This window comes from Mytilus trossulus, chromosome 13 (genome assembly GCF_036588685.1).
Source record: "Mytilus trossulus isolate FHL-02 chromosome 13, PNRI_Mtr1.1.1.hap1, whole genome shotgun sequence".
NCBI lineage: Eukaryota > Metazoa > Mollusca > Bivalvia > Mytilida > Mytilidae > Mytilus > Mytilus trossulus.
Window position 1 is genome coordinate 54,078,992 of NC_086385.1, and position 105,999 is coordinate 54,184,990.

Sequence of the window (105,999 nt, forward strand, 5' to 3'; positions counted from 1 at the left end):
GACAAGGCATTTTTTGGCATTAAAACTCATCTGCCATTTGTTTTCCCAGTTTTCCAATGCTGTTAAGTCCTTTTGTAGAAGTTCACTGTCAGCTTGGTTGGTGATGGTACGAAAGAGAAGGCTGTCATCCGCGAACAATTTGGTCTCTGATGTAGATGCTGTTTCTGGCATGTCATTAATGTAGGCCAGGAACAGTAATGGACCAAGGACTGTGCCTTGGGGTACACCAGAGAGTACTGGTACTTGTGAAGAGACGGCACCCTCTAATATCACGCTCTGCTTTCTGTTATGTAGGAAGGAGCGAATCCATTTATTGGTTTTGGGGTTGACGCCGTAGTATTCCAACTTGTGTAGGAGGCGGTGATGTGGTACCTTGTCAAATGCTTTTGCAAAGTCAAGCAGGATGATGTCTACTTGGCCGCTACTTTTTAATTTCGATGCAATGTCGTTGATGGTTACGATTAGTTGGGATTCGCATGATCGTCTTTTGCGGAATCCGTGTTGTGCATCAGTTAGTATTTTATTTTTGTCAAAGTGGTCCATGATGTTGCTATGTACAATATGTTCTAAGACCTTACATGTGATGGAAGTTAGAGATACTGGTCTGTAGTTAGATGCTAGGTGCCTTTCGTCTTTTTTAAAAAGTGGAACTACATTGGCATCTCTCCAATCTTGCGGGACTTCACCAGTGTTCAATGATGTTTGATATAGGTCTGTGAGTATAGGAGCAAGTTGTTCTGCTGCTGCTTTCAGTATAAAGGCTGGTATTGAATCGGGACCAGTAGCTTTATGCGGTTTCAGGTTTTTTAATAATTTGTGGACTCCGTTGGTACTAATTTTTATGTCCTTCATGGTGGAGTATGGACTTTTACCTTTATCTGGAAAGTTATTTAGGTTTTCTTTGGTAAATACTGACTGGAATTGGTCGTTTAAAATGTCAGCTTTACTCTTGTTATCACTTTGCAGAAATCCCATTTTTTTTTAGCGGTGCCACTCCTGTCCATTCCTGACCTTTGCTCTTGATGTAAGACCAGAATTTCTTTGCATTATCTCTATAGTCTGAACTGACCTCTTCCATATACTTCTTGTTGGCTTGACGGACCTCCCACTGCACTTCTTGTTGTAGTCTTTTATACCTATCCTTGTCTCTTTTCTTTTTAGTTTTTCTCGCCTTCTTGTGTGCTTTCTGCTTTTGGTTTATTTTGCGTCTAATGGTTGTATTGATCCATGGATGAGTGTTTCTTCCAAGGGTCATTTTCGTTGGTACTCTTTTCTCTATGGTGGTTTGTACAGCTGTTTTAAATGCCTGCCATAAAGACTCAACGCTTCTATCTTTGATGTTTTTGAAGGTAGTTATAAAGTTTTGTAGATCTTCCTTTATATTATGTATTTCCACTTTTTTCCATAGAAATATTTTTCTTCTGACTGGTTTAGGTTTAAGTGGTTTACAAGCCATATCTAGGAGGACGATGTCATGGTCGCTGTTTCCTATTGATGGTAATGGTTTGCATCTTAATTTAAATGAAGGATGAGATGTAAGCAATAAATCTAGGGTATTCTCTTTTCGTGTTGGAAAGTCCACAATTTGTTCTAGCCCGTTGTCAGCTACAAGTTCCAAGAATGCCTGGTTGGTTCTGGTAGGATACTGTCTATGGTCTATAGTTTGTTCTGCCCAGTTGATATCGGGTAAGTTGAAATCGCCACCAATAAGGAATATGTCTTTTTGATGTTTTGATCTGATGTTATTTATTTCGTCTTTCATTTTATTCAGGTAGGTGTCATCTGTTTTATCAGGTGGTCGATAAAAAGCGCCTATGAGCATTTTCTTTTTTCCTTCTAAGTTAATAGTGCCAGTCAGTAGTTCTATTTCAGTGCTTTTTATGATGTTACCCAGCTGTAATGTTTGTTTAGCTGCTACCAATACCCCTCCATGGGGGTCCTTTGGGCGATCTCGGCGTTCCGTGTCATAATGGAAGTAGTCTGGTATAATCTCGCTTGATTTGATGTTTGGATCAAGCCAGGTTTCCGTGCCTATTATTACATCTGGCTCAGTTGACTCAATGATTGCTTCGAGTAGTTTTCTTTTTTTTTTCTGAGACTTTGAAAATTGATGTTTAATATTTTTAACTGTTTTTTAGTGGCTGGTTTGGTTTTAGTTGGTTTTGGTGATGATGTCATGATCGGTATATCAGTGCTGAAAGATGTTGTGTTGAATAATGGTGAATTAATGCTGGAACCTGATGTTGATGGTATTGATGCTTCTGATATACTGTCCATCATTAATGGATTGGTCGATATATTTTGTGTTGAGTGCTTGCTGTCATCTCCATTTGGTATAAAATATATTTTGGTTGAAGAATTGTTTGGTTTGCAGCAAGATGGGCAAGTCCATGTGTCTTCGCTTTTGCCTAGGTTGCTGTATTCTGATGTTGACATACCAATGCAGTTTCTATGTGTCCACTTATCGCAGTCGTCACAAGCTATGGATTCTATTTTACATGCTTATTGGCATATCGTGCAGTGGCGATTTTTATTTTATTTAATTGACAAATAGAACATAGATATATAGAACAGCTAAAAAGATATTTTCAGTCCAATGGCAAACATTTATTTCATCATAATGACTAGTTTAATAAAATCACTAGACTCATCATGTAGTGACGGTTTATTCAACAATCGTCTGGTGATTTTGAACTAATTGCGTTATAAGCCTCTGCTTTTACTTTCAGGAATTAACATTGATGTTTTTCAATGCCAATATCGAGCTAGCCAATTTCAACTTCCTCTGACAAAAAGAGACAACTTTATCATTCTCATATTTCTAATCGATGTGGGTTCAGTGATTTAGTAAAGAATCGGCACGTTTTTTTGTTAATTCAGATATCATATTTAAGAAAACTTTTGTAAGATGACTGTCTTCGTTCGTCTTTATCCATACGCATGTATCCTCTAAAGAAAAGCATGACAAAATGTTTATATATTTATATTTCAGTCATCATTGATGAATGATTTTCTGACAATCTAAGCAGCAACCACTTGATTATAGGGGGGGGGGAGGGGGGCAATGAGTTTGTTTTCAGGACAAACTTTTCTTTTCGCCTTTGGCGAAAAACAATCTATTTTTTTGGCGACGAGTCGAAAACATTTTTTTTCTTTCAATTTCAGCATTTCATATAGTGAGGGGGGTATGACCCTTATCGGGACTCCGGGATTTCGGGATTGACCCTTTCGAGATCCGGGAATTCTTTTTTCGAATTTCGTGTTTTTTAAGCCCGGGATTTCGGGATTTAGTGTTTTTAAGCTCGGGATTTCGGGACCCGGACCCCTCCTATCCTCCCTCTATAGTGGCAGTTGAGGGTGAATTTTTTTTTTTTCTCAGGGTCTAAAACAAATTTTTTTTTTTTCTCTCCCAAAAAACCGAAACAAACTTTTTTTCCAACAAAATCCATAGCCCCGCCCCCTCCCCCCGAAAATCTAATGGTTGCTGCCTAAGTACAATATAGATCTATGATTGCATATATATACGCAAGTTAAGATAAATCTGAATAAGATTAATTTTATCTTAGATCGGCTTTTCAACAGTAATGGTATATTTACTGTTCTTGGGATGAAATGAAAGTTGATATATGTTGAGTTCTACTATAGTGGTATGGCAATAATTTCAAACTGTGGCTATTTCTAAATCTTATTACAGTATCTAGTAGACTACTACTACGTTTTTTCTTTTTACTTTTCATTAAACTATATAAAATGTAAATAACAAATAAATTATCTGTAGTACTGTATCCATTGCTAAACCCTGACTGATTTTCACAAATAATCTGATAATCATCAGAAAATTTGTTTAATCTTTTGTTCAAAACAGAGGTAGATAATTTGCCAAAGCAGCTAATAATAGCGATAGGCCGAAAGTTTTGGGGATCATCCAATTTGTCACCCTTGTTTTTATATACTGGTATAATATTTCCCAATAACCAAATCTCGGGAATAATGCCACTGTCAAATATAATATTAAACAGCTTTACTAATATACTAAATAAAATATGAAATGAATGCTTTAAATAAAGTCATTTATAATAATATCGTCACCAGAGGCTTTATTATTTTTCAGATTTTTAACTGCTTTTTCAATTTCATCTACACTTATGGGTACATTTAATGACATGTTTAATCTATCTATATCGTTTTGGTTGTTTACATTTTCACCATCTTAATTTGCGCTACCAGCATTTACCGTTTTAAAATAATCTAACAATATGTTCATAGGTATATTAGGACTTTTCTGTTTTTTTTTCCACTATTCAAAATTTTCCAATATTTTTTTGGGTTAGTGGATTTCAAATTATTTATTTTATTTCTATTTTTTTCCCTATGTTTTCTCATTTTTTTATCCATAGTCCTCTTATATTTTTCTCTAACGATTTAGTTTCGGCCCTCTGAAGTTGAGATCGATTTCTTCTTTCTTTTTGATGATTTATATTTTTTCCTGGCTTCTTTACAATAATCATCAAACCCCGGTTTGGATGCCTTCTTATATTTTTGTAAATTTGGATTAAGTTTTTGCTGGTTATATGTGCCAAAAATACTTTTAGCTGCATCGGTTAGTAAATTACTTATACTCTCAACTGCGGTATTTATGGTTGTTTCATTTACAAGTTGTTGCATTGTCAACCATATATATATATATATTTACTAGTCGAGTCAGTATTTCGTTTACTTTTTCTCCGTCTATATTATCAATAAAGTCTGCAGTTTTGGTAATTTCCCAGTCTTTAATCTTTTCATGCGATGGTTCATATAGGCCTGATATATTATACGTTTGTGTTATACAATCCTATGTTTTAATCATTTAAAAAAAATATCGGTACAGGTTCAAAAGTTCATAAAAAAAAACCCGATGATTTCATCATCGCTGTGACAATGGGTAACGTTGTAAATTCCGTTTGACATTTATGTAAGTTTTGGATCTATTCATGTTCTTGTGTAGAAATGTGTTTTGCTTAATGCAGTTTTCAGATAATCTCAAAATTTCCCAATTGCCCCGCTTTAGGATAAATTAAAATTCAGAATATTTGAGTAAAAATTTGTCACCTCAAAAATTAAAAAAACTCAGTAGTTTATACAAAATTTTTCTAAAACTTTTAACCATTGAATAATTTGTTTTTTGAAAATATATGTTATACGAACATTATGACATATTGTTGTCAGAAATGTATTGGAGGTTTTCGGGGGAACCTTAATTTGAAGCGTGTATTTGACATTGATCAGTTTGTTTACAGTTTCCATGGCGGAATCGTCCGTTTTTATATAATTTTACAAATTCTTGCTTACATAATTTGGAATTTTAACAACTGTCTGTATGATGGTTAACATACAAATAAAGTTTATTCATATGCCTTTTATCAGTAAAATTATATCATTTTATCATGTCAAAACTTTTAATAAAAATTTATTATTTTGGGGATTAGGCTCGACCTAAATATCGAACTCTCTAGTGGTGAAGGGAAAAAAGACCCTGGTAGTAACTGAGGTCACAAGGTCAAATTTAGCGTGCTAGGCAACGGATTCACACTGTGCAATCGATCGATTTACTTTCTTTCACCGACCCACCTGTCACTCGGCCAAATATTCTTCAATCCATTTGTGAATCGGTGGTAAAGAAGAAACCTTTTCTTGGTAAAAATAATTTGAATAGACAAATTTTGGCAGATAAACATTGGAATTTAATTTCCCGCCATATATTTATTTTACTACAAGTTTAAAAATGGCAGCATCAGGAATAGCCGAACATAACGAAGCAAGAAGACGACAACAGAGGGCAGATAGAATGGCATATATACAGACAGATTATATAAAGGTCAGTAAACAGAAAAGATGTAGGGAGAATTTACATGACCCCTAGTCTAATCAAAACTTCAATGTAGTTTACACTACATTTAAATCTCCAACTCTGAGAGATCGACAATAATATCTTCATCTGATAGAGAGATTTTAAATGAGTATTTGGGGTAGGTGCTATGGAATTATAGTTAACCCGTACCATTGTAAACTCGTACTCGTACTTTTTTTTTGTCTATAAAATCCAGTATAAAATTCAAGTAATTCAACATTAGTTTTATCAAGTTTACAAAAAAATACCATAAAATATTCGTTAATTTTTATATATTTTTGATGGTACGAGTTTGCAATGGTACAACTTCCCAGTGGTACAAGTAAACTTTTTTGGTACGAGTTAACATGGTACGAGTTTTCGTTGGTACGAGTTAACTTGCTTCCGGTGCTATGCACTGAGATGTCTGCCATAACAGGCAGTACTACATTACAAAAGTTCCAATAATATAAAAATTGAAAATATCTGACATGTCTGATGCCACAATGGCATGAATGGAAAATGATTGTTGTATGATGACAAAAATTCAAGTGAACAGATTCTACAGTCAAACAGGACAGATCTCCAAATATGATAAGGTGTATTAAATTGGGGTTAGTAAAAAACGCAATAAACAAGATTGAAGGAACAAAATGGACCACTGCAGGTAACATCCCCAATATTGTAGTGCTGATGTATAGTCATTTGCTACCAAATGAGACATATTAGAAGTTACTATACATGTCCTAGTTGAAGGAGTATTTTTGTAAGGTTTTTACTATTTTATAAGTATAGGAAAAATGGGATTTTTATTGACTTCATTGATATCATTGACAGTTTAAGTGAAAATTTATCTAACATGTCTAAAGAATTTTTTTGAATAGAAAAACTAATTTTGTTAAATGTATAAATTAATGTATCATGTAGGTAAAATTTCTGTTATATTGTTATGATCGATTTGTCTAACATTTTAATAATTCCTATAAATATTTATTGATGTTCAAACACTCCTCAGCCATGTCAGCCAAAGAAATGTAAATATTATATTAGGTTTATAACCTGAATAGAGAAGATTAGACTTAAATAATTTATTAGCATAATGATAAAATCCATAATTTGACACAAGTAGGTTATTTTCTTTCTTTATTATCTTTTATGAGTCATTTTTAAGTAAGATCAAGTTTTTAAAGGAAAGTTTTATTTTACTTTATTTTTTTTTTTAATTTCTCTCGTTATTTTTATTGAAAAAAAAAATTTGAGCTTAATCTTTGAAATCAAGATGGCTTAAAATATTATTTTAAAAAAAATGTTTGTGCTCCTAAACACTAATATCTGACACTATCTAAATTATACTGTCCTTTTCATGTGGCAGTCCAATTTTTTCTACTTTTTTAATATGCTTTCATCCTGTCCAAGGATGACTGCTATTAAAGGACCTATTTATTGGATGTATTGTTTATTTGTTCTCGTCCTTTACATACATGAAATATTTGTCACTGGACATTAAGCAACAAAAAAAATCAATCAATTTTGAATTTATACAACAATGTCGGGTGAGTGAGGGTCAATAAATTGATACTTCAATCAATTATACATGAATAAACATGTTGTTTTAATTAAATCAACAGATAGACACATATATGTGTTTTACATGTTTTATTTAATGTTTTTCACTAGTAACATGAATATTCATGTCTTTTTATTGGATAACATGAATATTCATGTCTATATAAACATTCTTTCTTTATCATACTCACAGCAGATACACTAAAAAAGCCACAGTTTTTTTTCTTTGAAATTAAAAATCTGACAGGTGTATGTTATATTAATTACTTTCAATTGTTCCAAATTCAATAAAATGACAGTGACAAAATCTTTTATGAACAGATGAATATTTCCTGATTGACTTAAATAAATTATGATGTCAGAGTGACTGTTGATGTTATTTATGTTTCTAAGGCTTAAATTTATCATGTTTATATAAAGTTTCTTTCTTGAGACATTTTAATAAATATCCATGTAATTTTGATGCTACTAGTAAAATTCTAGATTTTTACATGTGAATACTTGTACCAATTTAATTTTGAAGCAATTTAGAATTAATTGGCCCTGCAATAATTCCAGCGACATATATATATAAATAGTATAAATGTGTCTGATCATTTTTGTCGAAAAAGCGAGACATAGCGATCCTACATTCTGTCGGCGTCGGCGTCGTCGGCGGCGTCAACAAATATTCACTCTGTGGTTAAAGTTTTTAAAATTTTAATAACTTTCTTAAACTGTACTGGATTTCTACCAAACTTGGACAGAAGCTTGTTTATGATCATAAGATAGTATCCAGAAGTAAATTTTGTAAAAATTAAATTTCATTTTTTCAGTATTTTACTTATAAATGGACTTAGTTTTTCTGCTGGGAAACATTACATTCACTCTGTGGTTAAAGTTTTTAAAATTTGAATAACTTTCTTAAACTATCCTGACTTTGTACCAAATTTGGACAGAAGCTTGTTTATGATCATAAGATAGTATCAAGAAGTACATTTTGTAAAAATAAAATTCCATTTTTTCCGTATTTTACTATAAATGTACTTAGTTTTTTTCTGCGGGGAAACAAAACATTCACTCTGTGGTTAAAGTTTTTAGAATTTTAATAACTTTCTCAAACTATCCTGGGTTTGTACCAAACTTGTACAGACGCTTGTTTATGATCATAAGATAATATCCAGAAGTAAACTTTGTAAAAAAAAATTCCACTTTTTCCGTATTTTACTTATAAATTGACTTAGTTTTTTCTGCGTGGAAACATTACATTCACTCTGTGGTTAAAGTTTTTAGAATTTTAATAACTATCCTGGGTTTGTACCAAACTTGAACAGAAGCTTATTTATGATCATAAGATTGTATCCAGAAGTAAAGTTTGTAAAAAGATTACTCCTTTTTTCTGTAATTTACTTTTAAATGGACTTAGATTTTCTTACAATCATAAAATAGTAACAAGAGGAATATTTTTATTGATTTTTTCCTCATTGTTGTTGAGTCGCAATTTACAGCAAAAATAGGCGAGACACTGGGTTCCCAGGAACCCTTACAAATTTTTTTTAAATTTTTTTTTGTTTTCTTTTGTAGCAATATTTAGAAATATAATTAAAACATATATATATACTAAGGAGGTTAAATATTGTAGCCATATGTCGCTCCTATTGGATTGTTTTCTTTTAGTTATTATTAAGTTTGTGTTTATAATGATATAATTAAAGAGAAACTAAATTACTAATGGTACTATATACATTGTACATGTACCAATATGAATTTCAATTGAGTCTTCAATATCAATAATAGTCAATATGAAAGCATTAACCTGCTTTTTATAGCAGTAAAATATTTCAAAGGCATGAAAAGACTTACACAGAACACATTAAAAGCTTAACAAACAATGCCTTTTTCAAACATTAAATTTTTAATTTGACACTTCTTTTTCCATTTAATTTTGTTGAATAGAACTTTTATGTCTTTATCAAGTTAATGGAACATTAAATTTGGATCTTCAATTTGAAATCGAAATTTAACTTTCTTTTATTGTCTTGTATTGAATAACGCTTGAAGTGATACAATGTAGATCATTTATGTTAACTGTGAAAACTTTTAATAATATATTATTTCCATATGTGTAATTCAAATCTGTTACATATTTTGTATTGAAAAAATGCAAATTTAAATTTGTACACTTACAAATTTATGTATCTTTAACGAGATATTTTTGTCAAATACCTTTGTTAGTCTTATATGTTTAAAAAATATTTTAGTTCATATATGTTTTGGAGTTAATGACATCCATTTTCACTGCACTAGTACATATTTTGGTTTAGGGGCCAGCTGAAGCATGCCTCTTTGTGCATGATTTTTTCCCCTGTGTTAAGGATCCCGACCCATTGGTGGGCTCTGGTTGTTGGTTTTTTTGTGCTTTTTCATTGCCCAGGGTTGTTTTTCTAGGCACATTCCTAAATAGTAATCCATTCTCAATTTTATCCTGTTATTTGTACTTTTCCGATATAAATTAACCGTATGCAAATATCAATACATCTGTTAACTTATTTTGGGTGTAAACCATCTCTATGCAAAGTGTGAAACTGTTTGAAAAATTAGTTCATAAGGGAAACCATCAAAACAGTAAAAAAAATAATCTTCAAACAAAGTTTTATTTAGTATTTGTAACAGTATGTTCCAATGTTGTAACCTATTGACACTATTAAAATAGTCACATATATATTCAAAAATTCTGAATTACATATTTGTTGTAATTTTATTTTTAAGGAAACCCTTGCCAATAATGAGAATAGATATAACACACGGGATAACGGCTATGATCTACAAGTAGAACATTACAGAAAGTGTGGTAGTCCACCTGATGAACCAGCAGGTCATGACCCACAATCTATAGACAAGTAAGTACAGTTACTATCCTTAGTTTCTCATCATTCACAAATAGACAAGTAAGTAGAGTAACTAGAGTTACTTACCTTGGTTTCTCATCATTCACAAATAGACAAGTAAGTAGAGTTACTTACCTTGGTTTCTCATCATTCACAAATAGACAAGTAAGTAGAGTTACTTACCTTGGTTTCTCATCATTCACAAATAGACAAGTAAGCTAGTAGAGTTACTTACCTTGGTTTCTCATCATTCACAAATAGACAAGTAAGTAGAGTTACTTACCTTCGTTTCTCATCATTCACAAATAGACAAGTAAGTAGAGTTACTTACCTTGAATTATTATAAATAACAGATTTTGCATTTTAGCCTGTAATCGAGATTCACATTTACTTTATAGTTACAAATGTGCATTCAGTTTTTTTGGAAGAATACTGAACACAATGCAAGTCGCAATACACAATTTAAACAATGAAGTCTTGTTTATCTCTCATTTGCTACCATTCACCAGATGATTTTGAAGCCATATTAACCAATCTGAATAACAATCTTGAAAAGATTTAGAGTTGATATTAATTTATGTATACACTTGTTAGACATTTGAAGACTATAACTTGTAAGTTGCTCTTGAAGATGAATATTTAGTTATTTTTGGTTGCTTTATCAATATGAGTAAGTTCTTAATATACTCAATTTTAAATCATATTAGCAACCATTCCTCCATTTAATGTCTGTATAAATTGATATACTATTTATTTTTCAAGGAAAAGAAGAGAAGAAGCACGTAGACAACAATTATATGAATATTCTGCCAAACTGAATAACAGATATAGTGTAAGTATACAGGGAACTAGTCTACATCAAAATCTACAGATGTATTTTGGTTTATCATATTTATATTATGTTAATTAAGTAGTCCATCCATATTTATAATTAACCTGTCAACATAGATATTGTGAGTCCTTACTCTGTCAAGGTCACTCACTCAGTCACCAGGTTTGACTTCTTCTTATTTACAAAGATTGGCAGTTTTACTGCTGAATATAAAAATGAAGATGCAATATGATTACAAATGAGACAACTCTCCACCAGAGATCAAATGACAGAAATTAACAACTATAGGTCATGGTGCAATCTTCAACAATGAAGGTTGGTTGCATGTATTGTTGGTACATCTGTTTCCACAACCAAAACTTGATAAGAAATGTCTATGAATACTGAATGTGGTATTAAACACAAACATGAATCAATAATTTTATGGAAAGAAATAAATCTCTGTTGGAAATATAAATATAGAAATTAGTCAAACATTTGTCTCAGTTTAACAAGTTAACCGGCGTTTTGCATTTGCGCCGATTTTTTCTTTCATTTGCGCCAATCATTTTTTTCATTTGCGCCGATTTTTTCACAGGTAAATTACAGGTGAATAGATATAAGAAGATTTGGTATGAGTGCCAATGAGACAACTCTTACTTTTGTTATCATTCAAGACCTTTTTTAGTTAGCCAGTTGTACAAATGTTATGAATTATCAACCATAACATGGATATAACTGTTTTGAACTCTGAAAAGTATCGAAAAAAGTTTAATTCCATGTGATGAATGATGATTTTTTATAATGATAGAGCATTGATCTGAGTTATTCTCTGTTGATGTTATTTAATTATCACACAAATCTCTAGAAATTGTTTCAACCGCATTTAAGAAATTACTGTCGTTTGAAGTGTATACGTAGAACCCACTAGTTTTCTGCAGTCGACAATTAATTGCTTTAATATTTCCCTAGTTTAAAATTAGTTTTCCGCTGATTTAATTGGTCATAGAAATGGACATTTAGTGAGAAAATGTTGAAGGTTTTCTTCCTCAAGTTTGCATAGCGGGCAAATTGGGTCTGTACCTCCTATATTAAATATAGCTTTAAAAAGTAGGTTCACGTAAGTATTCTATCTTTTGTTGTGGCTTTCTTTGTATTCCCTGGAATTTACATTTAAAAGTATAACCTGTTACTTACCTGTAAATCCAATTAGGAGAAAATATAAATCGGCGCAAATGAAAAAATGAAATCGGCGCAAATGAAAGAATGAAAATTTTCAAAATCGACGCAAATGTCATACGCCCAAGTTAACATTTAAGGAAGGAAATTTTTATAAGACAATATAACTTATTTATAGAACGTACCCAAAAAAACTTTTGGAGTTTAAGAAATCTCTTGGAATTTTTAACATAAACCCTCTATCATTCTATTCATATATATTTATTTATAGTTGAAAAAAGCATTACTTATGCAATTGTTGAACCCTGATAATGATTTAGAAGTATTTTGTATTGAATTAAACAACATTGTCTAATTATAATGTGTTTTTTATTTTCAGTCTAAGGACTATATAAGCCAGTGGTGAAGATAGCTATAGAATGTGGAGTCAGCTCTTATGTTAGTCTGACAAGATAAAAATCAAAACCAAAATATGCAAGATTTCTTACGACAGCTTCAAAATTTTTAATGTACTTTATCATATAACTGTTAAGAAAATATGTATTATCTCAAATTATCATTATTCATAGCTTAATGACAGACTTAAACAGATTTTCTTCCTTTTGAATAACTAAAATGCTTTTTAAAAAGGAACATTGGTCTATAGTTAAAGTTTTATATACAGAAACAATGTGTTTCATCCAGTTTAAAGTTATGTGATTGCATTGCACTAGTATACACATTTTCATTTCTTATTTATATTCAGATTTCTATTTATACACTCTGATTGTTATTAACTTGTATTTTTTACATTCAGTATTAAATTTGCACTAGTATTACAGTTAATTTTAAGTACAGTACATGCTAAAAAATCAACAAAAAAATCACCATAACATTTAAAAAGGTGATCAAATAGTTGACAACTCCAACAATTTTCGAAAATGATAAAACATGGAAAGAAATCGAGAATTCATGGAATCATTTTAAAGGGAGATAAATCATGTATTGTACTTTAAAATTATCATTATATTGTGTCTATAAATGTGATTGTGTTTTTAATTGTGAATATTTATATTGTTTTTGTTAATGTATATGCACATAATTTTTTTAACTTTGGAATGAATTTTGATGGCTTTTAATCAGTTTGCTTAAGAATTCTCAAGATGCATTTTCTTTTCTTCCATAAAAAATGTAAAATGTGAAGAAAACATTTTATAAAAAATAATATTTCTGCTTTCTTAAGATATGAATAGCCTTACAAAAAAATAGTCAAATGTATTGCTTTGTGTGATGAAAGAGAGGTTGCAAGTAAATTAATTTATTAAAGTTTGAGAGTATTATAATATTGTTCTGCGTCATTCCAAATAAATATTCCATCTGAATCAAACCTATTTCAGATTTAATTGTTTGTTTTAGCCATATTAGCACTATCATGGGATTTTTTGGCTTCAAATATTGGTAAAAATTGGTAACGAGAAAAAATAATTTTAGACTCATTAATGTTTTTCAAAATCTGTGTGTCCATAAAGAAAGATAATGTTATGATTTATTACGATGTATTTGACATTTATATAGTGTGATGTTGTGATTAAGGTACTCTATGCAATACATTTTGCTTGTTTTGTTTGCTCAAGTTTTGCTTGAATAAAAACTTTTTACAATCTACAGTAATTATTCTGTTTATTACTCTTTGATTTTAACAGAGGCCTCATGATCTAAGAAGTTGATCTACAGTCCTAACTTGCCTGTTAACTCTTAGGTTGCTAGATTAATTTAAAGCCCATGCAATTTTTGTTCAAGATATATCAAGAATAACTGGTTTCTCTACTAAAGGTATTTTCCCCTCTGGTACTCTGGCTGAAGTGGCTTCAACTATCCATGAAAACTCTACTCCAGGATGTACAAAATGTTGCTGAAAGTATCACAGATAATGCCCCTGCTTATAATGCTGTAAATGGACATAACTCAAGAACTGTAAATGTGATGCTACCCAATTTTGTATTTGATCAGATTTTCAAGATAATTAGCAGAGTGTATATGTTCATTACGTTCAGTTGGGGCAAACTTACATTAGAGAACAATCGTAACAAGAGTGACATGTTGAAATGTCCCACCTTCTTTACTAATCATTTATATTATGTTGATAGTCCTAAATATAAAGCTTTTCTACAAATATCACATAAACTTAACATGATCCAAGAATATGAGGCCAAGGCCATATAAACCATACAAGAAATGCATGTATACATAACAATCATTCAATACACTAAATATAGTTGACCTATTGCTTATAGGTTATAAGAAAACTTAACATTGACCAGTGAACCATTAAAATGAGGTCAAGGTCAGATGAACCATGCAGACAGATGTGTACAGCTTACAACTCTTACAAACAACTAATATAGTTGACCTATTTCTTATAGTTTAAGAAAAACAGACCAAAACACAATAACTTAACACTGATCAATGAACTGAACATGAGGTCAAGGTCAAATAAAACCTGCAAAACTGACATGTACATCATAACATATTTCCATACACCAAATATAGATGACCTATTGCATATAGAATAAGAAAAAAAGACCAAAAACTTTGACCAAACCATGAAAATGAGGTCAAGGTCAGATGACACCTGCCAGTTGGACATGTACACCTTAAGTCCTTCCATACACCGAATATACTAGACCTATTGCATATAGTATCTGAGATATGGAGTTGCCCAACCACCAGAACTTAACCTTGGTCACTGATCCATGAAATGAGGTCGAGGTCAAATAAAAATTGTCTTACCTTACAAGGTATACAAATTCCAAATATAGTTATCCTATTACTGGTACACATAATAAGGGAGAAATTAACATTACAAAAAATCTGAACTTTTTTTTCAAGTAGTGCCTGAACCATGAAAATGAGGTGAAGGACAATGGACATATGACAAAGGGAAACTTTGTAACATGAAGCATCTATATATAAAGTATGAAGCATCCACCGCCATAGCCGCGCTTTGATCACAATCCCTATGTATAGCTTTCTGTGACAAAAGTCGCACGCTCAACAAAAATCAAGCATCTTTCCATTTGTAAAGGGGCATAAATCTAGAATGGTAAAAGTGACGCCACCAAATTCTATGTTTTTTGGTAATTAGCATTGCATGTGCAGAAGTTTCATAGCTTTAAGTTGAGGCAAACTAAAGTGTTAGAATGGAAACAAAGAACTTAGCAATATTTCTATTTGTAGATGGGGCATAACTCTAGAACAGAAAAAAATAAAGTCACAAAAATTCAAACTTTAATTTCTTCAAACATTTCTTTGTTTCTATCGACTGATTTTATATTTTGACTGAAGCTGGATAACTTGCAGCAGTTAGTAAATTGTACATCTATTGTGGAGCCTATTTCTGTTAGCTTATAGACGATCAGGCCCGTAGCCAGGAATTTCCAAAGGGGGGTTCGTTGGACTCACAAACTCGACTTTAACAGTCACAATTCGAACAGAACATTGACTTTAACAGTGCTTATTTGTTTTCAAGGGGGGTTCGTACGAAACCCCCCTGGCTACGGGTATGACAATACTTATTGTATAAGGGGAATTGTCTTGGCTTAAATGACCAGGAATAATCAGAACATGTTATTTCAATCAATAGCACGCAATGATGCAGGTCTACATCATGTATTAGTCTTGTTTTTTATGTAAATTTAAATTCAACAAGAATTTGTCCCCTGTACACAGATGCCCCACTCACACATTATTTTCTATGTTCAGTGGACCGTGAAATTGGGGTAAAAACTCTAATTTGACATTAAAATTAGAAAGATCATATCATAAGGAACATATAAACTAAGTTTCAGGTTGATTAGACTTCAGCTTCATCAAAAATTACCTCGACCAAAAACTTTAACTTGAAACTGGACAGACAAATGAACAAACGGACGAACAGACGCACAGACCAAAAAACATAATGCCCCTCTACTATCGTCGATGGGACATAAAAACATGATGTTAATGATTTGGTATATAACTGTAAAGTACATATTAACATAATTACCACTTTGCGAGTATGGTCTTGAGGAAACAATGATAATCCGTCGGAATGGCTGACCCGTGTTAAGAGAGACCCATATTCCTTGCACGTTAAAGACACCCTGTAGATTTCGAAAAATAGCAGGCTAATGCTGCTACAAGGCAGGACTCGCACACACAAAGGGGATCAATATAAGTTGAAAAACTTGTTTCTTAATCCACTATAAATAAATGTGTTTAAACTAAACTAATCATCAAATTGTAGATTTTTATTGATTTTTGTCTGTCTTCTGTAACCAATACAATTGAATGTTGATTCAGTTTAGTATTAAAGTCATGGTGTCTATCAAATTCTCTAGTTTCAGCAACCAACTCCAATGAGATTTGAAATAACTTATTCTCCCTTATAAACCATCCATCTGTCAAGATTTCTCTACAGTGGCATCTTTTGCTTTTGCTGATCGTGCAAATTGCTGGATTATTGTTAAGGAAAAAAGTGATTAAAAACTTGAGTAATAATATTTTGCTTAATATACAAATTAACCAGATGCTCCGCAGGGCGTAGCTTTATACGACCGCAGAGGTTGAACCCTGAACGGTTGGGGCAAGTATGAACACAACATTCAAGCTGGATTCCTCTCTAAATTTGGATTGTGATTAAATAGTTGACACAGCATAGGTTTCTGACACAGAATGAATGTATTCAAATGAACTTAAAATTTTTGTTTTCTCTTAGAGCAATTCACTATGCTGTTGAATATTAATCCTCTCAAAAAAATGTTTGAAGAAATTTTCTTTTTATTTATGAAATTTCAAATGAGAAAAATTGAACCCAATTTTTTAATCACATCCCCCTTTCCCTTATTCCAAAACTAATTTCAATTAAAATATTCTAATGGAGTTTGCAACAATTACTACTCATTTAAATACATCACAAAATATTAAGATGTGAAAAAACTGCTTGTTATCACTGAATGGTAAAGATTATTTAAATTTATCAGTTGGTAGTAAAAAGTTAATATACATTGTATATTGTATATAACAAAGATTTAAGTTGATTCTGGACAAAGAAAGATAACTCCAATTAAAACAAATTCTTGCAGATATTTCTTGCTTACTATACCGGACAAAGAAAGATAACTCTTAATTAATTTTTTTTTAGCTATTTCACAATATTGTGAAATTAGATATTTCTTGCCATTGCACAATACTGCGCAATTGAAAAGACTTGCTATTGCACAATACTTAATATAATAATTTTAGATCCTGATTTGGACCAACTTGAAAACTGGGCCCATAATCAAAAATCTAAGTACATGTTTAGATTCAGCATATTAAAGAGGCCCAAGAATTTAATTTTTGTTAAAATCAAACTTAGTTTAATTTTGGACCCTTTGCACTTTAATTTAGACCAATTTTAAAACTGGACCAAAAATTAAGAATCTACATACACAGTTAGATTTGGCATATCAAAGAACCCCAATTATTCAATTTTTGATGAAATCAAACAATGTTTAATTTTGGACCTCGATTTGGGCCAACTTGAAAACTGGGCCAATAATCAAAAATCTAAGTACATTTTTAGATTCAGCATATCAAAGAACCCCAAGGTTTCAATTTTTGTTAAAATCAAACTAAGTTTAATTTTGGACCCTTTGGACCTTAATGTAGACCAATTTGAAAACGGGACCAAAAATTAAGAATCTACATACACAGTTAGATTTGGCATATTAAAGAACCCCAATTATTCAATTTTGATGAAATCAAACAAAGTTTAATTTTGTACCCTTTGGGCCCCTTTTTCCTTAACTGTTGGGACCAAAACTCCCAAAATCAATACCAACCTTCCTTTTATAGTCATAAACCTTGTGTTTAAATTTCATAGATTTCTATTTACTTATACTAACGCTATGGTGCGAAAACCAAGAAAAATGCTTATTTGGGTCCCTTTTTGGCCCCTAATTCCTAAACTGTTGGGACCGAAACTCCCAAAATCAATAACAACCTTCCTTTTGTGGTCATAAACATTGTGTTTAAATTTCATTGATTTCTATTTACTTTAACTAAAGTTATTGTGCAAAAACCAAGAATAATGCTTATTTGGGCCCTTTTTTGGCCCCTAATTCCTAAACTGTTGAAACCAAAACTCCCAAAATCAATCCCAACCTTTCTTTTGTGGTCATAAACCTTGTGTCAAAATTTCATAGATTTCTATTAACTTAAACTAAAGTTATAGTGCGAAAACCAAGAAAATGTTTATTTGGGCCCTTTTTGGCCCCTAATTCCTAAAATGTTGGGACCAAAACTCCCAAAATCAATACCAGCCTTCCTTTTATGGTCATACACCTTGTGTTAAAATTTCATAGATTTCTATTCACCTTTACTAAAGTTAGAGTGCGAAAACTAAAAGTATTCGGACGACGACGACGACGACGACAACGACGACGCCAACGTGATAGCAATATACGACGAAAATTTTTTCAAAATTTGCGGTCGTATAAAAACATATAGAAAAAAAAATGCTTTGTTCAATTAAGTTTGATGTAATAGTTGACTTAATATTGATGCTTTGAAATTGAAGATTTGATTATTCAGTGGTCATATAAAAAATAAGATGTGGTATGATTGCCAATGAGACAACTTGCTCTCATGTTTGTAAGTTGTTGAAACCAAACTCTGTGTTTTTTTAATGCCTCACTTTGAGATTTGTTCCTTTTCTTTTTGTGTGTTTTATTTTTGCTGTGCATGAACTTATTTTGTGACATGAATGGATAGCCAATATCCTTTGTTTTTTCTATTCTGAAAGTGATTTTACATTAATTTTTACTTTTGTTTAGTTTATACTCCATTAAAAAAAGACTATATAAGATGTTAAGTCTGGTATTTAACAATAACAATAAAATTTCCGCCTTGTGGGTATCAATTTTCATGGATATTTGATTTTGTGGTTTGGATAAAGTTTGCATACAAGCTTCTAGAAAACTTGTATTTTGCTGAACATTAAAATTCTTGGTTCACTTGTATCTACCAATTCCACGAAAAATTGCTGTCTAACAAATAATTATGAATCCCCAGTTTTTGAAATTTTAAATATATTTTTTTTCTTTCAGGATCATATTGTAAACATGTACTTTCATAACACATTTTATTGGAGTAAACTTGAGCTCCAAATATAAAGTACTTATTTTAAAACCATCAACTAATCATTGACAAACATAAGACATTCATCAGTAGATTATGAAAACCACCCTGATTTAACCCTGTCATAACACCATGTGTTTAATTTGATAAAAACATTGGTTGTTTTTCCTTTGTCTACAGATTTTTGTTTGTTTGTTGTTGAATGAAGAATTTGTTGGAAACTTTTTTCGTTTTTAAACTAAAGGTCAATGTGGAGCTGATAACTATTATAAACAAGGATGTTGTTTGCTCTATGGTCGGGTTGTTGTCACTTTGACACATTCCCCATTTCCTTTCTCAATTTTATGTTGACATTTTTTCAATATCTGTGTCAAAGGGGTGTGTGACTATTCAGCCTACTAGCACTGAGACCAGGGTTTCCCCTGGGTTAATTATTTTTTTCGCCACCTCTTTCGCCAAAACAATATATTTTTCGCCACTTTATTATTTTTTCGCCAAATAACATAACTATATTTTTCGTTTAAAATTTACATTTTTTTCTACCCCCCTCCCCCTTTCCCTTAAATAAGATGATTTTGCCCATTGTGTCTATGATTATGCTCTCAAACTTATTTTAGAGTTTACATGTTAATGAATAAACACTAAAAATTTACTTTAAAACAACAGATTATTTTAATTTAAAAGGGAAAACTATTCATTGTATTCTAAACAACTTTTACTATACTTTTAATAATAAAGAAAGATATACGTCCTGGAATATAACAAAATTAATGGACATGTTTTGATTATATAATACCAGTATAGTTCGTAGGGAAAGTTTCTTTAAAAGAAAAATACTAATGTTCCCTTTTGTACTAAGAATTTTTTTTTACAACAAAACAAAAGCTTTTATCACATGAAATTGATCCCTCGTTTTATGTGTAGTCATTACATTGAAGGGCTACTCTCATTCGAGCCAACCTTTTGGATAGATTTCTTCATAACAACAGTTTTCTTTACTTGACCATCGTAAATAAAAAAGTTGAGACGTAAAACTAGGCTTGAAACACATGTGTCACTCAAACGACTTTAAAAACGTCTTCCTTATCAGTTACCGATATTAATGTCAAAGGATAATTAAAGTTTTAAATCCGAGATTTTCCTTGCTTTTGGACATTTTTCGTCACAACAACAGCTTTCTTTTCTAAACTATCGTTAAAAGTGGAGGAGACGTCAAAAGTTTGCTTCAAACACGTGCGTCGAAAAGTGGTAAATAAGTTCTTTATGTGACATTTAGCAGAAGCCATTTAACCATATCATTTTGTCAAACAATTCAATCAACACCTTTATTAATATAGTCCTTTGTTGTCGATAGCTATAAAATGCAATCAGCTGATTATTGATTTTCTGTCCAAACCTTAATGAGGTCAAGGTGAATTCCGAGTATTGTCTGATCGGGTAAAGTCCGAGAAACTCGAAACTAGAGGCTCTAAAGAGCCTGTGTCGCTCACCTTGGTATATGTGAATTAAACAAAGGAAGCAGACAGTTCATGACAAAATTGTGTTTAGGTGATTTTGATGTGTTTGTACATCTTACTTTACTAAACATTCTTGCTGCTTACAATCATCTCTATCTATAATGAACTTGTCCGTGTAGTTTCAGTGGAAAATGTTAGTAAAAATTCACAAATTTTATGAAAATTGTTAAAAATTGATTATAAAAACGATAACTTCATAGGGGGTCAAATGACCATTTTGGTCATTTTGACCTATTTTTTAGTCTTAAATTGCTGTATATTATTGCTGTTTACAGTTTATCTCTATCTATAATAATATTCAAGATAATAACCCAAAACAGCAAAATTTCCTTAAAATTACCAATTTAGAGGCAGCAACCTTACAACCAGTTGACCCATTCATCTTAAAATTTCAGGGCAGATAGATTTTGACCAGATAAACAATTTTGCCCCTTGTCAGATTTGCTCTAAATGCTTTGGTTTTTGAGATATAAGCCAAAAACTGCATTTTACCCCTATATTCTATTTTTAGCCATGGCAGCCATCTTGGTTGGTTGGCCGGGTAAAAAAACACAAATTTTAAACTAGATACATCAATGTTGATTGTTGCTAATTTTGGTTTAATTTGGCCCAGTAGTTTCAGAGGAGAAGATTTTTGTAAAAGATATGGAAATTTACGAAAAAAGGTTAAAAATTGACTATAAAGGGCAATAACTCCTAAAGGGGTCAACTGACCAATTTGGTCATGTTGACATATTTGTAAATCTTACTTTGCTGAACATTATTGCTGTTTACAGTTTATCTCCATCTATAATAGTATTCAAGATAATGACCAAAAACAGTAAAATTTCCTTAAAATTACCAATTCAGGGGCAGCAACCCAACAACGGGTTGTCTGATTCATCTGAAAATTTCATGGCAGATAGATCTTCACCTGATAAACAATTTTACCCCATGTCAGATTTGCTCTAAATGCTTTGGTTTTTGAGTTATAAGCCAAAAACTGCATTTTACCCCTATGTTCTATTTATAGCCATGGCGGCCATCTTGGTTGGTTGGCCGGGTAAAAAAACACAAATTTTAAACTAGATACATTAATGATGATTGTGGCCAAGTTTGGTTTAATTTGGCCCAGTAGTTTCAGAGGAGAAGATTTTTGTAAAAGTTAACGCAGGACGACGACGACGGACGACGGACGACGGACGCAAAGTGATGAGAAAAGCTCACTTGGCCCTTTGGGCCAGGTGAGCTAAAAAGTAAATAAACAAGATGGAGGAAAATAAATCGTTTTATATATTTCTTTCGCCAAATTCTTTCGCAAATGACGAATTTTTATCGCCACAATTATTATTTTTTCGCAAATTAAAATGGCAACCGCCAGCGGAAACCCTGACTGAGACCCAAATATGTAATAAAGGATACAACTGCCATGGGTTTATTGTTAAGGGTAAATCCATTGGTATCATGCATAGCTCTCTCTGCTGATTCTTCTGATGGAAAAGTGATAAATCCTTGTCCTTTCATTCTTCCCTCCTTCATAACTCGTATATCAAACCTAAAAATACAAATAATAGATAAATCCTTGTCCCTTCATTCTTCCTTCCTTCATAACTCTAATATCAAACCTATAATAAAATAACAAGTAACAGATAAATCCTTGTCCTTTCATTCTTCCTTCCTTCATAACTCGTATATCAAACCTAAAAATACAAACAATAGATAAATCCTTGTCCCTTCATTCTTCCCTCCTTCATAACTCGTATATCAAACCTAAAAATACAAATAATAGATAAATCCTTGTCCCTTTATTCTTCCTTCCTTCATAACTCTAATATCAAACCTAACTAGAGGCTCTAAAGAGCCTGTGTTGCTCACCTTGGTATATGTGAATTAAACAAAGGAAGCAGACAGTTCATGACAACATTGTGTTTAGGTGATTGTGATGTGTTTGTACATCTTACTTTACTAAACATTCTTGCTGCTTACAAGTATCTCTATCTATAATGAACTTGTCCGTGTAGTTTCAATGTAAATGTTAGTAAAAATTCACAAATTTTATGAAAATTGTTAAAAATTGATTATAAAGGACAATAACTTCTTAGGGGGTCAATTGACCATTTTGGTCATTTGACTTATTTTTTAGTCTTAAATTGCTGTATATTATTGCTGTTTACAGTTTATCTCTATCTATAATAATATTCAAGATAATAACCCAAAACAGCAAAATTTCCTTAAAATTACCAATTTAGGGGCAGCAACCTTACAACCAGTTGACCTATTCATCTTAAAATTTAAGGGCAGATAGATTTTGACCAGATAAACAATTTTCCCCCATGTCAGATTTGCTCTAAATGCTTTGGTTTTTGAGTTATAAGCCAAAAACTGCATTTTACCCTTATGTTCTATTTTTAGCCATGGCGGCCATCTTGGTTGGTTGGCCGGGTAAAGAAACACAAATTTTAAACTAGATACATCAATGTTGATTGAGGCTAATTTTGGTTTAATTTGGCCCAGTAGATTCAGAGGAGAAGATTTTTGTAAAAGATCATGGAAATTTACGAAAAAAGGTTTAAAATTGACTATAAAGGGCAATAACTCCTTAAGGGGTCAACTGACCAATTTGGTCATGTTGACTTATTTGTAAATCTTACTTTGCTGAACATTATTGCTGTTTACAGTTTATCTCCATCTATAATAATATTCAAGATAATGTCAGACCAAAAACAGTAAAATTTCCTTATAATTACCAATTCAGGGGCAGCAACCCAACAACGGGTTGTCTGATTCATCTGAAAATTTCATGGCAGATAGATCTTGACCTGTTAAACAATTTTACCCCATGTCAGATTTGCTCTAAATGCTTTGGTTTTTGAGTTATAAGCCAAAAACTGCATTTTACCCCTATGTTCTATTTATAGCCATGGCGGCCATCTTGGTTGGTTGGCCGGGTAAAAAAACACAAATTTAAACTAGATACATCAATGATGATTGTGGCCAAGTTTGGTTTAATTTGGCCCAGTAGTGTTAGAGGAGAAGATTTTTGTAAAAGTTAACACCGGACGCAGACACCGCCGGACGCCGGACGCAAAGTGATGAGAAAAGCTCACTTGGCCCTTTGGGCCAGGTGAGCTAAAAATACAAACAATAGATAAATCCTTGTCCCTTCATTCTTCCTTCCTTCATAACTCGTATATCAAACCTAAAAATACAAAAAATAGATAAATCCTTGTCCCTTCATTCTTCTTTCCTTCATAACTCTAATATCAAACCTATAATAAAATTACAAGTAACAGATAAATCCTTGTCCCTTCATTCTTCCCTCCTTCATAACTCTAATATCAAACCTAAAAATACAAACAATAGATACATCCTTGTCCCTTCATTCTTCCTTCCTTCATAACTCTAATATCAAACCTAAAAATACAAATAATAGATAAATCCTTGTCCCTTCATTCTTCCTTCCTTCATAACTCTAATTTCAAACCTATAATAAAATTACAAGTAACAGATAAATCCTTGTCCTTTCATTCTTCCTTCCTTCATAACTCGTATATCAAACCTATAATAAAATTACAAGTAACAGATAAATCCTTGTCCCTTCATTCTTCCCTCCTTCATAACTCTAATATCAAACCTATAATAAAATTACAAGTAACAGATAAATCCTTGTCCCTTCATTCTTCCCTCCTTCATTACTCGTATATCAAACCTAAAAAAAATACAACGGATAAATCCTTGTCCCTTCATTCTTCCCTCCTCCATAACTCTGATATCAAACCTAAAAAATAATATGATATAAATAAATTGTTGTCTCATCCTTCCTTCTAACTCTTATATCAAACTAGAGGCTCTAAAGAGCCTGTGTCGGTCATCTTGGTATATGTGAATATTAAACAAGAGAAGCAGATAGATTCATGACAAAATTGTGTTTTGGTGATGGTGATGTGTTTGCACATCTTAATTTACTGAACATTCTTGCTGCTTACAATTATCTCTATCTATAATGAACTTGGCCCAGTAGTTTCAGTGGATAATGTTAGTAAAAATTTACAAATTTTATGAAAATTGTTAAAAATTGACTATAAAGGGCAATAACTCCTAAAGGGGTCAACTGACCATTTCGATCATGTTGACTTATTTGTAAATCTTACTTTGCTGAACATTATTGCAAGGCTTCCAAAACGGTCATATATTCCGGTCATTTGTATAATGTCCGGTAAAAGACCGGCTGGGCAAAGCATGAAACGGTCATATACTTTTTTTAGTTTCAAAGGCTTTTTCGGTCATTTTAACATATAAATTCACGATCTTTTTGACCCAACATTTTGCCTTTAACAGCCATACATTTCCAGTCATAAAAGTGACATGATGATTAAGTACTATCAAAACAACCCCTACTTTAGTACTTTCTAATTTTAATCATGGCTAATTAGTTGTTGGACAGCTGAAAACTACCTGTTCAGGTGACAGGTAAACTATTTTCAGTACCGGACATTGTATAAATTAATCGGTCCATTTCCAATTATTTTCGTACATTTCAGCAGCTTGTATCTAATTGATTTAAAATATATAATAAATACATTTATAAACATGATTTGATAAATCATTTAAAAAGGTTTTAAATGAAAAATCGTCAGAACTACGTTGTATGAACAAGAACACGTGTGCGCATGTGCACAGGTGGGAAATTCAATTATGCATCCTACATTTCTTCAAAAATGCTAAAACTATCATTAATGCCTGTATCTAATGATCATTTCAAGTGTTTTGTTGAAGAAATAACATGGAAAGAGCTTCTTCGCTCAGTAGTTCTATGATAACGTACACAGATTTTACGTATCCGTTTATGGTCCATATTTTACCATTGTCAAGTCAACATCCGGTTTTGAAAAATTTGACTTTAAAAACAAAAAAAAGTTCTGGACAACTTCATTTTGCACAAATAAAGAGTCTAATGCAGATATGAGCACGTTGATGTGCACACTTTGAATGATGCAATGTCAATTTTAACATTTTATGTCAGAACATCAAATTCATATCAAAGTAAAGTTTAATATCGGTTTTAATTTAATGTCAATGGGATGGCCATCTGATAACCATAATTGCCTTTTGTGATTTTGTCTTAGGGATTAAAATTCGGATCAGATATGAAATGTCCGGCTGGCTCAGAAAAATTTTGGAAGCCCTGCATTATTGCTGTTTACAGTTTAAATCGATCTATAATAATATTCAAGATAATAACCTAAAACAGTAAAATTTCCATAAAATTACCAATTCAGGGGCAGCAACCCAACAACGGGTTGTCCGATATATCTGAAAATTTCAGGGCAGATATATCTTGACCTGATGAACAATTTAACCCCAGTTAGATTTTGGTAGTTTCGGGGAAGAAGATTTTTGTAAAAGTTAACGACGACGGACGCCAAGTGATGGGAAAGGAGTAATAAGCCTTGGAAGATTTAGATATCAAGTCAGTTACAAAGAGTGTTGATTGCATTTATCCAATCTTTATCCAAAAATCTTATTTGTGGTGTTTCATTATACATTGTTACACATTTTGTACCTAAATTAATGTAAACTTGAGCAGGTTTTTTGATTGTCATGTTTTCACCACTGCTTGGTTCCTCGACAGACTTGCACGCTTAATTTTAAACCTCCTTTCATGGGAGGCTGTAGTGAAATTATAGTACCTATGAGGTCATCCTGTAAGTAAGAATTTTATGAAGAAAAAATTTAATTTAAGTTTTCTTTTATTGATGCATCTTTGTCATAAAGCTCCAAAAATTATAAAGTACTTAAACATTCTTGGCTTTCAAATTCATTGGGTTTGAAAAGCATTTCATGTTAAAAATGGAATTCTAACTAGAAACATACTTACATGGATTTCTCCGTCTCTGAATTCCAGTCTATATAATTTCCAAATATATCAACCAAATCCTGAAAAATATAGATATTTTACCACATTTTAAATGTTTCACAGATAAACATGTTTCTGTGATGCTTAGCCCATTCATAACTTGTATAAAAAAATTAGTCTGGACACAAAATTATATTAAAACATGATTTTTTTTTCATACAATGTACATAGTATTGGTGAAATATGAATATAAGTGTTTGCATAAAAATGTGGTATGTGTGGTTGTTTCATGTTTTAATAGCTTCACAAAAGTAACAAAAACCTTATTCATGTAAGTATTTTATAGTTGTTCACATGGTTGTTATTTTGTCTGACACTAGCAAATCATCTCTGTGTACAACTATTATTTTTAATTCTACAAATGAGCTGCTTTTAATTAACTGGTAGTGTTTTTACTCAGATTCTTTACAATTTCATAAGTGCATTTTCTTAGAGAATTTGATATACAGCCCTCACACTGTCGGTTTAAAAACTTTTATTACATTGGTTGCAATAAATTACATTGATTTCCCAGTTGAATAAAAACCGATAATTTCACATGTTAAATAAACGTGGTTATTTCACTCTCTGACGTCATACAACAATAGGCGTTGTCAAGACGTCGATAACGTCGGATCAAAACAAATTGTGAATGCGTAGGAATATAATATAGTTCCTTACATTTTCTGCATTAATTTCATAAAAAAAAGCCATAAATAGCCAATGTAATAAAAAGTATAACTAATCATCGTATTTGAATATCAAAAATAAGACAACTTTTGACCGAACGCCGCTATGGATTAAACTCGTGCGCATAATCCATGCGTCGTTCGGTCATGCGTTGTCTTATTTTTTATATTCAAATACGCCGATTAGTTATACTATAATTATTGTACTTAGACCAAGAATTCAACCTATCTAAATGCTAAATTAGTGTTTCCAGCATAAGTTTTTACTCCTTGTGTTTTGTTTCATGTTTTACCTGTTCACTGGTGTGTTTATTTAGATTTTTCAGATATAATCTTTTCGTTCTGTCACCTGCTTCATATTTCCTGAACACAGAATAATTCTTCCATTCTGGAATATAAAATTGTATCAAAATATAAGCTATTTAATAACCATGAACTGTAATCTGGAATATATTTGAAAATTCAACATCAAAATGAACTTTGCATTATTTAATGTTAATGAGATAACAACTGCATGCATATGGTTATATACAACTTTAATATGATGCATAACTTATGACTTTTATGATAAACATTTGTACTAAGTTTAAAATCAATGAAAAGACTAATTCATGGTATCTTAGTCAAAATTTAATCTGATACAGGATGAATCGACTAACACATATATATTTTTTTGGTTGTTGTTGGGATACTGTCTCCTGGACAACTCCCGTATTCATGCAGGAATAATCTTGGACTTTCATGATAAACATTGGTACTAAGTTTCAAGTCAATCTGATCACAAATTCATGGAGCATGTATACTTCCTTAGTCAAAAAATATAATCTGACAAAGAATGAATGGAAAAAGGGAAAAGGTTTGGTACCATTAAAACGTTTAATCCCGCTGCAAATGTTGCACCTGTCTTAAGTCAGGAATCTGCTGTACAGTAGTTGTTGTTTGTTTATGTAATTTATACGTGTTTCTCATTTCTTGTTTTTTTTTATATATAGATTAGACCGTTGGTATTCCCGTTTGAATGGTTTTGCACTAGTAATTTTGGGGCCCTTTATAGCTTGTTGTTCAGTGTGAGCCAAGGCTCCGTGTTGAAGGCCGTACATTGACCTATAATGTGTTTTTTTAAAAATTGTTATTTGGATGAAGAGTTGTCTCATTGGCATCCACACCACATCTTCCTGTATCTTTAAACAGATATTTTTTGGTTATTTTTGTTGTTTGGTATCTGTCTCCTTGGTGTATATTCATGCAAGTAACTTATTCACCATATAAATGTACAAACCACTTTGTGATATTCTTCCTTTCTTTATTTCTTCTATTGATAAGAACTTGCTTGAGTCTACTGTGTACGGTAAATTAGTGTCCTTTATTTCAATATTCTCTGATGCCTGAAATATGGTATTGACAAACAAAATTTATTGAATATTTTTTTTATTGTCTGTTGAAATTCAATATTTTAGATTTGAGATCTTGTTCAGCATTCAACTATAAACAAAATGGGAACAATGTACAGTCACCGACAATGTCTTCATCAATTGGTAAAATCCATACCCATATAATTGGCAAAAAAAAGTTCCAAGATAACAAAAGTTAAACAATTCAAAATAGTATGAAACCAAAGGCCTGATTTTTGTAAAAACAGTAAAAACTAAAGTTCAATATTTGACACATTACTTTTCTTTCTATACTTCACTTCCTTATAGTCACAATTATAAAATACATGCAGTCTTGGTAGATAGGTTTTAAAGTGATGTAATCTAAGTTATGAGTTATTTCCCTTGAATACCATTTTGGATGGGTAAATGGTTGGTTTTCTTATTTGTATAATAAAGTTGATACACACAAGTCTAATAAGAGATCCTAACTAAGTTGTAGAAATGAATTTAACAACTAAAGTTCAGAAAAGTACTTTGTATAAAGTTTAGTCATCAGTTTTACAAGTTGAATTTGGTGATTTATGAAGGACTTCGTGCACATTGATCTTGAATATGGTGACAAAAATTCTTACTTAAAAAGCATCCATTAAAATATCTATTTTTTAATATATAAGTGTGAATATTTTATCCCATTGTCAAATATTAAACCTATGATTACCTTTTTAACCGGTTCTATTTTGCCAAATCCCCCCTCAGCATGGATTTCTTCTGCTCTGTTTAATGATGATAGTACATCTGATAGAAAACCAGGTTCTGTATAAAAAGATAACAACTTGAAAATCACTTTCATTTAAATTAATTGGAAGATTGGTATGTGGATGTACAAATGAGAAACATAATCAAGTTTAAAGAACATGAAGTAAAAACATAGTGTTTACAAAAATGCTTTACACACTATTTCCCTCAAACACCTATAAATTCATTATCACTGTACTAGTATATCTATTTTTTAAGGGGCCAGCTGAATGACACCTACGGATATGGGTGTTTTTCGCTACATTGATGACCCATTGGTGGCATTTGGCTGTTGTCTGCTCTACGGTCGGGTTGTTGTCGCTTTGACACATTCCCCATTTTCTTTCTCAATTTTATTATGAGAAAAAAATTATATGTCTCTTCTGTACAAGAAACCTAATCTTTATTTTCATTGTAAATATTAGTTTTTTTGGTAAATTAAAGTGTTGTTTATTGATTGTTGGTGTTTATCACTAATTTCAACACAAATGGCTATACCATGATGGCTATACCATGATGACTATACCATGATGGCTAGCCTTCATTGAAAGAGGCAGACAAAAAAGTTTCTGGTTATTCTAACATGTTTAACATTCAAAGATATAGACAGAGTTAATGTATTTTCTAGTCAGTTTAAGGTTGTTGCTCTATGTGAAAAGTTGGTTGCATGTTTGCAATATATAAATATTGTATAAGGACTCGATGTTGTCTTATTAATTCATATTGAGATGTAACATAGACCTGCTTTTGAAAGATAAGTTTGATGCCAATATTTTTTGTTTTTTCTTGAAGTTTTTTTTGACCTATTGAACCCTCTAGTTTAGTATTCAATATTTGATAGTTTCTGGTAAGTTATTTTGATCTGTTGAACCCTCTATATTTGATAGTTTCTGGTACTTTTCTTACCTGGATTTGTTGTTTCTTGTGGTGGTTGCTCATGAACAATGGCTTCTGGTATTTTCATTTGTATTTTCTTGGCTTGAAGTTGTTCTTGTACATTTTCAAAGACTTTACTTGGCATCATGACAGGAACATTTGATTGAACAGGTATCTCTAAATTTTCTAGAAATCTTGGACGCTTGCTAGATAGTTTTGGCTTTTTTCTTATCTGTCTTTTTAATGAGGGCTGATCTGTGCTTTTTCTAAAACAAAATTAATCAATTATTTTGCAAAATACTAAAGTTTGCAAGAAATACTTTTAGTGAATTTGAAGATCATGGTTACAGTTTTGTGTATTTTGTAAACAATTTAAACTATTTTCATGACTACATTACTGAAAATTACCGTACAACGCTTTCCAGGAAAGCTTATTTAAAATCTCTCTTACATTTTGCAAACTTAACTTTCGAATTCCTCCTAACACTATCCAGACCATACTTTTAGTGAATTTGAAGATAATGGTTACAGTTTTGTGTATTTTGTAAACAATTTAAACTATTTTCATGACTACATTACTGAAAATAACCGTACATCACTTTCCAGAGCTTATTTAAAATCTCTCTTACATTTTGCAAACTTAACTTTTGAATTCCCCCTAACACTATCCAGACCATACTTTTAGTGAATTCGAAGATCATGGTTACAGTTTTGTGTATTTTGTAAACAATTTAAACTATTTTCATGACTACATTACTGAAAATTATCGTACATCACTTTCCAGGAGAGCTTATTTAAAATCTCTCTTACATTTTGCAAACTTAACTTATGAGATTCTCCCTCACATTGTGTAAAATTTACTTTTGAGATACTGATTCTCCCTCATACTTGTAAAAGTTACAATTGAAGAAATTCTCCTAAACTTTTCACTACACTATCTTTTGTCAATCTTCACTTTGTAAAACTTACTACTGCGATTCTCCCTCACATTAGTATAACTTACTTTAGAGATTCTCCCTCACTTTCTATTTCTGATTCCTCTGTACTAGAGACATCCATTGCCTCTGTCTTTGTATTGTCAGGTTCACGTATCACAGCTGATTCTTTTAATGGCTGTAAAATAAAATACAATGTGTGCAAACATTTTAGATTTTCACCAACATAATTTATGAATTACCGGTAAATCAGGGATTTTGTTACCACAAATAACTTAAAACTTTCAATTCTTCAAAATATATGGTTTTGAAGAACAGTTGTACCTAAAACTTATTTCAAACAGGATAGCACATCCACATTTTTACAGAGATGTTGTTTACCGTACCATAGAAATTTAGGAATGATTCTGGTAAACTTATTGATCCTTTAAAAAAACTTACTCTTACTTTTTTACCTAGGAATTTGATATCAACAATACTATTCTACAAAAGCAATATTTTGTAATTATCATAGACCATTTTAAGGGTGCCACACAGATAATTTATACTTACGATAGGAGGGGTAGGAGTCCATTTTAAGGGTGCCACACAGATAATTTATACTTACGATAGGAGGGGTAGGAGTAACTGCACCAAATGGAGCTGGTAAATTCATCTTATTCATTAAATGCAATACCTGAAATCAAAATAGTAACTTTATTTTGTCTCAATATATATAGAACTATCACTTGGGTGATACTGTATAACAGGTTATTTTTGCATGTGTAAACTTTAGCTTATTTACGCTGATAAAACAAAACCTCCAAAATAAATTCTGCCAATTTAAAAGTGTACATGCAATGGTAGTGATAAAAGTTTTCAATCCACCAAAATATTTTGTATACCTTATGAAATGAAAATCGCGAAATTTTACACCGTCAAAAATAACCCGCTATAAGGTATACAGCACATTTACTGTATAAACTAAGACATTTTCTCTTATTTTGTGAACTTTTAAATTTGAAAAAAAAAACATCCTAAAGTGATGTGAAGGGTTAACTCATCTTTAATGTACAAATTTTACACCTACACAAAGTTAAATGCATTTAAATTATCAAATGGCTAAATTATTCACCTAACATTACATTTCATATTTTTAAATTCCAAAAATATTTAATGTTATGACAGGAGGCTTATTAAGTTTTTTGATTATGAACAATACAACTTATCGTCCATGCACCCAGTAACTGTTGGATGTCCTCCCAGGACAAAAATCAAGGCAAGTTTCGATAATCTAAGTTCAATGTCAACGTACCTGCACATAGAACCTCGGACATGAGGCTAGAGCATTGGCTATATTTGTTATGATACTGACTGTAGGTGGTGGATACAAGTAACACAGTTTGGGGTTCTTTGGATAATTTACCCTGCAAAAAAATCTGAATTCTTATATCTAGTTGAACATAAAACAAGAGGCTCTCAAGAGCCTGAATCGCTCACCTTAATTTTTTGGTTAAATCTCTCATCAATGATTATTTTGGCTTATCAATTTATTTAAATATTCTTTGAATGGTCCTTTTTTCTTCAAAAGCAAAAAAAAATCATTTTCTCCTATGTTCTATTTTAGCCACAGGAGCTATGTTTCTTGACATGCAAGGAAATAAAATATAAAATTTATACTTGATACTCTAAAACTCATTTAGCGTAAGTTTGGCTGAAATTGATACAGCAGTTTCAAAGGAGAAGATTTTTTAAAGTAAGTCAACATGATGAACAAATTGTGAAAAAAGTCTTTAAAGGGCAATAACTCCTTAAGGGGTCAATTGACAATTTTGTAGATCTTACTTTGCTTAACATTTTTGCTATTAACAGTTTTTCTGTATCTATAATAATATTCAAGGTAATAACCAAAAACTGCAAAATTTCTTTGAAATCATACCTGAATCAAAGTGATGGATATCACTCATGGAAAGATTAGAACAGAAGTTTGAATTATTTCATATTAAGGTACGGTGGGGGAAAATGAACAATTATAAAGAAAGCACTATTGCTGAAAATTGTATTTACAGCAGGCCTTTAGAAGGAAACTAGCTTTTCCAGTATGAGGATAAATGAGCTCAAATCAAATAATATGGGTCTCTTAATATGCACAATTTTATTTAAACAGCAGTTTATAATCTAATCGAAATTATGTTGCCGGTTCTAAACATGCTTCAAAAAAACAAAAAAATTGCAAAAATTCTTCTAGTAAATGTTACCAAATATCCTTGTAAGACTAAAATTTAGACCATCAGCTAAAAGCTTTAACGTGCCAATAAAAATAGTCTAAAAATGTTGTTTTGGGGCATTTTGTAAGTTGAAACAGAGGTTATATGGCATTGAAAATTAAAGTTTTAGAGTGCTTTTTGATCAAATTTTGATGTATTTTTCAACCAATTTTATTTTTCAACGTAAACTAATTAAAAAACTAATTTTATTGAAATGTGGATTCTTTCTTGATTGCAAAAATATATATTTACTTCAAATGAAAATTCAAATGACTAAAATAGACAAAATGATTGACATGATTGAGGGAAATAAACTAATAAACAATGGTTTGTTATAATTAAAAATTTATAAATTTTAACTGTTTCAAGCCAATTCCTGATAAAAAAGTGAACTAATCTAAATTGTTAATTAATCACAGATGATTATTGGAAATTTATCAAGTAAATTATAGGCCATACTTAAATACCTTTTATATATTCATATTTATATTCATATTTCATTTTTTTTTTAGATCATGTTAATCCATTAATCATTTATCTTTCAGATATTTACAGAATTACTTTATGTAATGTAGATCAAAAGTAATTGGCAATAAATAAATCTATCATCCTTATAAATATCAAACAAACAATACACACATTTGTGTAATCAATTATGAGGTCAAATACTTGTGTATTAAGAATTAGATGCATATTGTAGTGGTCTGTAATTATGTAACACTGAGGTTGATAGGTAATGTGGTCAATTTGATTGGCAGTTTAGGAGGTGGGGCATTGTAATTAAAGGTCCACCTTGTCTCTGATTGTTTAGTGATAATGACAGGTGTCAATCATACTAGTTGAATCAATACCACTTACCTAACCAAATGTTTTTAAAAAAGCCTGCACATCAATACACCTTAATGACATACATTCTTGAATGAACTGCTCCAATAATATACCCAGTTTTTTCAGTTTATTTGTGTATTATGTGCACATACATGAGAACTATAGGGAACTATATTTTAGTGTGAATACATTAAGTAACAGCAGCTAACCTGTCCTGTTGTTAGGGAGGGTGGTGCCTAAGTAAAGATTTAGAACAAGTTCTAATCTTTCCAAAAACCAGTTACCCAATTCGGCTGAAAATTTCAGGACAGGTAGACCTTGACCTAATAAATACTTTAACTTCTTGTCTTTTTTGCTCTAAATGCTGGAGTTTTTGAGATATAAGCCAAAAACTGCATTTTACCCTGTGTTCTATTTTTAGCCATGACGGCCATGTTTTTTGACGAAATAGAAAATAAAACACAAGCTTTATTTTATACACCCTACTGATCATTCAGTTGAAGTTTAGTTGAATTTGGTTGAGTAGTTTTAGAGGAGAAGATTTTTTAAAGTTAGCAAATATGATGAACAAATTGTGAAAAATTGTCATTAAATGACAATAACCCCTTAAGGGGTCAATTGGCAATTTTGGTCATAGTTACTTATTTGTAGATCTTACTTTGCTGATCATTTTTGCTGTTTACAGTATATCTTTATCTATAATAATATTCAAGATAATGACCCAAAACTGCAAAATTTCCTTAAAATTACCAATTAAGTGGCAGCAACCCAACAATGGGTTGTTTGATTCAAGGGTCCGGAAACGGTCATATTTGCCAGTCATGTCCTAAACTGAAACTATAATGTCCTAAACTTTTAATTGGGATTTAGGTCAAATTTTATTTTTCAACCGTAATAATTTCGGTCATTTCGTTGAGATCGACTTTCAAAATCGCTATTTTGAACATATTTTTGTTTTGTTATCGACTTCCTGTAATTAAACTGCCACTTCATTAAAGTGTTATAATCCTGAGGGCCCTCCTAATAACTATATTAATGCCCTGGGGAGCTATTGGCTAATGATTGCTAATCTCTTTACCTGTGTTTTTAATTCACACCTGGCAATTAATCACAAGCTCCAAACTATTATTATAAAGAAATAAAAATTCCATACCAACTGGCTTCATTTTTTAATTACTCAACAGGTCAGACAATTGTCAATTATGATTTAAAATTAAATTAAAACTTGAAATTTTTTTTTTTTTTTACTTCGAACACACATGCTTTGTTTATTATGTAACACGCATGTTTGAAATTCTCTTCCACAGATTTAGACAATTAATTGTAAATATAAAATAATTTCATCCTAAATAAAGCTAGTGCAACTATTTTAATTAATATCACTATTAAAGGTAAAATATTAAAAAGCCGATGATTTCCTGTGATTTGGATAAACAAAACTAATCCCGGAAATGAGTCGGGAATTGTTCGTTTTAGTATTGACGCAGTACATCCGGTTTGAATTTTGACCTCAGAATCAAAGGAAACGTAAGTAAAAACTGAGAATATTATCATTTTGAGTCATTAAAATCATTTTATTTATAAACTGTTGCCTTCCCTTAATTGCTCTTAAACGATTTTTGGAAAAAGGTAGGACAAATCATGAAGTAAATGCGATGCAACAGTGAAACAAGTTTGTTGATGCTACAAACATGACGATCGAGTATGAGCATACTCATAATGAGTCTCATGCAGTAATGTGATTTTGACAATCATTTTTTGAAAAGGGGCACCAACTTTTAAGTTGTATGAAAATGACCGAAATTAGGTGAAAAAGTTTCCGGATCCTTGGTTTGATACATCTGAAAATTCCAGGGCTGATAGATCTAGACCTAATGAACATTTCCCCCCCCCCCTCCCCCCCCCCCCTCCCCGACAGACGCCAAGTGATGAGAATAGCTCACATTTCTTTTTAGGAAAGGTGAGCTAATGATATCTTCCTTCTCCAATATTACAATTATCAAATCACCTAATGAATAACCAAGTTTATTTTCCTTTCAAATGTACATTGCCACACAGGAGTGCGATTATACAAAACTACAAGTAAGAAATGAAAAAAAATGTTAATTCCATAATGTTGTTCACCTTTACAAATTGAAAGTTGTGATTATTTATAAATGCGCATTATACATGAACTTTTACGGTACTTGAAAAGATATCTTGGTTAATTTGTTATGAACTTACCCCCATTTTTTATACACTGTATCAGATGATGGCAGATTCTGTGTTTTATCTTCTGTTCTCTTGTCCTGTTTCTCTTCTGTGACCTTTCTTCCCCTAATAAAGCAATAAAATTATTACAGGGCACCTGTTTCAAATTCAAGGACCTACATTGTACATGTACCATGACTGACCAAAAATTTGCACTAGTTGACCAAAAAACATTTTACACCCATGTCACATTTCCTGTCAAAAATGACAAACAGTATTGTATACAGTCTTAATTCCGATTTCATAATACATTTTAAACAGATAATATCAGTTTTTCATCAATTTATGTGTTTTAATATTGCTTTGTTACAATCAGCCTCTATTCCCCTGTTGGTGAACTTCTGCTGTTGTTTTTTCTATGGTCAGGTTGTTGTCTCTTTGACACATTCCCCATTTTCAGTCTCAATTTTATTTATTCCACAATTTTAAATGTAGGTAAAAACTTAAATCAAATAGTTTCAGGGTGGAGGGTTAACATTGCTGCAAGTTGTGTTAATTTAAAATCGATTTTACAAATTAATTTTTCCCAAGTTAAGTTAAGAGGGGGGGGGGGGGGGGTCTGTGAAAAAACTATGTGAATTTATTTTTTAATCCTACATTGACCTTTTGATGTCGTCCCTTAGATAAAGGAAAACAATTTTAGAATATTTAGAGGTACGGGCAAATGCAAAACTTAATACCTCTCTGCTACACTAATTTCATGAAGTATATGTGCACTTAAGGTTGTACCTAACACTGCAGGGAGCTAACTCTGTAAAATCAGCTTAACATTTTAATTACGTTGTGTTGTAATAGGAATATTATGCTTCTCAATGATCAAAATTGGTGTTTGTCAAACTGCTATATAATGCCTAAAATAAAATATTGTTTGTTTCCCCAATCCCGACCGACCCTGCAAAAATGCTCCGACTCATAAAATTTTAATGTCAAAACTAAGATAAATATTATTTTATTCATTTCCATTTGGCAGGCTTGCCAGATCGACGGACCTACTTTCAGCTTTTGGAAAAAATAAAATTATTTCCCTACCTACCTACCTATCCACACCTGGTTTGGCAGGGTCGGAATTGGGGAAACAAACAATATAATAATTTAGGCCTAACCAGTGTAATTTTTCTGATGAAACTGTTGGCTCAATTTTTTATTTTTTTTAATTTTTGTTAAGGGGTCAAAGTAAATACTTTGACAAAACTTTATGAAAATTAAACGAGCCTAATTAATTTTAGTGAAAGTGTTGGGTACCTCCTTAATAATCTATCAAAACACATCCATATATATCTTTCTCCATACCTTTGATTGTCTGATATGGATGGGAAATGTTTCTGGTGAGATTTCTTAGCAAACTCTGCCACAAGTTTACATCCTAATACCTCAAGTTGATGTAACCTGTTTAATGCCTGCAAAAAACACATGATTGAATTATTTTTACAAATACTAGCATGTTTAACCCCGCCATATTATTTATGTATGTGCCTGTATCAAGTCAGGTCAGTCACCGTCAGTGGTTGTCATTTGTTTATATGTTACATATTTGTTTTTTGTTCATTTTTTGTACATCAATAAGGCTATTAGTTTTCCCATTTGAATTGTTTTACCTCATCATTTCGGGGCCTTTTTTAGCTGACTATGCAGTATGGGTTTTGCTCATTGTTCAAGTTGTTAATTTTTGTGTCATTTTGGTCTTTTGTGGAGAGTTGTCTCCTTAGCAATTATGCCACACCTTCTTTTTTTATATTTATGGAAATGATGGATTTTTGACAAACAACAGTTACTATCTTATTAAGGTGTAATACCACCAAATCATGGTACGTCACATCCGGTTGCATATGAAAGTAGGTCTTAAAAAATATTCCCTTGAATTTGACCGTTGTAGGTAATTAATCCTACATTTTATTGCAGTAAAACTATTTCTGTGTCATAAACATATGTCTTGGGTATTTCAAAACACCATTATTTTTTATTTGTGATTTCTATAGAAAATTGTGTAATCTTGAGGTTACATGGTGACTAAACCTTGTACACAGATAGAATAAGGAGAGAAATTTGATTGGTTAACTTCCAATGATGGTTATTTTCTTATATGCAATGAAATGTGATGTGAAACTTTTTCTATAGAACTGGACAGGATAAAACTTTACTCATGCCAAGTATTTATTTATTTGAAACAAAGATAAATTCTGCACAATTTTTTGAAAAGTGCAAATTTAACAAAGACTAATAGGGGAATATCAATGGTGGTATTACACCTTAAAGTTCTTTAAGACTCAAGATTATGTTTTAATTAATTTGAAACAACACATATGCACCATATACAATCATTGACAATTGTACATATTGTTTCATATGTTATATTTTATCAAGTAACAAGAATGTGTCCACACTACACGGATGCCCCACTCGCACTATCATTTTCTATGTTTACTGGACCGTGAAATTGGAATATATTCTCTAATTTGGCATAAAAATTAGAATGATCTTATCAAAGGGAACATGTGTACTAAGTTTCAAGTTGATTGGATTTCAACTTCATCAAAAAATACCTTGACCAAAAACTTTAACCTGAAGTGTACAGACGAATGAATAGACGGACAGACCAACGGCCGGACTGACGAACGTACGGACAAACGAACGGAAGCTCTCGTAGGTGGGGCATAAAAACAAACAAACCTTAGCGGCATGCATACTGTCTGAGAATGTAACAAATGCTGTATGTTTCTGTAAAAAAGAAAAAAACGTAATTATTAGATAAATCCATATATTCTAAAAAAAAATCCATATATTTGTCTTGTACATTTATATCATTAACAAAATATGTTAATGAAGCGATTCTTTATGTTTTCCACCATTTGTGTAGCATAAACAACTGTTTGAATGTAGGTATTACATGTACATGTATTAGTTGATGGTTTTTTATTGAGTTAAGCCTGCCAATTGATATTTTATAGTGTGTTTTTCTATGTTGTAATGTTATGCTATTGTTTCAAAAAAAGGGAGAAGGTTTGGTACCATTAAAACGTTGAATCCTGCTGCAAATGTTTGCACCTGTCCTAAGTCAGGAATCTGAAGTACAGTAGTTGTTGTTTGTTTATGTAACTTATATGTGTTTCTCGTTTTTTTTTTATATAGATTAGACCGTTGGTTTTCCCATTTGAATGGTTCTACACTAGTTATTTTGGGGCCCTTTATAGCTTGTTGTTCGATGTGAGCCAAGGCTCCGTGTTGAAGGTTGTACATTGACCTATACTGGTTTACTTTTTTTAAAATTATTATTTGGATGGAGAGTTGTCTCATTGGCACATACACCACATCTTCCGATATCTATATATGTTTATATTATATTATTGTTACATTTTGAGTTATTCAGATGACACCAGGGGAGATGAGTATTGCATGTATTGTACTAACCGATTTTACCCTTTTTGAATAAAGTAATTATTTTATTTACTAGAGTGTGAAATCATAGGTCCAAAGTCTTAATGAAACTTTCAAATCATTATAGTGTTTCATTTTTATTAGAGTTTATTAGAATAAAAAAAATACATAGGAAAATATTTTAACTAATAAATATTATTAATAGGATATAAGCTCCATACATATATCCTATTATACCTTTTTATACCATTATGATTTAATCGATCATACAAGTATTAATTAACTTTTTATACTTTGTGTCGAATACTGTATTATGTATTTTCACATGTTTCATCTTAAAAAATAAAATAATTACAAAGAAACAATGTTACATGTGTATTCTGTATTAGAATGTGTGTTCTCAGGTTGTCGTATTATTCACATTAATAAAAACCTTGCAGTAATTTTAGAATTTACAGTAAACATATTTGTATATATAAAGTAGTCACCATTGCACCTCTAGCGCCCATCACTTTGACCCTAACTGCCCCAAAATGTCTTAGGAGTTCTTCTTTGTCTCCATTGAAGAGCTGTGACGGGAGATGTCTCACCAGGAGGGTATCATCAACACTGCCCATTATCTGTTAACAAACAAACATAAAATTACATTGGTGTGGACACACATATACGTCTAACTCACCTTTCAAATGCATTGATTGTAAAAAAAATTGTAAGGGTTCCGCGGAACCCAGTGTCTCGCCTACTTTTGCTGTAACTCTCAGGCTCAACAAAAATGAGGAAAACAATCAATAAAAATATTCCTCTTGATACTTTCTTTTGTTTGTAAGAAGCTACTGTCCAAGTTTGGTAAAAATTTCTGGATAGTTTATGAATCAAATAATTTTTTAAAGACTTTAACTGTAGACTGTATGAGTTAACTGTTAACTGGAAGAAAAACTAAGTCCATTTATAAGTAAAATACAGATACACAGGTACAAAATATTAACAAAATTTCCTTTCTAGATACTAGCTTTTGATCTTAAACAAGCTTCTGTCCAAGTTTGGTACAAATTTAAAATAGTATAAGAAAGTTAAATTTAACCAGAGAGTAAATGTGTTGTTTCCTGGCAGAAAACCTAAGTCCTTTTAAAAGTATAATACGGAAATAATGGATTTTTTTTTTTACAAAATTTACTTCTGGATACTATCTTATAATCATAAATAAGCTTCTGTCCAAGTTTGGTACAAACCCATGATAGTTTAAGAAAGTAATTAAAATTTTAAAAACTTTAACCACAGAGTGAATGTAATGTTTCCCCACAGAAAAACTAAGTCCATTTATAAGTAAAAAACAGAAAAATGGAATTCTATTTTTGCAAACTTTACTTCTGGATACTATCTTATGATCATAAACAAGCTTCTGTCCTAGTTTGGTACAAACCCAGAATAGTTAAAGAAAGTTATTAAATTTTTAAAAACTTTAACCACAGAGTGAATGTAATGTTTCCCCACAGAAAAACTAAGTCCATTTATAAGTAAAAAACAGAAAAATGGAATTTTATTTTTGCAAACTTTACTTCTGGATACTATCTTATGATCATAAACAAGCTTCTGTTCAAGTTTGGTAGAAATCCAGTATAGTTTAAGAAAGTTATTGAATTTTCAAAAACTTTAACCACAGAGTGAATATTTGTGGACACCGCCGTCGCCGACGACGACGGAATGTAGGATCGCTTAGTCTCGCTTTTTCGACTAAAGTCGAAGGCTCGACAAAAACAATGGAGTTCAAATCACCAGAACCAACCCACCCCTGAGGTGTACTTTTATATGTTAGTTTGTATTTCTCTTTTTTTAAGCCTTAAGATGCTCCCAAAAAATAAGGCTATACATTGAAATTCTATATTGAAACCAATGTGCTAAATGGCTATCTTGCAAACAAATCTTGAAGCCATTTGTCATTGTTTTTAAGGAGTGGAAATTTGAGAATGAAAGTCTGGTCGGGTACTCGTCAAATCTGCTACTGTAACGGACTAATTTACTTCTTCTTCTTCTCTTCTTCTTTATATTCAGACAAACATCAACTGGTTGATGATTACTTTCCGTTTAGCATTATTTTTTTTTTCATTTAGCACATAATCATTGATGTAGGGGTGCCTATAAAGTGCGAAACGAAATGGAAACGAAAAGAAACAAAACGAAACGAAACGAAAAGAAACAAAACGAAATCAACTTAAAACGGAACGAAAAGAAATAGGAACCTGTGAACAAAAAGAAAAAAACGAAACGAAAAGGACTAAAATTTAAATTAAATTGAATATTAATTGTAATTAAGCCGATTATATATATATAAATATTATTTATTGTCTAGTTTGATACAATTTTTTTTAAAATTGAGAAAAAAAACCTGTGAAACTCAGTGTAATCTATACCAGCTGTGGTTTAGAAACACCTTAAACACAATATATAATATTTGATTATGAACTCTATAAATTATACTAGACAGACACGGTTAGGCACGGACCATTTGACTTTATCAAAAAAAATATTTCCCAAATAAATTTTCTACCTGGAACAATGAAAACAATCAGTAGCATAATTGTCCAGCGTAGCGTTCGAAAAAAAAAATCCCGGTCCACTTGAAAAGACCCCCCCCCCCCCCAAATAAAAAGTAAGTCAAATAGTCTGTGTCTTAGTCGGTTTTAAACTTGTATGCTCCAGTGTACCATGAAACAGCCAGGATGAAAACTGTAAGAACGTTAATTCTGATAGGCCAGTCAGTGTGCCCCACCCTCACGAAAAACAACATTATAAAAGAACGTTGGAACTTATAAATCACGAAAGAAACTTATCGCCATGGAAATGCAAAACTTTAGACTGAAGACAACAGACACAGGGATAATATATACGATACTCCAAAGAGTAGTAGACCTTGCTTCAAAAGCTACATTTATACATCCTTTGTTTTGCTCATGCAACTACACAATATTGTCAATAGATGCTAAGCCTCATTCAGTACATCGACGTTACATTAAATTAAGAACAATTGGAAGATATCCTTCATCATCTGTATAACAGGCATTGTAAAACATTCAAACTTAAATGAACTTCCTTTTTGTTATCTTATCAAGATATAGAAGAATGCAGTGTAATAAAAGTCCCAGTGATATTGTTGGTTTTTTTCAAAACTACCTCTACCCTTTTTTATTGGGAAAATATGTGTCATTTTTATCAAATTGGGAAATTTAAAATAATCCATGAATTGACAAGAACTTCAATTTGCAGACCCCCTTTTCAAGAGGCAAACCCTCATTTGAAATAAGACCCCTTATTTTCAGTGATGAAACAATAGACCCTCAAATTAGCACATGTAGTCGTTTTAGGCCTGAAAAATGTTTAAGAGAGTGTTTTTCAGTTTAAATTCATGCACAATTACTACTGTGACTGCACTGTTTGGGAAAAGGTTAACTGTCTTTTTGGGAATAATTTTAAGCCATTTTTTTTTCAAATTGGGATTCTTCTTCAGGGGAAAAAGCCTTAATTTTCCAGTAATTTAAGGCAAACAGTATCACTGAGTCCTCACGATAAATTTGGAATTCAATGACATCATAATCTTAAGAACTAATAATAAATAATAATGCTAATCAGAAACCTCTAAATTTTGTCGATACTAATACTTTTTTTTGCATTAAAATCATGTTTTCTCTGTTTGTCTGACTGTAGAATAATCTGTTGGACGTGTATAAATCTGAAAACTGTATTTTGTAGTTGTTATTCTCTTTGAACTAGCTTTAGGTAATTTACATAAGTTTTGATCGATACCTTATGAAATTTATTTGTTGGTTGTTTTGTTTTATCGTGTCGAACTGAACTGATTTTTACATTTTTACATTGTTTTATATGTGTCTTCTAAATGTATATACTACTAATAGCTACACATAGTGCACATTTTTCTCATTGTTGAAGACAGTATGGTGACATGGCTGATCACATCCATGTCCTTTTGGTCCGTGTTAGATATAGCTGTCTCATTCGTAATCATACTAACTACTGTTATATTAATATTTAGCAGTTGAGGTATATTATTCAGTTAGGAACATTTAATTTTAATATTGGTAAAAATGAGGATAATCTATTTTGAACATAAACAAGCTTCGTGCAGCTTTTTCATTGTTTTTGCAAGTAAGAAAATTTGATAAATTTTTTGAAGCAATGGGAATGACGGCGGAATTCAACATGTTCAAGGCAAGTTTACTTTTGTCTCGCATATTACTGCTCTCTTTAACATTAAAAATGTGTCTGGAGTTCTGAATATATATATGTATATTATCATATATCAAGAAACTGCCACGCGATCAACACCCTTCTGTGGGAATATGGAAATTCAATGTGATTTGAAAAGCAAGGTCGTAAATCAAACTGGCATCGATCAGTTTTATTTTATTGATTTATGTTTGAAGCAAAGAGGTTGGGTCTGAATAAGTACATTAGGTTTTGAAGTGCCGGTATTAATCAAAGTAAATAAGTATAATTTCAATCAACGAAGTATTTTTAAAATCAAAAGCACATAATTTCAAAATATATATATTTATAAAGACAATAAGACACATACACTAGTAAAACAATATTGTATATGTCTAAAAGAGGGACGAAAGATACCAAAGGGACAGTCTAAGTATTTTATGATCTTTTTTAAGTTTTGTTATTAGATAGATAAAAAAAAAAAGATTTGATTTCGTTTCGTTTCTTTCCTTTTCGTTGCAAATTGGTTCCTATTTCGTTTTGTTTCGTTTGATGTTGATTTCATTTCTTTTCATTTCTTTTCGTTTCTTTTGGTTTCTTTTCGTTTCGTTTCTTTTCTCTTTTGTTTCATTTCTTTTCATTTCTATTTCATTTCGCACTTTATAGGAACCTTTGATGTAGCCTGTACATGCTGTAGGAAAAGTCTAATCGGCACTTTGTCAAATTGGCATCTAGTTAAATTGTCATTAAAAGTAATTTCTGCATGTGATCATCTTACTGGAAAGTAGACTTTTTCAGATATTGTCTCGTATACAAATTAATTTTGAGGACTGTTACGACCCATTAGGTAATATGATTACCTACAACCACTAATTATGACACCTGTTGTGACTGTTGATTAGCTTAGGGTCATTAACTTGTCATAATATTTCCCCAGGTAAAATTATAGATTTTATAAAATTGATCAGAAAAACTTCAAAATCGGTAAACAATATTTTTTTCGGGTATATTTGTTGTAAATCGGGATTTTGACTTATTTTACGACCCCAATATCTGAATTCGGGTTGAGGGATAAAAATCGGGATGATTCCGCGAAAATCGGGATAGTTGGCAGGTCTGCTTAATCATCATGATCATGTTTTGGATAGTGTATTTTTAATTTTTTTTATTAATAATCCTTTCTAAATAATGTGGGATTCTGTCAACGTTTTATTTTGTGCCGAATAACTCTTCATCATGTTTTGGTTAGTGTATAATATTGCTATAGCTTTGTTTCATTGACTTGTTTAAAAATAAAGTGAGATTCTGACTACTTTTTTGTGTGTTGAATAAATTTTATCATGTTTTGGTTATAATAGTGTATTGCTATATTTTATTGTTTGATATCAAAGGGACCAAGCTGTTAAGAAAAAATATCTTTTGTGTTTTTCATTTAAAATCTTGAATGTTTTACTTACACCAAAGCAATTCAACAATCATGATTTTCCAATACACCTTATCGCTATTCAGTCCATAGACCACTTTCGAGTTCATCCGTCACCGGCAAAAACTCGTCAATTATACACGCCTTTATGACGTCATTTACCAGATAGAGGGGCTCGCCTGTATCCCTGCACTATTTACGTTCATCAAGCGTCTTAATGATCGTCTTTGTGCAGGATAAACTAGAAATAATGGTTGCTCTGTAGGTACTTACTGACATTTCCCTAATGACAGCAGTGTTGATTGTCAATTTTGAGAATTCAATTTGCCGAATAATTCGTACAATATAGAATTATAGTTTTCCAACCACTCCCTCAACATTGGAAGGAAGTGACGACGCCCCTACACGCACAAATGACGATGATAAAGGCGCGTATAATTGACGAGTTTTTTCCGGTGACGGATGAACTCGAAAGTGGTCTATTCCTGGAAAAACAGTCATTTATACAACTTCCTGTTTAGGTCATGTGGGCCGAAAATGGAGGTCATCAGCAGTGAGCTGAGGGAGGAAAAACTTTAGAAAGTGATCATCAAGAAACTTTGATATACAATGTAGTATGATCCACTTTTTTCGAAATTAAAATAAAAAAATATTCTGTTTGAAGTATTTACGGTAGTTTAAACAGGTCTCATTAAAAAGTATCATGCATGGTGAATTGTTTAAACAGGGTCCCAGTTAGCTTCAACTGGATGAAAAAGTTGTGTAATTTTAGAACTTATCCGGAATGGAATAAATAGCGATAAGGTGTATTATTCAACTGGAATTTGAATTAAAATTGGACACAAACGTATAGAGTGCAAATGGACCTTGGGTGCGAACATGCTAACGTGTAGTGTGCGAAAGTGTATTGGGCACGAATGAACCCGAACCTCAACTGGCATCTTTCATTTTTTTTTTACATTTTTCTTTCTTTTGCAATGTATCTGTATCTGAATTTACTAAAAAACACCACCTTTAGTACCTTTTCGAAAAAATATCAACAAGCACAATTTCTTCTTTCACTTTGACCGGAAGTTGTTTTCTCAAGCGCTAAATTGATTCTGATCTTCATTTATAATTCCGTTTCACCCCATATAAAACACTTTACTGACGCGATTTTTTTCCCCTCGAAAGTGAAAGAACCAAACTTGATCACATTTTGACTAGAAGACACAATATGAAGCTGGCAAGTTGATCAAAAACAAAATATATATCTCAATTCAAATCTAAATATCAAATTACCTTGCGGAGGCATGTCAAAAATATAAGCAACAACCTCATAAAGACACAAAAATGGCAGTATTCTCCTCAGAAACATACAAAACCTTTAAATAGACTTATTCAAAAGGAAAATCTTGATCTTGATCTTGATCTTGATAGGTTTACGGTGATACATCCAAGGATATTAATACACCGCATGTGCGTCAAGTAATTTACTTAAGTTGGGCCCCCTTACAATTTCACTAAAGGTTTCAGCTGGTTCTTCTGTTGACTGAATTTTGGTGAAGATATCCGGTGGTAGTAGGTTCCAGTCTTTAATGGTATTTGGAATAAAACTGTATTTTAACGTGTCTGTTTTTGTTTGAAGTCGGAGGAAATGTTGACGGGAAATCTCACTATATTGAAGACCCATTGGTGGCCTTTGTCTGTTGTCTGCTCTACGGTTGGGTGGTTGTCGCTTTGACACATTCACCATTTCCTTTCTCAATTTTATAATATGAGGCAGGCATAACCTGTGAATGGGGACGAAGTCTGTATGAATTATTTTTTTTGTAAAGTAACATGTTCATGATGTTTGTTTAAAAAAAAATAAAAAATACTGTAATGTTTCCAATTTTGATTCTGTTGTTAGGGATTTTACTTGTGACGTTATTTAAGTTATGACGTCATGTTCAATGTTAACAAAGTAACGCTATCATCAAGTAACCTTTTTATCATATCAAGGAATTATTTAAAGTGAAATTGGTATTGCGTTCCTTTCTATTTCATGTATTTCATTCTAGACTGATAAATATATATTTTACTCAAAGTTTCATACAAACGAATCCGAATCAGGTGTCGAACAGTAATTTCTAACTTATTGTTTAGCATCATATTGATTAAAATTTTATTGTGATTCATCAAAATATCCTTTTAGTGGTTTGTCAGAAGTATGAAAACAGTACTTTACATGTTCATGATGTTGGAAGAATAAATGTCTGATTCGTTAAACGAAGTTGTTGAGTTTTTCATCTTCATTAAGAAAAGGTTTGTTTTATCTGAATCAAATTTTTACTGTTAATGTCATTTTTCAAGAACTTTTAGCGTCATTTGTCAGACTTAAACATGATAAATTAGTTTAAATCTGCTTTTGACTCATAGAGGTCTAAATTTGTAGATTTCAAGATTTGTCTCCCTTTTATTTAAGACAATTATGACTTCAATACAGGGGTCGAAATTGGTGCTGATCCAGTGGTCCAAGACCTGTAGAATTTTTGTCGGACCAGTAGATTTTGTCGGCTGGTGGTCCTAAGGACCAGTAAAAATTTTTCAATAAAACTCCCTGATTGCATCACAGTTTCGGTTCGTTTGCTAACAGATTTACCTGGAAATCAATTTTTGGAAAGATCGCCAGACAGAAATTTTTTTTTTGTCATTCGAAAGAAAGATCGATATGGACCATAATTTGCTATTGGGCTCCGTTTCCTATAACTATAGAAAAGTGATATAATGTGAATTACTGTAAGAAAAGTTGTAACTACATCTAAAGATGCCATTATTTTTATCAACATACAAGTGTATGCTACTCTTCCCTAGAAAAAAAATTGAAATATACGAATTTCAAAGATTCTACAACCGTATTTTTGTGTCGTTTCTCGTGTTACTTTTTGCTTCCGAAGAGCATAACGCTGACTGATTTATAGATAATCGTCACCTGCAAATTTGTAACTTTTGCTTTCAAATAACAAAAAACATCGACCAATAAGAATAGTGAGAAGAAAATGCTGAGAACTATAAGTATTTATGTAGCAGAAGTAAGAACAGTGGCGTGACTTTTGTGTCCTATTTCGTAACGCAAATTTTAGATGATGTAATCTGCTTTGTTGTAATAGAATTCTTAAAAACAATATGCAAATATGAACTCTCACGAGATGTTCAAACAGGTAAATCAGAGATGATTTACATTCTTGTATTGATCTTCGTAATAATTAAGTAAGAAAATGACGTTATTGTTATGCGTTACATTTCACACGAAACAGAAGTCCAGTTATTTATTAAAATTGTTTTTGTCCTTAAGTTCTAATCATTTCCGGTCATACGTGAAACATGTGACTAACATGTGATAACGCCATTACGGCCGGATGTACGAAATACTAGGTCTAAACATTGTTTTTGTTTCCAACGGGATGTTAGCAAACATAATCTGTAGACTTGTTTCGTCTTGTTTAAAAGAGGAAAATACAATTGTCAAAGAGATTGGGCCGGTGGTCTGTTATTTTTCCTATGTGCATAATGTTACATACGATCCTGTGTGAAAAGGAATGCCCAATGACTTGACAAAATTGATTTCATATTTGACAGACGTTAGAACACACTTCGTTTTCCGATAATGACGTGAAGAGTCCTTGGAAAAATCAATCGAAATTACGTCTCTTATCATTGTACCAATGCTCGTTGGATTGATATAACTTCAGCAGTAAATATTACTGGATATTTTAGGTGAATAAATATAATTTAATAAAAAATACATGTTAATATACCGTTACACTTGGAATGTACAAAGTTGGCATCTTTGTCACAGTTTTTAATTAATATTTTTTATTCATGTTCTGCAAACACTTATCAGAAATGCATTAAACTTGTCAAAGGAGAAGTAAACTTTTACCATGCATGACTTGAAAGGAAGTACTTTATTGATTTTTACTAAAGTAGGTTAAAATGTGGAAACCATTTAGATGGTGTACAGGTCACAAGTATCACATTGTGCCTATTTTAAAGATTTTAATTCCAAGTTAAAAGTTTTTTTCTTTACTGGATTTAAAGAATGTTACATTGCCAATGATTTGAATAAATTGTATATAACTGGAATATCAAAACCAAATATAAATACATTTTGTTGGCTTAAACATCAAGATACAACGATTATGGTATCCTGTATCAATGAAGAAAATATGGAAAATTCTGAATAAATTGTACTAATTGTTTTCAAAACAAGCACATATTTAGGAGTTTTATAATACTGTTACATTTAAGATGGATTTTAAGAAAAAGTATACTGTTCAGATTATTTTAAGCAGATTTTGCAATAAAATAAAACCTAAAAAAATGCTTACGGTTTCTTATGGTTTCCTGTCAGGTTTAAAAAAAACTTTAATATAACATTGAAAATAGATTTTAAATATTAACATGAAGCAAGTAACACTAGTAATGGTGTTTATTTATGCCTTTTGAATTATATAGTGCAAAATAAAGAAAATAAAGATTGGTTTCCTGTTTGGTTTCATGTCACGTAAACGGTGAATCAAAATGTATTACTTTTTCTCGAAAAACTCAATTGTTCCATTCATACTATTCTAACACCAACACAACCCACAAAATAAAAGTTAGAATTTTAGAACTTATAAAAAAGGATACAAAAAGAAACCAAAGGCCAAATACCAAATTATGGTCCATATTAAGTTTATGAAGTTGACAAAAGGAAATGAAATATAAATGATTTAAAATCATGAATTGTTAAATTATAAAGTTGATCGCAACGTTACATGTATATAAGGGCCCCAAAAATGACATGTATAAAACTGTAAAAATACTGACCACACCCCCTCCTGCAATATTGTTTGGATTCAGTTACGCTTTGTCACTGAGGAACTTTGGATGCTGATACTGTGAACATATATTTATTCCACATAATACTTGTTTCCCCTAAAATAAAAAAGAAGTTCCAAATCAAAACACCTTGTAAGGAATAAAAAGGGGTGCAGGGTATAACATGTATAAGTTTTTGTATTTATTATAATTTTATATTGGCAAGTATTTTTTAAAAACTACTCCAACAATCATTGAATGTAAAATGAATCAAATACTGAGTGGTGATAAAAAACACATCCCAAATTCAAAATAAATACAGAACAGTTGCAATATGTAAAAGATAAAAAAAACTATTCTGAAAAACATTTCACAGACAACTAAGGAGAAGAGGCATTAAGGCCCTTATTTGGCCCCAAAAACACTGCAAATTTAAAAGTTATCATACATATTTTTAAATTACTAAAAAGTATCTTAGGTAAAAGGTATTCAGAAAGCAAAACAATTTTGGACATTGAACAAGTTAGCATGGAACAAATCATGACTTAATTTTCATATTTTGTAAAATTTCGTGATTTTCCTTGTTTTTCATCAAATTTTTTTAAGTATATATTTAAGTTTGAAAAATTATGTGCGCATGCCAAGAAACAACTTTATATTTGGTGAGATTTTGTCAATACTTAATAAGTCTTCTGTTAAATTATTTTGTTGTTTCTTGGCTGCGCACGATGTTTCCACAACTGAAATAAGATAGAAAACTGCATAAATTGTGTATTTTTCATCTTTTCATTTAACAGTACATATTATGACATAATTGTGACGTCATCGCATTAAAATATTCATGTTAATTCCTGACCCTATGCATTTCTAAACATTATGTGCCAATTTGAAAAAAGTTATCAAACATTTTATTTTCTTGGGCCAAAACCAGGCCCTAATGCTCCTACTCCTCTTCTCAGAAACAACACAATTTCAATGTAAAAATTTGAGAAGAGGAGATAGTCAAGTTTTGTCATGAAATGTATGTATATACATGTATATGTATTTGATAATCCATCACCATATATAATATATACCTATTAATATTTTCTTTTAAATACAGTCGTGTTTGTCCAGCAATCCAAGCAAGCCATGTTTTATACTCCACTTTAAAGGTGTAACACTGATGTTAGACTGTGGACTTGATGTCAAAGAAATTCTTAAATTCTTACCACTTCCTGTTATACAGAGGTCAGTTATCACATGTATCACTGACTATTAGTTTTAAGAATAGGAAACATACATATATATTAGAACAATTAGAACAATATCTTTTGAGAAAGCTTCATTGTTCTGGGGTCAATTTCACAAAAACACTTACAACTTAGAGATTGATCATGTTGATTTTAAGTCATGAACAGTTTAAACTGCAGAAAACATCTCAAGGCAACCAATGGGTCTAATTCAACACTGCGAGAAAATTCTGTCTGGCCCCTAAACAAAATGTAGACTAGTTCAGCTAACATCATGAATAAAGAGAAGTGTATGTTTTTATAAGTAAATAATCTTGTTTTAAAATGTTCTTGAAGTATTAATTTCATATCTTCTATATTAGCGCAAATTATAGATATTAATTGACAGTGCTTCATAAGCCTTTGAAGGCTGGCTGATTGACGTTGTATCATACCTGTCAACCTGTGACAATGAAAATGCAGGTCATGACCTGCATTGAAGAATCAAATCTCAGGTCATAATGCGTACGAACTTTCGAGCTGAATTTCAGTATTTATGGTATATTTTCTTATAATGTATCATACATGTGATGGACTGTGAAAGTCAGATCAGGAGATTTGGAAATTTTGGTCAGGAGATTAGGACTCAGATCAGGAGGTTTTTTATCGACATAAATTTTGTCGTAGATGTAACCATATGATGTAGAAATTCTGTTTTTTCTTCAAATTTCCATCAAATTTTAATATGTTTATAGTACAGTTGCCTTTCTATTTGAATAAAATAAAATATTAAGAAGAATCTGTTTCTTGTTTTGTTCTGTTTTTGATAAATGATTGTTCACTGCTTGCAAATAAATCATTATATTTATTGAATCCATGATATCTCGGCCTATAACAAAATCGGACTATAACAAACTCGGCCTCCCAAAATCGGACTATAACAAACTCGGACTATACCAAACTCGGACTACTAGAAGAATATAAGTATAATGTTGGTTGTTGTTGTTATTGGAAATTAATTTTCAATTCTTAATTTAAAATGAATTTTTATCTTAAATTTATTAAATAATTTATTTTTGAACATTTTTGAAGGGGATAAAAAAAAATACGTTAACAAGATATATTTAACAATAAAAACACAAAAAAAAATATTTTTGATATTCATATATTGAAAATTTACCACTGATTTGTCTTTGTAGTACATTATTAATTGTAATAATGTCCCTCTCAGAATAAATTGTAATTATATGCATATCTTAATTGATTATGACATCATGCCACGTGTATAGTTTTTAATCACCATAGGTTAAACAAACAACTGGCACATGTACTGTTGACACCTATCTAATCACCCAAGTACCTGTTATTACACGAAATTGGGAACTAAATATCCAATTAAATGTGTCTTGTCTTGTATTTGCTATAACTAGACTTCAGTTTTTATTAAACACAATAAAAACACCAACACACGCCAATCATTAAAATTTCTTTTGTCAATAAACATCATAAATCACAATAATATTTCAAGTATAAGTTAATTACCCTCATTTAAACATATCTAATTCAACTGATGTAACAAATATTAATCCTTTCTATATACGATCTTTTTTTTCAAAATTTTTCATTATTATCTCATAAATTCGTATATAATTTTAATATATAAGATTTTTTTAACAGTAAAAAAAAATCAATCTTCTAATCGTAGTCCGAGTTGGTTCAATATATTTCCGCATATGAATAATGGTAGGCCGAGTTTGTTATAGTCCGAGTTAGTTATAGTCCGATTTTGTTATAGTCCGACTTTGTTTTAGTCCGAGTTATCCAGCAGCGATATTTATTTATCTTATCTGTATAGATTGTATTCATGTCTCCATCTCCTTATCATTGGTAAATGTAGACAAATAAGAAAGAAATAAGCTCTACATGTATATTTGCAACATCATAAATTAATTAAAAAAATAACATACACTAACACTAGTACTGCATGACTTAAAAAGACTTAAACAGTTTAAAATGTTTTGCCAGTTCTTACCTTACACAATACAATCTAATTATTACTAACATCTACAATTAACTAACTAGAACTTTTATTAGTTTTAAAAATGTACATACCATACATTCCTTAAAAAACAGATTTAAAATATAAGCTTTAATTTAATCCTTGAAAGGAGGTCTAGATTGCTAAAACAATTTATAAATTTATATTTTTTTATTTGTCTCAAAACATTTAAGTTCATTTAATCAACATCCTTTTATGATTATTTGATTAAATTATTAATCATTTATAGTCTTTTTACAATTTACATTTTTAAAAGCAAAATAACTGAAAACAGGATAAAACAAAGGGAAGTAACAAAAAAGTATTTCAATATTCCCAATACACATCGTTTTTATAACACAACGGCAGTTAGCCAGAGGTAAACATTGTTGATTACCAGTATGTTTGACACCCAAGCTGTCAAGTGAAGCCATATAATTGTACATCTTCTTTGCTGTACAGGTAAAATTTAACACAGGTGTCAATTACACCCGTACAGTAGTAAGAAATGATCAAATATGGCGTCTGAAAATTTTCATTCATGAAATATTTCATACACGGGAGTTTTTTCTCCTAAACGGGAGGACGGGAGGAGACCACTGAAAACGGGAGTTTTGTACTCCCGTCAGGAGGTTCACATGTATGATGTATATGGAAGATACCAGAACATCAATGCATGTTCACTTGGTTAAGTCATTTAAAATCTTATTAATTATTTTTTCATTGCAGATTTTTATAATTTTGTGTAACACAGTCTTATGTTCTTTACTTTTTGTGATCATATTTATTAATCAAGTGTAATTTAATATTGTTTGAGACTACTGGCTGTGTTTTTTTTTATCTTTATTAAATCATTATTCTAGTAGCCTTCTATAAAACATACCATCTCCTAATTTTCTAGGAAATTAGAATATGATAAAATATAGTAATACAGTTAAAGGATGTATAAATGTAATAAATAATTTTCAACTTTCTTTTTAAAATTGTATAAAGGTATTAAAATAATGAAAATTTATTTTTCAATATGTATTTGAATTTTATATTTTTTATGATTTAACATTTTTCACCCATAAAACGTAAATATAAGGAATAATTTTGAATGGTGACAAATAAGGGGAAGTAACTCTAACTCTATTTGAAATATGTTTGTAAACCAAGTGCAATTTATTTACGACCTGAAGCTAAGGTAATTGATGTTAATTAACAGTGTGTTTGACACCAAAGCTGTCAAGTGAAGCCATGCACTTAAGGGTCACTTAATTTGACAGTTTACATAGCTAGATGAACTTCCTGTTCATGGAATAAATATGAATTTGCCGGTATTTCAAAGGAATGTTACTTATGAAATCAATCTCAAGGTTAGAAATATGGGTGAAATCGGGTCATTTTTGGAATTCCCGGGTGATTTCAATGACCCGGCGGGTGTCTCGGGTGATCCCTCAGAATTGTGAAAATCTCGGGTCACACCCGCAGAATACGGGTCAGTTGACAGGTATGGTTGTATTAATGTATGTAAAAACATGTTATATCAGGTTGCACTATAAATTAAATTATATATATATATATTATTATTGAGGCTATTATTCATAGTTTTAAATTAATTTACCTATTTGTAATTAGCAATTTACCTTTCTTTCAGTGCCAAATTTTCCAGCCTTCAGACATGGACACCACCTAATAACAAAGAGGGTCTTGATGTAAGTATATGCTGATGCAGACATATATGTTATGCATTATTAGACAAAGAACAATAAAAAAGGTACTGAAATATAGGCACATCAGTAAACAACTGAAGGCCCTTGTATAGATATAAAAACAAATAGATGTGATATGAGTGCCAATGAGACAACTCTCAATACAAGTCACAATGTATAAAAAGTTAACAATTATAGGTCAAAGAACAGCCTTCATCATAGATCCTTGGCTGACAACATACAGCAAGCTATAAAGGGACCCAAAATGACTTGTGTAAAACCATTCATACAAGAAAAATAATCTTTTAGAAAATAACTGAGAATATTTATGAACCACATCAAGAATGAAAACCACTGAAAAATAGGCTCCTGACTCATGTGACTTAGAACAGGTTCATAAAATTGAGCAGGTTTAAACATTTAAGGGCATACGATACAGTTTTGAACCTGTATTTACAAGTTGATGAAAATTTTCATATAGGGTATTTTTTACCTGATTAAAACAAATGTGTAATAAAAAATATACCTTCATGTGCTACTTTTTGAGTAAAATGAGGTCGAAATTTTGCATATTTGCTCAAAATTCGGATTTTTGGTCGTAATTTCTTTTTCTTAAGAAAGACATAACTTTTTGGTTATAAAAGATAGACACAAATTGTTTTTTGTTAAATAATCGGTAATTTCTGTATTTTATAAGTATCCTTAAAAATATGCAATTTTTTATTCAGAAATAGCTCATATTTATCAAATGTTTATGAAATGAGAAAAAAACGTATTTTTTTACTGCATGTTTATCAAAATTAAAAAAAATCCTCTATTTACAGTTTTATAAAATTTGGGTCAGATTATCTCCCTGCAAAATGAAACAAATTGCCGTTTTGAAAAATAGGGGTCCATGAACTCGTTTTCAAATTAAATCAGTTTGAATGATAAAAATTAGTCGAAAAATGCATCTTTTCCCGATGTGTCACAGTTTGACGTCGCGAAAATAACATTTTACGTTAGCAACGTCATTACCTCCCCTGTAACTGTATCGTATGCCATTAAATGTAAAGTCAGCATGATCCTATTTTGTATTGGACAGCAAGCAGCCATTCATTTTTAATCAAATACTTTTCAATTTTATTTTGTCTTCAGGAAGATGAACTTAAAGAATCAGGAGGAAACATTTTTGTAAATGGCTGTTTAGAATTCCTGACACCAGAGGTTTGTACAAGATACATGAGATAAGATAAGAATTGATATAAAACACGCAAAGACCCATCTAAACAACATCTGATAAACAAATTTAATAATACTTTTAGATATTTGGATGACATTTTGGCTCTCAATAATGACGACTTCAGTATGTATATTAAAGAAATTTATCCTGTTGAACTTACTTTAAATAAAGCTAATATTAACAATGACCACTGCCCTTTCCTCGATCTTGATATCTATATCATTAACGGAAAGCTTAATACTAAAATTTATGAAAAAAGAGATAATTTTTCATTTCCTATCGTTAATTATCCATTTTTAGATGGTGACGTTCCCTTGTCACCATCTTACGGAGTTTATATATCTCAACTTGTACGATTCGCTCGTGTATGTAACAATGTTTTAGATTTTAACGAGAGAAATTTATGTATTACTGAAAAGTTATTACACCAGGGTTTTCGATATCACAAACTAGTCAAAACATTTACTAAATTTTATCATCGGTATAAGGACATCATTCGTAAATATAGCTCATCATGCAGACTTCTTAAACGTTTAGGTATTTCACATCCAATTTTTTATGGAAATATTCTTTATAAAGCACAAAAATGTCAGTATTCACCACAGAAACTAACAAAACCTTTAAATAGACTTATTAAGAAGGGATATAGTTACGATACTGTTGTCAAGTCATTAAAGATTGCATATTTTGGCATTAATATTGATTCACTTATAGGGTCTTTGCATCGGAACTAAATACATTTATTCAAAAAACAGTTGTTGGCATGACACGGGTTATGTTCTTCTCATATATGTTATGATGGTATGATACTAAACCCCTGACGGGAAGGATTGTGCCTGATATTCATATGATGAAATCATAATCTTTCAATCAGTTTAACTGAAGTCTGGAGCTGGCATGTCAGTTAACTGCTAGTAGTCTGTTGTTATTTATGTATAATTGTCATTTTGTTTATTTTCTTTGGTTTCATTTTCTGACATCAGACTCGGACTTCTCTTGAATTGAATTTTAAATGTACGTATTGTTATGCGTTTATTTTTCTACATTGACTAGAGGTATAGGGGAGGGTTGAGATCTCATAAACATGTTTAACCCCGCCGCATTTTTGCGCCTGTCCCAAGTCAGGAGCCTCTGGTCTTTGTTAGTCTTGTATTATTTTAATTTTAGTTTCTTGTGTACAATGTGGAAATTAGTATGGCGTTCATTATCACTGAACTAGTATATATTTGTTGAGGGGCCAGCTGAAGGACGCCTCGGGGTGCGGGAATTTCTCGTTACATTGAAGACCTGTTGGTGACCTTCTGCTGTTGTTTTTTCTATGGTCGGGTTGTTGTCTCTTTGATACATTCCCCAATTCCATTCTCAATTTTATGTAGCAATGAGAATAGTGTGTTTTATATCAATTCTTATCTTATCTCATAAACTTTTGTTTCGTTTACATCATGGGTTAAAAAATATTGAGGAACTAGCAGGACTACTATATTCCAAGGCAATGTGTTAAAGGTTATCATGTCATGCAAATTCCTGTTTTTTTTCTTTTTCTTCTTGTTTTGGGTGTATTTTTTCTCACTTCTTCATTTCATCAAGTTTTGAAAGAATTGTACTGATATGTATAAATGTAGTCATTAATTTACAGTAAACCAGTATTGTCAATAACTCATTTGATATAAGATTAGAACATGTGCTATAATAAACAGTGATACAGCTATCCGCCAGAGTTTAAATGACCTATTATATTATCTTTGCATTTGACAACATCAACTGGTTTTTTCTATCAGGTTGGAATGACAGAATTCTCCGTGATTGTCAATAATTGATTGTTAATATATATATATACATGTATATAAATATGTTTCAGGTTGTAATGACAGATCTCTCCCAGATTGTCAATAGTTGATTGTTAAAATATTTATTTATATGTATTTAAATATTTTTCAGGTTGGAATAACAGAATTCTCTGTGATTGTCAATAATTGATTATTAATATATATATATACATGTATATAAATATGTTTCAGGTTGGAATGACAGATCTCTCCCAGATTGACGCAATTTTAATATCCAATCACAATGTCATGTTAGCATTACCATACATCACAGAATACACAGGGTTCAAAGGTCAAGTCTTCTGTACAGACCCAACTCTACAGATGGGAAGGTAATTATAGAAACTTGAAAAGCACAAGGTTAAATTTCAAGAGCTGCATTCAGCAATTTTTTGGACTGTGTAACCAGGGGATGTCCTCTTTTGAGAGAGAATACTACATGTAGATAGATCAATATTATCATAGGTTGAATAATTTATATTTATATATTCACTGTATGCCATTAAACATGTGGCCAGATACCATAAGGATGTCCATAATGTACAATTAAAAAAATCATGGAAAAAAGTCTTCAAATTGCTAATGTTTAGTGCAGGCAACAACCACTAAATTACAGAAAATTTGATTAGGCTAGCCATAAAACCAGGTTAAAACCAACATTCTCTCTTAAAATATCCTGTACCAAATCAGGGATATTGCAATTATTAACAACATGATCAAAAAGTCTGTTTTTATACCCCACCTATGATAGTAGAGGGGCATTATGTTTTCTAGTCTGTGCGTCTGTCTGTTTGTTCGTCCATCCATCCAATCAACTAAAAACTCAGTACACTTGTTGCTTATGATATGATCTTTCTAATTTTAGAGCCAACTTAGACTTTGGTCCCCAATTTCACAGTCCATTGAACATAGAAAATGAAAGTGGGAGTTTAAGGTTAAAGTTTTTGGTCTAGGTAGTTTTTGATGAAGTTGAAGTCCATTTAACTTGAAACATGTCCCTTTTGATTTGATCTTTTTAATTTTAATGTCAAATTACAGTTTTTACCAAATGTCACGGTCCATTGAACATGGAAAATGATAATAGTACGTGGAGCATCCATGTACTTTGGACACATTCTTTTTATGAAAGGTGGGCCATTGTAGACATTTGTTTTTGTTGCACATGTTGCACTTCAAAATTCCTTTTGTTCCTTTATTTTCCTCTCATGGTTGATGCGTTTCCCTTAGTTTTAGTTTGTAACCCCAATTAATGACTACTGAACTCCAGTAAAAAGTAAAATCACAAAAATACTGAACTGAGAGGAAAACTGTTGTTGCCTTTAGTACTACAAATGAGCTGTGTCAGATCAAAATGGACTTTATGCAAGTGCACTTTTAAACGTACATGTATTACACTATGATTCATTTTGGAACATTCAAATACGAAATAAAAGATGATGCTGAAGCCAGCCTCCAGGTTTGGCATTTCCGAATTGTGTTAAAGACCCATTGACTGTTTTCTGTCCTTCGGATGTGTTGTCTTTTTGACAAATTACCGATTTCCATTCTCAATTTTATTTTATTAAACTACAAATCATTTCTTACAGTTATTATCAAGTTACAGATCTACATCATGTACATACACATTATTCTTTTAGACAATACATGGAAGAACTGGTTACCTATGTAGAGAGATATCCAAAACCAGAAATAAGGGACAAGTGGAAGGAACCAGTTATATTAGAGTGAGTACCGTAGATTTTTTTCTTCATTTGCCAAATTAGAATCGACTGAAAATTATTTTGAAAAGTAAGGTCTCTAGGCTAGCTGAAGTTCAAGGCCTCTTTTCTGGATATGTTGATTTTCAAAGAAGTAGGTTCAGTAAGACCCCTTTTAGCCCCATAATGTAGCAGTTTTACAAAATTGTGAAATTGTAATCTTTTAACTATTTATTGGAAAGTAGGATGCTTCTGCTACATAAATATAGGCTGTTTTTGACAATATAATGTACATATATCGGGTACTAACATCATTAAGTCATGCTAAATTACTGAAATCTTCACAATTTTGGCATTTTTGTTAAATTTTAGATGGTTTCCGTCTTAAATGAAAGTGGCCGCGTTCATTTTCATTCATAATATTGAAATGTAAGTTGTATTTGATGATATTACATAACATATATAAAGGTTGAGGATGAACATGGATGCGGCCACTTTTATTTTTGACAAAAACCATCTGAAAAGTGATGTTTTTTGGCATATTTTATAGATTTTTCATATTGAAGCTTGAATCAAATCGTTTTTAATGACTTGATAAGAAAAATCTCTCACAACAACTAATGAAATCAATTGAAATTGACACTTAAGTGTTTAAAAAGTTTCCACAATCTTTGGTTATATGAACCTGAAATTTGAGGCCAAAATTGGCCCTTACCAGACCTACCCCTTTGATTGGATTGATGTTAGAACATCCTGGATATCTAGTTATTCTTGATGAACCCTTCCAACATCCAGGACTGGTAGGGTTCTAATGTATGGAATACTATATCTATTCATAATATGTGTTTAATGTGACCATATCAACCATATTTGAGTTTCTTTTGAATTTAGTCATAGACACCAATTTTTATGGGTTGAGTAAAAATTTCTATTTTCATGTTATACTTAATTTCATGGTTAATGATAAATTCTACATACAAAACTACAATTTTTTTTTTTAAAACACTGAAATTTCATTTGGTATTTTAATTACTTGATATTGCACACAACAAAGAGGATTAAAATTGATAGATAAGTGGAATGTTATTGTGAAAACATTGATCAGAAGGATTTGATCTGTTATTTTGATGCTATAAAGCAAACGATTAGGTGCATGTGGTTGATAGATGAAAATATCTGTCTTGGCAGAGTTCTTCTGACTTTGACCTCATTTCCATGGTCATTGTATACTGTAATCATGGTAAAATAGATTGTTGAAAAAATTATATTCATCTAAGATACCATGGATATCAGGTTTAAAATTATGTAAGCCATAGGTGTGCTTTGTCCAGAAAGACTCACCAATGACACTCAAATGAAAAAAGTTAAAACAGCCTAGCTAGTTATAGTATAAGATTGAAGAGCATGGAAAAAACAAAAATTCAGAAAGATTTTGCAAAGTATCCTTAAATTTTTAACAAATCAGGCGTAATTTTCTTCATTTTTTTTTATCATGACAACGGTGCCATAGGCCCCCAAATCATGTAGATCAATAAATGTTCTGCAGCTGTCCCTAAGGTGTTGTTGCTATAAATAATACTGTTTACAAGTTATAGTATTAATATTAGCAGACTTTGGATTCATTTATTTTCCTGTGTATCAATTTTTGTGGATTGAGAAAGATTTATTTTTTTAACACTTGGAATCATGGTTCACTTATAACCAGGAAACCCACAAAAACTAGTAGCCAACAAATGATATAATCAACATGTACAGTATCAGTGATAATTGAAAGACTTTTTTTTTTATCTAAGATGTTTCATATATTTTGTGTTTTTGAGTTGCTGTCTAACTGACACATACCCCATATCTTTTATTTATACTTTTTACTATGGTTGCAATCTCATTAAAAATAATAAATTACAGACTTACAAAACAACACCATATATATTCTTTATTTTAATCACTGCACTCATTAATGATTACAATAATTATAACTATAAAACATAATAAAATGTGTTTAAGTTAGAATAAGAATAAACTGATTCGTGTTGAGTGTATTGATCATGTTGATTAACATGTAATTTTAAGGTAAATGAAGCAATTTATTTTAATATGATAGTTGTAAAACAGTTTCATATATTTTGTTTTCTTCAGTTGGTGTTATAATTACCATGATTACCATCTTTTATTTATATTTTTGACTGGTTACAATCTAAGTTAGAAAATTTCACTCTAAACTGATTTAAACAACAACATTCACATGACAGGATAGTTATTTGTAAGTTATTATTATAACTAAGTGTTTTCTATTTCCAAGAGGGAAAATTTACCGTTAAAAGTTTTGAACATATTAAAATTTACCATAATATAAATGTCTGTAGATGGATTTAACTTCCCCTACCCTGCATAAGTTGCAGATCAAACTCTACATCTAAGTTTTAATTCAAAATTGTTCATAAGCTTAAGTCAGATTATGTGAGTTTGACACAGTGAATATTAGCCTTCTTTGTGTCATCTGCTACCCAAGTATTACACCCAATCCATAAAACATCACTGTTGTCAATACTGAGACTCCAAGGGAATTCTATTCCTAAGACTTTTACATCCTTACATACAATTACCTCCCCAGCATGATTTAATACATGTATAGCATGATTACCAAAATCAGAAACTAAAATCATGTCTGTAGAGGTGATTGTCACGCTTTTGGGATAAAATGCAACTTGGTCAGAATTAATACTTTTACAGCCATTGTAGGACCAATGGAGTTGTCCCCCATAATCTATCATTACTACCCTCCCCTTCCATGTTTTGTCTACAATGTCTACAACTATTATCTTATCATTAAAAGTTACAACTCTATAAGGGTATGTTAGCAGTTTCTGATTGTCCCTATCATGTTCAATAGTGTGTAGCATGTCACCATCCTTGTTCATAACCACAAGTTTTCTGATACTGTCCTTTGATGGAAAAAAAGATTCCACCAAACCTACTATTATTTTATTATCTTTAGTTACATGGACACATGAAGTGTTTAAAGGAGAAAAGGACTTAAATATTTTTAATTGTTTGTCTTTGGTATAAAGCTGTATATCACTATCTCCAGATAATAGAAGTATTTCTCCATCTTGTGTCCATGACATATCATACATTTTTATTTTAATTTCTTCCTTTACTTTTATTTCATGATTTTTAAAATTTACTTTCTGTAACTTTTCACTTGTGTTGTATCCAATAAATGCAGTATTGTCATTATAGACTAGTAATTTTGTCACAGTGACTAAATCACTTTGATAAGAGTCTATGAGTTCCATGTCTGGGACTGTATAAAGATCACCAATCATTGAATGACTTTCTTTTCTCACTTCGATATTTCTAGGAATGAATTTTGTCCTACATGGATTGATTTTGTTAACATTATACTTTGGCAATGACTTTTCTAAAGTTTTATCTGTAGAGAAAATGTCTGCAGCTTCATGAGACTGCAGGACTTGATGAAGATTGTTTGTCCTGGTTTCCAACTCATCCTCATTCCTTTTTAGTTCAGAAAGTTCTGTTTGGATTCTATTTTCTGATGGTTTCCATTTTGCATCTAGTTCTTGTAAGAGGTCTTTAGTACTCTTTGATATAGCCTCTTTCATTTCCTTCTCAGTTTGTAGAATTATCTCCCTTGTTTCTTGAAAGTTTTTATCACCATCAGAAAGTTTTTTTCGCAGTTTGTCCTTTTCATTTCTAAAGACCTGAAGATTTTCTTCAAATTTTGTTAAAAGTTCCTTCATTTCAGAGACAATATTATTATACATTTCATCAAGGGGAATATAGTCTCGCCCTTTATGAGGCTCCATTAAACATTTTGAACAAGCAGGCACCCTGCATTCATTACAAAATGCAAAACATTTTTGTTTACTATGCTTTGAACATACCATGTTATGAAGGTCTACTTTCCGCACTGAAGTGGCCAAATCCTCTATTCCAAAGTCTTTGGTATTTAGTATTTCATGTTCACTTGCTCCTTTGATTTTACTATGTATCTTTGAATTGCATAGTTGACAAAAGAACAGTTCACAGTTAACACACTTCCACTTAATCTCAGATGATTCTTCACAGAATTGACACACAGTCGGAGTCTGTGCCATTCCAATAGACTGAAATGAAGCCATCTTTGTAATATTTCAAATGAGATTTCAATTATATGTTCTGATTAAATCAGTTGCTTTCAAATGAATGAATGATAGTGATTATTTCATCATTGATGAATATTTTTTACTGATAAATAAAGATTAGGTCATATGATACATTTACAAATAAATACCAGATAAAGTGTTTAGGATTCAAACTGATTACAGTAAATGGGACGAGAACTTTGATACATGAATCTGATAAACTTATTAAACTTTTCAACTGAGGAGTTGTGAACTACAAATGCATACTACAGTTGCAGAAATTAATGTGTGTATTTTTTATTGTTAGCACTGGTAAAAAAGGAAACATAAAAAAATTAAAATGAATATAGAATTGTCAGAATTATAAAATACTTTATGTCTAGAATTTTTTTTTATGCTAAAAAACCTGTTCAAAACTGATATTAAGAAACCATAATAGAAAGTACAAGCTGAATATAAAATCAATTTGGAGATATATACTGCCATGACTGCATATGCAGGTGCTGGTGGAATGTTGCTACATAAAAATAGAAAGTTCACGATTGGAAAGCTGAAATCATTCCTTTTGTCATAAAGACAGACAATTCACAACTAGTATATGTTTGATTTAAATTGCTTTCTATTAATAACTCTATTCTACTTTCAGTTTACTGCCACCATTCCTAAAGGAAGCAGTCCATCCATTTGCCTGGAAAAAATGTTATACTAAGCATGACATTCAGTCCTGTGTAGCCAGGGTACAGACTGTAGGATTCAATGAAAAAAGGGTATGTTAATCAGAGAGGCCTCAAATGTGATGAAACAAGAGTTTAGGAAAGTAATAAAAGCTTAATTCTAATGCAGTTTGGATGTAACAATATTTTTCATTGGCTAAAAGTTGCCGTCAAATCCACAGTTGACCAGACGTAACTAAGGAGGGACCGCCATTTTGAATTGATTGAATCAACAAATGTTCGATTACTACTATATTATCGTAAATAAAACAACACCTACCTCAAATTCGCCTTTATAATGTAAGTATGTCCGAATTTGAAGCCTACAGATAACGTTATAACCTCCAGTTTGTAAGTTTTCATGTGTTGACGTCACGTTTAGCCATGACGTCTTTTTGCCAAAATCAGTCGTGAAGTTTCGCGGATTTTTTTTAATTTGTCAAATTAAGACATTTTTTCAAGTTTAACCGTATTTTTTCTTTTTGTAATGCATTAGAATCAGAATAACAGTACTGTAGTTGAAGAGTTGCCACCGTCAATTTTGATTTGACGGTCCCAAATCTCCGTTTTACTGTCTCCGCTACGCGTCGCCAGTAAAACTGCATTTGCGACCGTCAAATCTACAATTGACGGTGGCAACTCTTCAACTACAGTACTGTTATTCCTTAAATCCATCACTTCAATTTTGAGATGTAACCTAGAACATGTTGTTAGAAAAACTTTTTGTTGGAGGTTTCTTCCCCCAATCCCCCCCCCCCCCAATTAAGTTGTGAGATACATGGTATTCTCATTAAAAGTCTCAACATGGGACTTTGCAAACAAAAGTAAAGCTTTGATTAAAATAAAAATATTTAATGAAGTCTTGTGAAAATAAAAACCCAAAAACAGATTTCATGGCAAAATCATAACCCATTTATATATTTCTCAGGCATCACATATAAGAAATTATTGATTAAAGTCATAAGAAACCTCAAATTAAAAAAAAATATGCATATGTTTTTTTATATCTAAATGGATAGTTTTCATTATACAACTTATGAACATATACTTTTTTCTGAGGAAAATTCTTTAATTTGTTCACATTTAGAAGAAGTTTACTTATTTTTAATAGCTTGCTTCCAGGAAGCAATTCGCTGACATTTTTTCCGTATGCATAGTTACCCGATCGTAACCCTCTTCGTAAAAATCTGGTGATCGCAATACGCATGGATCTGTCATTGAAATGAACAAATATCTGATTATACATGTTAAACCCGTGCTAAATACCCATGCTTTTTGTGATTTGTTTACTATAAAGTGACAATTGGTAAAACTTGGCTTCAAAACACAGCATTTAATGAGCAGCCATATTTGTTAAATCATAACAAACTGAGAGAGAAAAAAATTGACAATTATATGATATATTTGCGAAAATAATGATAAAATCGTGCACAAAGGACTAAGTTAATGATATATACATGAATTGGTTCAAGAATTGAATAAATATTATTTTTCACCACACACTCGTTTCATATTACTTTAATAGCTCTTGATATAGTTGACCTTCAAGTGTGTATACTTTCATATATAGCAAGAGACCCCCCTTATAAATTTGTCTCTACATTGAAAAAAAAAGTATTTAAATGCTGTCCCTTGAATAATATTTTTTTTAAACTTTGAAAAAAGTAACAAAAAATATTCTAGGCGTTCATGAATTTTCTTTACTTACTTTCAGATTTAATATACTTTTCCTAATTAATATAGATATGTTTATTGTAGAATTTGTATGGAGCCTTAACAATAAGTTCCTGTAGTTCAGGTTATGCTATTGGAAGTTGTAATTGGGTCATTACATCAGAATATGAAAAGGTAGGAATGTCAAAGTAAATAAATTATTAAAGAAGATGTGGTATACATGTTGTGAACACATTATCATTTTGTTCAAACAAATTATACATCAATTTGACAGCAACAGACAAAACACATGTATATTTTCAAGTACTGGTTATACAGAAATGATTGCAATGTTTTTTTTATTTTTTGCGAATAATGTGTCTGGGCAAATATTGCGATAATACAAATTTACAGTTCTCAAGTACTCTTCAATAAAAAAAATTGTTATTAGGTTCAATCATAATGTCTAATAGTACTAAATATGTGTATATTTAGTCAAACTCATCAATAAGTATATAAAGTGTAAAATTAAAGAAATTAATCAACCTTTGAAGATACAAGAGGGGTGATCAAAGTTCATATTTTCTTCACACCTTGAAACACCTTCAAAAATTAGAAAACAACCTGCAAACAATAAGGAGATGTGGTTTGATTATCAATGATAATGATTTGCATGCAAATGATGTACATTTAATTTAAGTAACAACTAAAGGTCACTGTATGGCCTTCAACAATGAGCAAAAGTGTTATGCTGTAGTCAGCTATAAAAGGCCCTGAGATTTCGAAAAGAGGCCTTATTTATGAATAAACAATAAACGTAAAAAATAATTATGACAGACATCAACTTACAACAACCGCTTTATGAATTATGTACAACTGCTACCTGGTATCTTAAAATTTCAAATTAGTGGCATTAGTTTATCACAATACTTTATAGTTTGATCTGATTGTATTTGTAGGTGTGTTATGTATCAGGAACTTCTACTTTGACTACTCATCCGAAGGTTGGTATTAACTACTTTAGGAAAGTTTATTTGTACATATAAAAAAAGAAGATGTGGTATGATTGCCAATAAGACAACTCTTCACAAGGGACCAAATGACACAGAAATTAAATACTATAGGTAACCATTAGACCGTAAAAAGATCAAGACATTGTAACACATACAGCTACACACATAAATACACTTACCGCCACATTATTTATGTATGTGCCTGTCCCAAGTCAGGAGCCTGTAATTCAGTGGTTGTCGTTTGTTTATGTGTTACATATTTGTTTTTTGTTCATTTTTTTTACATAAATAAGGCCGTTAGTTTTCTCACTTGAATTGTTTTACATTGTCTTATTGGGGCCTTTTATAGCTGACTATATGTGGTATGGGCTTTGCTCATTGTTAAAGGCCGTACAGTGACCTATAATTATTAATGTTTGTGTCATTTTGGTCTTTTGTGGAAAGTTGTCTCATTGGCAACCATAACACATCTTCTTTTAAGCTCACCTGGCCCAAAGGGCCAAGTGAGCTTTTCTCATCACTTGGCGTCCAGCGTCGTCGTTGTTGACTTTTACAAAAATCTTCTCCTCTGAAACTACTGAGCCAAATTAAACCAAACTTGGCCACAATCATCATTAGGGTATCTAGTTTAAAAAATGTGTGGCGTGACCCGCCAAACCAACCAAGACCGCCGCCATGGCTAAAAATAGAACATAGGGGTAAAATGCAGTTTTTGGCTTATAACTCAAAAACCAAAGCATTTAGAGCAAATCTGACATGTGGTAAAATTGTTAATCAGGTCAAGATCTATCTGCCCTGAAATTTTCAGATGAATCAGACAACCCGTTGTTGGGTTGCTGCCCCTGAATTGGTAATTTTAGGGAAATTTTGCTGTTTTGGGTCATTATCTTGAATATTATTATAGATAGAGATAAATTGTAAACAGCAATAATGTTCAGCATAGTAAAGTTTACAAATAAGTCAACATGACCAAAATGGTCAGTTGACCCCTTTAAGAGTTATTGCCCTTTAAAGTGAATTTTTAACCATTTTTCCTAAATTTTATATATCTTTTACAAAAATCTTCTCCTTTGAAACTGCTGGGCCAAATTAATCCAAACTTGGCCACAATCATCTTTGGGGTATCTAGTTTAAAAAATGTGTGATGTGACCCGCCAAACCAACCAAGATGGCCACCATTGCTAAAAATAGAACATAGGGGTAAAACACAGTTTTTGGCTTATAACTCAAAAACCAAAGCATTTAGAGCAAATCTGACATGGGGTAAAATTTGTTTGTCAGGTCAATATATATGTGCCCTGAAATATTTAGATGAATCAGAGAACCTGTTGTTGGGTTGCTGCCCCTGAATTGGTAATTTTAAGGAAATTTTGCTGTTTATGGTTGTTATCTTGAATATTATCATAGATAGAGATAAACTGTAATCAGCAATAATGTTCAGCAAAGTAAGATTTACAAATAAGTCAACATGACCAAAATTGTCAGTTGGCCTCTTAAGGAGTAATTGCCCTTTAAAGTGAATTTTTAAACATTTTTCCTAAATTTTATATATCTTTTACAAAAGTCTTCTCCTCTGAAACTGCTGGGCCAAATTAATCCAAACTTGGCCACAATCATCTCTGGGGTAACTAGTTATAAAGATGTGTGGCGTGATCCGCCAAACCAACCAAGATGGCCGCCATGGCTAAAAATAGAACATAGCGGTGAAATGCAGCTTTTGGCTTATAACTCAAAGATCAAAGCATTTAGAACAAATCTGACATGAATAAATTGTTTATCAGGTCAAGATCTATCTGCCCTGAAATTTTCAGATGAATCAGAGAACCCATTGTTGGGTTGCTGCCCCTGAATTGGTAATTTTAAGGAAATTTTGCTGTTTTTGGTTATTATCTTGAATATTATAATAGATATAGATAAACTGCAAACAGCAATAATGTTCAGCAAAGTAAGATTTACAAATAAGTCAACATGACCAAAATGGTCAATTGACCCCTAAGGAGTTATTGTCCTTTATAGTCAATTTTAAACAATGTTCATAAAATTTGTAAATTTTTACTACTTGTAACATTTTCCACAGAAACTACTGGGCCAAGTTCATTATAGATAGTGATAATTGTAAGCAGCAAGAATGTTCAGTAAAGTAAGATGTACAAACACATCACCATCACCAAAACACAATTTTGTCATGAATTCATCTGCTTTCTTTGTTTGATATTCACATAGACCAAGGTGAGCGACACAGGCTCTTTAGAGCCTCTAGTTTATATTACATTAGAAAAAAGAATTATAGTTGTAAACAGAAAATTTCATTGTTCTGGATCCATATACATATTAAAGAGAGTTGGAAAATACCAGAGAGACATTTAAACTCATAGTTGAAAGACAATGCCATGGCTTAAATTGAATAAAAAACAAACAGACAGAACAAGAGTATGCAAAACACAACCTTTTCACTTATATAAAGTGAATGTGAATATTAGAAAAAATATGACACAGAGGTACACATATAAGATTTAGTTTACATAACTTGAAATGTTTGTATTGACCACTGTTATAAAACAGATGCTTGACAATCCATTGGTAGCGGCAGGCTGTTTTCTGCACTTTAGTCAAGTTTTTGTCTTTTTGACACATACACTGCTTTTATTCTCTATTCTATACCACTGTTCTAAAAAATTTAAACATTTTCGATTTGATATAAAGTTATGATCATTATTTCCTGATTTCCAATTTTCCAGCCAGTAGACCAAGCTTCGTTGAGAAATAGTGATGTATTAATACTCAGTTGTTTAACACAGACACCATCAAACAACCCTGATGCTATGATAGGAGATTTCTGTGTTAATGCAGGTCAGTTTATTGGTCATGCTTAGGTTATTTGCCTCTTTATGAGAATAGAAAAGAGAGGAAACCAAGGGTCATTAAAAATAATAAGTCCAATAAAAACAGACAATACCTTGTCAAAAATAAAAAGATTAGAAGGGGAAAAGGATAAACAATAATAACAAAAATATTACATAGAACACCAAAGACAATACGATTGTTGCCTTTAATTTTTGAGAACCTCATAGACAGTTTGACAAAGGCATGACCATGTGAATAATATGAAAATAAGAAGATGTGGTATAAAAGGCCCTGAAAAAATACAATTAAGAGAACTAAAGAACTAATTTATAACAAAACAATCTACAAAGGCAAATATGATTACCATGAACCAAAGACAAACACTACAGGCCTGTTAAGAGACTAAAAAACTCACAAATGTACGGAAACACAATGGCACTTAAAATATTCAATTCATAGAAGTGACAAAACATAAGAACAGCACTTCATCTACAGGATTGATGTCACAACACATAATATTTTATAGTAATGGTGTAATGATTTCAAAATTGTCTATGTTGAATTTATACACATTTTATTTGGCTTGCTGTCTTATTGATCTTGCATAAAAAAGTTGGCAAATAATAATAGTAAAAAATTTTTTGGAAAATGATGATTAATTTTGCCCTTACGTTGTTATATTTTATAGATGATTCCATTAGTATTTTATCATTTAACCTATTTTCAGCTGTTACCCTTAAGAATGGAGGAAATGTTCTGGTTCCCTGTTACCCCTCTGGTATAACCTATGATTTATTTGAATGTCTGAGTGGACATTTAGACAGCTGTGGTTTAAGTCAGGTTCCACTATATTTTGTATCACCAGTGTCAGACAGCGCTTTAGCATATTCAAATATATTTGCAGAATGGTAAGTACAGTTATCTCCCTTTGAAAAATGATTAATTATAAAAATTATAACACACACATTGTTGCAAAGTTATATTTACTTCAATTAAAGAACATTATTATATTTGACAGTCCACATTTTCTGCATTTTGGCAATTAATGTTACTGATGCTCAATGGCTTAATGTTTGTTAATATAGCAGATTTTTTAAACCAAGAAAAAGATAATAAAATTTAGACAAAATTTATACTCAAAGCCAGGAAATGAATCAGAGTTTGGCAAAAGGGTGATAAATTCCTCAATTTAAAATTTTAAATTTTGTAACACAATATCCATATTTTCATGCCAGTACTGAACTATTTATTTTTCAAAACAGAGAGACTTTTAGATTCCCATTTTTTTAACTTTATTTTATAAGGGGAGATAATTCAGATTCCAAAATGTTTCCTAATTGTTGGAGATTGTATCAGAAAAAACCCTTTCAAGGCCACCTCTTCATCATCAGAAAAATGTCAAAAAAAAGGAGTACCTATTAAAATCATTCATGTTGAAGAACACTCTTTGTATGATCAAATGAAATACTATTTCTAAATAAACGAAAAACACCAGATAAATGTATACAACAATATAATAATCATGTGACTAGTTCTAAATTTGTCACATGTTTTAGTCACATAAAAACATGGCAAAAGTTTTGGCTCTCTGTTTTTCACTGAAATATTTGTTTTGTAGGTTATCAGCATCAAAACAGTCACGAGTCTACCTCCCTGAGGCCCCATTTCCGCATGCAGAGGTTAGTACTAAATATGTCAGAAAGTTTGGTAAATGAATTCATTACCAAATTAGAATCAGTTCTGCATTATTCTGGATTAGTACACTATCGTGATATAGTACTGGAATTATCCTGTCACATGAAATATTTCATGCACTGTCAATATTATACAGCAGTAGTTGTTTTAAACGAGGTTTTAATAAATAGAGAATAAATGATTTAATTTTCTTTTACAAACAATGTAGTAAGAATCAAGTGAACCAATAAAAAACTACAGCTTACTGGAATGTGATCATAAAATGAACTTGATACATAATTAGTGTAAAACCTCAAAATCAATCTCAATCTTTTTCAAATTTGGTTATTCACATGTTATTTTCTTTTATTTTCTGGTAAAAGGGAGATAACCCAATTTGTACTATGTTGTATCTCTCACTAAATATACTAAGTCTCATTAGGATGTTTTATGCCCCACCTACGATAGTAGAGGGGCATTATGTTTTCTGGTCTGTGCCTCCGTTCAACCGTTCGTTCGTCCGTTCGTTCGTTCGTCCTGCTTCAGGTCAAAGTTTTTTGTCGATGTAGTTTTTGATGAAGTTGAAGTCCAATCAATTTGAAACTTAGTACACATGTTCCCTATGATATGATCTTTCTAATTTTAATGTCAAATTAAAGTATTGACCCCAATTTCATGGTCCACTGAACAAAGAAAAAGATAGTGTGAAGCTCAGGTTAAAGCTTTTGGTCAAGGTAGTTTCGATGAAGTTGAAGTCTAATCATCTTGAAACTTAGTACACATGTTAACTATGATATGATCTTTCTAATTTTAAAGCCAAATTAAAGTAAAGACCCCAATTTCACGGTCCAGTGAACATGTAAAATGATAGTGTGAGAGGGGCATCCGTGTACTATGGACACATTCAAGAAGTTTTATCCATGGAATTCATTTTTTGGGGTTTGTGTTGTGTTCTTGATGATGTAAATTAAGAAAAGCACTTTGGACACACAAGTTAATAAAATGCTTTTTTCATTGGTAAACCAACAAGCTCCATAGCTTTTATGATGTATTATTTATTATTATTCAGTCACAACATTTTGGTGTGCTTTTTTGAAAATATTACCTGAAATTTTAAAAGATTTTGAAATGTTTTATTGCTTTCTATATACTCTATATCATAAATTTTAGCAGCAAAACAATGAATTGAAATTAAATATTGAAATGCCTCATCACCATTTTCTCTATTTTTTTAGCTGGTTGCCATTGGAAGGTTAAAAAACTGCAAAAGTATTCACGGTAAGATTTTATATATCATTCATTCATGGAAACCATTTTGTACTTTAAAATTTGATTTATGTTGAAGAAAAAAAAACACTATTGGTAGGTAAAATTTACACTACTGTAGCTTAACATGGCAAACTTGTGTAGAATATTTTGGCAACAATGGATGCATACAAATCTTTTAAATGGCAGGCAAGTTTCTATTCCGAATTTTCACATTGTTTGAATATAATGTTGTCAAATAATGCTTATGTATATATAAAAATAAGAAGATATGGTGTGATTGACAATGAGACAACTCTCCACAAGAGACCAAACAACACAGAAATTAACAGCTATAGGTCACCATACCGCCTTCAACAATGCACAAAGCCCTTACTGCAAAGTCAGCTATAAAAGGCCCCAATATCAAAAATGAGAAACAATTCAACCAAAAAACTTTTTATTTCATTATGATCTTAGTGAATATTTCAATCTGTATTATAAAGCTCATGTGTTATGTTTTTATTTCAGATGGTCTCAGTGCAGATTTTAATCTGTCAAATAATCCTGTTTGTCTTGTCTTTATTTCAGATGGTCTCAGTGAAGATTTTAAACCCCCATGTGTTGTATTCAGTGGTCATCCATCCCTAAGAATGGGAGATGCCGTACACTTCCTAGAAATGTGGGGAAATTCATCGTCAAATACAATCATTTTCACAGGTTTGTAATTTTAATGAGGGGCTCAAAAGGGGGGGGGGGGGTATCTGCAGGGAAGAAGGCGAAACAAAATTTCCATTTCAGGATGAAAGAACAATTAAAAATGTCTTGCACTTTGATCATTTTACCTATTTCACGAAACATGGTGAATAACAAACCTTTTTCACGGCTGCATGTGAAATAAAAATGGCAAAACACATTGCCGAAAATAACCCTTTACCATGTGCACCCTTTTTAATGGCTTTTTACAAAGATATTTTTGGTTAGATGCACTTCCTAACAAACAAATACTGTGGTTCATGCATGTGACATTGGCCATTTTGAAAAAGCCCTTTCATTTAGCCAAAAAATCGTAGAAAATCTAAGTTGAGGAATTATTAAATCAAAATCAATTATAAAAATAGCGATAATCTTTTTTATTAAATTTCAAGAACCATGTAGGTATTCTCTTGTATTTGTGACCTTTAATCTTTTTTTTTACACCCAGTATCATGATACTATATCGCTCAATATCAACCCTCTATATTTAATTTGAATAATAATGATTAATTTGTTAACGAGTATTCTTATACTGAAATTTTATAACTCAATTTGATATCAATCAATATCAAATTCTCACTCATGCGACTCTTGGGCTGATATTGAACCTTGGGCTGATAATACATGCTATATGAAAAATGACGTTATGATCTTTTTTTCATATGCTTCAACAATGGAGAAAAATAACAGATTCATATATTAATCCTTTTACCTGATTCCCAAATAGAAGTCCAAAGAGTGAAAAGTTCACGGACGTCAGACCCCAAATTTAGTACGAAATCTTTCTATCATATGCCTCAACTGAGAAGAAAAATATTTTAATATGGACGAATCAACAAAAATATACATACTGAACACTGTTTGGAAAGGTCAATTTTTTTTAAATTATTTTCTAAATAATGTTTGAAAGTTTAAAAAAATGCATTTATTTTACACAATATACTTTCCGATATCCAAATAATTGTATTGTACAATTCTTTGTAATGTTTGTCACTGAAAACATAGCATTCTAATGCAATTTTTATGTTACAATTTTTTTCATTGGCTAAAAGTTGCCGTCAAATCCACAGTTGACTAGGTGTAAATAAGGAGGGACCTGCCATTTTGAATTGATTGAATTAACAAATGTTTGAATACTGCTATATAATCGAAAATAAAACAACACCTACCTCGAATTAGCAGTTTTAATGTAATTTTATCCGAATTTAAATAGTACAAGTAACAAAATATCCTCCAATTTGTATGACGGCACGTTTACCCATGACGTTATTGCGCTAAAATCATTTATAAAGTTTCACAGATTTTGTTTTGTATGTCAAATTTAGACATTTTATCAAGTTTAATATTATTGTTATTTTTTGTAATGGATTAGAATCAGAATAACAGTACTGTAGTTGAAGAGTTGCCACCGTCGATCTTGATTTGACGGTCGCAAATCTCTGTTTCACTGTCTCTGCTACACATCACCAGTAAAACTGCATTTGCGACTGTCAAATCTACAATTGACGGTGGCAACTCTTCAACTACAGTACTGTTATTCCTTAATTGAGGTATATTTTCCGGAATTTGCCAAGTATCACTGGAATGCAATGTGATAAAGTTACGGAAAGGCATGTGATGAACTTTTCATATCAGCCCGCTAAGCACCAATTCGAAAAATATGGAATTTCCATAAATGTAATGCTTTTATCTTAAAGTAAAAATCATATGTTATTTAGTCGAAGTATATGATAACAAGCAAATTTTCACTCATCACAACCTAAAATTATCAATATATTTTCTTTGAACATGTCAGGTCATATTTTTTTTATTGTAAGATTTCAGAAACATGACCTTTATGTATAGGTTTTTCCACATATCTTCCTTAACAAAACATGTCTGGTTATATATTTGTCATTTCTTTTTCCAGAACCCGATTTTCCATTTGTAGAAGCTTTATCACCATACCAACCATTACAGATCAGAGTAAGTATCCTTTTTAACCGGATTTTTGTGACAAAAATGTCGGTTATTGATTTGGGGATGTACGACGGGCGGGCAGCCGGTCGGGTAACAACCAAATGATGTCCATGCATTTTCTCATGAACCGTTCAACCAAAGCTTTTAAAATTTTAATATGTTGTTACTGACAACAAAATGAAGGTCAAGTTTCAATAATGACAATTTTGACTTTTACCGTTCAGGAGTTGTGGTTCTTGAAAGATTGAAAAATGGCATTTCCAGTCGTGTCCGTGCATTTACTCATGAACTGTTCAACCAAAGCTTTTCAAATTTTAATATGTTGATACTGATGACAAAATGGAGGTCAGATTTGATATTGACGATTTTCACTTTCACCATTCATCAGTTATTGTTCTTGTGATATTGGCCGGACACAAATAAATGTTAATAAATCCGGTTTGTTGTCGTTGTGACAGCCTCTTGTTTTCAGGGATCATGTCTACACAGAAAAAGACATTATACACTCAATTTTATAAATTGGGGTTATGTTGTAGTCATCTTGTTCTCTTGTTGTTTTTTTCTGTCATTTGCTAATTTTTTATTCACATTTTTTCACTAAGGTGTGTTATTCAGAAAAGTTTTTTCTTTTATGTTTGTGATCTGTTCTCTATTTCTTACACACTGATTTTTCATTTACTTGTGTAAGCTCAGATATTTTGTCGGAAAATAAATAATTTTATCAATATTTTTCTATTATTTGGTGTGAATGTGAAATTACTTTTAATTATATCAGCTGACATTTAAGGTTAAATTCTGGATCAATTTGCCATTGCTGTGCTGTGTATAGTTCAAGGTCAGATCATGATGAAAACATCTGTTCAAACTATTTATAAACAGTAATATCCATATAATTAAAAGAAATATCATATTCACACCAAATAATTAAAATGAGTATCACGCTTTCACCTTGGACATGAATAATATATAAAACAACAAAAACCCAATAGATATGAAAATACTAATTTGTGTCAAAAGAAATCATTACATTTTAGCCATATTGATTTCAACATTCTAGTGATATTTATACTGATAGTGATGTTAATGTGTTTGTATTATTTCATTTTTGCTGGTGTGTTTTGTATATGCGAATTTTTGCGTTTCTTTGTTTCTTATAACGTGACTCTGTACTTTAAAAGATCTTGAGTCGATTTCACCACAAAAAATACGACTAAGATTGGTCGTAAGTCATGAACAATTCAGTATACACTTTGTACTTACGATCAGTCTTAGTCGTAAGTTTTTTTGTGAAACCGACTCCTGGTCATTATGTTATTGTTCTATTATAAATTTGAAAATACTTTGAACGACAAAATTATTTTACTCATGTAATGATATTAGCCGTATTTGAATTTTTAAAAATTCTAAATAACTTCTGGACAATTTTAAATCTAGGTCTATTTCTGAAATTATTTCTAACATAACTTTTGATTTTCAAACCCCGTATACCACCATTCCCAATGTGAAATTTGAATTGTTTTGAATAAACTTTGAACATCAAATTGTTTTCCTATCTGACATTTACACTTTCTAATGTCAGACACATGAAGCAATGAATGTTTTTTTTGATTTGATAGATGCTTTTGTGCCTTTTTGTAAATGATTGCTTGTTTTGAGATTGTAACACAGTAATGACTGCTGTTATTAACCTCTAATTTGGCTTCTGTTTATTATGTCTGTTTTGTTCACCAATCGTTTACTTATAACTTTATTACATATGAAGTGTATGACAGTACTTTGATCTTGTTTACAGGTATGTTACTGTCCAATAGACACATGCTTAAGATTTTCACAAGCCAACAAGTTGATAAAAGATCTGAAACCCACACATCTAGTTGTAGCCGACAGTTATATACAGCCACCAGTATCAATGCCACATAAAACAGAATTTGTCATTAATTGGGTAAGTTAAATCCAGTATCAATGCCACATAAAACAGAATTTGTCATTAATTGGGTAAGTTAAATCCAGTATCAATGCCACATAAAACAGAATTTGTCATTAATTGGGTAAGTTAAATCCAGTATCAATGCCACATAAAACAGAATTTGTCATTAATTGGGTAAGTTAAATCCAGTATCAATGCCACATAAAACAGAATTTGTCATTAATTGGGTAAGTTAAATCCAGTATCAATGCCACATAAAACAGAATTTGTCATTAATTAGGTAAGTTAAATCCAGTATCAATGCCACATAAAACAGAATTTGTCATTAATTGGGTAAGTTAAATCCAGTATCAATGCCACATAAAACAGAATTTGTCATTAATTGGGTAAGTTAAATCCAGTATCAATGCCACATAAAACAGAATTTGTCATTAATTGGGTTAGTTAAATCCAGTATCAATGCCACATAAAACAGAATTTGTCATTAATTGGGTAAGTTAAATCCAGTATCAATGCCACATAAAACAGAATTTGTCATTAATTGGGTAAGTTAAATCCAGTATCAATGCCACATAAAACAGAATTTGTCATTAATTGGGTAAGTTAAATCCAGTATCAATGCCACATAAAACAGAATTTGTCATTAATTGGGTAAGTTAAATCCAGTATCAATGCCACATAAAACAGAATTTGTCATTAATTGGGTAAGTTAAATCCAGTATCAATGCCACATAAAACAGAATTTGTCATTAATTGGGTTAGTTAAATCCAGTATCAATGCCACATAAAACAGAATTTGTCATTAATTGGGTAAGTTAAATCCAGTATCAATGCCACATAAAACAGAATTTGTCATTAATTGGGTAAGTTAAATTTGTCAAAACACCAGATAATCCAATATATAATTATACCACATGCAAAAAAGTTACTCATATATATATATACTCAGACGTACTTATGAATATAATTATTTTCTGTGACTGTATATTACATTAATTTGTAGGATCCTTTACTATAGATAATTTAGCTGATCTGTAACAATAACATCGTCATGCCTTATATATCATGTACTGTAGTACGCCGCTAGATTAAAACTGACGTGGAAAGGTAACACATGCCCACGGAAAGCTCTTTTTAGCTCATCGGGCCCGAAGGGCCAAGTGAGCTTTTCTCATCACTTGGCGTCCGGCGTCCGTCGGCCTTCGTCCTTCGTCTGTCGTCTGTGTTCTGTTGTTAACTTTTACAAAAATCTTCTCCTCTGAAACTACTGGGCCAAATTAAATAAAACTTGGCCACAATCATCATTGATGTATCTAATTTAAAATTTGTGTTTTGTTTCCCGGCCAAATAACCAAGATGGCCGCCATGGCTAAAAATAGAACATAGGGGTAAAATGCAGTTTTTGGCTAATAACTCAAAAACCAAAGCATTTAGAGCAAATCTGACAGAAGGTAAAATTGTTTATCTGGTCAAGATCTATCTGCCCTGAAATTTATAGATGAATCAGACAACCCATTGTTAGGTTGCTGCCCCTAAATTGGTAATTTTAAGGAAATTTTGCTGTTTTGGGTTATTATCCTGAATATTTTTATAGATAGAGATAAACTGTAAACAGCAATAGTGTACAGCAATTTAAGACTCAAAAATAAGTCAAAATGACCAAAATGGTCAATTGACCCCCTAAGAAGTTATTGTCCTTTATAATAAATTTTTAACAATTTTCATAAAGTTTGTAAACTTTTACTAACTTTTTCCACTGAAACTACACGGACAAGTTCATTATAGATAGAGATAATTGTAAGCAGCAAGAATGTTCATTAAAGTAAGATGTACAAACACATCACAATCACCTAAACACAATTTTGTCATGAACTGTCTGCCTCCTTTGTTTAATTCACATATTTCAAGGTGAGCGACACAGGCTCTTTAGAGTCTCTAGTTTTGAGAGCCCAGGTGGTTGTGTGGTCTAGCGGGACGGCTGCAGTGCAGGCAATTTGGTGTCATGATATCACAGTAGCATGGGTTCGAATCCCGCGAGGGAAGAACCAAAAATTTGCGAAAGCAAATTTACAGATCTAACATTGTTGGGTTGATGTTTAGACGAGTTGTATATATATATATATATATACTCAGGGTATATTTTTTTGTTACCTATCTTGTTCGTCAGTGGGTTTGTCATTTTGTATGTTTTTCTATGTCAATAGTCATAATTAGGTGATTCCTTCAACAATTTACAATACATTCACACTTTACACCTGGAATTATATTTTCTTCAAATATTGTTACACTTTGCAGAATACAGACAGTTTGGAAATGTCTGATGTTAAAATTTGATGTTTCGGAAAAATAAATATGAAGTCATTCTGGTAATTATATGCCAAAAAATAAATCAATAATTAACAGAATTTTTGATAAAACACAAATGAGAGTGCTGGCCATAAGAGCCAATTTAGTTCAACAGATAACCAATCTAACTGTCTATAGGACTAGGCTTCATTGAAAGGAGGATAGTATACCTTACCTAATAATGACTTCACGGTTCAGCTAGCAAGCACGCTAACCAAAGCTATTACCTTTACCTACACACTCAATGCAATTGGCGGTTATAACTCATGAGATTTGGTTATTGCCTTTTCTCTAATTTTTGTGCTATTTTCACATTTATTGATTGGTGTGAGAAAACTATTTCTTCTTACTAGTGATATATCTGTTCTTGGCAAGCGTTTGTGTGGGAAATGGGAAAATAGTATGGCGTCCATTATCACTGAACTAGTATATATTTGTTTAGGGGCCAGCTGAAGGACGCCTCTGGGTGCAGGAATTTCTCGCTACATTGAAGACCTGTTGGTGACCTTCTGCTGTTGTTTTTTTATTTGGTCGGGTTGTTGTCTCTTTGACACATTCCCCATTTCCATTCTCAATTTTATTGGTCAAAATTTAGATATGAACCATTTTGAGTTCATTAGTACAATGGAAATTTTGGGAAAATTTTCCCCGATTTTTTAATTTTTTTTTTATTGATTTTCTACTGTTATTGGGGACTTCCTCTCTATATTATCATAAAATCGCCATTAAATTCAGTTTCTCATTTCCAGGAGCCCTCACCATTGACATACAGAAGAGGGGAAGTAATATCATTACCAATAAAAAGACAGTTTGAAACTATAGAAATCACTCCTGAGGTAATTAGATGTAGAAGTATTCATACAAGCAAGGTGAAATCTATAGAATAGTTTTATTTATAAAAATAAACAGGGGATTACATATGTGTACTTTTTCTATGAGTGCATCACTAGTTAGATATTACAGATGAATAAATAACTAAAAACCCTGATTAATAAAAATGGTATGCTGCCCCAAGTTATCTACAAAGGGAGCACCCAACGCTTTGTTTAAAATATTAACTCTTACCTGTTGACAAAAAAAAAAGAAATTTTAAGAAATTTCAATCACACAAATGACAGAAGTTATTTCATTGGATATATAGCAGTTGGACAAACACTAATTTTGATCATTTATAAGCTTGAATTTTCTTTACTCATAGTATGTAATTAATTAAAACCTTCAATGGATATCTATCGGATTAACTAACTTAATAGTAGGTGTTCTGTACACCTTTAGAGGGGGAAGCATATAATTATTACATATATTAGGTGGTTAGTTCTCTTGTTTGAATTTTCAATTTTCATCTTTCACGGCTTTGTATTAAAGCTTATTCTGCTGAATGAGTTTTGCTCATTATTAATGGTGTGACCTATAAGTTGTTAATTTCTTTGTCATTTGGTCTCATGTAGAAGGATGTCTCGTTAGCAATGATAAACCACCTCTTCTTATTTTTATATTCAAATTCTAACAGATGTACCAATGATATGATAAAAACACTTTAAAACTATTTCATTTTAGCTTGCAGCATCGCTTGATCCACAGGAAGTCAGATCTGGGTATAATATAACCATGGTAACAGGAACATTAAGTTGTCATGACAACAAGTATATTTTGAAGGTGAGATAAATATATGAGATAAACTTAAACATGTATGCATATACAAAAAGTTTGAATTGCAGTAAACATCATGTTAAGCAAATACTTTTAACAAACTTATTTTATTCATTCATAACTGTGAAACCATTCAAATAGGAAAATCCATAGTCTAACCTATATAAAAAAGAAACGACATCAACAAACAACAACCAATGAACATCAGGTTCCTGACAGGTGCAAACAAATACAGCGGGTTTAAATGGTTTTTTTATAGCTACCAATCTTTGCTCTTATCTGAAACAAAAGTGTAGTATCACAACATAGAAAGACACACAATAAAATGTCAGTTGAAATGGCTTAACTCAATCACAAGACAGAAGTAACTAATCCTATTTGTTTTTACATCTTTTCGTGTAACAGAATGTGAAGCATTTTTCCGTATTTCATAAATAGAATGAAAAAAAAAACACTTTTTAATATACCCCCGCTTTAAAAAAGAGGGGGTATACTGTTTTACCTCTATCTGGCCACCCATCCATCAGTCAGTCCGTCCATCCCATGAATATTTACGTTGCATTTTTCTTAGGAACTACTTGACAAGGATTTTTTGAAAGGAGTAGGTCCAATAAGGACTCATTTTGGCCTCAAATTTCAGTTTCATCTGACAAAAGATTTTGACCACTTTTTCAACACTTAAAAGTGTCTATTTTACTTCATTCAATTAGTAAATGTGAAAGATTTTAACTGATTTAGTCATTAAAAACAAACTGATTCAAGCTCAAATATGCAAAATCTCTAAAATATGCCAAAAAACGTCACTTTTCAGATGTTTTTTGTCAAAAATAAAAGTGGCAGCATCCGTGTTCATCCACAACCTTTATATATGTTATGTATTATCATAAAATACAGCTTACATTTCAATATTAAGAATGAACACGAATGCGGCCACTTTTGTTTTGCATGGAAACCGTAAAAAATTTATCTAAAATGATAGAATTTTGAAGATTTCAGTAATTTAGCATGACTTAATGGTGCTACAACCCAATATATGTCAGTTGTATTGTCAAAAACAACCCATTTTTATGTAGTAGAAGCATTCAACTGTCCAATAAATAACTTAAAGTTTACATTTTAATAATTTTGTAAAACTGTTCTATTTTGGGGCCAAAAAGGGGTCTAACTGAACCTACTCCTTTGGTTTCAGACTTTATATAAGTCAGTTATCAAATATACCATGTGATTTGTTTTCAGATTCATCACTCAACAACTTCCTGTTTACCCAACACTTGTGTCATTTTACACATGATAGCCAAGTTTAAAATGTTCGTCATATCTTTCTCAGGAACTACAATATAAGGATTTCTGAGATTTTGTTTCAGGGTTTATATAAGTTAGCTATACCGTGTGATGTGTTTTCAGATTCATCACTCAAAAACTTCCTGTTTACCAAAATATTTCGTCCTGGATATCATCAGTGAGCAATAGCTGTCAGTTTTACTTGTTTATGATTATATTGTAGAAACTACCAGATGACATTCCCTCAGGAACTAAAAGAAAATTTGATGAAACTGTAAATAGACAAAAGACATACATGTGGGGAAACGTCAATATTCCTGCTTTTGTAGAAGCTCTTACGAAGGTATGATATAGGACTCTTACATTATATCATGTGGAAAATTTTATTAGTCCTTATTAAAACACAGTACTCTTATTTAAGCTTTTTGGTTTTTTTTAAATTTTGTAGTAAGTCTCTTGCAGAGCATGTTTGTTAAATTAAAGTTTAATTTGATTTATGAAAAATAGTGTTCATCTTTGGTCAAAGCTAACATTGTTGTAAAAGACCACAAAGTACATCATAGTACAGTTTTGGTGAAACATTTTTTATATTAATATTTGCTTGTTTTTGTTGACAGCATGGTTTTGTTGATATAAAGGTGGAGGACACGGGTGAAGGATGTACTATTGTTGATCTGGTAAGAATTTATGTGGCAAAATATTGATCTGATGAAAATTAATCAATTACTGTGAATTAATTATTATTTGTTGGATAACTATTTTCGTTGAATTTGTAGTTAAATGTGAACAACAAATTACAAATTTTCTATATGCTTTTTATGTACATTGACAAAACCAGAAATCAAATATCATCGAACATGCAAGCTCTTCTCAATCCACTGAAGTTGATAACCACGAAAATAAATGAATCCACAGTATTAGGAATTTTTCCGAAGGGTATATTTTGTACATTTAAATAGAAGGGATACAACAATGAGACAGCAACCCAAAAACAACAATAAACCAGAAAGCATCTAGAAAATAAGATAATAATATGAGATTTATATGTTTCTCTTATTTTTATGATATTTTCACATTTACTGACCGGTGTGAGAAAAATATTTCTACTCATTAGTGAAAAATATGTTCTTGGCAAATGATTGGTTTTTGTCGAGCCTGCAACTTTTGCTGCAGAAAGCTCAACATAGGGATAGTGATCCGGCGGCGGCAGCAGTGTTAGCTTACTTTTTAAAAGCTTTTAATATTTTAGAAGGTGGAAGACCTGGATGCTTCATACTTTGTATCTAGATGCCCCATGTTACGAAGTTTCCGTCAGTCACATGTCAAATGTCCATGACCTCATTTTCATGGTTCAGTGACCACTTGAAAAAAAAGTTCATATTTTTTGTAATGTTGAGTTCTCTCTTATTTAATTATAGGATAATTATATTTGGTGTGTGCGTACCTTGCAAGGTCCTCATGCCCGTCAGACAGTTTTCACTTTACCTCGATATCATTTCATGGATCAATGAACAAGGTTCAGTTTTGGTGGTCAAGTCCATATCTCAGATACTATAAGCAATAGGGCTAGTATATTTGGTGTACGGAAGGACTGTAAGGTGTACATGTCCAACTGGCAGGTGTCATCTGACCTTGACCTCATTTTCATGGTTCAGTGGCTATAGTTAAGTTTTTGTGTTTTGGTCTGTTTTTCTCATACTTTATGCAATAGATCTACTATATTTGTTGTATGGAATGATTGTAACGTGTACATGTCTAGTGGGCTGACCTTGACCTCATTTTCATGGTTGAGTGGTCAAAGTTAAGTTTTTGAGTTTTGGTCTTTTTATATAATACTATAGGCCATAGGTCAACTATATTTGGTGTATGGAAATATTAAATGATCTATATGTGAGTTGTGCAGGTTTTTTTTTACCTCAACCTCATTTTCACGGTTCATTGCTCATAGTTAAGTTTTTGTGTTTTGGTCTATTTTTCTTAAACTATAAGTAATAGGTCAACTATATTTGTTGTATGGAAGCATTGTTAGCTATACATGTCTGTCTGGCATGGTTCATCTGACCATAACCTCATTTTCATGGTTCATTGGTCTTTGTTTAGTTATCTTGGTTAATATTAAGTTTATGTGACAGTTTTGAATAAGCTTTATACTTCATGTGTACTTAGGACTATCAACATAATATCAATGATTAGTAAAGAAGGCGAGACATTTCAGCGTGTGCACTCTTGTCTTCTGAATTTTCTTATTGTGACGTCATAAAAAAAGGCGACTATGCCTGATGATGTGACATCAAAAGAACACAACTTTCCTCAAATCTTTGAAAAGGAAGATAAAAATCATACGAGAAACAGATGCCACCATTGTAACTCGTGTGTTACAATATTTCTCCAGTCTCAACAGATAAATTTTAATTATTTAAAAAACTCCTCAAGCCTCACGCTTTCAATTTTATAATTTAACTGTCTCAAGCGGAGAAATATCGTAATACACTTGATGCAGTTGTGAAATCTATATGTCTATACATATATTAAAGTCAAAGTTGTCCTGATTTTATAAAAGTTGTGTATGAATTTGGATAGGCCAATAAATTATACCAAGGGGCAATAAGAATTAAGTCCTATGAAAACAAAACACCATGGTCAACCTGAAAAAAAGAAAAAGTAAAAAAACAGCTGACAATATGCTACTTAGGAAAATGAAGAAAAAATACCTGAACTCGACCAAACACCAGGACAAAATACTTCTCCAAAAACTAGAGATTGAGCTACACGAATCCCATCAGAAATCTGTCTCACTATGTCACAAAATAATACAAATAAAAAACACTTCCATCAAGAATAATCACCAAAAAGCAAAAATACAAAAAATAGATGCTCATAGGTGAATATTGTACAGTGACCTACAGTTGTAAATGTCGATGTTATTTGGTCTCTATTGGAGAGTTGTCTTATTGGTAATTATACCACATCCTTTATTTTTATATTTATATTTCAGCCAAACGATGATACATTGATTCAAGTGGAGCCAGATAATACACATATAATATGTAATGGAGAAGAGACTGTCAGGATTAAGATTAGAGACGCTTTGTTAAAATGCTTGAAGAAAATCTGATATTAAATATGTCATCTAATGTATTTGTTTAATTTTTTTTATCTTTAACATAATTGAATACTGTCAATTCACAAATTATTAAGTGCATTTACTATTGACTTAAGTCGAAAAAGCGAGACATTCTGTCAGCGTCGGCAGCGGGGTCCACAAATATTCACTCTGTGGTTAAAGTTTTTGAAATTTTAAGAACTTTCTTAAACTAAACTGGATTTCCACCAAACTTGGACAGAAGTTTGTTTGTGATCATAAGATAGTATCCAGAAGTAAATTTTGGAAAAATAAAATTCCATTTTTACCATATTTTACTAAAAAATGGACTTAGTTTTTCTGCCAGGAAACATAACATTCACTCTAAGTTTAAAGTTTTTGAAATTTTAATAACATATTTTAACTATCCTGGATTTGTACCAAACTTAGACATAAGCTTGTTTATGATCATAACATAGTATCCAGAAGTAATTTTTGTTAACAAATATATCCATTTTTTTGTGTATTTTACTTTTAAATGGACTTAGATTTTCTCCAAGGAAACAATGCAGTCTTTTCTACCTCAGGCATAGATTACCTTAGCTGTATTTGGCAAAACATTTAGGACTTTTGTCCTCAATGCTTGCCTTTTTAATTTTTTTGGATTCGAACGTCACTGATGAGTCTTTTGTAGACGAAACGCGCGTCTGGCATATATACTAAATTAAGTCCTGGTATCTATGATGAGTTAATTCACTCTGTGATTAAAGTTTTTAAAATTTTAATAACTTTCTTATACTATTTTGGATTTGTACCTAACTTTGACAGAAGCTTGTTTATGATCAAACGCAAGTATCGAAAGAAAATTCTGTTGAAATTTTGTACCTGTGTATCCTTATTTTACTTATAAATGGACTTAGTTTTTCTTCCAGTTAACATTACAAACAGTCTGCAGCTAAAAACATTCTGGATTTTTACCAAACTTGGACAGAAGCTTCTTACAATCAAAAGATATTGTCAAGAGAAATATTTTATTGATTTCATTCCTCATTTTTGTTGAGCATGTGATTAACAGCATAAGTAGACGAGACATTGGGTTCTGCAGAACCCATAAGAATTTTTTGAAGAATGAACAAAAATGCGAGATTTATTATTGCAATTTCAAGGAACTGTTCATTTATATATATTTATCAGATAATCCATCTTCGCTAGCCAAGGGTTACGATCCACTCCCGCTGTGAAGAGAGCGGGAGTGGATCGTAACCCTTGGCTAGCGAAGATGCAGATAATCAAATGCAAGTTCTTTTTATTGCAATACTCACCCAGTCACATTTATTGGCATTAATAAAAACCACACGATAGTTCCTTTATTTACAGTATATGCACATGTTTTGTAAATAAGATTGCAATTTAAATTCTCAGTGAATGGTCAGTTGGAAATTTTTATAAATATTTATGTCCACTGTTACAAAGAGCTGGGGGTAACATGGAAATTAAGATCATTCATTTTTTACTGTGTCTGTGGTCTGTCTGTCTCTCCAATCATGGAACAGGTTTGAAATATTTTAAGGAGTTACTCCTCTTTGGAATATAACTTTGCTGTAATTTTCATTGTAAGAGCTAGGGAGCCAATATTTTTGTAGGATTGTTATGAAATGATATTTGCAATGTCTCATAGATGTTCAAATTCAGCTTTTATAAATGAATAATTTAATTTTGGATGTAACACGTCTTCTGATTGACTGACGTTATTTTGTTATCAGCCCATATACATAATTTAGTCATGTGACCATGACGTCATCAACGTTTTTTCACTGTTTTCTAAGGTTTAAATGGAATTTAGTAATTAAATTATAAGAAATGAGTGTGAAATAACATAAAAAATGTGGTGTACACTGTAAAATAACCTGTTACGCGCATTATTCAGTGTGCACCAGATTTTTTATGTTATTTCTTCAAAGACAGAAAAAATATTACAGTCATTCCTTAATAGTCTTCAATATGTTCAAAATCAGCTTTTATCAACCCTTGTTTACAGGAATGTAATCTCAAGCCTAAACTTCATGTCAGAATTTTAAAACTTATACATACCAAAGGTTGATAAAGTTATTTCCCTTTGAAATATTATCTACTGTGGATTCATAATTATTCGTTGGATACCAGTTTTCATGGGTTTCGTGGGTACAGATGTACCAAATATTCAAATGTTCAACAAAATTACAAATTTTATATAGGCTTTGTATACTGAGATTGCTAAACCACCTCAATCCTCAAGTTTTCCTCAATCCAAGAAAATTGATACACACTAAAATAAATGAATCCACAGTCTATTGAACATTTTATTTACAACACTTTCTTGTCGGACTATGTAATATGGTAACCTTCACAGTATCAATTTTACTGCACTAAATGCACAATTTTACTGCACTAGATGCATTATTTTACAGCACAGATGCAAAACTTGATAATTACAGTGAAAAGTAAAATCACAAAAATAATGAACTTAGGGGAAAATCAATTTGGAAAGTCCATAATTACATGGAAAAATCAAATAACAAAACATATAAAAAACGAATGGACAAGAACTGTCACATTCCTGACTTGGTACAGGCATTTTCAAATGTAGAAAATGGTGGACATAAATGCTCTTTTATGAAATAAATATTGATGTTATAATTGAATCAATAATGGTTTACTTATTTATTTAGACATCTAAATACTTTTGTTGTTTAGCCTCCGACAAAGGAATAGTTATCAGGTGGCACCACCGGTGTTAACTAACATCTTAGAAGCAAAATATTAAAGAAGGTAGATGACCTGGATGTTTCATACTTTGTATATAGATCATTGTATGGAATGATTGTAAGGTGGACATGAATTTCTGGTTTAGCTTATAAGACCATGATGACAGGGTCCTAATATTCCTGGATCATGATCAGTTAATGTTTAACAGATGCAAATTTAAGTTTATTACACAAGTAATCCCTGGAGCAGCCCCTCTGATGCAGTCAGTGAGTCCCCTCTGATTCTAATTTCCGGATCCGCCATTGAAAAAAGTTTTTGAATTGTAAACCTTTCTTATAGAGAATTTCCTTATTGAGATGTAGCATGAGAGTTTTCATCCCTTATTTGGATTTAGCATGTGGGGATTCCCTTATAGAGATTTAGCATGAGAGGTTTCCCTTATAGAGATGTATAATGTGGGGGTTCCCTATTTGAGATTTAGCATGAGAAGTTTCCCTAATGGAAATGTAGCGTGAGGGGATTCCCTTATAGAGATAAAAGTAGTATATATTGTGTGGCAGCAGCAAATATTTTTGCCACGTTGACAAAAATTTTGCCCCCGTCAGCAAAAATTGCATAATATATTTGTTGGATAATATCAAAATATTGATTTTTAATTTGTAAAATATAAAAGAATGTTTTTATTTTTTTTTTCACTGCATTAAACAATTTTAATGCATTACCAATCAATTTAACATTGTTGATATGCTGGATATGGAAGTAGTAAAAGTAAATGGAACATTTAAAAAAAAATTTCATTTCATTAAACAATTTAACGCATTACCAATCATTTAAATTGTTGATATGCTGGATATGGAAGTAGTAAAAGGAACATTTAAAACAATTTGAGAGCTTTAATTTGATAAAAGTTTAATTGGTAAATATAATAATTAACCCTAACCCTAACCCTAACCCTAACCCTAACCCTAACCCAAACAAAAATATCATACATTATAAATTATTATTATTATTAATAAAACATGGATGAGATAGAATCATGTGAAAATATAGCCAGACTTGATAACATATTCGATATAATATATGCAAAGTCAGTTTTTGACATTCTGAAGAAGGAAAATCAAGTGGAACACATAAGTGGAGGAAATGCATGGGATTTTTTTTATCAAGTAGAAACAGATAAAGTGTACACCGATTTTGTTAATTTAGTCAGACAATCAAATATTCCAGATAATGTGAGAGTCTACTATCAACTTACATTTTTACAATCAACAGATTGGAAAAATACTATATTGAAAACACCGCACAGAGCATCTCGCATAATAGATAAAGTTGAAAAAATGATAGATTTGGAACCTATTTTTAACAATGGAAAATGATGATTTAGATGAAAAACTTAGGAATGTATATTACAATACAGCAAATGGGGGAGCATACCTAAGTGCTGAAAAAATTTATCAAACGTTGAAGACATCAAGAGATGGAAATGTACCAAGCGTATACAAGATCAGGAAATGGATGGAAAAAATAGACGACTACAATTTACAAAAACCTGTAAAACGTAGAATTAAAAGAGTGAAAATAATTGTATCGGAACCGTATGAGCAATACGATGCTGACCTTATGGATGTATCCAACATACAGAAATATAACAATAAGACACGTTTCCTGTTGGTTGTTATCGATATTTTCACACGGTTTTTATGGATTTATCCATTAAAAAACAAGTTTGGGAAGACAGTAGCTGATGCATTTGAAAAAATCTTCAAACATGGTAAAATCCCTTTGAAGGTTTCCACAGATGCGGGAACTGAATTCAAAAACAAAGATTTGAAACGTGTGTTTAAAAAATATGACATTTACCATCATGTCTATTTAAATTCCGACAGTAGTAAAGCGTCAATAGCAGAGAGGGTCAATTTGACATTTCGGAGGATGATGTTCCGATATTTTACAAAGCATAGAACTTATAGCTATCTCAATGTTCTACAAAATTTGGTAGCAAGTTATAATGCAACGCCACATAGAAGTTTAAATAATACAGCTCCAAAAGATGTGAATGAGAAAAACAAATATGATTTGTGGGCATATATGTATATTAAAACTCCACCCAAAGAAAAACGAATCAGAGAAAAGAAAGAAACATTAAAAGTACAACGTAAAAGAGGGAAACAGTTTCATTTTAAAATCAATGACATGGTAAGACTGAGCCATTTGAAGAAACCGTTTCAAAGAGCTTATCAGCAACAGTGGACCTCCGAAATATTTAAAATATATAGACGATTTCTAATACATGGGAAAATCTTTTATAAAGTACAAGATTTTTTGGACAAGGAAGTTGTAGGCAATTTCAATTATACAGAGTTGCAGCGTGTGAAAAAGGAGGCTGACGCATTGTGGTTTGTTGAGAAAGTGCTTAAATGGCGAAGGCGGAATGGTCAACGTGAGGGTTATGTAAAATTCCTGGATTGGGATAAACGTTTTTGTCAGTGGATTCCTGAGAGAGATATTGTTGACTTATAAAATGAGCTTTTACATGGTCATTAACAGTAACAAAAATTTAGACATTTACCCACATAACAGACCACACAAATTCCGTACATATCTTCAGACGCCAATAGTGATGAAATCAAAATGGAAAGTCGCATTAGTTGATATTAAATTATCATCAAATAATGATCTATATATATATGCAAACATATGCGGTGATGTAATAGTCGATGGTAACAAACAACCCTTATTGAAGCGAATATGTTGCTGCTCTCAAACTGAATACTACCACTTTGATCAACTTGCATACATTCCAGTGGTGAAAAGTGAAATAAGAGACATTGAATTCTTTATTACTGACATGCAAGGGAGTCATGCATCATTTTTAAAAAATCCAGTGTCGATTACACTGCACTTCAGGTCGTATCCATACTTTGCATGATAATCATGGAATTGAACAATTCTCAATATGTGCTAGACCCTAGGACATGGATAATGTACTATGAAAATCTAGCGAATGACAAACATCACAATTCATATCTTAATAATTCATACAGAAGAACTATCCAGAGTGGTGGTTCCCTCACTAATTCAGCAGCTAGCTTCATGGAACCAATCACATTACCACAAAGTAAACCACATGCGCAATCACCCATTAAACTTGTAACACATGCACAGCAGCAGGTGGAAAATGCTAAGTCGGAAATTAGTCGAGCTGTGAAAAAGATAAAACGCAAACGTGGGAAGTTACAAAACAGTAATAGAAAAAGCCATAGAGGGGAGCAGAAGAAAACGAAAAAGACAAAGAAAGGAGGAAGGAAAAATAAAACAAACAGTAAGAAAGGAAGTGTACAGAGTGTGAAAAAAAGATTAAAGAATCAGCTAATTGAAAAGGATATTTTCCAGTAAAATTCAAAATGGCTAAAATAAATCCTGAAACATTTCATGAGCTGCAACCAAGTCAGTTGTCTTTATTCAATCTACCAGGTCATCAAACTGCAGTCACAAGAATCACATATGAACATATTCGACCAGCTGCAACTTTTACAAAGACATCGCCAATAGAGTTTCACATATCTGGTGGAACAGAGTATCTAGACTTAAGTAAATCAACAATGCATGTACGTCTAAGACTTAAAAGAGGAGATGGAACCATAGCAGATAGCAGTGACGTTAATTGCGGGCCTGTGAACTATGTTTTGCATGCATTATTTAATCAAATAGATGTTTTAATTCAAAATAAAATTGTCACATCTTCAACAGGATTTTACCCTTACAAAGCTTATATGCAAACTTTATTGAAATATGGGAAAGAAGCTAAAGAATCGCAGCTCTCAAGTCAATTATGGATAGACGATCATCAAGGAACATTGGATGATGCAGATTGTAACACAGGATCAAATCTTGGGCTCTACAGAAGAACAGCATACATAAAAAATGGTAAAACTGTTGATCTTGAAGGAAACATTTTCCATCCCCTGTTTTCAATGAATCGTTACATATTAAATCAAGTAGGAGTTACTGTGAAATTCTACAGATCGAGACCAGAATTTTATCTAATGTCGGTTGATGAAGATGCTGATTATTACCTTGAGATTGAAGATATGTATCTATCAATAGCAAAGATCCACGTTCACCCCGGCATTGTATATGGCCACGATTCTATACTCAGGACAGTAAACGCTAAATATCCCATTGTGCAAAATGATGTTCGCACAATTTCACTTCCAGCTGGTCAAATAAGTTTTAACTTCAACAACATATTCCAGAATAATAGACCCAATAAGGTATTGATAGCCTTTACGGGGAGTCAAAACATAGCAGGTGACTACTCACTATGTCCGTGGACATTCAAACATTGCCACCTAAGTGAAATAAATCTTAAAGTTGAGGGAGTGCCAGTTTCCGGGAATCCTGTCAGAGTAAAATTTGACTCGTCAAGTGGAGAATCATCCATTGTTGCATTTCGCAATCTATTTGAGGTTGCTGGGAAAACTCTGCAAGACTGTGGTAATGGATTAAACAGAGACAGTTTTTCTGAAGGATATGCCTTGTATGCCTTTCAACTGGAACCAATTTTTGAAGGTTTAGATTATTTAACATTGAAAAGGAATGAACGTGTCAATTTGGAATGCACATTTGATTCTCCCCTCACTGAACCAACAACTATAATCATTTATAGTGAATTTAGTGGATATTTTGAAATAACTCAAACTCGAGACATCATAATTCAAGAATGAACACTATGCAATTGGAGTGTATGATTAATTGTGATGAACTAATGAAGGATAAAATTGTTGGTATATTTGCAGCAGATCAGATACCTAAGATAGTGAGAAATCGACCCATGGGATTTATTTGTAACACTGAAAATCATTTTGAGAATGGTGCACACTGGATCGCCTTTTTCATAAATGAGGAACGAAGAGGGATATTTTTCGACAGCTTCGCACACTCTCCCGATTATTATTCACGTCACTTCTTAAAATTCTTTGAACACAATGCGATATCTCTGGAAATAAATCAAAAACGATTACAGAGTGAGAATTCATCAGTATGCGGTCAATATTGCATTTTCATCTTATCACTCTTATGTAGAGAGTATGATCTAACTAACATTCACGATTTTTTCAGTGATAATCATCAAGCAAACGACATCTTTGTTTTCAATGTGATTGGTAAAACCTATTCACACTGCATATGAAAAAGTGTTTAAAATGATGAGACACATGGTAACAATCATCATTCGAGCAAGAGGTGATCATCATGAGTTTGGTGAAATTTCAAACACCCATGACTTCAATATGTGTCGGTCCAACGGGTTCAGGAAAAACTACATACATTAAAAGATTATTAGAGAACGCTCAGGAAATGTTTACAATACCACCTCAGAAGATATACTACTGTTACAGCATATGGCAAGATGTCTTCGATGAATTGAAAAAAACTGTCTCCAACATTTCATTTCAACTGGAACTGCCTGATGAAAGTGATTTTCTTGTTGATAAGGATATACACACATTATGGATCATTGATGATAAAATGGATGAAGTAGTGGACTGTAAACTGATGCAGAAGATTTATTGCGTTTTAAGTCATCACACCTTAACATCAATTATTTTTATACTACAAAATTTATATCAGAAGGGGAAGGTTATGCGATCAATCAGTTTGAATTCTCACGTCTTTTTTCTTTTCAAAAATGGTAGAGATTCACTGCAAATACAATCTTTAGCTCGACAAATGTTTCCAGGTCAAGTTCGCTTTTTCATGGACGTTTACCAACGTGCAATTAGCAGACCATACAATTGCTTGATAGTGGATATAGCACCAGGTTCAAACCCTGAATATCAGTTGCGCGCAAATCCTTTTCCGGGGGAGGACACGATTGTTTATCAACCAAAATGATTTTAAAAGAATCAAGTAGAAGCTTCCTTAAATTATTGGCGAACACTACACCTGAACAATCTGCTCAAATCATAAAAAGCACGGACCACAGACAATTACAACTATTAGTAGAAATAGTATTCAACTGTCTAAAAAGCGTCATACCATTGTCTGAGAGGGTTAAAAGGAATCTTTCAACTTTTGCAAAGTTCATTCGTGCTGTGGTAGTTAATAATATAACACCTCAGTTGAGGAGAAAACGTTTACTGAAGATAATTGTTATTATTCCAACATTGATATCATCTTTTTTCAAATACTATGACTCGGGAGTTAATACTATTACCCAAGGAGAAATATGAAAGATTGATGAATATGTCCAACCAATGTGAAATTGTTAATGTGAAAGAAAAAGAAAAGGAATATGATGGTAAAGATAGTGACAGTATAAAAACAGAAATAAACCTAGAAGAAGATGTAACCAAACAACATGGTAGTGGTCAGGTTTTGCAAAAAACAGAATTGAAAAATTTAAAAGAAACTGTAGATCGATCAAAATCAGACAATCAAGAGGAAAATAGGATGGATGTTGATGAATATGATGGTGCAGCAGAGGGTAAAGCTATCAAGATGTCTCCTGAAAAATTCTTAAGAAATGTGGAAAAATCGCAAAATCGCAAAAGATTAAAGAGTAAATGGTTATCATTTCATTTGTAATGAAGAAGTGGATTATTTAAAACTATTGGAGACTTCAATCAATCACTTGTATTTTTCTTTAAATTTGTCTATATTTATATATGTATATAATATATTGTCTATTTGTATATTTACACTGTGTACCTTTAAATTTAATTAATAAAATAAATATTTAGATAACATATGTTCGCCTATTAGTTCTAGTCCACGATCGCGTAGTATATATAAAACGTTGAAAGTGCTATTGATATCACAATTGTCATGGCTGATGATCATTTCTGCGAGGATTTATTGCGTCTTTATCCTGACAGTAACCCTCAATATCAACAGCAGTTGCGAGAGTTAAATGATCGATTGAGTGTTGATAATGACAACAGATCAAATCTTACGGTTAAGGTCTATTCATGTTATTATTGTAAACTTCTGTTTGATCACCCTTCCAAACTGAAGAGACACCAGAGAAACAGTTGTACATTTCCATGTCGACAATGTGATAGACATTTTGATTCAGCGGAAAATTTGTTTAAACATAGCAACATCGATCATACAACTTATCAGACTGGTTCAGGAAACACTGATTCAAATTCACATACTACAATCAAACATAAAAGTGTGGATAAGTCTGCTCTCTTGGGAATAGCACGAGCTCGTTTCATTTATCCGAATGAGGATAATGGGGAAAAGTATGATCTTCTAGCATTTTTATCTGGAATTAAGCATGAGGTAAAAACTCATTTACAAGAGATGTGTGTTGAACTCGGTCATATTAAGTGGTATATGAATTGTCTTGTGCAAATGATCAAGCCGAATGGAGGTGAAGGTGGTAATGATTTAAAGAATAATGCACATTTTATCTCGAAGACATCGAATCTAGTTGATAGAGCAAATATAGATGATGAACATGATATTAATGTGACATATCAAAAAATATTCAAAAGTTTTGATGAGTATATACGAAATGGGAGCGGTTGGTCATTAGATCATATTAAACACATTGAGATTAATACAGCTAAATATAAACCTTTAGGCGGTGGATCGTATATACCCCTACCAAGAACTCTTGCTGCAACCAGAGCGTTACTCAACATAAGAAACTTAGATGAAAAATGTTTTGTATATGCTATTATAGCATCCATACATCCTACGTGTTCAGGTGACCCTTCTAAAGTGCATCACTACATCCCATATGAACATGAATTGAACATGGAAGGTATACAATTGCCCGTTGCACCATCATTTGTGAGTAAATTTGAAAGGCAGAATAACATTTCAGTAATGGTGTTAGGATTTGAAGAGGGTGAATTTTTCCCCCTCCATGTAACAGGTCTAAGAGAAGCTCATCATGAAGTTGACTTATTGTATTTGAAAAGTGGGAATAAAAGTCACTGGTGTTTGATTACAGATCTCAATAGACTTTTATATCGAACAAAATGCTTGGGACGCAGTCATAAGTATTGCAGATTCTGTTTATCAGGTTTCACCAGTGAACATACTTTAGAGAAACATATAAAATACTGCTCAAAATTTGAAGCTCAACATGTGACATATCCCACCAAGGGGGTAGACGATATACTAACATTTCAAGATCACGCCAAACAGTTACAAACATCATTTGTTATTTATGCTGACATGGAAACATTTTGCGAACCTATGGTTACTGAAGAGCCAGAAGATAATCGAACCAGCACAACGAAATTAACAAAGTTGATACCATGCGGGTACGGTTATCAAGTTGTTTGCATCGATGACAGATACACTCAACCACCTAAAATATATAGAGGTGAAAATGTTAGTGAACACTTCCTTCATAGTCTTCTTGACGAAAATAAACGTATAAAGGCTATTTTGAACAATCCTGAACCCTTGTGCATGACTGTTGAAGATGAGGAAGATTTTCAATCAAGTACACATTGCCACATTTGCATGGAAGAATTTACAGATTCCACTATCCGCGTTCGAGACCATGCACATGTTTCAGGTAAATTTCGTGGCGCTTCATGCAGAGATTGCAATCTTAATTTTAAAGAACACACATTCGTGCCAGTTATATTTCATAACCTGAAACAGTTTGATGCACATTTAATCTGTTCCTCGATAGGTATTTTCAAGAGTGAAGAAATTGGCTGCATAGCCACGAATGCAGAAAAGTACATCAGTTTCAACCTATCCAATCTGCGCTTTATCGATTCATACCAGTTTTTGAATTGTTCACTAGAGGAATTGGTATCGTCAATGTCTAAGGAGAATCCGAAAGAAACATTTAAACATTTTACAAAAGAATTTGATGATGATAAGCGGATTGCTCTTTTGTTGAAAAAAGGAACATATCCTTACGAATACATTGACAATGCTGCAAGGTTCAATGAAACTGAATTACCCTCTATAGACAAATTCTACAGCAATTTATCAGAGAAAACAATTAGTCAAACCGAGTATGAACATGCGCAACGGGTATGGAATCAAATGAATATTAAGAATATAGGCGAATATCACGATCTTTATCTAAAAACTGACGTTCTATTATTAGCTGATGTATTTGAAACTTTCAGGAAGAAGTGGATAACGAACTATTCCCTCGACCCTGCAAATTATTACACTCTTCCAGGGCTTTCCTGGCAATCTGCATTGAAAATGACTGGTGTGAGACTTGAGCTATTGACAGATCCTACAATGTGGCTCTTCTTTGAGCAGAGTATACGAGGAGGTTTAACAATGGTGAGCTGCAGACATGCAAAAGCAAACAATCCCTACTTGAGCAATTATGATCCAGCTTTACCAACTTCATACTTGATGTATGTAGATGCGAACAATTTATACGGTTTAAGCATGAGCATGCCATTAGCTGTGGGGAAATTCCAGTGGTTGTCAGAAGAGGAAATAAACGATTTCAATGTCTTAAATGTATCCAATAACGCTGACATCGGATATGTCATTGAATGCGATTTGGATTACCCAGATAACTTACACGATCTTCACAATGATTTTCCTCTTGCAGTTGAAAAAGGAGTGATAACAAATGAAATGCTTTCACCTCATTCACGTCATCTGTATGAGCAAGCAAATGATGATGGGAAAGAATACCAACCGAGCACCAAATTGCTAGCTACTTTGAAAGATAAAAAGCATTACATCTTGCACTATGTGAATCTAAAGTTATACCTCAAACTAGGTTTGGTTTTGAAGAAGATTCACAATATAGTTTCATTTGAACAGCGTCCATGGTTGAAACAGTATATTGACTTCAATACCGAAATGAGGAAAAAGGCTACTAGCAATTTCGAGCAAAAACTTTTTAAAATTGGCAACAATGCTATTTTCGGTAAATCAATGGAATCGTTGCGGAAACATATCAACTTCTCTCTCTGTCATAGGTGGGATAAGTTTCAAAAACTTACTGCAAAATCATCATTTAAAAGCTTTAAGATATTCAACGACCACTTGTGCGGCGTGCTACAAACCAAAACAAAAATTTTCTTCAACAAACCAATTTACCTAGGACAAATGATTCTCGATCTGTCAAAGGCGCACATGGTTGATTACTACTACAACCACATGAAAAAACTATACAAGGAGAATGTAACATTATGTTACACAGATACTGACAGTTTCATTATGCATGTGAGAACTGATGACATATATAGAGACATGTCGTTAAACAGTGAGCTATATGACTTTTCAAATTATCCAGCTGATCACCCTCTTTACACCAAAGACAGGAAATCGATTATTGGTTTATTCAAAGATGAATGCAAGTCCATTCAAATGGTGGAATATATCGGACTAAGAGCAAAAATGTATAGTTTTATCACCGCAGACGACAAGGAAACTGTAGTAGCAAAGGGTATTAAAACCCGAAATGTTAGATTCGAACAATATAAAAACACCTTGTTCAATTGTTCTCCACTACTCTCGCATATGTACACTTTGAGAAGTTTCAACCATCAGATTCACATGGTGAAGGTTGTGAAAAGTGGACTATCACCATATGATGACAAGAGACACTTGCTGGATGATAATGTGCATTCGCTAGCATATTTTCATAGAAAATTAAAAGAAAAACATTAATACAATTGTAAATTGAAAAAAAAATCCATATCCGTAATAAATTCAAGAAAAAGAAAACACACTGTACAATAATTATATAATATTTTATTTCATGTAAATAAATATATGATTTTATAATAAAATATATCAACATATTTAAGTTTTATCCGTTTGCTATCAACCTGGGGAAGTGAAATACATAGGGCAATGGGGAGTAGCATGGTAAAATGGCGACTTTAACTTAAAAAACCCAATGAAAATACATAACTTTAAAACCCAAATGGACCTTCAAACAAACTTCAAACATAATGACAATAGGACAATGGGGAATAACACCTTCAAACATTAAGGCAATAGGACAATGGGGAATAACACCTTCAAACATAGGACAATGTGAAATAACACCTTCGAACATTAGAACAATGGGGAATAGCACCTTCAAACATTAGAACAATGGGGAATAACACCTTCAAACATTATGTCAATGGGGAATAACACCTTCAAATGGGGAATAACACCTTCAAACACACCAGTGAAATACATTGGACAATGGGGAATAACACCTTCAAACACGATGAAAATATTACAAATAAATTTTAGATTAAAATATAAGAGACATATTCTTTGGTAAATTAAACACAATTATGAAAATGGGGAATTACACCTTCAAACGCACCAGTGAAATACATTGTGCAATGGGGAAAAAGACCTTCAAACACGATGAAAATATTACAAATAAATTTCTTAAATTTTAGATTAAAATATATGAGACATATTCTTTCAAATGGACCTTCAAACAAACTTCAAACATAATGACAATAGGACAATGGGGAATAACACCTTCAAACATTAAGGCAATAGGACAATGGGGAATAACACCTTCAAACATAGGACAATGTGAAATAACACCTTCGAACATTAGAACAATGGGGAATAGCACCTTCAAACATTAGAACAATGGGGAATAACACCTTCAAACATTATGTCAATGGGGAATAACACCTTCAAATGGGGAATAACACCTTCAAACACACCAGTGAAATACATTGGACAATGGGGAATAACACCTTCAAACACGATGAAAATATTACAAATAAATTTTAGATTAAAATATAAGAGACATATTCTTTGGTAAATTAAACACAATTATGAAAATGGGGAATTACACCTTCAAACGCACCAGTGAAATACATTGTGCAATGGGGAAAAAGACCTTCAAACACGATGAAAATATTACAAATAAATTTCTTAAATTTTAGATTAAAATATATGAGACATATTCTTTGGTAAATTAAACACGTGAAAATCGCATGTTTAATATTTTCCTTAAAATATCGGAAAAGTTCTCCCTATTGAACGAAAGTCCGAGTGAATTTAAAACAGACCCTGGGACGTTCTTTAAATGAATGAATATCTCTTCAGATGTGAAATGGCTGCATTCCCTTATCATTTTATTTAATTGATATCTTTGATCAAAAATTTCCTCGGCAGCATTAAACACATCTTATTCGGCAAATCCAGGATTTAAAACAAATTGAAAGTCTGCATAATCCATAAAAATAATTAAAATTGGTGAGGGAATTTTACAAAAAAAATCTCTCATTTGAATATCACATTTTGTTGTTAATTTATTATAAATACATGCAACAGATAAAGTTCTTAATGAAGGTGGAGCTGACCGCTTTCGTTTTTCACTCAGTGTCTTTTTTTCTACTTCTTCTCCCATTGTCCTTTTTCTGTTCTGATTGGCTAAAAGAAATAAATAAGATACATAAACTCTAGTAAAATAGTTTTCACATCATAAATCTACAGATACATGCATGAAAACAAATGAACAAAGTGCGACACCTGTATTAAGAAATTGGATTTCATAATGGAGATTTCTAAAATAAATGAAAAGGATGAATTGAGTAGTGCAAATGTGGAAGAATATTCACTTAAAATGACAGATGAGCATGATTACAATTTTATCAATATGGATACAGCTGAAATCAGTGACCAGTTTCCACAACTGCACAGGCTTGGTGCAAAGATGAAAATTGTCGGATTGTTATTCTGTTCGATAACTCTAGCAGTTATATTAATAAATGGGCCATTAAACAGTGAAAATGATCCTCCATTCATATCTGATGATGTTAAACGAAACAGTAGCGGAAACGATTTATTTTGTAATAAAATGGACACTTTTGCTTTATCTGAAGATATTTTTGTAAATACATGTATATTGAATAGTGAACTGTTTGTATTATTGAGAAATGATCCTCTTAGAAATGAGATCGCTTTAAATCAAAGGCAATGGTTTTATCTTAAAGCGAGTATTTCACATATTGATAAATCAATCTTTGATTGGAAAAATGTTGCTAAGTTATGAATGATTTCTATCCTAACTATTGTATATAAGAACATATTAGAAACAGAATAAAAATTTGATCACTTACTGGTGTTATCTTCACTCGCCATCTTCAACTGCTTCAGAAAGTATGAATCCAGCTCCAGCTGTTTTCTTTTTTTTCTTTAGCCCCTTGAACGGGCCAGATTCTGCTGCAACAATCACCTTTCTGACGTCCGACTCTGACACTCCCGCCTCCTCATCGCTATCGCTGATAGCAATCACCTTTCTCTAAAATAAGAATATCATAATATAGAAAATCATCTTAAAATTTTAAAGTTATTTCAATGTTTTCAATTTTTTTTTTTTTTTTTTTTTTTTTTTCTTTTTATGGTACATTTAATTGGATAATTACTTTAAATTCATAAACTTGAAAATTATAACTACTTATTTTGATTTACATTGAAAAAAAAAAAACAAAAGTTGTTTTACCTTTCTTTTCAAAGTAACTTTTTTTACTTCTTCTTCTTCTACTTCTTCTTCTTCTTCTTCTTCTTCTTCTTCTTCTTCTTCTTCTTCTTCTTCTTCTTCTTCTTCTTCTTCTTCTTCTTCTTCTTCTTCTTCCTCTTCAACAACTATAACCTTCTTTTTCCTGCTAGGTTTTTGCAGCTAAAAAAATTAATATATAATAAAAACAATTGAACGTGTAAGAAATCATATAAATCAACGTTTGCTGTGGGAAAGAAATTCGTATTTATTAGCGGTTGAGAAATTTACCTAGAAACAAAAATGTTGAAATATCTGCAACTGAACGTTTATCAAAACATTTTTTACTTGCTATCAATAACTTTGAAAATTAATACTAACAGTGGTGAAATCAACCCAGAAACAAGTGAAATATCTGCAGCTGAACGCAAGCCGCTTGTAAATACTCTCTATCAATAACTTACTTTTAACTAAAACGTTTGTTGTATATTAAACCTATAAAGTATATATTTATGTTCAATTATTTGCTGTTGAAGGATAATTAGAACGTTTATCATATAGTTTTTACTCGCTTTCAATAACTTTGAAAATTATGTGTACTTACTAGCAGTAGTGAAATTTACGAAAAAACATATAAGGTGAAACATCTGCAGCTGGTGCTTTTATTAAACACTCGCAATATCTTACTTTAAAATAATTTTGTAGATCGCTCCTATTTCTTAGAGAATAAAATATATATCACGCTCAACTATTTGCTGCTGAACGATAATAATTTAGCTATATGTTCATGTAAATATTTACTGCTAAATATTAGAAATCACTAACCTGTTTTTTTATTTCTGCCTCAGCTTTTAAAAGAACTGGCTTCAGATTGCATAGCTCTTTAAACTCATCAGTCCCAAGAGTTATGCTTCTGCTACTTGTTAAACTGCCTATGTGGATATAAACATATCCCTTGTACGGTGTAACCGCAATGTTCTTCTTTCTTCCAAAATTCAACTCAGCCCGCTCTACTTCTCCACCAAATCCCCTCATGTACTCAACCTGGTTCATCATTTTTATCGCTTTATGATAGAATTGAGTGTACCGCGTTAATAAAGGAATAAAGCTTCCGTTTCATTAAATTTGAATAATAGTTTCCAACACTTATTTACTCCTAAAGGCTCGCCAACCTTCCATTATCCATGTTGCACCATTTTATTAATTCATATGTAATTTCAGTGTAGATCTGTCCCGATCGCGATTTTTCATGTCAGATTGATCTCCAATATTGCGGCAGTATTTGGATAATACACCTTCTGTTTACATTAAATCGTAGTTCGTCAGTTTAAATATAAAGTGTTTATCACCTTTCAAATTTGAAAAGTGATCATTACTCAATAAATTTTGATTGTTTTTATTTAAGATCAATTATATATTATAGATTTGTTCGAACCGGATTTTGATGGTTATTTTTTACATCTCATTACTATTTTTTCTCTCTATATATAATTTTTCCTTCATTAAAACAAAACCTATTTTCTTTTCTTTTCTTTGGATCATATTTTCAATGGTAAATCGAGTTGGATTTTGACGATTATTTTTACATCTCATTACTATCTCCTTTTTTTTCTCTCTCTCTCTCGCTCTAATTTTTTTCATCGTTAAAACACCTTTTTTCTTTTCTTTGGATCATAGTTTCAATGGTGAATCCTATCTCCTTTTTCTCTCTCTCTATTTTTTCCTTCGTTAGAACATAAGCGACTTTTTTCTTTTCTTTGGATCATCTTTTCTTTGGATCATATTTTCAATGGTGGATCATATCTCCTTTTTCTCTCTCTCTCTATTTTTCCCCCTACATGCTACTTTTTTCTTTTCTTTTCTTTGGATCGTAGTTAATTGTTTTGCTCATGACTTTTTTGCAGCTAGCTAATTTTTCCCATGTGTAAATATTTCATTTGATAAGATTTGAGATTGAAGCTTGTGGATTACCATCTTTTATAATTAATAGTTGATAAAAATGTTTTAAGCAAAGTTTTTGTTTTGCAAATTTCTAGATATGCTCTTTTCTTTTCTTTGGATCATTGTAAATGGTGAATCTTGTTTTGTTCATGACTTTTTTTTCAGCTAGCTTCTTTTTTCCTGTGTAAATATTTCATTTTCTTGACAAGATTTGAGATTGAAGCTTGTGGTTTGACCTCTTTGAAGAGTTGTCTCATCAGCAATTAAACCATATTTCTTTTATAATTAATAAATTTAAAGTAGATAAAAATTAATTAAGCAAAGTTTTTGTTTGCAAATTTCTAGATGATATACAAATGGTGTCAACTGGTAATCATCCACATTGATTGGGGTAGCAATGCAGTGGGAAAAGTTTAAGAAAAGTCTAATTTATTAACACATATCAAATACAAATACTTTATTCCATGAAACAACATAGTAAGTTTCAAAACAAATCAAGTTTTCTGCACTATTTATATAACAATTGTAAATAATATAAACAAGAGAACTATCAAATGAAATTTGGTTTAAAAAAAACTTACATCATTTGTAATGCACCATTTTTTTCACATAAAACATGTTATAGAAAGCACCATGACAGCGGTTACAAATCAAGAATTTTTATATATTTATCTCTAGGTTTAACTTAATCATATAGCACTATAAAAAGTAATAAAAACAAAAGAAAAAAAGTTTAAGCAAACACAATATGATAAAATATGCGATAATATGTTGTAATTAAATTTGGATGCTGTAAATTCTCATATGAAAAAATTCCAAAGATGAAAATGATGATAAAGTAAACATAAAAACAAAAAGTTCTCCAAACATTATATACATATATATATTATTTACATATATACAATAATACCAATCATATTTGTTTTTTAATTTAATTTATTTCTATTACAAAACTAAACATATGTAAATGGAAAACTAAAAAGAATAATTTAATGAAAGGAATAGATTAATAATGAACTTTAATACCAGAGAAAGTAGATTATTTAATGAAAAGAATAGATTTATAATGAAATTTATGGTTTGAATGAGCATGAAACATATAAACTAAGGTGAATTTATAAAAACAAACTACATGTATACTACTATTTACAATATAATAAAATGAGAGTAGAGAAATGCGAGTATAATCAAAATCTTTTCTTTAATTAAAATAAAGTGTAACTAATCCAAATAAATCAAATGAAAGAAAATTGAAAAG

The 105,999-nt window shown here is 31.6% G+C and overlaps 6 protein-coding genes across 8 annotated transcripts; 4 read left to right on the forward strand and 2 right to left on the reverse strand.

Annotated features, from left to right (window-relative positions):
• Positions 1 to 5,517: 5,517 nt before the first annotated feature.
• On the forward strand, positions 5,518 to 13,936 carry LOC134693954 (uncharacterized). The gene is made up of 4 exons (XM_063554933.1): positions 5,518 to 5,857; positions 10,184 to 10,314; positions 11,065 to 11,134; positions 12,672 to 13,936. Exons 1-4 carry the CDS (start codon positions 5,765 to 5,767, stop codon positions 12,696 to 12,698), a joined length of 321 nt encoding a protein of 106 aa, XP_063411003.1. The 5' UTR covers positions 5,518 to 5,764; the 3' UTR covers positions 12,699 to 13,936.
• A 2,609-nt stretch (positions 13,937 to 16,545) lies between these two features.
• LOC134695467 (RNA-binding region-containing protein 3-like) lies at positions 16,546 to 45,911 on the reverse strand. 3 transcript variants are annotated; one of them, XM_063556735.1, is made up of 15 exons: positions 45,864 to 45,909; positions 40,677 to 40,808; positions 39,484 to 39,531; positions 38,107 to 38,213; positions 36,790 to 36,882; positions 32,787 to 32,898; positions 32,100 to 32,168; positions 31,561 to 31,670; positions 30,588 to 30,823; positions 29,605 to 29,699; positions 28,793 to 28,898; positions 27,807 to 27,901; positions 26,807 to 26,865; positions 22,351 to 22,483; positions 16,546 to 16,764 (listed from the first exon to the last, which is right to left on the reverse strand). In XM_063556735.1, exons 2-15 carry the CDS (start codon positions 40,803 to 40,805, stop codon positions 16,714 to 16,716), a joined length of 1,443 nt encoding a protein of 480 aa, XP_063412805.1. In that variant the 5' UTR covers positions 40,806 to 40,808; positions 45,864 to 45,909; the 3' UTR covers positions 16,546 to 16,713. The 3 variants fall into 3 exon arrangements, with proteins under 3 accessions (XP_063412805.1, XP_063412806.1, XP_063412807.1); XM_063556736.1 differs by lacking the exons at positions 16,546 to 16,764; positions 22,351 to 22,483 and adding an exon at positions 22,485 to 22,698 and having other exon boundaries at positions 45,864 to 45,911; XM_063556737.1 differs by lacking the exons at positions 16,546 to 16,764; positions 22,351 to 22,483 and adding an exon at positions 24,409 to 24,487 and having other exon boundaries at positions 45,864 to 45,910.
• Positions 45,912 to 46,991: 1,080 nt separating this feature from the next.
• Positions 46,992 to 86,681, forward strand: LOC134694043 (integrator complex subunit 9-like). Its single transcript, XM_063555040.1, has 21 exons — positions 46,992 to 47,054; positions 51,756 to 51,883; positions 55,542 to 55,599; positions 56,734 to 56,802; positions 58,837 to 58,976; positions 60,282 to 60,368; positions 65,133 to 65,253; positions 66,958 to 67,047; positions 67,812 to 67,856; positions 70,604 to 70,715; positions 71,437 to 71,617; positions 72,328 to 72,388; positions 73,619 to 73,661; positions 74,220 to 74,348; positions 76,294 to 76,349; positions 78,136 to 78,285; positions 81,366 to 81,452; positions 82,174 to 82,272; positions 83,771 to 83,890; positions 84,165 to 84,224; positions 86,543 to 86,681. The coding sequence occupies exons 1-21, from the start codon at positions 47,046 to 47,048 to the stop codon at positions 86,660 to 86,662; spliced, it is 1,965 nt and encodes a 654-aa protein (XP_063411110.1). The 5' UTR covers positions 46,992 to 47,045; the 3' UTR covers positions 86,663 to 86,681.
• A 4,058-nt stretch (positions 86,682 to 90,739) lies between these two features.
• On the forward strand, positions 90,740 to 91,894 carry LOC134694482 (uncharacterized). The gene has a single exon (XM_063555493.1). The coding sequence runs from the start codon at positions 90,740 to 90,742 to the stop codon at positions 91,892 to 91,894; it is 1,155 nt and encodes a 384-aa protein (XP_063411563.1).
• An 884-nt stretch (positions 91,895 to 92,778) lies between these two features.
• LOC134694483 (uncharacterized protein F54H12.2-like) lies at positions 92,779 to 94,101 on the forward strand. Its single transcript, XM_063555494.1, has one exon. The coding sequence runs from the start codon at positions 92,779 to 92,781 to the stop codon at positions 94,099 to 94,101; it is 1,323 nt and encodes a 440-aa protein (XP_063411564.1).
• Positions 94,102 to 100,074: 5,973 nt separating this feature from the next.
• On the reverse strand, positions 100,075 to 104,003 carry LOC134694660 (histone H3.v1-like). Its single transcript, XM_063555703.1, has 4 exons — positions 103,626 to 104,003; positions 102,807 to 102,983; positions 102,424 to 102,605; positions 100,075 to 101,734 (listed from the first exon to the last, which is right to left on the reverse strand). The coding sequence occupies exons 1-3, from the start codon at positions 103,854 to 103,856 to the stop codon at positions 102,435 to 102,437; spliced, it is 579 nt and encodes a 192-aa protein (XP_063411773.1). The 5' UTR covers positions 103,857 to 104,003; the 3' UTR covers positions 100,075 to 101,734; positions 102,424 to 102,434.
• Positions 104,004 to 105,999: the final 1,996 nt, after the last annotated feature.

Coding starts and splice junctions, on each gene's coding strand:
- LOC134694483 (XM_063555494.1), top strand. CDS start 92,779: ATGGCTAAAATAAATCCTGAAACATTTCATGAGCTGCAACCAAGTCAG.
- LOC134695467 (XM_063556735.1), bottom strand. CDS start 40,805: ATGGGCAGTGTTGATGATACCCTCCTGGTGAGACATCTCCCGTCACAG. Junction 32,899..36,789: donor ACAGTGTATAAAAAATGGGG/GTAAGTTCATAA, acceptor ATTTTTTTGCAG/GGTAAATTATCCAAAGAACC. Junction 32,169..32,786: donor GTCCGAGGTTCTATGTGCAG/GTACGTTGACAT, acceptor TTTTGATTTCAG/GTATTGCATTTAATGAATAA.
- LOC134694482 (XM_063555493.1), top strand. CDS start 90,740: ATGGAAAATGATGATTTAGATGAAAAACTTAGGAATGTATATTACAAT.
- LOC134694660 (XM_063555703.1), bottom strand. CDS start 103,856: ATGATGAACCAGGTTGAGTACATGAGGGGATTTGGTGGAGAAGTAGAG. Junction 102,984..103,625: donor AGGCAGAAATAAAAAAACAG/GTTAGTGATTTC, acceptor TAATTTTTTTAG/CTGCAAAAACCTAGCAGGAA. Junction 102,606..102,806: donor AAGTTACTTTGAAAAGAAAG/GTAAAACAACTT, acceptor TTCTTATTTTAG/AGAAAGGTGATTGCTATCAG.
- LOC134693954 (XM_063554933.1), top strand. CDS start 5,765: ATGGCAGCATCAGGAATAGCCGAACATAACGAAGCAAGAAGACGACAA. Junction 5,858..10,183: donor TACAGACAGATTATATAAAG/GTCAGTAAACAG, acceptor TTTATTTTTAAG/GAAACCCTTGCCAATAATGA. Junction 11,135..12,671: donor AACTGAATAACAGATATAGT/GTAAGTATACAG, acceptor TTTTATTTTCAG/TCTAAGGACTATATAAGCCA.
- LOC134694043 (XM_063555040.1), top strand. Junction 51,884..55,541: donor CCACTTCCTGTTATACAGAG/GTCAGTTATCAC, acceptor CCTTTCTTTCAG/TGCCAAATTTTCCAGCCTTC. Junction 76,350..78,135: donor ACCAACCATTACAGATCAGA/GTAAGTATCCTT, acceptor TCTTGTTTACAG/GTATGTTACTGTCCAATAGA.